Genomic DNA, 144,179 nt, shown 5'->3' with positions numbered 1-144,179 from the left:
GGCCTTGCAGAATGAATACTCGGTGCATTGTCTTCTACCTCAATATGCTCAAAAATGGAACTAGACAAATCCACCTCCCAGCTTGCGAGATTGTGCCCTCGTTAACACACAAGCATGAAAACATGGGGAAATGCTTGAACCAATTTATCATCTGCAGTTTTGATATCTGGGTTGTCTACTACTTCTAACACAGGAGTCACGTTACCACCAGCGATATTGTTCCCTAGTAGCAATGTGACTCCTTTTACTGGCAGTGTAGACACTACACCAACACGGAAACGTCCTGATACCAAGTCTGACACTAAGTGGACCCAGTGTACAGGTACGGTTTTTGTCTCTATACCCAGTAATATGACATGCGAGCCACAATACGTTTCAAGGGACCAGGGTAAAGCTTCAGTAACGATCACTGACTGCGCCGCCCCGGTGTCTTGTAAGATTTGTATGGGCTTTTGATCAGCTTATTCTCCAGTTAAGGAAACACAACCGGCAGAGATAAACGGAGCATAGACAGGATCCAGTTTCCCAAATGCTGAATCAATAAGTCGGTCCAACGGATGTGCACAAACTGGACTAAACCCATGCTTTTTAATTTAGGGGATTGTGATAGGGACTGTTTCGGTTTATTTTTCAAAACCGGGCAGTCTGCAATCACGTGTGTGTCAGAGCGTACTCATCTGCCAACACTGCTTCTGGGCCAAGTTTACCACTTTCTGTTCATTTAAATGAACTACAATTCTATCAGGCAGGTTGCTTTTAAATTCCTCAAACAGAATCAATTCCCAAATATCAGCAAAGGTGTTAGCTTTTTGCTGGCTGAAAACCATCGATTAAACAGAGACTCTTTGTCCCTAGGAAACTCAACAAAAGTACGGTGAGAGGGTTTTTTGTGGTTCCTGAAGCTATGCCTATAAGCTTCAGGCACCAACTCATAAGCCCGCAACACAGTTGTTTTAACTATATCGTACTGTAAACTGTCTTCCAGGGAGAGAGCGGCTACTACTTCCTGGGCTTTCCCAATTCCTGGGCTTTCCCGCTCCTGTTGCAATTTACATTGCAACAGGAGCGGGCAAATCTCGAGCGGCAAATGCAGCGCAGCGGTCACACGTTCAAACGCAGAGAAATAGGAATCAACTTCCGACTCTCAAAATGGAGGGACTAAAGCAATATTTTTACCCACTTCGAAGTGGGCTTGATGACGGGCAGGTTGTGGAGTCGCACTGGAGCCAGCGTCTAGCTCCAGTTGTCGGATCCTCACCTCCTTGTCGGCTTCTATTTCCATATTTCTAATTCAAACTGTCACGTTCGTCATAACGATGAGACCAAGGCGCAGCGTGATTTGAATACATTCTTCTTTAATAAACGAATAAACACTAAACAAACTAACAAAACAACAAAACGAACGTGAAGCTATTTAAACCGAGTGCTGAGATGCAACTACACATAGACAACTACCCACCAACACAGTAGGGAAAAGGCAACCTAAGTATGGTTCTCAATCAGAGACAACGATAGACAGCTGCCTCTGATTGAGAACCACACCCGGACAAACACACAGAAATACAAATCATAGAAAAAGGAACATAGAATGCCCACCCAAATCACACTCTGACCAAACCAAAATAGAGACATAAAATGTTCTCTACGGTCAGGGCGTGACACAAACTCCAGCTGTCTAATGCGCTCTTTATCTTTTAGCTCCATTTCCAAACGGGCCAGCCTCACCTTTAGCCTAGCGGTCCCGTCTGAATGACCCGAAGCAGAAGATAAAGGGTGGAATCGGGGCAATGTAAAGGGGGTACAAGCAACCCCTTCCTCTCCGCCGTCCTCCGATTGGCATCGGAAGGTCTACCCATCTCCTCTCCTGAAGCCTCCCTCTCCTCATCTTTCAATGAGAACATTTGTTTCCCACTAAAACCTCCCTGACAAGCACCGAAAGCTCAGCCTTTAGGGCTTTCTCAGGAACGAAGAGTCCATAATGGTCAGCTATGGCACAAAGGTATACCTTACACAACCCAACCAACCAACCAATCAACAGAGGGAGCTTCAAAAAAATACACAGCAGCCTACTGAACACATGTAAGCTAAACAAGTCATCCAAACTCACAACCGTACCACCACACCTCAATCACCAATCACAGATAGCTCAGAGCAGCGGGGTCCTGTGGATTTAATAATCCCGGATGAGCCTCTATTATGTTTCATACGCCTCTTGGAGGAGGGAACGCAACACCCCGCTACATCTCAAGCCCCCGTGGAGTGAAAAAAGTATGTGATCGTAGGTGCGGGGAAGGACGACAGAGGCAGAGAAAAATAGGGAATTTAGTATTCCTAACACACGATATTGTGGGAAAAAGGGTCTGGAGAAGGAGAGAGAGAGAGAGAATTAGAGGGAGCATACATAAATTCACACAGGACACCGGATAAGACAGGAGAAATACTCCAGACATAACAGACTGAGCCTCCCGACAAAAACTATTGCAGCATAAATACTGGAGGCTGAGACAGGAGGGGTCAGGAGACACTGTGGCCCCGTCCAACGATATCCCCGGACAAGGCCAACCAGGCAAGATATAACCCCACTCACTTTGCCAAAACACGGCCCCCACACCACTAGAGGGATATCTTCAACCACCAACTTACTACCCTGAGACAAGGCTGATTATACCCCACGAAGATCTCACCCACAGCACGAACCCGAGGGGGCGCCAAACCCGGACAGGAAGATCACGTCAGTGACTCAACCCACTCAAGTGACGCACCCCTAGGGACGGGATGGAAGAGCACCAGTAAGCCAGTGACTCAGCCCCCGTAATAGGGTCAGAGGCAGAGAATCCCGGTGGAGAGAGGGGAACCAGCCAGGCAGAGACTGTAAGGGCGGTTCGTTGCTCCAGTGCCTTTCCGTTCACCTTCACATCCCTAGGCCAGACTACACTCAATCATAGGACCTACTGAAGAGATGAGTCTTCAATAAAGACTTAAAGGTCGAAACCGAGTCTTTGTCTCTCACATGGATTGGCAGATCATTCCATAAAAATGTAGCTTTACAAGAAAAAGCCCTGCCTCCAGCTGTTCGCTTAGAAATTCTAGGGACAATAAGGAGGCATGCGTCTTGTGACCGTAGCATACGTGTAGGTATGTAAGGCAGGACCAAATCGGAGAGATAGGTAGGAGTAAGTCCATGTAATGCTTTGTAGGTTAGTAGTAAAACCTTGAAATCAGCCCTAGCCTTAACAACTTCTCTAGGGTAGGGGGCATTCGGAATTTTGGATGAAAAGCATGCCCAAATTAAACTGCCTGCTTCTCGGGCCCAGAAGACATGATATGCATATAACTGGTAGATTTGGATAGAAAACACTCTAAAGTTTCCAAAACTGTTAAAATAGTGTCTGTGAGTATAACAGAACTAATTTGGCAGGCGAAAACCTGAGAAAAATCCATTCGGGAAGTAGTTTTTTGTTGTTGCTTTTGTAGTTTTTTATTCAATGCCATTACAGTATCCATTGACTTAGGACTCAAATTGCAGTTCCTATGCCTTCCACTAGATGTCAACAGTCTTTAGAAATTGTTTCAGGCTTGTATTCTGAAAAATTAGGAAGTAAGAGCAGTCTGAATGAGTGGACCCTAAAGTGTCACAGAGCTTTTTCATGCGCATGACCGAGAGAGTACCTTTCTTGTTTACCTTTTAAATTGACGATGTTATTGTCCGGTTGAAATATTATAGATTATTTAGGCTAAAAACAACCTGAGGTTTGAATATAAACATCTTTTGACATGTTTCTATGAACTTTACGGATACAATTTAGATTTTTTGTCTGCCTGTTTTGACTGCGTTTGAGCCTGTGGATTACTGAAGAAAACGTGCTAACAAAACGGAGGTTTTTGGATTTTTTCTAGATTTTTATGACAAATGTTTTTTGTTTTTAGGGGTGCCTCCTTTATTTATCCTAGGGTTTTGTCTTGGTGTACAGGGAGAATACTGTAAGAACGGCCCATGTTCTGAATTCTATTGCTGTACATTTCAAAAGTGCTGAACAAATAGTATTGACTATGTCCGTCTTAGCTCGCTTGTTAATGTCTTAATTGAAATTATGGATTGCCTCTTATCTGCTCATCCTTCCCTAATGCCATAATTTGTACATCTCAATTGTCAGTAGAAACCACATTTGTTTAAGCAAGTTAGCCATATCAGCTATGTTTTTTAAAAAGGCAGTAAATTAGTTTGAATTAAGTGTTTCGCTGCCAAAAAAGTCTCCGCTGATAGCCAGGTGTAGCGGTGGTAAAGATTCACTCCATGATGCTGAAAAGAAAGCTCTGCTGTTGGGACAGCTTTATGTAGGCCCTAACATACATCTTACAGTTTGTGGGCAATGTTTGTCACCGTTATAGTGAAATGAATGTATTGTTTAGTGTTGTGTAGTGGCTTTGCTGGTATGCATCTAAAAAAAATGGGGGGGGGGGATATTTCCCACCAAGATTTACATGATACATGATAAAATTGCCACTGTACAACATGTATTTTTCAGCAAAGTTTATGATGAGTTTTTCTGTTAGATTACGTCGCTGTCTAAAATTTCTCCGGACATTTTGGTTTTATTTGTGACGATGGCTGCGTTGTAAAACCCAGATTTGTAGCTATAAATATGCACATTTTCGAACAAAACATAAATGTATTGTATAACATGATGTCATAAGACTGTCATCTGATGAAGTTGTTCAAAGGTTAGTGATTAATTTTATCTCTATTTGTGGGTTTTGTGAAAGCTATCTTTGCGGTGACAAAATGGCGTTGTGTGTTTGGCTATTGTGGTGAGCTAACATAAATATATATTGTGTTTTCGCTGTAAAACATTTTAAAAATCGGAAATGTTGGCTGGATTCACAAGATGTTTATCTTTCATTTGCTGTATTGGACTTGTGATTTCATGAAATTATATTATATGATATCCCTGTGGCGCTAGGCTAGGCTATGCTAGTCAGCTTTTCTGATGAGGATGATCCCGGATCCGGGAGGGGGGGTCCGTAGAGGTTAAAAAATCTAAAAAAATCTGACCCCTAGCGTCAAGAGGTTAAAACCTCTACGGGATCAGTGACCGCCCACGGGACGGTTGAGCGAAACATGCGCAGCATTTCCCAGGACATAGACATATCTGATATGGGCAGAAAGCTTAAATTCTTGTTAATCTAACTGCACTCTCCAATTTACAGTACCTATTACAGTGAAATAATACCATGCTATTGTTTGAGGAGACTGCACAGTTATGAACTTGAAAATGTATCTATAAACCAGTTAGGCACATTTGGGCAGACTTGATACAACACTTTTACCAGATTTAATGTGTTATATTCTCCTACATTAATTTCACATTTAGACAAACTTCAAAGTGTTTCCTTTCAAATAGTATCAAGAATATGCATATCATTGCTTCAGGTACTGAGCTACAGGCAGTTAAATTTGGGTATGTCATTTTAGGCAAAAATTTGAAAAAAAGGGTCTGAATCCTAAGCGGTTTTAATGGAATTTCTGCAATTGAATTGGCTATAATGAAAACTCACAGTAGTCACAAACAACAGTTGGGTTCACAAGTTTGGACAGCAGAGTACAGTACCGCACAGCACAGTAGAGTACAGTAAAGAAAAGTATAGTTCAGTACAGTACGGTAGAGTACAGTCCACTAAAGAAAAGTAGAGTAGTTCAGTACAGTAACAAAAATACCAAATTTGGTTGGTCTAAATCGGACCAAATCTGAACCAATCATAGACGTCTATGCTTCACAAGAGCTCAGTAGAGTACAGTATAGCACAACAACGTGGAATTGCCCATATACTGTTATTTCACACAGTATACACCGAAACTCTTATCTCCTTGTGATTTGCTGACGATAGACCACAAACTTGCCTCTTCGACAAATTCGGGACAGTAGATAGGCTCCTTCTTTGGCTTTTACTACTCCCTTGTTTCCCCTAATGCAGCACTTTCTCAGGCAGCGTAGTAAAACACAGAGATATTGTTCTAATCACCTTCTAATCCCACCACAGTTAGTTCCCCTGCGGTCCTCCTCTCCATCTCCACTGCATTTCATTCATTCTCGATGCATCGATTTGGGATCAGATTGAAGGCCAGCCTTAATGACACTCTACTCAATATTATGTCATATGTTTATTGAGAGCCCTGTAAAGTTCTCTTAGACCCGCTGTTACCCTCTCTGCGATACTTTCCCTCTAGGACAGGTGATTTGAATGATTTATCCCCTCCTTATACATTGGTTTAGTTTCCTTGTTAAAGTCAAATGTGGCGGTGTGTTCCGTCACTTTGCTGATTGTGGATCCACTACTGCATAATACCTTGCTTCATTGGGATATTGTGGAAGAGTGTCCTTTGTAGTTCAGCATTTGCTAATTACAAACCAAGTATCTCCTCAAACTTGAGAGGTACTGTGACTTGGCTGCGGTGCTTTTGCAGGATGGTGAAATTTAATGTTTGTTTAAAAACACTTTGATATGAGCATTTTAATAGTTTGAATCTCATTATTATGAAATTATATTTATCTCGCATGTCATGACACTTAGAAGACAACCATGGCTTACAGGCAGCATTAGCTGTGTCCTTCTTCTCGCATCCTATAGCCCCACATCTGAATGACCTAGGGGGGTTGTTTGTATTTGTTTCACATAGAGTACACTTGTTGGAAGGGCAGTGAACATTTGGTAGTGATGCTCAGACAAGGTTTGGTAAGTTGTCAGACAGCTGCTACACTAAGCAGATGGACTGATGTACCCTCAACTGAGCTGAATGTCATACGCTGGCATTTTCTTCAGGTCTCAGGGAAGACAGCTGAGAAATGGCCTGGGAAAGCAGATCTCTCGAAAGCCAAGAGAAATGCAGGTCAGATTGTGATCAGGTTTTCAAAGAGCAATTGCTGTAGATTCTTATAGGTTACATCAGACATTAGTGGTATTTGCATCTCTCTTGTTCCGAACAAAGCCAATATTTTCCAATATGTCCGAAAATAAACAGTTCTCATTTCACATCTGGCCCAAATAGTTGACTCAAGAAAGTATTCATACCCCTTGAATAAAAGGCTTTCTTAATGAATGACTTAAAAAATATATGATTGAATTGCTTAGAGGTCCCCTTAGATATTGATATGTAGTTTCCCCATTTAACTAAAACATCAACATCTAAGAAAAATGTCAGATACAAACCTTGTTTTTCTGCTCCTAGTATTGTATTATTTTAACATTGCTTCTTACCACACATTTTGTTGTGTTAGTCTGACTTTGTCTCACCCATCTAAACACAATACCACATAATGACAAAGTGAAAGCATGTTTTTAACAAATGTGTTGAAAATGAAATACAGAAATATCTAATTTACGTAAGTATTCACACCACTGGATCAATACTTTGCAGAAGCAATTACAGCTGTGAGTCTTTCTGGCTAAGTGTGTAAGAGCTTTACACACCTGGATTGTGCAACATTTTCCCATTATTATTTTCAAAATTCTCCAAGCTCTGTCAAATTGGTTGTTGATCATTGCAAGACAACCATTTTCAAGTCTTGCCATAGATTATCTTGTAGATTTAAGTCAAAATTGAACTCGGAACATTCACTGAACTCAGAACAAGCCAAGTGAACAAACAGATCACCGACCATTTCGAATCCCACCGTACCTTCTCCGCTATGCAATCTGGTTTCTGAGCTGGTCACGGGTGCACCTCAGCCCCACTCAAGGTCCTAAATGATATCATAACCGCCATCGATAAAAGACAGTACTGTGCAGCCTTCTTCATCGACCTGGCCAAGGCTTTCGACTCTGTCAATCACCATATTCTTATCGGCAGACTCAACAGCCTTAGTTTATCTGATGACTGCCTCGCCTGGTTCACTAACTACTTCTCAGATAGAGTTCAATGTGTCAAATCGAAGGGCCTGTTGTCCGGTCCTCTGGCAGTCTCTATGGGGGTGCCACAGGGTTCAATTCTCGGGCCGACTCTTTTCTCTGTATATATCAATGATGTCGCTCTTGCTGCGGGTGATTCTTTGATCCACCTCTACGCAGACAACACCATTCTGTATACATCTGGTCCTTCTTTGGACACTGTGTTAACAAACCTCCAAACGAGCTTCAACGCCATACAACACTCCTTCCGTGGCCTCCAACGGCTCTTAAATGCTAGGAAAACGAAATGCATGCTCTTCAACCGATCACTGGTCGCACCTGCCCGCCCGACTAGCATCACTACTCTGGACAGTTCTGACTTAGAATATGTGGACAACTATAAATACCTAGGTGTCTGGTTAGACTGTAAACTTTCCTTCCAGACTCACATTAAGCATCTCCAATCCAAAGTTAAATCGAGAATCGGCTTCCTATTTCGCAAAAAAAGCCTCCTTCACTCATGCTGCCAAACATACCCTCGTAAAACTGACTATCCTACCAATTCTTGACTTCGGCGATGTCATTTACAAATTAGCCTCCAACACTCTACTCAGCAAATTGGATGCAGTCTATCACAGTGCCATCCGTTTTGTCACCAAAGCCCCATATTCTACCCACCACTGCGACCTGTATGCTCTCGTTGGCTGGTCCTCGCTACATATTCGTCGCCAAACCCACTGGCTCCAGGTCATCGATAAGTTTGCTAGGTAAAGCTCCGCCTTATCTCAGCTCACTGGTCACCATAGCAACACCCACTCATAGCACGCGCTCCAGCAGGTATATTTCACTGGTCATCCTCAAAGCCAACACACCCTTTGGCCACCTTTCCTTCCAGTTCTCTGCTGCCAATGACTGGAACGAATTGCAAAAATCACTGAGGTTGGAGACTTATATCTCCCTCACTAACTTTAAGTGTCAGCTGGCCGAGCAGCTTACCGATCGCTCCAGCTGTACACAGCCCATCTGTAAATAGCCCATCCAACCAACTACCTACCTCACCCCCATATTTGTTTTTGTTTTCTGCTCTTTTGCACACCAGTATTTCTACTTGCACATCCTCATCTGCACATATCACTCTAGTGTAAATTGCTAAATTGTAATTACTTCGCCACTATTGGCCTATTTATTGCCTTACCTCCTTACTTCATTTGCACACACTGTATACAGATTTTTCTATTGTGTTATTGACTGTATGTTTGTTTATCCCATGTGTAACTCTGTATTGTTGTTTTTGTCACACTGCTTTGCTTTATCTTGGCCAGGTCGCAGTTGTAAATGAGAACTTGTTCTCAACTTGGTAAGCAACTTCAGTATAGATTTGGCCTTGTGTTTTAGGTTATTTTCCTTCTGAAAGATGAATGGCTATGAATCAATATCTGAATGTGCTACCATGATGAAACCCATCTCTCCTGCTCTGCTACGATGTAACGATTGCAGGCATGTGTTTTGTCAGTGGCTGTGATGTAGGGTTCAGCCAGGAGTTGATGGACAGTCAGAAGAGCAAAGTAAATGGTAGAGAGAACCAGAGCTATCGCCATTTCGATATACAGTGGCCACAGACTGATTAATAAGCAAAAATGTCAGTCGGAACCGGTACCAGAAACACACAGGTCCCATAAACAGGCGACTTTACGTCTAAGAGGTCAACATTGGCCTCATGGTGAAATCCCATAGCGGTTTCCTTCATTTCCAGCAACTGAGTTAGGAAGGACACCTGTATCTTTATAGTGACTGGTGTATTGATACACCATCCAAAGTGTAATTAATAATTTCACCACGCTCAAACGGATATTTTTTACCTGCATTACTATGCAATTACAATGCAATTACTAAAATTATATGCATTAATCTTGAACTATGTTTCTTGGGTATTGACAGTGTTATAAACTCAGCAAAAAAAGAAACGTCCTCTCACTGTCAACTGCGTTTATATTCAGCAAACTTAACTGTGTAAATATTCATATGAACATAAGATTCAACAACTGAAACATAAACTGAACATGTTCCACAGACATGTGACTAACAAAAATTGAATAATGTGACCCTGAACAAGGGGGGGGGGGGTCAAAATCAAAAGTAACAGTCAGTATCTGGTGTGGCCACCAGCTGCATTAAGTACTGCAGTGCATCTCCTCCTCATGGACTGCACCAGATTTGCCAGTTCTTGCTGTGAGATGTTACCCCACTCTTCCACCAAGGCACCTACAAGTTCCCGGACATATCTGGGGGGACTGGCCCTAGCCCTCACCCTCTGATCCAACAGGTCCCAGGCATGCTCAATGCGATTGAGATCCGGGCTCTTCGCTGGCCATGGCAGAACACTGACATTCCTGTCTTGCAGGAAAACATGCACAGTATGGCTGGTGGCATTGTCATGATGGAGGGTCATGTCAGGATGAGCCTGCAGGAAGGGAGGGAGGAGGATGTCTTCCCTGTAACGCACAGCATTGAGATTGCCTGCAATGACAACAAGCTCAGTCCGATGATGCTGTGACACACCGCCCCAGACCATGACGGACCCTCCACCTCCAAATCGATCCCGCTCCAGAGTACAGGCCTCGGTGTAACGCTCATTCCTTATGGGGTGTGAAGGCTATTGAAAAAATATATAGATTTAATACATTTCCAATTCAGGCTGTAAAACAACAAAATGTGGAAAAAGTAAAAGTGTGTGAATACTTTCTGAAGGCACTCTACATACGTTTATGTTATGCTTATCGTCTTTGAAAGTTATCAAATCTTTCTGTGAATTGGTGTACAGTAGTACATTTTCCTCACTATGAGGAAAATTCCTCACTATGTAGGCCCTACTGAATATGGTGGGGAGGTAATTCCCTGTCATGTCTCCACGGGAGTTATACGTCTAGTGATGACGTGGCGATTAGATTTTTTGTGATATCCTCCAGCCCCTATTCTTGACCAACCACGACTTATTATTATCCAGGTTCTTGCATCCTTGAAGTCATGCTTTTGATGAGCTATTGTTGTAATTTCGATTAGGCACATCATTCCAAGTCATTCCATAACTCGCTGTTCCAAAATCCGACTTTAAATTGTTGGGCCCATTCCCAATTGTCAGACCAACCACACCACATTGTCTTTCCATATTAAAAACCGACGACCCTGCATCGTATCCAAGAGAACAACTTTGTTTTTATGAAGAGTAAATTGTTTGTAGCAATGAGTTCCGTCAAAGTAGAGATGGGAATAGGAGGAACGTTAAGATTTAAGTGTTATCTCCTGCCACTCCTTTAATTTGCAGACTGCCGTCGGCGGTAGCAATAACTGTAGATTAGCAACAGGGGGATTTCTCATGGGAGAAGGGCTACACGGAGAAAGCCTTCCAGGCTCGATACCTTGGCAAATGTTTTTCTTTCCAAAGTCCAGATTTTTCTGCTTCATTGTCCCTCACAGCCCCTGTAATTTCCCCTTTTACTGCTCTTCTGAGGGACAATTTGTGTGTTGGCTCTAGTTTTATTTGTTGGTGCTCGGTGGAGGGTAGGAGAGGACATCAAATGAAAGCCATTAATCACCTCACAGGCTGTAAGAGATAATTGTAAAGGGAGAGAGAAAGTGGGAGAGGAAGAGAGGTAAGGGAGAAGAGCCCAGGGAGGTAAAACTAAATAAATCAGGAAGTGTGGTGTGGGGACTCTTACAAGTGCCATATAACAACCATGCCTTCAATTTCCTCCTGACACATGTCGCCATGAGTATGAGAGAGGTGTGATGGAGTGCTGGGAAAAGTGAAATATATGCACAAATAGATCACTTCTCAGGGCACATGTTTTTACTAATCTATATGGGAATTTTGTGGTGCACACTCAGAAAGTCAGAAACCCACAATACAATATGGGGATTAGTCTGTATTTATTATGCCTTTTGCTCCATAATTCCATGATTTACATTTGATGTGACGCAAATGTGACCATGGTCATTTGAAACAATGACCTCACCTCATTTCCCCAAATGTACCAGATCATTGTGGATGAATGAATTTTAGCTAATTTTAAATCTAAATGTAATTTATTTTATATCAGTTAGAGAGATCAGTCACCTTACTATGAAGTTGCCAGAAATCCGAACCGGACATAGAGCAAACCTTTATTAGAAATATTTGAGTCTTAGCAGTGATAACTGGAATTTCAGATGGAATACATTTGAATACTTTTTATTGGTTATCAGATACTTCAATAATTCATAAAATATTCTATATGCATTGATAATTGAACTTAATTGACCATAACTACTTAATTGAGCTTTCAGTGACACATTCAGGCCAAATAAATCTTAACAGAATTCTCATAACACATGGTTAAACATAGGTTATTTTTAAGGAAGCTCGTTGTTTCCGCAGTGTTGATGGTCTCCGTTTAGTGTTTATTAAACCTACGCTTTGAATTTTATAAAATATCACCCCTCCAGATATGCAAAACTGCAATTCATTTGCAAGGCTTTTGATGGAATAACCAATTAGACAAAAAGCATTCAACCTGTTAGTTCATAACTCTACATGTCAATGAGGCATTTACTTCTGAGACCATATGACATTTGCTTATATTATCATTGACTGTAATTTGGTATGTGGGAGTTGTGTAGGTTTTGGCTATCACATCAAATACCGTACAGCAAAGTGTTTGGTGGATGTCACTAAAGCACCAAATAAGAAGCAACGGTAACACTTTATATGATGTTGCTCTTACATGTATAACACTGTCAATACCCAAGAAACAGAATTTAAGATGTCACATACCAGTTCAGTGATTGCATTGCAATTGCATAGTAATGCAGGTGTTTTAAGTGTGTTTTATATTATGCAAGTGGAATACTACATATTAATATGAGGTTGATAGTAATTACAGATCAACTTTATAGAGCAACTTCATGTAAAGTGCTAGCCAAGCAGCTTTCCCTAGCTCTCAAGGGGACGAATAGGCTACTTAAAAATAATATGTACATGACCAGTCAAAAGTTTGAACACACCTACTCATTCAATGTTTTTTCTTTATTTAGACTATTTTCTACATTGTAGAATATTAGTAAAGTCACATATGGAATCATGTAGTAACCAAAAGAGTGTTTAACAAATCAAAATATATTTTATATTTGAGATTCTTCAAAGTAGTGTAAGAATATTCGAAGATAAATACACGATGCAGAGGACTAAAGGTCAAGAGGGAATTAATGATAAATGGAAAGTGTTTTTTCTGTAATAGGGAATTCATGGTTAATGGGTCAGAGACACGGGAGGAATTTCAGTCCGGGACTCATAGATACACGTGGCAAGTTCTCATTGGTCTGAATGGTCTATACATTGAGCCTGAAACAGGATACTTGGTTTTATTGCAAGGAATTCTAATTGGTCAACCACAGGCTAGAGCTGGGTTATAAATTATATCCTGTCACTTTGTTCTGAGGAGAAGACATTGAGAACAGAGAAGAATGTCCATCTACTTCCCAGAAAACAACTATGATTTGTTCTCTTTGAATAAACCTATTTTTCTCCCCCTGATTTGCTTTGGGGTCTGTGTCATTGAAGAATAACATCAACTGCTAATAGTAGCCACGCTTTGCCTTGATGACAGCTTTGCACACTCTTGGCATTCTCTCAACCAGCTTCATGAGGAATGCTTTTCCAACAGTCTTGACAGTCCTACATATGCTGAGTACTTGGTGGCTGCTTTTCCTTCACTCTGCGTTGAAAATCAAACATTGTCCTGTTGAAAAACAAATGATAGTCCCACTAAGCGCAAACCAGATGGGATGGCGTATCACTGCAGAATGCTGGATAAGTGTGCCTTGAATTCTAAATAAATCACAGACATTGTCACCAGCAAAGCACACCCACACCATCACACCTCCTCCTCCATGTTTCACGGTGGGAACCACACATGCTGAGATCATCCATTCAACTACTATGCGTCTCACAAAAACAGGGTGGTTGGTCCCAAAAATCTCAAATTCGAACTCATCAGACCAAAGGACAGATTTCTACCGGTTTACTGTCCATTGCTTGTGTTTCTTGGCCCAAGCCAGTCTCGTCTTATTATTGGTGTCCTTTAGTAGTGTTTTCTTTGCAGCAATTCAACCATGAAGGCCTGATTCATGGAGTCTCCACTAAACAGTTGATGTTGAGATGTGTCTGTTACGTGAACACTGTCAAGCATTTATTTGGGCTGCAATTTCTGAGGCTGGTAACTCTAATGAACTTATCCTCTGCAGCAGAGGTAACTCTGGGTCTTCCTTTCCTGTGGAGGCCCTCATGAGAGCCAGTTTCATCAAAGCGCTTGATGGTTTTTGCGACTGCAACTGAAGAAACTTTAAAAGTTCTTGAAATTCTCCGGATTGACTAAGTCTTAAAGTAATGACGCACTGTCATTTCTCTTTGCTTATTTGAGCTGTTCTTACCATAATATGGACTTGGTATTTTACCAAATAGGGCTATCTATTTGTATACCACCCCTACCTTGTCACATCACAACTGATTGGCTCAAACGCATTAAGAAGGAAAGAAATTCCACAAATTAACATTTAACAAGGCACACCTGTTAATTGAAATGCATTCTAGATGACTAACTCACGAAGCTGGTTGACAGAATGCCAAGAGTGAGCAAAGCTGTCGTCAAGGCAAAGGCTGGCTACTTTGAAGAATCTCAAATATATTTTGATTTGTTTAAGATTTTTTTGGTTACTACATGATTCCATAGTTTTGATGTCTTCACTATTACTCTACAATGTAGAAAAAGTAAGAAACACCCTTGAATGAGTGCTTGCGTCCAAACTTTTGACTGGTACTGTATATTATTTGTACAGTTGAAGTCAGAAGATTACATACACCTTAGCCAAATACATTTAAACTCAGTTTTTTTGAATTCCTGACATTTAATCCTACAAAAAATCCCCTGTCTTAGGTCAGTTAGGATCACCACTTTATTGTAAGAATGTGAAATAGTCAGAATAATAGTAGAGAGAATTATTAATTTCAGCTTTCATTTCTTTCATCACATTCCCAGTGGGTCAGAAGTTTACATAGACTCAATTAGTATTTGGTAGCATTGCCTTTAACCTCTTGACGCTAGGGGTCAGATTATTATATTTTTTTTAATAACGTTCCCAAGGTAAACGGACTATTTCTCAGGTCCAGATCGTAGAATATGCATATAATTTACAGATTAGGATAGAAAACACTCCAAAGTTTCCAAAACTATCAAAATATTGTCTGTGAGTATAACAAAACTGATTCTGCAGGCGAAAACCTGAGAAAATCTAACCCGGAAGTGTTTTTTTTCTTCTTTAATCTGTGTTTCCTGGCCCGTCTTTCTTCCATTTAAAGGGGTATCAACCAGAATCCTTTTCCAATGGCTTCCTCAGGCTGTGACCAGGCTTTAGACATAGTTTCAGGCTTTTATTTTGAAAAATGAAAGAGATTTTTCAAAACTAGTCAGGTGTCCTCTGATTACTTCCTGCGCGCGAGAGGTAGCTCTCCATTTTCTTTTTCTCTCTTATTGAATAGGTTAAGGTCCGGTTGAAATATTATCGATTATGTTTGTTAAAAACAACCTGAGGCTTGATTATAAAAAACATTTGACATGTTTCTACGACCATTACGGATACTTTTTGGAATTTTCGTCGAACGGAACGAGGCTGTGGTTTTCTGAACAAAACGCGCAACCCAAATGGCGTTTTTTTGTTATAAAAGTAATATTTATCGAACAAAAAGAACATTTGTTGTGTAACTGGGAGTCTCGTGAGTGCAAACATCCGAAGATTATCAAAGGTAAGCGATTCATTTTATTACTTTTCTGACTTTCGTGACCATGCTAATTTGGGGCTAGCTGTTGATTGATACACTCACAGAAGCTTGGATTTCTTTCGATGTAAAGCATATTTTCAAAATCTGACACGATAGGTGGATTAACAACAAGCTAAGCTGTGTTTTGGTATATTTCACTTGTGATTGCATGATTATAAATATTTTTTGTAATATTTTGCGCCCTGCAATTCAGCGGTTGTTTAAGAAAATTATCCCGTAAAAGTGATCCGTAGCGCAGAGAAGTTAAATTGTTAAACTTGGTTCAAACGTTTCGGGTAGCCTTCCACAAGCTTCCCACAATAAGTTGGGTGAAATTTGGCCCATTCCTCCTGACAGAGCTGGTGTAACTGAGTCAGGTTTGTAGGCCTCTTGCTCGCAGACGCTTTTCAGTTCTGCCCACAAATTCTCTATTGGATTGAGGTCAGGGCTTTGTGATGGCCACTCCAATACTTTGACTTTGTTGTCCTTAAAACTTCTTGTCAATAGGGGGGCGCTATTTTCACTTTGGAAAAAATCGTGCCCAATTTAAACGCCCTCGTACTCTATTCTAGATCATACAATATGCATATTATTATTACTATTGGATAGAAAACACTCTCAAGTTTCTAAAACTGTTTGAATTATATCTGTGAGTAAAACAGAACTCATTTGGCAGCAAACTTCCAGACAGGAAGTGAAAATTCTGAAAATGGGGCTCTGTTTCAGGGCCTGCCTATTCAACTGGCTTATATTTATCGATATACATTCACTTCATACGCCTTCCACTAGATGTCAACAGGCAGTGGAAGGTGGAATGGGGTGTCTAGCTTGATCTGAGGTCGAACAAGAGCTTTTGGAATGGCAGGTCAGGAATTTCCTTTGTCTACCAAGGCGCGCGAAGCACCTCGATATTGTCTTCTGATAAGCGTTCGGTTTACACGGCGAATATCTCCGGCTCTGATTTTATTTGATACATGTGATAATAACATCGTAAAGTAGTTTTTTTCAACCGAGTTTTATCAGATTATTTAACGTTTATTGGGACTTTTGGAGTTTTCCGTTCTTTGCGTCGAGAGAAAATGGGAACGTTATCAACATTGGCTAGCATTGTGGCGCGAATTCGACAGAAGAAAAGGACATTCTAAAACCAAACAACGATTTATTCTGGACCAAGGACTCCTTGTACAAGATTCTGATGGAAGCTCAGCAAAAGTAAGAACAATTTATGATGTTATTTCGTATTTATGTGGAAAATGTTGATTCCTATTCTCTGCCATTTTGGCGAGCGCTGTCTCGCAATAACGCAAGCTGTTTGTTATGGTAAAGTTATTTTTAAAAATCTAACACGGCGGTTGCATTAAAGAACCAGTGTATCTTTCATTTGCCATACAACAAGTATTTTTATGTAAAGTTTATGATGAGTTCTTTGGTCAGATTAGGTGAGTGTCCAAAATATCTCTGGAGATTCTGGTGAATCGATGCTACGTATTCACAATGTATAATCAGGATTTGTAGCTCTAAATATGGACATTTTCGAACAAAACATAAGTGTATTGTATAACCTGATGTTATAAGACTGTCATCTGATGAAGTTGTTCAAGATTAGTGATTCATTTTATATCTTTTGCTGGTTTTTGCGATAGCTACCTTTTGCGGTGAATAAATGCATTTGTGTGTTTGGCTATTGTGGTAAGCTAATATAATTCTATATTGTGTTTTCGCTGTCAAAACACTTAAAAAATCTGAAATATTGGCTGGATTCACAAGATGTTTATCTTTCATTTGCTGTACACCATGTATTTTTCATAAATGTTTTATGATGAGTATTTAGGTATTTCACGTTGCTCTCTGTAATTATTCTGGCTGCTTCGGTGCTATTTGTGATGGTAGCTGCAATGTAAAACTATGATTTATACCTCAAATATGCACATTTTTCGAACAAAACATAAATGTATTGTATAACATGTTATAAGACTGTCATCTGATGAAGTTGTTTCTTGGTTAGTGACTAATTATATCTCCATTTGGTCGGTTTTGTGATAGCTACCTATGCGGTAGAAACATGGTGAAAATATGCGGTTGAGTCTTTGGCTATTGTGGTTAGCTAATACAAATACATATTGTGTTTTCGCTGTAAAACATTTTAAAAATCGGAAATGATGGCTGGATTCACAAGATGTTTATCTTTCATTTGCTGTATTGGACTTGTGATTTCATGAAAATTATATTATATGATATCCCTGTCCCGTTAGGCTAGGCTATGCTAGTCAGCTTTTGTGATGAGGATGCTCCCGGATCCGGGATGGGTATCACTGAAAGGTTAAGCCATTTTGCCACAACTTTGGAAGTGTGCTTGGGGTCATTGTCCATTTGGAAGACCCATTTGCGACCAAGCTTTAACTTCCTGACTGATGTCTTGAGATGTTGCTTCAATATATCCACATAATTTCCCTCCCTCATGATGCCATCTATTTTGTGAAGTGCACCAGTCCCTCCTGCAGCAAAGCACCCCCACAACATGATGCTGCCACCCCCGTGCTTCACGGTTGGGATGGTGTTCTTCGACTTGCAAACCTCCCCCTTTTTTCCTCCAAACAAGGTCATTATGGCCAAACAGTTTTATTTTTGTTTCACCAGACCAGAGGACATTTCTCCAAAAGTACGATCTTTGTCCCACATGTGCAGTTGCAAACCGTAGTCTGGCTTTTTTATGGCGGTTTTGGAGCAGTGGCTTCTTCCTTGCTGAGCGGCCTTTCAGGTTATGTCGATATAGGACTCGTTTTACTGTGGATATAGATACTTTTGTACATGTTTCCTCCAGCATCTTCACAAGGTCCTTTGCTGTTGTTCTGGGATTGAGTTGCACTTTTCGCACCAAAGTACGTTCATCTCTAGGAGACAGAACGCGTCTAATTCCTGAGCGGTATGACGGCTGCGTGGTTCGATGGTGTTTATATTTGCGTACTATTGTTTATACAGATGAACGTGGTACCTTCAGGCATTTGGAAATTGCTCCCAAGGATGAACCAGACTTGTGGAGGTCTTGGCTGATTTCTTTTGATTTTCCCATGATGTCAAGCAAAGAGGCACTGAGTTTGAAGGTAGACCTGGAAATACATCCACAGGTACACCTCCAATTGACTCAAATTATGTCAATTAGCCTATCAGAAGCTTCTAAAGCCATGACATCATTTTCTGGAATTTTCCAAGCTGGTTAAAGGTGCAGTCAACTTAGTGGATGTAAAGTTCTGACCCAGTGGAATTGTGATACAGTAAATTTTAAGGGAAATAATCTGTCTGTATGTAACGGCGTTCCTCCTCCTCTTCATCCGAAGAGGAAGAGCAGGGATTGAACCAAGGCGCAGCGTTGTGATAATACATGATTTATTTAAACAAGGAACGAAAACACGAAGAACACTTGATAACTAACAAAATAACAAAACGGAGTAGACAGACCTGGACATGCGAACTTACATACAACGAAAAACTCACGAACAGGAAAATGACTACACAAAACGACGAACGAACGAAACAGTCCCGTATGGTGCAAACAAACACGGACACAGGAGACAACCACCCACGACCAACAATGTGACAACACCTACCTTAATATGATTCTCAATCAGAGGAGATGAAAACCACCTGCCTCTAATTGAGAACCATATTAGGTACCCATTAACCAACATAGAAACAGAAAACATAGACTGCCCACCCAAACTCACGTCCTGACCAACTAACACATACAAAAACTAACAGAAAACAGGTCAGGAACGTGACACTGTAAACAGTTGTTGGAAACATTACTTGTGTCATGCACAAAGTAGATGTCCTAACCGACTTACCAAAACTATAGTTTGCTAACAAGAAATTTGTGGAGTGGTTGAAATACGAGTTTTAATGACTTCAACCTAAGTGTATGTAAACTTCAACTGTATATACTGTACATTAACAGTATTGTGAACTGAATGACCAGCAGACTACAGATCATGTTTACCTCAGATAGCAAAGGAGTCAACAAGACCGTACAATTGCAATATCCACAGTACGTTTTTTGTAGACAGAACTGTAATATGGAAGTCTTCGCACCCCCACCTTTTTCTGAATAATTATAATTATTTTTGAGTGCCTGCTTTTAGAAAGGCCAAAAACCTCTGTTAAATTAAGTAATTACTGCGACTCTCTTACTAAGTGTCATCACATTATTTTGTACAGGTCAGGGCGCATGAAAGCAATATTCAGGAGAGGATATTTGTGGTCAGCTCGTTAAAGGAGGACAGACATCACTGTTTGCCAATTTTTACACACTTTAAGTCTCCGCTTTTTGAAAGCACACTTGTTCCAACCTTTTTAAGATCTGGCAGGGCATGCTGTATATGGATGTTAGCTAGGCAAAGCATTTGTGAATAGGGTGGTTGGTCTCAGTATGGTCTAGTCAACACAATCTAATCTTTGACAGTTGACAAAATTAGTTCTCTGTAATAGGTCACATGATATTGGTATTGGAATTGGAATATGTATTGGAATATTAGCATTGGCTTGTAATACTTTTCCCAACCCCATCAAGACGTTATGAAAGACTCTTGCCAGAACTCTTGCCAGAGGGCAAGCATGCACCTACTGTAGATGTCTTTACCCATGGGGAGGGAGAAACCAAGATGATCTACACGTCAACTGCCGTTTATACATGTAGGTGTTCTCTAGTCTAGTTCACTAATGGGAGGGACAGGAGCCACTGAGTAGTGTACGGATGAAGCTTTGATGATATCTGCATGTATTAACAGCAAAATGTGTTTATTAATTTTTGACAAAAGCTGGCTGACAGATATATCTCCACCATGACCTTGTGGTGCAGCGAATCAATGGAGCTCAGGGATCTGAAGGTGACGCAGACATATTTCATCATGTAAAAAGGTCCTTGGATTTATTGCCCATTGCCCCTTCCCACCTGGGCCAAGGGGTGAGCGGAATCTCCACTCCCAATGACGCCACGTACACCTCTAGCTCAACAACACTTCACACGATTACTCAAGCTGCTCCATCCCAATAGCCCCAAAAAAGTCCTAATTCCCCATTGACTTTGAGGTGAAACACTCGTTAGTAGCAATAAATATTACCACTACTGTAAAGCTATGCAGATGGACCTTCCCCTACATGTAGACCACCTTACTCTGCATGTCATTGTCTCTTTATCTGACACTTAAGAGGCATCCACTGAATCCATAACACAGACCATTCTGGACTATTGAGATTACTATTGAGATGACAAGTCCTGAACTTTAACCCTGAGAGAATCCTGATGTTCAGTACACCTATTCATTGGCGATAATAAGATGGATACCATCTGGCCAGCAGCTGTTTCAGAACTGCAGTCACTTGTATAGCAATGCCAGTCTGACTCTGGTGCGATCGTGTCTCATTCTCCAGAATCGAAGATAGCTGTAACAGGAGCAGTGCCAGTGGCAGCTAAAGAAGGCCATGAATACTTTTTTTTAAGGGAGCCACTGTCCCAGACCTTTCAGATGAGGACATTACTGAATTGGAATTAAAACATTTCCGGTACTTGTGTCTTCCAGTGGCAGGCAGTGAGACAGACTCCCTCACATATTGGGAAATGCATGAGGCAAACTTTCCAGTAGTTAGCCACTTAGCTTAGAATATTTTGTCTATTACTTATTGCAAATCCTCTGATGACTGGGTTCTTTCTTGTAAATTGTTTCTATGAAGTTGCCGTTCAATTGCTCTGCCATTATTATTATTATTGTATGAGGTATTATTGGTGGGGTTACCCCTGTGCTGTGATGTGGGTTTGATATGGTGTGTCTTTGTCACGATCGTCATAATGATTGGACCAATGCGCAGCGTGTGTAGAATTCCACATGTTTAATAAACTCACCAAACAAAACAGAAGAAAAACTAACAGTGCCACTAATAATAGTGCTAACAGGCAACTATCCATAGTCAAGATCCCACAAATCACAATGGGGAAATGGCTACCTAAATATGATCCCCAATCAGAGACAACGATAAACAGCTGCCTCTGATTGGGAACCATACCAGGCCAACATAGATATATAATTCCTCTAGATAACCCACCCTTAATCACACCCCGACCTAACCAACATAGAGAATAAACAGCTCTCTATGGTCAAGGTGTGACAGTCTTCTCTTTTCTCTCCACTGGCTATCTGGCAAACAGGCTAGGCAGTTTCTTCTGCTGATGTGTGTGGGTCTGGTAGTGGTACTCTCTCTATTCTACTCTTTTCCTTTCAGCATGGTTAATACCTGCCTGGTGCCCGAACAAAATCTTTATATTTAACCCTCTCAAATATACCGCTACAGAATTGGCGTCCAAACAGGGATTTGAAGCGAAACACCCATGACACCATCCACACAAAGTTGAATCATGTCTTTTGTTGGAACCCCATACTGTGTCAAGCCCTGACCTTAGAGAGCTTTTTATGTCTCTATTTTGGTTTGGTCAGGGTGTGATTTGGGTGGGCATTCTATGTTAATTTTTCTATGTTTTGGTATTTCGTTGTTTTGGCTGGGTAGGGTTCTCAATCAGGGACAGCTGTCTATCGTTGTCTCTGATTGGGAACCATACTTAGGTAGCATTTTCCCACCTGTGTTTTGTGGGTAGTTGTTTTCTGTTTAGTGTTCTGCACCTGACAGGACTGTTTCGGTTTCGTTTCTCACTTTGTTTATTTTTGTTCGAGTGTTTGTTGATTTAATAAATATCATGAACACTTACCACGCTGCGCTTTGGACCGATCCTCCTTCATGCAACAACGAGCGTTACATACTGTGTCAATGTTGACACACATAATGGTAATCATGTTCGGGATTCTTTCATTGTGGAAGGACTCGATGGACTAATGGAGTTGGATAGCACTAACCCTAATCCCCAGGCTTCCGGCTCGCCTATAACATCTCCACCATTACCCTCCCCTCAACCTCTTCCTGTTACTCTGTCCAGAGAGACGGGGAGAGGTGTCTCTGTGATCACTGGACAAATGAAACATCAATGAACACACACCAATCATCGTTAGACAATGCAGGAGAATGCCATTAGCAAACTCAGTAAAAGTGTGGTGGCTCATCAGACAGATGTGCAGCGAATGATGGGTCATCTCCCCAGTCAAATGGAGGAAAATCAACAACAAATTGTTCAGAGATAGAAATATTTACAAGATTATCTGAAGCTGGATATTCAAGGAAAATTGCACCGGTTCAAAACACAAATGGAAACTAACCATCAGCAAGTCATAATCTATCTTGAGGAGGAACAAAAACGGAGAGCAGAGGAGTCAGCCTCTGTTGTGAAGGGAGTGTGTTCTTATCTGAAAGAAGTTATGGAGGACATGAAGAACTCTCTCACAGGGGAACTACGATTTTTGATTGAAGAGACTCAAAAGGACACCTTTAATAAAATGAAAAAAAGTACAGAAGGCCACAGACCTTCAACTGGAGGAGCTGCACCAGGAGGTAATGCAGTGCTTTTCCCTTCTGAACAAATCCTCTGCACCTCCCTCAGGGTTTACCTCTGCCACTGGCTCTGCCATTAACTTCACTAGGGTAGGGGGCAGCATTCGGGATTTTGGATGAAAAGCGTGCCCAAATTAAACTGCCTGCTACTGAGGTCCAGAAGATAGGATATGCATATAATTAGTAGATTTGGATAGAAAGCACTCGAAAGTTTCCAAAACTGTTAAAAATAATGTCTGTGAGTATAACAGAACTGATATGGCAGGCAAAAACCAGAGGAAAATCCAACCAGGAAGTACTATTATTTTGAAAGGCTGTTTTTCCATTGAAAGCTTATCCACCATACAAAGACTTAGGACCCAGGTCACGGTCTCTATGGCTTCCTCTACATGTGGCCAGTCTTTAGGCATTGTTTCTGGCTTTTACTCTGAAAAATGAGTGAGATACAGCACTTTCAATCAGTGGCCAGTGGAAATTTCCATTCATCAGCCATGCGCCTGATCGGGAACGCGCCTTTCTTGTTTCTCCTTTCCTATTAACGAAGCTTTTGTCCGGTTAAAATATTATTGATTATTTATGACAAAAACAACCGGAGGATTGATTTTAAACATCATTTGGCATGTTTCTACTAACTTTTACTGTACTTTTTCAAAACTTTGTCTGGACTTCGTGCACGCGCCTTAACTTCTTTGGGACAGGGGGGCAGTATTGAGTAGCTTGGATAAAAAGGTGCCCAGAGTAAACTGCCTGCTACTCAGTCCTAAAAGCTAGAATATGCACATAACACTCTGAAGTTTCTAAAACTGTTTGAATAATGTCTGTGAGTATAACAGAACTCATATGGCAGGCAAAAACCTGAGAAAAAATCCAACCAGGAAGTGGGAAATCTGAGGTTTGTAGTTTTTCAACTCTTTGCCTATCCAAGATACAGTGGAAATGGGGTCATATTGCACTTCCTAAGGCTTCCACTAACAGTCGTTAGAACCTTTTTTGATGCTTCTACTGTGAAGGAGGGGGGAATGGGAGCTGAATGAGTCAGAGGTCTGCCAGAGTGGCATGAGCTGGTCATGCGTGTTCACGTGAGAGTTAGCTTGCGTTCCATTGCAATTCTACAGACAAAGGAATTCTCCGGTTGGAACATTATTGAAGATTTATGATAAAAACATCCTAAAGATTGATTCTATACTTAGTTTGACATGTTTCTACGAACTGTAATATGACTTTTCGTCTGAACTTTCACCTGGACCTGCCCGTGCGTTGTCAGTTTGGGTGTTTACTAAACGCGCGAACAAAAATGAGGTATTTGGACATAAATTATGGACTTTATTGAACAAATCAAACATTTATTGTGGAACTGGGATTCCTGGGAGTGCATTCTGATGAAGATCATCAAAGGGAAGTGAATATTTATAATGATATTTCTGACTTTGTTGATTCCACAACATGGCGGATATCTGTATGGCTTGTTTGGGCTCTGAGAGCTGTACTCAGATTATTGCATGGTGTGCTTTTTCGGTAAAGCTTTTTTGAAATCTGACACAGCGGTTGCATTAAGGAGAAGTTTATCTAAAGTTCCATGCATAACACTTGTATTTTCATCAACATTTATGATGAGTATTTCTGTAAATTGATGTGGCTCTCTGCAAAATCACCGGATGTTTTGGAAGCAAAACATTACTGAACGTAACGCGACAATGTCAACTGAGATTTTTGGATATAAATATGAACTTTATCGAACAAAACATCCATGTATTGTGTAACATGAAGTCCTATGAGTGTCATCTGATGAAGATCATCAAAGGTTAGTGATTCATTTTAGCTCTATTTCTGCTTTTTGTGACCACTCTCTTTGGCTGGAAAAATGGCTGTGTTTTTCTGTGACTATGTACTGACCTAACATAATCGTTTGGTGTGCTTTCGTCGTCAAGCCTGACACATGGGCTGGATTCACAACAAGTGTAGCTTTAATTTGGTGTATTGCATGTGTGATTTCATGGAAGTTACATTTTTATAGTAATTTATTTGAATTTGGCACTCTGCATTTTCACTGCGAGCGTCCCACATATCCCAGAGAGGTTAACAAACTATCAAGGTTATGCCAGAAAGAGAGGAAGTGATTGCCATAAAATCTTTAGTATCGCTCTAGGTGAAAGAGTTGACTTAGAATGTATTTTGCTAGGATGGGTACTATTGTTTGACCTTGATGGTCGTATAAACATGCTAAAAATTCTTGGCTGGTTCGAGTTAGAGGGACAGATTGGAGTTTTCCTTAATGGATCTTGTTCTGAGGGCAACTCTGTCTCGAGGGCAGAAACGAATGTGACTTAAGTTTGTTACGTTAAGGCAAGAAATTTTGTCACGCCCTGATCTGTTTCACCTGTCTTTGTGATTGTCTCCACCCCCCTCTAGGTGTCGCCCATCTTCCCCATTATCCCCTATGTACTTATACCTGTGTTCTCTGTTTGTCTGTTGCCAGTTTCTCTTGTTTGTCAAGCTTACCAGCGTTCGTCCTGTCAGCTCCTGTTTTTTCTCAGCCTCTCTTTTTCTCGCCCTCATGGTTTTGACCCTCGCCTGTCCCATCTCTTTACCCGCCTGCCTGACCACTCTGCCTGCCCCTGACCCTGAGCCTGCCTGCCGACCGGTATTCTTGCCCCTTCTCTGGATTATTGACCCCTGCCTGCCTTGACCTGTCTCTTGCCTGCCTCTCTGATTCCAGTGTTATTGGGATTCTCCTGGCTCCAACTACACAATCCCATCATTAACTTCTCTAGGGTAGGTGAGACGTTAACGTCCCACCAGGCCAACATCCGGTGAAACTGCAGAGAGCTAACATTTTAAATACACCATTCGTTGTATTAAACATTCTTATAAATACATGTATCTTACATCATTTAAAAGATGAACGTCTTATTAATCCAGCCGCTGTGTCAGATTTCAAAAAGGTTTACTGCAAAAGCAAACATGCGATTTTCTGAGGACGGCACCCCACACACACACAAGTATTACTAGCATTTTCCAACCAAGCATTAGCATCACGAAAGTCAGAAATAACAATAAAATAAATTGTTTACTATTGAAGATCTTCCTCTGGTGGCAATGCCAAGTGTCCTAACTACACAGTGAATGTCAGTTTTGTTTGATAAAATCAATTTTTATAGCCTAACACGAAACATTTGTAAACCGGTTGCGTCGTGATTTCCGTCTCATTCAACTTTGGACGAAGCGTTCGTGGTAATTACACACACTAAACAAACGTTTATCCAGTCATGGTTGGTTTCATTGCAATCCTCTGGTTGTTATTATCACAACCATACATGATGGCTCATTTCCCGGGACGTAATTGACCGAAACAAACCGATTTGAAGACACCAATCAATGACCTCATTGCGCACCAATGGTAGAACCGGTCTATCGTTGATTGACTGTATTCTGGCCCAATGACCTCTGATCATCTTGAAATCTAGCTTGGAAGATAGCCAATGAGCTGAGGTAAACGGCAATATGTAATGGTTATACGTTTGAAGACGTCGTAAACTCTGGCGTAAAAGAGGTTCATTCGCCATTGCAAATCCTACTTGACGGAGCCACGAGTGTTACGCATAGCAGTACATATTCAATAGCATTTTCAACAAGTTTATATATTTAAATTATGGCAAATAAATCAGGCTAAGCTAAAACAAAGTCTAGGTATACAGATTTAACCCAAATTATAGAGGAAATTGATAGAGACAGACCCCATCTCACAGCTAGCCTTCAGGGAGCTGCTCATCCAGGAGCTTGCTAGCTACAGCAAGTCCACTGCAGCACCTTCTGCTCCGTCAACCAGTGGTGTTCACCTGCCCAGATTCATCTCTGCAGGCATGAATGTGCCTCAGGGCAAAAAGGGCACAGTGGGGAGGCGACGTTGTGCCCTTTGTCACAGGAAATGCCCCATCACCTGCACCACCTGTTCAGTAAGCCTCTGCTTTACAGCAGAAAGAGACTGCTATGGGCCATGACACCAGGACTGAGGGCTGAGGGTCTTCACAATATTTATCTATTTATTTATTTATAAAATATACAATATTGTAAATAGAAAATGTGTAAATAGTTACCCTTGTTATTTGTTTGTTTATTATAATTTTTTTATATATATTTTTTCATATATATATTTTTTGGGGGGGTGTGTTAGAATAGCATTTATGTATTTTGTATATAGTTATTTCCTTCAAAATGTATCACTGTACCAATTCGGCCACTTGGGTACATTTGGGTACATTTGTGTGGGACACCTAGGTGACTTCATGCTCAATGTCATGTAGCTCGCTCATTTTTGAAGTTATGTCTAAAACTTTGCTCAGCTATTGTTGCCATCTTATGTTCTTCATTCAAATCATCCACAGCATCCTATCTGTATGTTTGGCTGTTCTTGGTCATTTGAAAGATGATGCAGCAACAATAAAAAACAGAAAACGTATGTTTATTTCCTTGTATTTTCTTCTACCAAATCTATTGTGTTATATTCTCCTACATTCAATTCAAATTTCCACAAAATTCAGAGTGTTTCCTTTCAAATGATACCAAGAATATGCATATCCTTGGTTCTGGGCCTGAGCTACAGGCAGTTAGATTAGGGTATGTCTTTAGGCGGAAATTGAGAAGAAGGGGGGTACCCCAAAGAAGTTAACTGGTCTACTGGTGCCATCATGGGCTGGAGCCCGTTCTGCAACGCCCATTGCCTGAAGTCAGCACAACCTGTCCAGGGACGTCTTCCTGGGGGCTCGGACGGTGACCCGGACCGCTATTCCCGCGGAGTACCAGGACCTCCTGGAGGTGTTCAGCAAGGCCCGGGCCATGTTGCTTCCGCAGCACCGATCCTATGACTGCGGGATTGACCTTCTCCCTAGCACCATGCAGCCCCGGGGATGTCTGTACTCTCTGTCGGGACCGGAGACCAATGCTATGGATACCTACATTGGGAACTCCCTAGCTGCTGAATTTATCCATCCCTCTTCCACCAGCGCAGGCTTATTCTTCGTGGAGAAAAAGGACAAAACCCTGCACCCGTGCATTGACTACCGGTGACTAACGACATTACGGTTAAGAACCAATACCCGCTAACATTCATCTCCTCGGCCTCCGAGCTGCTCCAGGGGGCCACTGTGTTTTCCAAGCTGCATCTACGGAACGCCTACCACCTGGTATGGATACGAGAGTGGGATGAGTGGAAGACCACCTTCAACAAGACCAGTGTCCACTACGAGTATCTGGTCATGCCCTTTGGCCTCACCAACGCCCCTGCTGTGTTCCAGGCTCTGGTGAATGCGCGACATGTTGAACCGGTTCATCGTCGTCTACATTGATGACATCCTCGTCTTCTCCCGCTCCCCTCAAGAACACGTGCTCCACGTCTGACAGGTCCTTCAACGCCTTCTGGAGAATCAGCTGTTTGTGAAGGCGGAGAAGTGTGAGTTCCATTGCTACCATCCCCTTTCTGGGTTACATCAACTCTGCTGGGAGTCTCCAGATGGATCCCGGGAATGTGAGAGCTGTGATGGATTGGCCTCAGCCTACGTCCAGGGTGCAGCTGCATCGTTTCCTGGGATTTACCAAATTCTGTCGCTGCTTTATCCGGGGTTACAGCACTCTGGCTTCCCCCGTCAGCACTTACCTCGCCCAAGGTTCCGTTCACGTGGTCCCCAGCTGCTGACCGGGCGTTCCGGGATCTCAAACATCACTTCACCAAAGCTCCCATCCTGGTTCGTCCGGACCCATCTCGTCAGTTCGTTGTGGAGGCCGATGCTTCAGCTTTTGGTGGCATACCATGGTCCCAGACATATCCGCATTTGTCGCAGCTTGCACAGTTTGTGCACAGAACAAGACTCTTCAGCAGGCTTTGGCTGGTCTCCTCCAACCTCTGCCTGTCCCCCACTGTCCCTGGTCCCACATCTCCCTGGACTTTGTCACGGGTCTTCCCCGTCTGATGGCAACACAGCCATCCTGACAGTGGTGGATCGGTTCTCCAAAGCCGCGCACTTCATTCCTCTCCCCAAACTACCCTCTGCCAAGGAGACGGCCCAGCTAATGGTGCAGCACATTTTCCAGATCCATGGACTGCCCGTGGACAGGGGGAGAGTTCTCATCCCATCTAACAATTCACAACAATACACACATCTAAAAGTAAAATATTGGAATTAAAAAATATACCAATATTAGGACGAGCAATGTCGGAGTGGCCATAGAATAGAATACAGTATATACATATGAAATGAGGAAAGCAGTATGTAAACTAGAGGTCGACCGATTAATTAGGGCCGATTTCAAGTTTTCATAACAATCGGTAATCAGCATTTTTGGACACCGATTATGGCCGATTACATTGCACTCCACGAGGAGACTGCGTGGCAGGCTGACTACCTGTTATGCGAGTGCAGCAAGGAGCCAAGGTAAGGTGCTAGCTAGCATTACACATATCTATAAAAAACAATTAATCTTAACATAATCACTAGTGATGATATTACTAGTTTTTCTAGCTTGTCCTGCGTTGCATATAATCGATGAGGTGCCTGTTAATTTATCATTGAATCACAGCCTACTTCGCCAAACGGGTGATTTAACAAGCGCATTCGCGAAAAAAGCACTGTCGTTGCACCAATGTGTACCTAACCATCAACGCCTTTCTTAAAATCAATACACAAGTATATGTTTTTAAACCTGCGTATTTAGTTAATATTGCCTGCTAACATGAATTTCTTTTAACTAGGGAAATTGTGTCACTTCTCTTGCGTTCTGTGCAACAGAGTCAGGGTATATGCAGCAGTTTGGGCCGCCTGGCTCGTTGCGAACTGTGTGAAGACCATTTCTTCCTAACCAAGACAGCCAACTTCGCGAAATGGGGAAGATTTAACAAAAGCGCATTTGCGAAAAAAGCACAATCGTTGCACGAATGTACCGAACCACAAACATCAATGCCTTTCTTAAAATCAATACACAAAAGTATATATTTTTTAAACCTGCATATTTAGTTAAAAGAAATTCATGTTAGCAGGCAATATTAAACTAGGGAAATTGTGTCACTTCTCTTGCGTTCATTGCACGCAGAGTCAGGGTATATGCAACAGTTTGGGCCGCCTGGCTCATTGCGAACTAATTTGCCAGAATTTTACGTAATTATGACATAACATTGAAGGTTGTGCAATGTAACAGGAATATTTAGACTTATGGATGCCACCAGTTAGATAAAATACGGAACGGTTCCGTATTTCACTGAAAGAATAAACGTTTTGTGTTCGAAATTATAGTTTCCGTATTTGACCATATTAATGATCTAAGGCTCGTATTTCTGTGTGTTATTATATTATATAATTAAGTCTATGATACTCTATTAATAGAGTAGTCTGACTGAGCGGTGGCAGGCAACAGCAGGCTCATAAGCATTCATTCAAACAGCACTTTCCTGCGTTTTCCAGCAGTTCTTCGCAATGCTTCACTATTTATGACTTCAAGACTATCAACTCCCGAGATTAGGCTGGCAATACTAAAGTACCTATTAGAACATCCAATAGTCAAAGGTATATGAAATACAAATGGTATAGAGAGAAATAGTCCCATAATACTACAACCTAAAACTTCTTACCTGGGAATATTGAAGACTCATGTTAAAAGGAACCATGTTCTCATGTTCTGAGCAAGGAACTTATACATTAGCTTTTTACATGGCAGATATTGCACTTTTACTTTCTTCAACACTTTGTTTTTTTGCATTATTTAAACCAAATTGAACATGTTTCATTATTTATTTGAGACTAAATTGATTTTATTGATGTATTATATTAAGTTAAAATAAAAGTGTTCATTCAGTATTGTTGTAATTGTCATTAATACAAATAAATATATAAAAATCGTCCGATTAATCTTTATCGTCTTTTTTTGCTCTTCCAATAATCGGTATTGGCGTTGAAAAATCACAATCGGTCGACCTCTAATGTAAACATTATTAAAGTGATGAGTGTTCCATTATTAAAGTGACCAGTGATTCCATATCTACAGTATGTATATAGGGCAGCAGCCTTTAAGGTGCAGGGTTGAGTAACCGGGTGGTAGCCAGCTAGTGATGGCTATTTAACAGTCTTATGACTGTTTTTCAGTCTCTCTGTCCCAGCTTTGATGCACCTGTACTGACCTCGTCTTCTGGATGATAACGGGAAGAACATGTTTTTGGCCTTCCTGTGACATCGGGTGCTGTAGGTGTCCTAGAGGTTAGGCAGTGTGCCCCCGGTGATGCGCATGGCAGACTGCAACACCCTCTGGAGAGCCCTGCGGTTGCGGGTGGTGCAGTTGCCAAAGGCTGCTGCGTCTTCTTCACCACACTGTCTGTGTGGGTGGACCATTTCAGATCGTCAGTGATGTGTATGGCGAGGAACTTGAAGCTTTTCACCTGCTCCACTGCGGTCCCGTGGATGTGGATAGGGGCGTGCTCCCTCTGCTTTTTCCTGAAGTCCATGATCAGCTCCTTCGTTTTGTTGACGCTGAAGGAGAGGTATTTTCCTGGCACCACTCCACCAGCTCCCTCACCTCCTCCCCGTAGGCTGTCTCGTCATTGTTGGTAATCAGGCCTACTATGGTTGTGTCGTCTGCAAACTTGATTATTGAGTTGGAGGCGTGTGTGGCCACGCAGTCATGGGTGAACAGGGAGTACAGGAGGGGGCTGAGTAAGCACCCTTTTGGGGCCCCTGTGTTGAGGAACAGTGAAGTGGAGGTGTTGTTTCCTACCTTCACCACCTAGGGGCGGCCCGTCAGGAAGTCCAGGACCCAGATGCACAGGGCGGGGTTCAGACACAGGGCCCCGAGCTTGATTATGAGCTTGGAGGGTACTATGGTGTTGAAGGCTGAGCTATAGTCAATGAACAGCATTCTTACATAGGTATACATCTTGTCCAGGTGGGATAGGGCAGTGTGCAGTGCAATGCCGATTCCATCGTCTGTGGATCTATTGAGGCGGTAAGCATATTGAAGTGGATCTAGGGTGTCAGGTAAGGTTGTGGTAATATGATCCTTAACTAGCCTCTCAAAGCACTTCATGATGACAGAAGTGAGTGCTACGGTGCGATTGTCATTTAGTTCAGTTACCTTGCTTTCTTGGGTACAGGAACAATGGTGGACATCTTGAAGCAAGTGGGGACAGCAGACTGGGATAGAGAGATATTGAATATATCCGTAAACACTCCAGCCAGCTGGTCTGTGCATGCTCTGAGGACGCAACTTGGGATGCCGTCTGGGCCGGCAGCCTTGCGAGGGTTAACACGCTTAAATGTCTTACTCACGTTGGCCACGGAAAAGGAGAGCCCACAGTCCTTGGGAGCGGGCCGCGTCGATGGCACTGTGATATTCTCAAAGCAGGCGTAGAAGGTGTTTAGCTTGTCTGGGAGCAAGACTTTGGTGTCTGCGACGTGGCTGGTTTTCCCTTTGTAATCCGTGATTGTCTGTAGACCCTGCCACATACGTCTTGTGTCTGAGCCGTTAGAATTGTGACTCCACTTTGTCTATGTACTGACGTTTTGCCTGTTTGATTGCCTTACGGAGGGAATAACTACGCTGTTTGTATTCAACCATATTCCCAGACATCTTGCCATGGTTAAATGTGGTGGTTTGTGCTTTCAGTTTAGCATGAATGCTGCCATCTATCCACGGTTTCTGGTTTGGATGTAACGAAGATGCTGTCAGTCGAAGCAGGTGAAATGTCTAATAAAACAACAAACATGGATCGAGATAACATAACAATAGCATCTTTGCATAAACACAGGATAAATACTGACTGGGGCAGGAACCTAAGGAAGTGCCAGATATAGGGGAGATAATATGTGCGGTAATAGAGGCCATGTGTGCTTCATGATGACGTACAGGTGTGTGGGTAATGATTGATGCTATGTGTGGGTAATGATTGATGCTATGTGTGCGTAATGATGGATCCCAGGTCCGGTGGTTAGTATACCGGCGACATCGAACGCCGGAGGGGAGGAACGGGAGTAGACGTGACATTGGGTAGGTTTTAATAGTCACAGTGGGAACAATATCTCCTATACACTTCCTGATGAACTCAGTCACTGTGTCCGTGTATACTGTACATCAATGTTATTATCCGAGGCTAACTGGAAAATGTCCCAGTTTGCGTGATCAAAAAAAATTTAAGCATCGATTCCGATTGGTCAGACCAGTGTTGAATAGACCTTAGCACGGTTTCTTCCTGTTTGAGTTTCTGCCTATAGAAAGGGAGGAGAAAAATGGAGTCGTGATCTGATTTGCCAAAGGGAGGGCGGGGGAGGGCCTTGTAGGCATCCTGGAAGAGAGAATAGCAGGGTCAAGTGTTTTCCCAGCACGCGTACTACAGTCAATGTGTTGATAGAGCCTCAGTAGCATTTTCCTCAAATTTGCTTTGTTAAAATCCCCAGCTACAAGAAATGCGGCCTCAGGATATGTGGTTTCCAGTTTGCATAAAGTCCAGTGTAGTTCCTTGAGGGCCGTCGTGGTATCGGCTTGAGGGGGAATATACATGGATGTGACTATAACCATAGAGAATTCTATTGGGAGGTAATACAGTCTGCATTTCATTGTGAGGTATTCTAGTCAGATGAACAAAAGGACTTGAGTTTCTGTACGTTTTCACAATCACACCTTGAAAGGTTAATCATGAAGCATACACCACCGCCCTTCTTCTTCCTGGAGAGTTCTTTATTCTTGTCTGTGCAATGTACTGAGAACCCAGCTGGCTGTATGGACGGGGACAGTATATCCGGAGAGAGCCATGATTCCGTGAAACAGAGTATGTTACATGTCTCTGTGGAAGGAGATCCTCGCCCTGAGCTTGTCTACTTTGTTGTCCAGAGACTGAACATTAGCGAGTAATATACTCGGAAGCGGTGGATGGTGTGCATGCCTCCTGAGTCGGATTAGACGTCCACTCCGAATATCTCTTCTCCGCCAGCGGTGTCTTGGAGCAGCCTCTGGGATAAGTTAAATTGCCCTAGGGGGTGCGAACAAAGGATCCAATTCAGGAAAGTCGTTTTCCTTGTCTCAGTGCTGGTGAGTTACCGCCGCTCTGATATCCAAAAGTTATTTCCGGCTGTATGTAATGACCCCCCCAAAATTCTGGGCTAATAGTGTAAGAAATAACACACAAAAAAACTAAATACTGTAAAGTTGCTTAGGAGCTAGAAGCAGAGCTGCCATGTCTGTTGGCGTCATATTGCAGGCTAAGCATTAGTAGGCTAAGCTTTATGAATCATGGCATCAGTGGGAATCAATGCCTAGTGTGGGAAGATAACTCCTACTCTTTCCGAAAACACAACCAGAATTGGCTTCACTTCTCAGGAACAAGCAACAAAAACTCAGAACGAAATACTACAGAAGAAGCCCTGAAAACTTAAAAAAATAAGACAGAAGAAGCACTGAAAATTGAGATGAAGTGATGTTATTACATCCATCGTGTACTGTCTGTTGTTAAAACGAAGACGTCTTGTTTAAGTGGCTTTTTACTGTTACTATAACTAGGTGCTAACATGTGCTAACATCACTCCCCTACCCCTCTACCCTGCAAGTTAATCTTGTATTTTTGGGGAATCTCACAAAGGTGGTGAGATAATTCACTTACTGTTTGCGCAACATCAGCAGAACTGGTCAAAGCAGGATGCAGCTTGTATGAGGGAACCAACCTTGAAAAACCTATTGAATTTCCATTTTAGAAAACTTTACTTCAGAAGATGTGTGCTCTTAGAATGCTACATCACTATTATGTAATTTTTAGACTTATACCATAGAATGCTGACCCTCGGTCAAAGCAAATAAATGTTTGTTCTATCTATTGTCTGAGAATCTTATGCAAATGCTCACACAAGAGTACTTACTAACACATTTCTAAATGTTTTCTGCACTCTGCACTTAATATGACAAGGCCAGGAGTAAACATTCTGTTATTAAAACATTTCAAAGAAAGTCTGCTAATAGCGCCTTGGACCCCCTCAAGGGCATACCACTTATGTATATGGAAATGTCTCACCATACACTCTAGTCTAATGCTCAGAGATCCACCAGTTTATGAAGTCAGCCTGTGAGTGCCTACCTAGGAGGAGAGTAAGCGTGGGAGCACAGAAAAAGTCATTGCTATGGAAACAAGGGTAACGTTCGAGGAAAAAGGCATACATAGGCCACAACTTAAAATAGAAACTGTGCTGAGGAAGACATTGGACCAAATAGGTTATTCGATGAAATTGAACAAAGTCTATGAATGGCGTAAACTATTTTACTTGGTCATACATCGATAGACAAATACAGCAGAATAACATTTTTGTTCCTCCTCACACTCGCACACACATGAAATGGAATACATACAATCACTTTGTAACTAATGGCAACAGCAGTATACAGACAATGAAAAAGCCCCTGGAGTTCCTCTGTAGTCTTTATTCCCACTACTTGTTCACAAATCCATTCCCCATATGAGCAGTGCAGTTATTTTATGGATACCATTAAATAGCCTGGGATTATGTGAATGTCTGGGAATAATGTACATTGTTGCAGCCTATTTAAACTATAACAGGAACTTGAGTACAACCCTGACCAAGGCTTGAACAGTTTTTTTCTCTCAATTTCATACATGATTTTATAGTGTATATGTAATTGTATAGTATACACTATAAACTGTGGAACCTGTATGATCCTGCTCCTAATTTCAGAGAGTAGACCCGTCTCTTTCCACCCTTGGTCTCCTCAACATTTCTCCCCGATACTCATCTCAGTGGTTGTCAATCAAGACAACTGCCACATGAGAAGGAGTTGTCATTGGGTTATAATGTAGCTTTAGCTCCTTCCACATATACACATCAACTGGGCTAATACTAGTAGTCCTAGCTAGAGTCTGTTTATTTCCATACAGTTCTAGCAGAAAGATGTCTGCCTGCCTGTCACCTGGACATTGTGCTTCTCTCACTGGGAAATTGGAGCAATGAAATGTCAGAATAACCATAATTCCACTAGCCAAGGAACAAAATATAGCTGGAGTGCTGTGGGTGGACAGGGTAACCAGCAAGCTAGGGTGGCCAATATCACACATGGCTGGGTAGGTAGGGGATTAAGCACCATGAGATATTTACAGAGGAAGATGGCAGGAGTGGACAGGATGGGGACCATCCTAAGACAACTATAGAAGTTAGCACCCTAAGGAGGAAAAATATTATAACTAGTTATAGGTTAGGCTACTGTGGCGAAAGCGGTAGCCACTATAGAAAAATATATTATTTATGTATAAAGATAGATGTTTAAAGATGTTGGCTTCTGTATGTAAGATGTTCCACAAATGAGGACTTGGATATGCAGTCATTAACATAACCATATGAATTGAAGAGACGGTGGCCAATATTGTGTTATTAGGGAAATGTTGTAGTGATGCTGCTGTGAGTGATGGGAGCTGTAGCCCCTGTTGTACATTGGATTAAACTCTAATCTGGTTTTAGCCTGTGAAGAATCTGATTGAGTTTATGACCCTCATTTTACTACAGTGGCATCCCCTCACTGGGTGCAGAGGAGGAGCGGAATGGAGGGGGGTGCATATTTGGCTAAAGAGGGAGCGAAAGAGTATCACCAACCTCACATGCAGAGTAACACCAACCTCAATCACCATTATGTCAATATTGTACATGTACCAAAGAGACAATGAAAAAAGAAGTGTGTGTTGTAGTAGCTGTGGTGTAAATTATACAATACATTCGTAAAGTCCTTTGAATAGCAGATAAAATCATTTTAAAACTATGAATACCTCATAATATATGCTATCCTTTAACTGGAACAGACGAATGGGAAGTATGGCCCAAAATACAAAGCAAAGATGATTACGAGCATTCCTTGAAGGGGCTTCGTTATTTCTAAATGTCAACCTTGTGAAGCTTGTGAAGAGAAAAGAAAAGTTAATATCCGGAGTGTCCTAAATTTGCTCGTTGAGATTTTTTATTGCTCGGCGCCGGAGTGATTTAAACCATCCCAGTGGCACAGCCCATGGAGTAATACCGTAAATTTGCACTAATTCAGTTTCAGTGACAAACCCCAAGCACTGGGAGCACCCAACCGCAAATCGACTAGCCCAGAAGTGTCCAGCAGAAAAAGAATGGAGCTGAGCTGAGAGAACAGAAATGCTCCAAGTTGGTATTAATCAGAAATGTTGCTGGAATGTCGTCGCGAGAATGTCGCACACGTAGGTCCATAGCAGTGGTAAACTTTATGTTCTGTGTGTACATCTCAATAACTTTTTATGAAGTTGAAGTTCATTAACTGCATTTCTAAACAATTTAAAAACTCTAAAATGCTATTTGGAGAACAGCAAAAACAAGGTAAATTGACTCCATCCATTATTACCTTAGCTGCTATAGCTTCATTCACATCAAACAGCAATTAGCTGCTATGCCCTAGCTCAGCACAGGGATTAAAAACTCTAGTTTAGTTTCATGTCAAGTCAAACAGCAGTTACCTAGCGTCCTAGCCATCTCCGAGGGGCCCAGATTTTCAAGTCCAAAACATGCTCTCTACTACCGCTAAACAGCCTGCCGTCCTGGTTGTCTTGATGCATTTGCCTTTTAATTGACACCGGAATGATTTTATTAGCCTATTTTACATTTTTGTTGTTGATCTAGGGTATGGCGACTGCCATACCCAATTGACGCCCCTTTCCTAATTGTCTGTAGGCAACTAGGACGTTATGAGTACTTTGTGTCCACTGGTTCTTCAGAGATACTTGATAAATATCCTTGCTTGTTTGGTTTGTGCTGTTTGCACATCTCTAGGTGTGAATGAAATGAGGCCCATTGTCTGTATGGTAATTTCCATTTTAAAGGACCCAACCTGTGAAGTTCAAAGGAACATAGCAAATTGGGTGTCAAATGAAGCTAAGAGTTGATCGTTTTTAGAAATTAACCCACTAGAGTCGATGTCCGCACCCTCACATAAATCTACTTAGCATAATATAACAATCCCCATAACAATCTGTCAGTTTAAGCAAGGGCTTAGACTGTTATGGGATTTTTCAGTAATTTTCCATCCTAAAAAAAAGGAATAAGCAAAGGCTTTGATCTGATGGAAAAGTGGTCTTAAAAGTGCCTTAATTAAAAGGTATTATAAATACATCAAAACACAATAATGTTGAAGACCCTTTCCAACTAATATCAACACTTATATTTCATTTTGGAGACATTTTTCTGTAAGTTTAAGAAACATTGCCTTGTGCCTTGAAATTCCGTTACCAAAAACCCACCTTTAAGATATTTTCTAATTTCTCTCCCTCATGAGGAGGGAGGATAATGAAAGTTCACAGAAGTAACAAGTAAAGGTAGACCTATCAATTTGGTTATAGTGTTTTTACTGATATACATTTTGTTTATGAATTATTAAGTGAAACTCAATCCCGTTACCAAATCTGTAACGGAATTTCTGAAAAATCTTTAAGACATAACATACCCAACTGTATCTATGTTTTACAGGCAGTCTCTATCCTGTAGTCTGCACCAGCCGCAGCACAATAACAATGTCATCCTGTTTTCCCTCTAGGCCAAATATTTATTTTCAAGTTGAAATTTTATTGGAAAAAGTATAGTGTTTGTCTCTGTATTGACAATATATGACATTTAACTGAAAATATACTGAACAAATATATAACCGCAACATGTAAAGTGTTTGTCCCATGTGTCATGAGTTGTAATAAAAGATCCCCGAAATGTTTCATACTGTATGCACAAAAAAGCGTATTTTTTGCACAAATTTGTTTACATTTCCCGTTAGTGAGCATTTCTCCTTTGCCAAGATAATCCATCCACCTTACAGATGTGGCATATTACAAAGCTTATTAACCAGCATGACCATTACACAGGTGCACCTTGTCATCCTGACTGCAGGAATGTCCACCAGAGCTGTTGCCAGATAATTAAATGTTTATTTCTCTATCATAAGCTGCCTCCAAAATCATTTTAGAGAATTTCGCAGTACGTTCAACCGGCCTTACAACCACAGTGTAACCACGCCAGCCCAGGACCTCCACATCCAGCTTCTTCACCAGTGGGATCGTTTGAGACCAGCCACCCGGACAGCTGATGAAACTGAGGAGTATTTCTGTCTGTAATAAAGCCCTTCATTCATTCTGATTGGCTGGGCCTTGCTTCCCAGAGGGTGGGCCAGTCTCCCAAGTGGGTGAGCCTATGCCCTCCCAGGCCCACCCTTAGCTGTGCCCTTATCCCGAAATGTGAAATCCATAGATTAGGGCCTAATGAATTTATTTTCAATTGACAGATTTCCTTAGTATATGAACTATAACTCATTAAAATCGTTGAAATTGTTGCATGTTGTGTTTCTATTTTACAGTGGGCGCAGGTCCAGTATGTGCTTACAGGTTGGCTCTCTTGCTGTGGTTGTGTGTGGTTTTACTATCCTTGTAGGGACATTTCACCGGTCCACACAAGGAAAAAGGCTATGTTAGGCTTAGGGGTTGGGTTTAGGGTTAAGGTTAGGGTTAGGGGTTAGGGAAAATAGGATTTTGAATGTGAATCAATTGTTTGGTCCCCACAAGGATAGTGTGTGTGTGTTTGTGTGAGTGCGGGTGTGAGAGAGGGTGGGAGTTCAAGAATATATCTCTCATGGGAAAGAGAGAGAGAAAGAGTTGGTACAGTAGATGTAGCTATTTGCCAGGCCCTCAGTGGGGAGTGTCTAGTATCACAGAGATGTACAGATTAGGATGGCAGGAGATCAATGGGGGCGGTTCATCCTCACAATCTTTAAAAGACCCCCTGCCCAGGCACACACACACACATGCTAGAGAAGTAGAATTTTATATAGTGCCTTTATACAGCCACGGTTACTGACTAGCAGCTGTGTGGTGGCTCAGCTGGCTCAGTAGTGTCAATGTGAGCCGAGATGATTAGTCATAGGATAATAATAATAATAGTAAAAATAATAATACATGGGACTTATATAGCGCTTTTCAAGGACCCAAAGTCGCTTTACAATTATAGAAATGAAAAAGATGAAAAAAACAATACATCAGACTAAACAAAACATGAATAAAGAGAGGAGTGGGCTCAAAGAAGGGAAAGAGTGATGTATCAGTGAATGGTGAGGGTTGGACACAAACCCGGTTTAGGGTAGGGGATTGGGATTTGGATACACACGGTACAGATCTGAATCCCATCAAAAACATATGGTGAGATCTGAAAACAGCAGTTGGTGGAAGGCACCCCCTCAAACACTGAAGAATATGAGCAGTTTGCAGCTGAAGAGTGGGCCAAATGGCCAGTTGAAAGGTGAAGCAAGCTCATTGATGGCAGGCAGTTATCTTGGTCAAAAGCTGCGGAAATTAGTAATAGATATGAGGTGCCAATTAGTTTGTCAATGCCATTTGTAATTTTGATATCATGGATGGTCAGTCCTTGCATTCATAGCTCTGTCTATGAATTTGAGAGTGATTTCGTTTCTCCAGCCCATCCCTCAGCTTTTTACCAAAACAATGGAGGGCTACACACAGATACAGTGCCATCAGAAAGTGTTCATAACCCTTGACCTTTTCCAAATGTTGTCTTACAGCCTGAAAAAGAAAAATGGCTTACACACAGTATCCCATAATGTCAAAGTGGAGTTATGTTTTTCGAAATGCTTACCAATTAATAAAAAATTATAAGCTGAAATGTCTTGAGTCAATAAGTATTCATCTCATTTGTTATGGCAAGCCTTAATACACTTCCGTCATCATGAAGTGCTTTGAGAGACTAGTCAAGGACCATATCACCTCCACCCTACCTGACACCCTAGACCCACTCCAATTTGCTTACCGACCCAATAGGTCGACAGACGACGCAATCGCAACCACACTGCACACTGCCCTAACCCATCTGGACAAGAGGAATACCTATGTGAGAATGCTGTTCATCGACTACAGCTCAGCATTTAACACCATAGTACCCTCCAAACTCGTCATCAAGCTCGAGACCCTGGGTCTCGACCCCGCCCTGTGCAACTGGGTACTGGACTTCCTGACGGGCCGCCCCCAGGTGGTGAGGGTAGGTAACAACATCTCCACCCCGCTGATCCTCAACACTGGGGCCCCACAAGGGTGCGTTCTGAGCCCTCTCCTGTACTCCCTGTTCACCCACGACTGCGTGGCCATGCACGCCTCCAACTCAATCATCAAGTGTGCGGACGACACTACAGTGGTAGGCTTGATTACCAACAACGACGAGACGGCCTACAGGGAGGAGGTGAGGGCCCTCAGAGTGTGGTGTCAGGAAAATAACCTCACACTCAACGTCAACAAAACAAAGGAGATGATTGTGGACTTCAGGAAACAGCAGAGGGAGCACCCCCCTATCCACATCGACGGGACAGTAGTGGAGAGGGTAGTAAGTTTTAAGTTCCTCGGTGTACACATCACGGACAAACTGAATTGGTCCACCCACACAGACAACGTTGTGAAGAAGGCGCCTCTTCAACCTCAGGCGGCTGAAGAAATTCGGCTTGTCACCAAAAGCACTCACAAACTTCTACAGATGCACAATCGAGAGCATCCTGTCGGGCTGTATCACCGCCTGGTACGGCAACTGCTCCGCCCACAACCGTAAGGCTCTCCAGAGGGTAGTGAGGTCTGCACAACACATCACCGGGCGCAAACTACCTGCCCTCCAGGACACATACACCACCCGATGTCACAGGAAGGCCATAAAGATCATCAAGGACAACAACCACACGAGCCACTGCCTGTTCACCCCGCTATCATCCAGAAGGCGAGGTCAGTACAGGTGCATCAAAGCAGGGACCGAGAGACTGAAAAACAGCGTCTATCTCAACTGTAACGGCTTTCGTTGGTGGAAGGAGAGGAGGACCAAAAACAATATAGAATGCCCACCCCAACTCACGCCCTGACCAAATTAAAATAAAGACATAAAAAAGAACTAAGAACGTGACAGTACCCCCCCCAAAGGTGCGGACTCCGGCCGCAAAACCTGAACCTATAGGGGAGGGTCTGGGTGGGCATTTACCGCGGTGGCGGCTGTGGAGCGGGACGTGGACCCCACTCCACCATAGTCTCGGCCCACTTATGTGGCACCTTAGGAGTGGCAACCCTCGCCACCGACCTCCGGATTGGAGATCCTAGTAGAGGGCAGCACTGGACTGAGGGGCGCCTCTGGACTGCGCGCCTCCGCGCCTTAAATGATGTGCAGCACATAAAGGCTTCATAAAGACTTCATAAAGCCTCCATAAACACTACATACATAAATTACAAATCATCTATAACTGTATGTCATGCTTTATAAAGAGTTCATAAATGTGGCATAACTGTGAGACGTAACCACCAATGTCAAATGTGATATAAATCTGTGCTTTATAAAGGGTGGCATAAGCACCGCTTAATAAAGTCTTTATAAATCATATTAAATTGAGGCTTGACAAAGCATTTATAACCCTGTTTATGCATCTTCGTAGAGTATTGAAATGCCAGGATAGTGGGTTCGATTCCCGGGACCACCCATACATTCATGCGTGAATACATTTTTATGTAAGTCGATATTCGATATTGGACCTGACCTCAACTTTCCCCAAAATGCTATGCTGCAGGATGACACACCCTAAAGTGCAGTTATGCACAGCAAAAAACGTTGTCAGGGCCTTGTAAAATCCGTTTGAAAAAAAACTGAATTAGACAAAAATTATAAAGTACATTTTTTGTTTTTTGTTTTTCCCGGTTATGAATGTCCCCCATTTTTTGGGGTTTCCCCCCATTTCTTTCACACTTTTTTTTATAGAAAAGCTACAAAATTGGATTTTCGCTGTTCACAACAGTGCTTAAGCCACATTACGGGATGATTTTTCAGGTCTGGGAAAAATCGAAGAAACTAGTGGCCCTTTAATTCAGTGCACATGCCCTGCACTGTTTATCATTATTTCAATCATTACTAAATTAGCTAGATTCAGCTAGCTAATGTAGTAGGCTCATGCTAAATAAAAATCCCCCTAGATACAGCCACGTCTCATAGTCACGTCATGAGATTTGTATATGAAAGAGGAATATAATAATACGAATTGAATGGAGTTTCCCATCTTTCCATTTAGAGTATTTCTGGCGCAGGACAGAAATGCCCTTATCCAGTTGGTGAGATAAAGGTATTTCCTAACAGACCTGCTAACTTTATTTGTTGTTACTTTTACGGTTGGAACCAACATGCTGTACCTCTAGCAGGCAGAAAGGCAAGAACCATTCATCCGCTAGCTCAGAAACAAGCTACACTGTTCACAGCCCTGTGTAATGTTCAAAGTAATTGCGTTGCTGAACTTTTTGAAACTGTATTTGTCTTGTTTTAAAATGTACAAATAAAAGGAAATGTATGGATTAAACATGTCTTTAACCTTTACAGCCCCGGCGTTCCGCTAGCGGAACCAAACTAACCAAGAACCAACCAAACTAACCAAGAAACAACGTCATCAGATGACAGTCCTATAACATGTTACACAATAAATCTATGTTTTGTTCGAAAAATGTGCATATTTAAGGTATAAATCAGTTTTACATTGCTGCTACCATCACAGCTACCGTCAGAAATAGCACCGAAGCAGCCAGAGTAATTATAGAGACCAACGTGAAATACCTAAATATTCATCATAAAACATTTCTGAAAAATCGATGGTGTACAGCAAATTAAAGACAAACATCTTGTGAATCCAGACAATATTTCAGATTTTTTAAGTGTTTTACAGCGAAAAAACAATATAGCATTATATTAGGTTACTACAATAGCCTACCACACAACCGCATTCATTCATCAAGGCACGTTAGCGATAGCAATAGGCACGTTAGCGTTAGCGAATAAACCAGCAAAAGATATTAATTTTCACTAACCTTCATAAACCTTCCTCAGATGACAGTCCTATAACATCAGGTTATACATACACTTATGTTTTGTTCGAAAATGTGCATATTTAGAGCTGAAATCAGTGGTTATCCATTATGCTAACGTAGCATCTTTTTCCCAGAATGTGCGGATATTTCTATTAGACTCTCACCTATTCTGACCAAATAGCTATTCATAAACATTACAAAAAAATACATGTTGTATAGGAAACGATAGATTCATTAGTTCTTAATGCAATCGCAGTGTTAGAATTCTAAAAATATCTTCATTACGACATAAGGCTTACGTTATGGCGAGAGATGCCCAAAACCTGGGCGCAAAACTACTAGTACACAGTTCGACAGATATATGTAATAGCATCACAAAATGGGTCCTACTTTTGGTGATCTTCCATCAGAATGTTGTACAAGGGGTCCTTTGTCCAGAACTGTCTTTGTTTGGTATTAGAACGTCGTTTTTCCCTCTTGAATTAGCAAGCACACTGGCCAAGTGGCGCGAAGCTATCCTTCCTGAACATATGCAGACAAAGCAACACGCCAAACGTCCCGAAAAAATTTCAATAATCTAATAAAACTATATTGAAAAAACATACTTTACGATGATATTGTGACATGTATCAAATAAAATCAAAGCCGGAGAAAAAAACTAAAATGGACGACACGTCATTCCAAGAGGGTTCATTCCATCTCAGGCCAAGATAATCAACTCATTTCTTCTCTCAGTTCCTCTTGACATCTAGGGGAAGGTGTATGACGTGCACGTATAGTCATACGTATCATGCCCATTTATAGGCAGGCCCTTAAACAGAGCATCGAATTCAGACTTTCCACTTCCTGGTCAGAAAGTGTGCTGCCAAAAGAGTTCTGTTTTACCCACAGACAAAATTCTAACGGTTTTAGAAACTAGAGAGTGTTTTCTATCCAATAGTAATAATAATATGCATATTGTACGAGCAAGAATTGAGTACGAGGCCTGGTCCTCATCAGGTTAAATTCAGGCTGTAACACAACAAAATGTCGAATAGGCAGGGTTGCACATTTTGGGGAATATTCAAAGGTGGAAACTGGGAATATATGGGAATTATTGGGAATATATGTAAATATATGCAAATTAATATCAATACAATTTAAATGTAGATGTTTTTTGCATTGGATATATTTACCATATCATATGGCGACAGAAACATAAACCTTTTACCTTATCATAAGTAGACATAATTGCAAATGATTAAATCCTTCTAATATAAATTTTTAAAAAACTATTTAGTTACGATTTGAACTTGAGTTGACTCTTCACGTGGGATGATTTCACTGAACAACAAAAGAATGATCCATTGCATCTCCCAAAAACATTTTCAACATACATCTGTAAAATGATAGTTTCTAGACTCAAGCTTTGGTTGTCTTCCTCTCAGGCTTCCATGTCATCTCCATGGACCTCCTCAATGTCCACCTCTTGAACATCAGACTCTGAGGCCTCATCTTCACTGTCACTTTCCAACCTTGTTGAGGATGGCTCGTTGTCAGGCTCAAAAAGCCTCAAATTTGCCCGGATGGCCACCAGTTTTTCAACCTTTGTATTGGTCAGCCTGTTCCGTGCTTTGGTGTGTAGGTTCCCAAATAAGGACCAGTTGCACTCTGAGGCGGCTGATGTTGGTGGGATTTGGAGGATGATGGAGCCTTAGATTCACAAAGACCCTTCCACCAGGTGGCGGCTGATATGTTGGCACGACTGCCATATTGCATCTCCATCCCAAAGCCCTTGCTTGGAAGTGTACTTCTCCAGACTGCCAAGAACCTTGCCCTCATCCAGGCCAAGGTAGCAAGACACGGTTGATGACACAATATGCCTTGTTGATCTCTGCACCAAACAGGATGCTCTTGCCAGCATACTTGGGGTCCAACATGTACGCTGTGGCGTGTATGGGCTTCAGGCCAGAAGTCTTCACGCTTTTTTATGTATTTCAGAACTGCAGATTCCTCTGCTTGGAGCAACAGGGAATTGGGAAGGGCAGTACAGATTTCTTCTCTTACATCTGCAAGCAGAGTCTGAACATCAGACAGGATGGCATTGCCTCCCTCAATCCATGCAATGGCTACTGCTATAGGTTTCAGGAGTTTCGGGCTGCTTACCACTCTCTGCCAAAATACATCATCCAGGAGGAACCTCTTGATGGGGCTGTCCATATCGGCAGACTGATATGGCCATATGTTGACGAAACTCCTTCCCCTCCAGGAGACTGTCAAACATGATGACAACACCACCCCGACGGGTGTTGCTGGGCAGCTTTAATGTGGTGCTCTTATTCTTCTCACTTTGCTTGGTGAGGTAGATTGCTGCTATAACTTGATGACCCTTCACATACTGAACCATTTCCTTGGCTCTCTTGTAGAGTGTATCCCTTGTTTTCAGTGCCATGATGTCCTTGAGGAACAGATTCAATGCATGAGCAGCACAGCCAATGGGTGTGATGTGAGGGTAGGACTCCTCCACTTTAGACCAAGCAGCCTTCGTGTTCGCAGCATTGTCTGTCACCAGTGCAAATACCTTCTGTGGTCCAAGTCATTGATGACTGCCTTCAGCTTATCTGCAATGTAGAGACCGGTGTGTCTGTTGTCCCTTGTGTCTGTGCCCTTGTAGAATATTGGTTGAGGGGTGGAGATGTAGTTAATTATTCCTTGCCCACGAACATTCAACCACCCATCAGAGATGATTGCAATACAGTATGCTTTCTCTATGATTTGCTTGACCTTAAAGCATGTCTGGTTGGAGGGGTGTATGCTGGGCGAAGATCATTCAGAGATCTATTCCAATACACATTGCCTGTGAGCATCGGAGGTGAACCAGTTGCATACACAGCTCGAGCAAGACATTCATCAGCATTTCTCTGACTACGTTCCTCAATTGAGTCAAAAAAACTTCTGATTCCAGGAGGACCATGAGCTGTTGCTATCGATAAGGTGTCTGAATACAAGTAGAGGGACTTTTGTCAGAGGTTGCTTATTGTGAGCGCTAAGGGAACTTTATGCACTTGGCCAGATGATTCTGAAACTTTGTTGCATTCTACACAAATGATTTAGCACAGTATTTGCAAATGTACACAGCTTTTCCTTCTACATTAGCTGCAGTGAAATGTCTCCACACATCAGATAGTGCCCGTGGCATTTTCCTGTAAAGATTAGAAGAAAAAAAACAAATACAATTCCATGTACAGATAAATAGTTAAGCAGTTAGATTAAACAACTCCTTTGTAAGATATATATGTTTAAATGGAACAGGTGAATTAACACTCAGTTAGCACCCTCAAGCAATCTAAAACCCACATGGCAGCAAATACTAACTAGCAGAAATTGTTAACAAGCTAGAAATTATTTAAACACACTTTGCTGTAGGCTACTATTTACTAGTTAACATAAATCATGTACAGTTGTAGTTGGAAGTTTACATACACTTTGGTTGGAGTCATTAAAACTCGTTTTGTAACCACTCCACACATTTCTTGTTAATAACAAACTATAGTTTTGGCAAGTCGGTTAGGACATCTACTTTGTGCATGACACAAGTAATATTTCCAAAAATTGTTTACAGACAGATTATTTCACTTATAATTCATTGTATCACAATTCCAGTGGGTCAGAAGTTTACATACACTAAGTTGACTGTGCCTTTAAAAACCTTGGAACCTTGAAGTTATGTCATGGCTTTAGTAGCTTCTGATAGGCTAATTTACATAATTTGAGTCAATTGGAGGTTTACCTGTGGATGTATTTCAAGGCCTACCTTCAAACTCAGTGCCTCTTTGCTTGACATCATGAAAAAATCAGACAAGACACCATAAACAAATTGAGGACCTTCACAAGTCTGGTTCATCCTTGGGAGCAATTTCCAAACGCCTGAAGGTACCATGTTCATCTGTACAAACAATAGTACGCAAGTATAAATACCATGGGACCACGCAGCCGCCATACCGCCCAGGAAGGAGACGTGTTCTGTCTCCTAGAGATGAGCGTACTTTGGTGCAAAAAGTGCATATCAATCCCAGAACAACAGCAAAGGACCTTGTGAAGATGCTGGAGGAAACAGGTACAAAAGTATCTATATCCACAGTAAAACGAGTCCTATATCAACATAACCTGAAAGGTCGCTCAGCAAGGAAGAAGCCACTGCTCCAAAACCTCCATACAAAAGCCAGACTACAGTTTGCAACTGCACATGGGGGACAAAGATCGTACTTTTCGGAGAAATGTCCTCTGGTCTGATGAAACAAAAATAGAACTGTTTGGCCATAATGACCATCGTTATGTTTGGAGGAAAAAGGGATAGGCTTGCAAGCCGAAGAACACCATCCCAACCGTGAAGCACACCATCCCAACCGTGAAGCACAGGGGTGGCAGCATCATGTTGTGGGGTGCTTTGCTGCAGGACGGACTGGTGTCCTTCACAAAATAGATGGCATCACAAGGGAGGAAAATTATGTGGATATATTGAAGCAACATCTCAAGACATCAGTCAGGAAGTTAAAGCTTGGTCGCAAATGGGTCTTCCAAATGGACAATGACCCCAAGCATACTTCCAAAGTTGTGGCAAAATGGCTTAAGGACAACAAAGTTAAGGTATTGGAGTGGCCATCACAAAGCCCTGACCTCAATCCTATAGAACATTTGTGGGCAGAACTGAAAAAGCATGTGCGAGCAAGGCCTACAAACCTGACTCAGTTACATCAGCTCTGTCATGAGGATGGGTCAAAATTCACCCTACTTATTGTGGGAGGCTTGTGGAAGCCTACCCGAAACTTTTGACACAAGTTAAACAATTTAAAGGCAATGCTACCAAATACTAATTGAGTGTATGTTAGCGTCTGATCCACTGGGAATGTGACGAAAAATTCTGGAAATTCACTGGAACGTTTCCGACCCTTTGCAACCCTACGAATACAGTGCCTTGCAAAAGTATTAACCCCTTTGGTGTTTTTCCCATTTTGCTGCATTACAACCTGTAATTTAAATTGATTTTTACTTGGATTTAATGTAATGGACATACACAAAATAGTCCAAATTGGTGAAGTGAAATGAAAAAAATAACATGTTTTAAAAAATTGAAAACGGAAAAGTGGTGCGTGAATATGTATTCACCCCCTTTGCTATGAAGCCCCTAAATAAGATCTGGCACAACCAATTACCTTCAGAAGTCACATAATTAGTTAGATTGCACACAGGTGGACTTTTCTAAAGTATCACATGACCTCAGTATATATACACCTGTTCCGAAAGGCCCCAGAGTCTGCAACACCACTAAGCAAGGGTCACCACCAAGCAAGAAGACCAAGGAGACCAAGGAGCTCTCCAAACAGGTCAGGGACAAAGTTGTGGAAAACGCTACGTCTGGTGCAAACCTAACACTACTCATCACCCCGAGAATACCATCCCCATAGTGAAGCATGGTGGTGGCACCATCATGCTGTGGGGATGTTTTTCATCGGCAGGGACTGGGAAACTGGTCAGAATTGAAGGAATAATTGATGGAGCTAAATACAGGGAAATTCTTGAGGAAAACCTGTTTCAGTCTTCCAGAGATTTGAGACTGGGACGGAGGTTCACCTTCCAGCAGGACAATGACCCTAAGCATACTGCTAAAGCAACACTCGAGTGGTTTAAGGGGAAACATTTAACCTCTAATTCCTCCCAAACCCGGATCCGGGAGCACCCCCCACAGTAAAAAAAGCTGACTAGCATAGCCTAGCATCTAAATATCATTAAATCACAAGTCCAAGACACCAGATGAAAGATACACATCTTGTGAATCCAGCCATCATTTCTGATTTTTAAAATGTTTTACAGGGAAGACACAATATGTAAATCTATTAGCTTACCACGTTAGCAAAAGACACCACTTTTTTTACTCCACCAGTTCTTTTACTCCATCAGTAGCTATCACAAATTCGACCAAATAAAGATATATATAGCCACTAACCAAGAAACAACTTCATAAGATGACAGTCTGATAACATATTTATTGTATAGCATATGTTTTTTTCGAAAAATGTGCATATTTCAGGTATAAATCACAGTTCTACATTGCAGCTGCAATCTGAAATAGTGCTGAAGCTGCCAGAATAATTACAGAGACCAACGTCAAATACCTAATTACTCATCTTAAAACATTTCTGAAAAATACACAGCGTACAGCAAATGAAAGCCCAACATCTTGTGAATCCAGCCAATGTCAGATTTTTTAAGTGTTTTACAGCGAAAACACAATATAGCATTATATTAGCGTACCACAATAGCCAGAAACACAACCGCATTTACCAGCGGCAAAGGTTAGCGATCGTAACAATCCAGCAAAAGATATATAATTGGACTAACCTTGATATACTTCATCAGATGACAGTCCTGTAACATCATATTACACAATGCATATAGGTTTTGTTCGAAAATGTGCATATTTAGCAGCACAAATCGTGGTTATACAATGTGATCAGTGGCAACAGGTCATGCATTCTGGCCGGCGCCATCTTGGAAAGGCACCTAATCTAATCAATAAATAATCGTAAACTTGACTAAAAAATACAGGTTGGACAGCAAATGAAAGATGCATTAGTTATTAATGCAACCGCTGAGTTAGATTTTTTTAAATTAACGTTACTAGACATTACAGCCAGACTAGTGCCGCAATAATGGCGGACAAATGCGTTTACATTTTTCCACATAAATACGGAATAACATCATAAATAGCTCTTACTTTTGGACGAGCTTCCATCAGAATCTTGGGCAAGGGGTCCTTTGTCCAAAATAATCGTTGCTTGGTTGTAAAACGTCGTCTTCAACTTCGGAATTAGCAGCTAACATTAGCTATGTGGCCACAACATGCCCAAATGTTCAAAGCGCAATACTAAGGAAATTCCGAAAATAGCAATATACTCGCATAAACTGATATAACTCGGTTTAAAATAACTTCGTTATGATGTTTCTAACACCTATATCGAATTAAATTACAGACGGATATAGCTAAGGCCGATAACTGAGCGTTTCAAAATGCCATCCTGAGGTCTTGCTTTGCGCAATGACGAACGACGAAAAGAGAGCTCCCTTCGTTCCTTGGCCTTTTATAAGCTCTGAGAACTACGTAGACACTCCATTCCACTTCTCATTGGTTACTGACATCCAGGGGAAGGCGGGTGCAGTTCATGTCGACCCATAGGATACATACAGAGCTTTAAACTGATCTGAGAACAGAGCCTCGTTTTCAGACCTTCGCAGTTCCTGTCATGAATTTCGCTGCAGAAAGAGTTCTGGTTCACCCACAGACATAATTCAAACGGTTTTAGAAACTAGAGATTGTTTTCTATCCAATAGTAATAATAATATGCATATTGTACGAGCAAGATTTGAGTACGAGGCAGTTTAATTTGGGAACGATAAATGTCCAAGTTGAAACAGCACCCCCTGTAGTGTCAAGAGGTTTTAAATGTCTTGGAATGGCCTAGTTAAAGCCCGGACCTCAATCCAATTGAGAATCTGTGGTATGACTTAAAGAATGCTGTACACCAGCGGAACCCATCCAAACTGAAGGAGCTGGAGCAGTTTTGCCTTGAAGAATTGGCAAAATCCCAGTGACTAGATGTGCCAAGCTTATCTTCTTGCAACTATAGGGGGTGCTGTTCCGCATTAGCATTTTTTGGTCTCCAAATTAAACTGCCTCGTGCTCAATTCTTGATCGTACAATATGCATATTATTGTTATTATTGGATAGAAAACACTTTCTAGTTTCTATAGCCGTTGGAATTTTGTCTCTGAGTGGTACAGAACTACTTCTACAGCACTTTTCCTGACAGGGAGTCAGATTTCAGAAATTTTTACCCCTGATCTGGGGTCGGTTTTAAGGTGCCTGTAAATGCTATGGAGAAACCGACACTGCCTACGTCTTCCTCTGGGTGTCAGTACGTCATGACGTTTTGAATGGAGTCGATTGCACAATCAGAGCCACTATAAAACAACAAAACGTGGAAGTACCGTTCTTTCCCTTCGCGCGTCTTACGCAAGATGGACATCGGACTTGCCTCCTTCCAAATGGTTGTTTAGCCAGTAACATTTCTCCGGTCATGTTTTTACTCGTTATAGTTGTTAAAAACATCATAATGTAGTTAATTTGAACCGTTTTATAGCAATTTATATCCGTTTAGTGCGATTTTGAGGAATTTCTTTGTCGTGCACTTTGAAGCTTTGGGCACGTTTCGGGGTCTCGGTCGATGTTAGTGGACATTTCGAAGGACAGAGGACATCTATCGACCAAAAGAAGATTAGACCCAAGAAAGGATACATTGCCCAAGAATCTGATGGAAAATCACCTCATAGTAAGAAATATTTAATATGATAAATCGTTGTTCTGTCTAAATATTTTAAACGCATAATCCGCCATTTTGTTTGTTATCGCTTCACTTGGCGAACCCTGTATTGCACAGTAAGGATAATTTTAGAAATGTAAATCAGCGGTTGCATTAAGAACTAATTTGTCTTTCGATTCCTGTCAACCCTGTATTTTTTAGTCAAGTATATGATTAGCTTTCGATTAAACTAGATCACTCTGAAAGATGACGTCCGACATTTTGAGGCTTGATTTGCTACTATTTTCATTGTATAACCACGGTTTTGTATGGCTAAATATGCACATTTTCGAACAAACTCTATATGTATGTTGTAAAATGATGTTACAGGAGTGTCATCGGAAGAATTCTGAGAAGGTTAGTGAAAAAATTAATATATTTTGGCGATGATTACGTTATAGCTCTCTTTGGCTTGAATCGATGCTCTGGTAACGTTTGCACATGTGGTATGCTAACTTATCGATTTATTGTGTTTTCGCTGTAAAACGCTTAGAAAATCTGAAATATTGTCTGAAATCACAAGATCTGGGTCTTTCCATTGCTATGCTTTGTCTATTTTTATGAAATGTTTTATGATGAGTAAATTGGTCATACACGTTGCTCTCTGTAGTAATTCTAGTCGAGTTGTGATGGTCGGTGCAATTGTAAACTGTGATTTCTACCTGAAATATGCACTTTTTTCTAACAAAACCTATCCTATACCATAAATATGTTATCAGACTGTCATCTGATGAGGTTTTGTATTGGTTAGTGGCTATTTATATCTTTATTTGGCCGAATTTGTGATAGCTACTGATGGAGTAAAAAACTGGTGGAGTAAAAAAAGTGGTGTCTTTTGCTAACGTGGTTAGCTAATAGATTTACATATTGTGTCTTCCCTGTAAAACATTTTAAAAAACAGAAATGATGGGTTTATTCACAAGATCTGTATCTTTCATCTGGTGTCTTGGACTTGTGATTTAATGATATTTAGATGCTACTATCTACTTGTGAAGCTATGCTAGCTATGCTAATCAGTGTGTGGGGGGGGTGGGGGGTGATCCCGGACCCGGGGTAGAGGCTCGTGAAAGGTTATAGAGACATACCCAAAGAGACGTGCAGCTGTAATTGCTGCAAAAGGTGGCTCTACAAAGTATTGACTTTGGGGGTGTGAATAGTTATTCGCGCTCAACTTTTCAGTGTTTTTGTATTATTTCTTGTTTGTTTGACAATGAAAAATATTTTGCATCTTTTAAGTGGTACATTTGTGTAAATCAAATGATACAACCCCCCCAAAAAAATCTATTTTAGTTCCAGGTTGTAAGGCAATAAAATCAGAAAAATGCCAAGGGGGTGAATACTTTCGCTAGCCACTGTAGGTCAAGGGGTATTTATACTTTCTGAAGCCACTGTAGACACACATCCCTCACAGATATTACAGGTCCATGGGGGTTTTCCGCATCCAATCATTTCACTGTTGAAATACTGTAAATCATGTGAATTTTTTGTTGCCAAGTATAAAGAAAAAATATTATTAAAAGTTCCACTGAAAGTGAGCATGACTGAAGTTGGGAGTTCTGCTGTATGAAATGTGTTAATAATTCAACATTGCCAATTGAAAGATTTGCTGATGTTAATCATTAGGGTATATCATTATTTTTATCCTAAACTTTCTTCAATCAACATAAATTACCTTTGGGTTTGATGTACAGTCCATGTTGGTCATGTGTGGTCAATAATTAAAAAGGAAAAAAACTTGTTGTAGAGTGAGAGTTTCAAAATTGTTTTTTTTTCAAAAAATATATAATAATCTACATGTCCCATTCACTCATTAGCATAGTTAAATGGAAACTATTTGTAGTCATGAATGTAAGAAATAAGTACTCAAAAATATGCAATAGTTGCAGAGAAATACCTGTTGTTAACTGTCAATTAAGTTACATGTAGTTATGACTACCTCAAGACTGCAATAACCTGATATGAAACTGGTAATACTATGGGATACCTTTTTTACAATGAACACACAATCTTAGCTCAACATTGTTTGTTGCTATAAGCACAAACTTGGCAAGTTGTGCCAAGAGAGTGAATGGAGATGCATTGTATTCTACATTCCCAGCAATTATCACACATAAAACATAGCAGGGTAAAGTTGCTGCTCTCTCTGTCCTCCCCTTCTAATGAGAAAGCTGTGAAATATAACACCAATGCATTATTCAGGAAAATGTCCCATATACAAGAAAAAGCATATATGAGTAGATACATCAAAAAGGTCATCATTGTGACTATGAGGAAAAAAACTCCCTCTGAATAACTCCTTTTAGATTTATTTAGTTTTACATCGCAGTTTTAGTTTTACATCGCAGCATACAGTAAGGAAATCCGTTTTCATCCACACTGGTCTAAGGCAGCCTCCTGTTTGAGAAAGCTCTAATATGGTTAGTACTTGGCACATGTGCCCTAGAGAAGTTATGGAACATTTAACAAAATGCATAAAGTTTTACAACTAAATCCCCTAGCTCCAAAGGCAATGATGGAATATCATATTGCTCAGGTGTTGCAATTCAGAGTCGATATTCTGTATTATATGAAATACCATTCTCTTCCAGGGACATGGCCAATGATAGCAATTTTATTAAGCACAAACGGAACACAGAAATTCCATTCTGAGGCACTGAAGAGCTACGCAGACAGGCTGCACTGCCCAAATCCCTCTCCCTTTAATTCTAGTCCTCATTGCGGGGCGTTAATGACTTACACAACAGCTGTTTCACCAGGAGCGTTTGGGTTTATGATTCTTCCATGTGAACCATAACCACCCACAGTCTGACTGATGCACAGCAACCAGTGACTATCTCTGAGGTAAAACAACAGCGTTCTCCACATGAACGCTCTCTCTCTCTATCTCCCACTCTTTCTCTGTCAGACACTTTCTCTTTCTGTGTCACGATTGTCGTAAAGATGAGACCAAGGCGCAGCGTGAGTAGAGTTCCACATAATTTTAATAAAGAGAAAACTCACCTAACAAAACAACAAACAACTAAACGAAACGTGACGCTACTGGTATGCACTCAAGCAACTCAACGTAGACAAGATCCCACAACACAAACGAGGAAAATGGCAACCTAAATATGATCCCCAATTAGAGACAACGATAAACAGCTGTCTCTGATTGGGAACCATATCAGGCCAACATAGACATACAAAAACGTTAGACATACAAAACTAGCGTACCCACCCCAGTCACACCCTGACCTAACCAAAATATATAGAAAAACAGCGATATCTAAGGTCAGGGTGTGACATTCTGACATACACACACACTCAGACGAACACACACACACACGAACACACACACACACACAATGCAAACACACTGTGTGTGTAATACATGTACTGTATGTGTTAGAGAGAACTAGAGAGAAAGAGAGGGGGAGAGAGAAATCGAAATAAATAAAATCCCAGAGATAAAGAGAGAGAAATAAAGGCAGCAATGTGATAGTGTGATAGCCCAGTCACTCATGGGATTACGAGTTAGGACTCAGAGCTCCAACAAGCAAGAAATAACCCACTGCTGGGTCAAAAGATCTATGAACAATAATCCAGCAAGAAAGTAAAGCAACCCACTGATGGATCAAAATAAGATTTTGGGGGGTAATCCCAGTAACCCAACACATTGGGTTATTCAAAGCAGTATTTATTTAAAATAACCCAGCGTGTTTTCTGTGCTATAACCCAAGTTGGGTTGCTTTTAACCCATCATTTTTAGAGTGGAGAGAGAGAGAGAGAGAGAGGGAGAGAAGAGAGAGAGAAAAATGACAACCATCTGCTAGGGAGCCACTGGCGTTTACTCAGACAAATCCACTCGTTCAGTGCATCTGTACCCGCTAACGTAATAATAAGGGTATTGTACCAAGTCTATTTTATACAATTAAAGGTGATGCTGGTGTCCTCATCTTGCAACTTTTCAATTACATATGCAATACATTTGATGCACTGTTGAGTAGAGAGAAGTTTGGTTTTCTGCCAATGATAGTCCACAGAGAGAGAGAGAGAGAGCAACTTCTCATGCACTAAACTTGGCTTTCTAGACAGCCATTGGTATTTGCAGTGCTCTCTCACTCTTGAAAATCTGCATGAATTTATATTCATGCCTGCAAATGTTCAGACTCATGATACAAATATGACTCATAGCTCACCTTCAAACAATACAAATTGTTTGCTGTGTCCAAATCACATACATGTAGGCTATAGCAGGTGTGATTTCAACAGCTGACTGCACCTGTTTGACACATTCACCCCAAGGTGCAAAATAAGCGCACCACACTCATTCTCTCTGTGTCACGCAAGAGCTGAGCTTGTCATATGTAATGTTTTCACTTATGTAAATGTAAATGTATCTGGCTGTGGTCATACTCAGTATGTTGAGTCTAACGTGATGGGAGGTTGACTACCTCCAACATCTTGCAATACAGGTGTGCAGATAGCCGAGGGCAAGACCAGAGCAACGGGTTGAGTTTGCAGTGTGGTCTCTAATATCATATATTTTACTTTAAAATGACGTCAGAGGTGTGTCAGCCGAAGCAGGACTGGCAGATTGTTAGTCTGTGAAAGGCACGGAGAGGCAGGGAGATATAGCACCGGGTGATAACACTGCACTCTCTCTTCAAATGACAAGTGCTTATTTTCCCCTATACCGCTCACCGTGCGCAGCATCTCGCGCTCATAGACCCACTCGTCCAAAATAACTCGTCTTCTCACTTGGTGTCCTGTTTCTTTTTTCTTTTTTAACCTATTACATGAATTTGTTCAAAGATGTACGAAATCTGGAATTTTGGCCAAATGTGACCTGTCTGCATGTCGAAATTCTTCGGTGCATCTTTTCAGGGTTGACTGTTATAACCGTCCAAACTGGGTAGGCTATCTATCCCGATGTTTTGCGATGCTCTGCCTCTCAGCAATTTAGAAAAGTGCGTGGTCATTTTCAGCGCCGAATCCACAGATGCCGCCGACGAATCACCTTGTCTTTCCGGTGTTCTTTTTCACAGCCTTTTGACTGTCCAGTGGAGTAAATTCGATGATTTATATAAAGACAAAGTTTGACCGTCACAAGTGGTCAGCGGGCACCTTCTGGTAATCGGACAGTGGACGGACCACCTGTCCACGGGCTCGGCGCGTCCTTATCAACCTTATCACATTGAAGGAAAGATAATTGCCAAGTAAAAATAAACAAGCAAAGTCCAATATATTTGCATCGTCTCGCCTTTGGTGGTGTAATAGCAGGATTTACATCATATCTGGAGTAATTGTATGTGCGCAATATTGAAGGATATAGCCTTAGAATGTTTGCATTAATGACATTTGGAGTAAGGTTCATCACTTGAGTGTATTAGACACTATAGACTTTTGTGGAAACCATCTAAATGTGAGGAAACCTGGAAACTGACTTGCTGTTGAGAAAATGTGGATAAAACGGTCTATTGCACGCAGGTAAGAATAATTTAGTCTCTACCTTATGTAATTAGCTTTATATAAATTTCACGGTAAGTGGAACATGTCTCTGGGTGTTATTTCATCTACAAAATAGTATTGTTTCATATTTGCATACGCCCATATCGAACGCTCTCTCTTCATAATCTATGCCATGGCAAGAGTTATGAGCGTCTGCTGGAATTGAATATTAGGCTACTGTATCGATTGTAGGGTTCACAGGAAACATAAATATTGTGTCTATAGTTCTATGGTGTGTTTATTGGCACAATGGTTTTTACATTGTGCATTCAATATGTTTAAATGTGTGAGTTAATTTTGTGAGCTTCAACAGAAGACTTTATGAAGAGAAATTGAGCAAATCTTTCACTTACCGTACGCTGGGGGTCGCCAAAGGTACATGCTGTTGCGCTACATGACTGCAAGCCTTTGTTGGCAAATAGGTTGACACACACCAGGGGCGTAATCACAGGTGGGCCCGGGGCGGCGTAAGCACGGGTGGGCCCAAGCACACCCACTGGGGAGCCAGGACTACCCAATCAAATTGAGAAAAAAAAGAAGCTCTTTACATGTCATTGTTCCAAAAGGGGCGTTATTTGTCTTTTTACCTAAACATGCAAACAACATCAGATAGAATTCATAGCAAGCAGTGCACTGGGTTAGTCAGATTTGATTGAATATAACAGAACAGATTAACTGGAATGTCAAAAATAACTAACTGAAAGCCACACCCATAATAAGTCACAAATATGACCGCATTGAGGCATATGTCACTGTGCTTCTATGGCTATATGCACCAAAATGAGAGCTTGGGACTATAAGGTTCTATCTGCAAAAAGATGATTCTGATGTAATTGGCTTTAAATGTTCTGAACCCTTATTGGTTTGAATGGTGTCAGGAATTTTTATCTTGCATTCTTTTGAATTTAACAACATGAATTGGGGTATTTAGAGGACTATGTAGTACTATATCCCCCAATTTTATTTTACACAAATGCAGATAGAACCTTATAGTCTCAAGTTCTCGCCATGTCACTGCCTATTGAATTTGTTAATTTAGCAAACTAAACACATCTGTATTTTAGCTTTAAAAATGCTATATTTTTTCTCAGCCTCATGGCAAAATGTGTGGAATAGCATGAGATGAGCTATAAATCTGCAAATTTTCCTCTCTGCCCCATGGCAAAATGTGTAGAATTGCAGGAAATTTGCCTTAAAACAGCAACATTTTCTATCAGCTTCATGGCAAAATGTGTAGAATAGCATGAGATTAGTTATACAATTGCTAAATGTTCTCTTTGCCCCAATGGCAAAATGTGGAAAATTGCAGAAATTTCTGCAGGCCTACCCACCAACGAATTTCTGGCTACGCCACTGACACACTCACACCCACACACACACACTTTCTCATTGCCTAACACAAGTAAAATATGTATGAATTACAAGCCATTAGTTGTACCAGAACTGTCAACCCTGTTTCAAAGAGACAATGCTATAATAACCCTTGCAATGGGTGATTTTGCTTGTATATGACCTTTATGTGGCCATAGGCCTACAGTACATGCTTGGTCCTATTCAGTGCATGAATGAATTGGCTAATATGCCTTTATGAGATAGCACCATTCATCACCACTAGATTCTTTGAAGTTTGTTCCTGTGGCTGCCCACATTAGAGCAGAGCTAATGTAAGCACATCCCTCTTGCCAAGTATGTTTTACTGTTAATGTTTACGACAGCGGTTACAAGAGAAGCGGAAAGTATCAAAAGCCAAGTGACATCCACCGTGGCACAGTGCCCCACCTTGTTACTCAGAGCACACAGCTGGTTAAATGCCTCTAACGAACTAGCTACCCCCTCTCACAAACTCAACATCAACTGAACATCAACTAACATCACTTCATTAAAGCCTCACAGCCAGTGATTCATACTGAATTCTGCAGTGTTCAGATAGAATGAGGCCGAAGATGTGCGTTTTATTCATTTCTATTCAGAAGAATCTTTCATTAGAAAAATAATAGTATGGGAGTGAACAAGCCTTTCAGGTGATTCAATGAACACAGAGTGGGAGGGATCCTACTAATTAGAATACAATTTCATGCTGAATTGTGCTTCTAATCACTAAACATTTATTTATTTCCCACTGAAACAATGTTAATTAGGTATTAAGGATAATGTTGAGGATTGACTTCACAGTTGAACGATAATACGTTTGAACAGAGCATTGCTTTTGAAGATGCAGAAATTAGAAGCCTTTAGAATGATTGGTCAGGTCAATGATATCACAGCTACTGTAGAGAGCTAGAGATCGAGTCCCACAACCCACAACAGTTCTCTGCCTCGCTTTAAAATGCCATTCATTATCTTTATATAAAAACTGGTTTAATCAGGCTGAAATATCATTGAAACAATTCTGAGAATTTTGAGATTCAGCGTTCCATATTGAGATTCAATTATCGTGTTATTACTATTCAGTGTTTTCAATCTGGTTATGTTTTGAAACATGATACTAGAGGATAGCCACAACAATTTAGCCTTCCTAATTCTAACATTGGATTGTATCACTATGTGTGTTACAGTGTGTGTATGTGTGTCTGTGTTTAGGAGAGTATATTGTGCATGAGGTGCAGTTGATTTGAACATCTGAAGGTGTAATAATACCACCATGTGTTGCTGTATGTTAAATGCAACAGGAAACATAAATAGTGTAGTAGCTACAGTAATCTGCTCATCTATGTTGCTTGTAGATTGGAAATGAGCCATTTTGGACCTCAAACGTCAGCTGAAAGTTTTCTTTACACAGTGACACTTTGATTTTTATTGATTGAATTAATATTATTTGCTTAAATGAATAAAGAGGCACAGGATTTTATTGAATAGGACTTTCTGTGTTTACAAATGTAACAGCGAATTCCTTACACCTTCTGCTGCAGAAGTTCCTCCATTGGGCTGGAAATATGGCTGGCTAGAAACGCCTGAGCGCTAAACACAGTATTGACTAACCAAGCACGAAAGCATTGCTCATTATGCTAATCTAATATGTTGCCTACAGGGAGATGTGCCTACATGTTGTCTATACAGCAAGAATGTGGTAGGAAAGCATGTCACCTATTTGTGTCTTTTTATATGACCAAAGTTACTACTACTAAAGATGAATGAAAATGATTTATCTACGGAATAGGCTATTGACTCTTCGTGAACAGTTTCAAATTATATAAACTCAAAGTAGACATTGTTCCCTTGAATCCCATTGCCCCCAGGGTTCTCTCCTGGGATCTAAAAGCATAGTATGTGGGAGTGCTCCAAGATATTGATAGTTTTAAAAGTGAAAAATAAAAAGGAAAACTCTGCACTGCTCTTCATGCTCCCAGGTGATTTTATAGTCTTAAAAGTGGCCCCAAATGGTTTGTTCTATTTAAAGATACTCCTCCTTATATTTCTCCTCACTGTGATGGTATAGGATAATAGAGTAAGTATGTGTGCTTGGCTCGTCTTAACCAATAGGGATTCCTCCCACTCTCTTCCTTCTTGGCATCAATGGTGTTTAATATAAGGGCTTCAACATGAAATAATCTTAATATATACACTACATGACAAAGGTATGTGGACACCTGCTCATCGAACATCTCAATCCAAAATCATGGGCATTAATATGGAGTTGGTCACCCCTTTGCTGCTATAATAGCCTCCACTCTTCTGGGAAGGCTTTCCACTAGATGTTTGAACGTTACTGTGGGGACTTTCTCCCATTCAGACACAAGAGCATTAGTGAGGTCGGGCACTGATGTTGGGCGATTCGGCCTGGCTCGCAGTCGGCGTTCCAATTCATCCCAAAGGTGGTCGATGGGTTTGAGGTCAGGGCTCTGTGCAGGCCAGTCAAGTTCTTCCACACCGATCTCGAAAAACCATTTCTGTATGTACCTTGTTTTGTGCATGGGGGCATTGTCATGCTGAAACAGAAAATGGCATTCCCCAAACTGTTTCCACAAAGTTGAAAGCACAGAATTATCTAGAATGTCATTGTATGCTGTAACGTTAAGATATTTCTTCACTGGAACTAAGGGGCTTAGCCTGAACCATGAAAAATAGCCCCAGACCATTATTTCTCCCACACCAAACTTTACAGTTGGCACTATGTAGCGTTCTCCAGGCATCCACCAAACCCAGATTCGTCCGTCGGACTCCCAGATGGTGAAGCGTGATTCATCACTCCAAAGAATGCGTTTCCCCTGCTCCAGAGTCCAATGGCGGCGAGCTTTCCATCACTCCAGCCAACACTTGACATTGCACATTGTGATCTTAGGCTTAGATCTTAGTTTGGAACTCAGTAGTGAGTGTTGCAACCGAGGACAGACGATTTTTACACGCTATGTGCTTCAGCACTCGGCAGTCCTGTTCTGTGAGCTTGTGTAGCCTACCACTTCATGGCTGAGCCGTTGTTGCTCCTAGACGTTTCCACTTTACAATAACAGCACTTACAGTTGACCAGGGCACTTCTAGCAGGGCAGACATTTGACGAACTGACTTGTTGGAAGGGTGGCATCCTATGACGGTGCCAAGTTGAAAGTCAATGGGCTCTTCAGTAAGGCCATTCTACTGCCAATGTTTGTCTATGGAGATGCATGGTGGTGTCCTCGATTTTATGCACCTGTCAGCAGTGTGGCTGAAATAGCCGAATCCACTAATTTGAAGGAGTGTCCACATACTTTTGTCTTTATTGTGTATATTTTTTTACAAACTTGTATTTATTTTACCATGTCAATATGTATTTGTTGTCAATGTTTTGCCATCAAACTTGTGGCAGTTGTGAAAAAAATCAATAGTTGGAAGAGTTGCAGAGGTAATTAAAAATAATGCCATTGTTGATAAGATGCTTTTTTCATTCATTTGGCTATTTTCTCTTGAACCATATGGTCTATCTACTAGAAATACATGGACAATATGAATACAGATATAATAAATTAATACTAGATATGAAGTTATTTACTATAAATAACCTAAGTTACGATAGATTGCTATAGATTTTTTGTTAATTATCAAAATTACTGAAGATTCCGGTAACTTTAGTAAATTAATGGAATCTTTGCAAACCTAGTCACACATGTGACATTCCCTGCGGTGAGCCCTGGCAGTGGTCAGGTAGATCAGACAGCTACTGACGCTGGAGGGGAGGACTAGGCAGGGCTGCCCGGATCCTTTGGGAGGGGGGTGAAGGGTTGGTTGTTTTTTTAGTGCGTCTCATAAACTTGATTATCAATGGATCCTACACATTGAAAATGTATGGCTATGATTTTGACAACTTTCTATGAGCCAAGGGATGTAACTGGTTGTTTTAATGATAGATGCCTTGCGTAGAAGGATGGTTTCTATGGACCTGAATTTAAATATTTTAAACTCTTATTTTTGAGTGTGCAAAATAGCCCAGTGCACATAGTTTCACATATATCATGGCTTATGCAATATATCAATATATGGTTCATAAGCAATCTTATTTTTCAATATGCCCTCAATGAAAATGATGAAACAACATATTATTAGGGTTAGGCCTCGTGATACACTGCAAAGAATGTAAATGTTATTGTATTGAGATAATTAAGTTAAAATTACTTGTGAGTTGATCACCAAGAAAATGCATTTACTTGTTTTGATTAATTTAGCTTACCCAGAAATGCATCAAGATAATTTGTATTGTTTTAAGATATTCTGACTTGTTTCAAGACTTTTTTAGGTTAAAGTAAGAACAATTATCTGCCAGTGCACTAACACAATTTGTCTTGGTATGATGTCTTATTAAGATAAATAACTTGAAATAAGATCATTTATCTTACCCCACTTGTACCAAGCTTTTTTGGGGGTTAAAATAAGCAAAATTATCTGCCAGTGCACTAATACAATTTTACCTTGGTAAGACGTCAAGTCAATGCATTCTAATGGTAGGAGATATATAGGTAAGATTTAAAAAAACTGCAGTCTAGACTAGCGTCATGTCCAGAGGGTGCACATCAAGCTGCCTTACGCTACAGAAACAGGAGATGGGCTTCTGGCCTATGCGGCGTTCTAGCTCAGACAAGGCTATTTACTTACTATGTGTGATTTTACCTAGTAGCCTACCTCCCTTTACTTATGTGTCAACTACTGTAGTCCATTATGAAGTAAACCTCGATCTGATATTCAGATTCTTAACAGCCTTTATGGGGGTTATTAACTGGAGCCTCTGGAGCGTGATTAACCTCATTTGCTGTAAAAAAGGCTGTGTTGCATCTCTGACCTTCCCTTCTGTGGAGGATTATGTGTGTGTGTGTGTGTGATTACTAACACCCTGCACTCAGCAGTCTGATAAACCCACGAGGAGGGGGGAGCAGAACTGGTCCATGTGACACACAGCAATGACAGTAAATCAAATCAAAATCAAATCAAATGTTATTTGTCACATGCTTTGTAAACAACAAGTGTAGACTAACAGTGAAATGCTTACTTTTCATCACACACTGACTGGCACCACCAGCTCGGACAACGCTATTTAACACCTGACGTAACAGTATACATCTCAGTTTGACGAAAGGTGTGATGGGTCTGCACTCAAAAAGATGTTTCAAAAAGCTTACTTCATTTTAAAAATTATTTTTATTATTTTCACTGCATCAGGGATAGCGTGCATAGACATTTAGGTTTTGCAGTCTTCTTCAGTGTGTAGGTACAAATCTTTTTAATTAAAAACAGCATTTGTAGGGAACACAGGTGAGCACGAAGGGCAATTGAGGGCATCAGGCGTGAACCATTCATGAATCAGTTGCCTTACAGTAGGTGTCTGCTCACTTGGATACATTATATCAATTCATGAGATAGCTTACCACAAAGGACATTAGGCTCAGATGTTCATAAATATGTGGGGCTAACTCATAAATTATATGCAACATTTTATATGGACAGTGTTCTCGTCTAACAGTCTAAATTTGGCCAAAAAGAATGAGGTGAAATCTAATTCTTTGTTTAATCCGTGTGGGGATACAGAATTACATTTATATACAGTTCCTTCAGAAATTAGTCAGACCCCTTGACTTTTTCCACATTTTGTTACGTTACAGCATAAAATTGATTAAAGATATGTTTTTTTCTCAGCAATCTGCACACAATACCCCATAATGACAAAGTGAAAAGTGTTTGCAAATGTATTACAAACGAAATACCTTATTTACCTAACTATTCAGACCCTTTGCTATGAGACTCGAAATTGAGCTCAGGTGCATCCTATTTCCATTGATCATCCTTAAGATGTTTCTACAACTTGATTGGAGTCCACCTGTGGAAAATTCAATTGATTGGACATGATTTGGAAAGGCACACACCTGTCTAAATAAGGTCCCACAGTTGACAGTGCATGTCAGAGCAAAAACCAAGCCATGAGGTAGAAGGAATTGTCCGTAGAGCTCCAAGACATGATTGTGTCGAGGGACAGAGGTTTTCTAATGATCAATTAGCCTTTTAAAATGATTAGCTAACACAACGTGCCATTGGACACAGGAGTGATGGATGCTGATAATGGGCCTCTGTACGCCTACCATATGTAGATATTCCATAAAAAAACTGCCTTTCCAGCTACAATAGTCATTTACAACATTAACAATGTCTACACTGTATTTCTGATCAATTTGATGTTATTTTAATGGACAAAAATGTGATTTTCTTTAAAAAACAAGGACATTTCTAAGTGACCCCAAACTTTTGAATGGTAGTGTAAATTAGCAAAAAAATCTAAAAACCTGTTTTTGCTTTGTGGTATTGTGTATAGATTGACGAGGAAACATTTTAGAATAAGGATGTAGCATAACAAAATGTGGGAAAAGTCAAGGGGTCTGAATACTTTCTGAAGGCACTGTATCCTTGGGCAGCTAACCCAAGTGGTTAGAGCGATGGGCCAGTAACCAAAAGTTTGCTAGATCAAATCCCCAAGGTAAAAATCTGTTGTTCTGCCCCTGAACAAGGCAGTTAACCCACTGTTCCTAGGCCGTCATTGTAATTAAGAATTTGTTCTTAACTGACTTGCCTAGTCAAATAAAACAATAAAAAATCCACACTACTTCTCTTTGGAGTAATTTGTTGTCGCAATCATCTTTTTCAATCTTGGCGCAACGCAATTCATTAATATAATTATGTTGTTGTCTAAAGTGTCTCGCAGCTGGCGAGGTAATATCTTCATGTCGGAAAGTGGATTTATGTTCTCAAAGGCACATTCAAGCCACGAGATGTTTTTCCAAATAAATCTTATTGCAAGAACACTAACATAGAAATAAGTTATTTCGTAGTGCAAGTTATACATTACTTTATCGCATAGGTTCTAGAAGTCTGAGGGCATACAAAGTTATAACATTTCCTTATTTTGTTTGCTACATGAGGTATATGATCTACATCCTTTTATGAATGCCTCTTTTCTCTATCTTTCTGCTGCAAAGCTGAAACGTCTATGTACACTATCCCTGATGTAATGAAAATAATAAAAAAACACAAAATTAAGAAATCTTTATGAAATATATTTTTGAGTACGGACCCATCACACATTTGGTTTGTCTGAATCACGGGTTTTACGCACCAGCCAAGCTTCTGGGAGAGCGCAATGGTCCCCTTTTGAATACATCTCAGTTTGTCCAAGCTGCACAGCCTGATCTTCTAAATTTGATTAGCGAGTTATAGAATGGCCACAGTATGTGTTTGAGTTGATCAGACCTTGTACTGTAGCACAGCACTGTCTGTTAATGTCAGTCAGAATCAGTGGCGGTCAGTGCTGTTAATTTGTATTTATTTTATTTATATTACAGCATATTGGATGACTGCTATTCATATTCCAATCACCCAGTTCAATGTAACAGCGATATGTTTAGGTTACTACATGATACTCAAATTTTCCCTATACCCATCATGAGGTTGCTACAACCTAGCCTATGAATGAAAGTTTACAAAGTTGGTGCACACTGGTTGAGAGAAAAATTTTAGGTGACAGTGACACATAGACAGACAGTGATACACTTAATACTGCCTTGCACTCTCCTGACTGTGTAATCATTAGTCCAACAGTTGCAAAAGGGAGTTTCGATTGGACAAATTCTGGTATATATTACCGTTTTGTTCCGTTTAAGAAATGTTTTTTCAACAGAATCGGCAGAATGAATACAACCCTGATCACGCGTAAACACAATTAACAGCCACGGTGTATTCCTTCTCGCATCTATGCATCTCCTCCTCTCACATTTTCCTGTCACTTGTGGACTTCAATGCACAACACAACAGGTGTATGTGACCAGGGGGAAAACAAATTACACGCCAAACCATATCATAACCGCTACACACAGCCTACATCGTTGTCACCATATTAGCTAAAGTAACATCATAGTCAGCATAGATAATAGAACGAACGAGTTAGTAAACCTGCTACAATCATGCAGTAACATTAATGTGCAGTCAGTAAGCAGTTTAACACTTACAGTGGCGGGCCCCGGTGGCAATACATTTGTAAAGAGAAAGCTTATCTTGGAAGAGTTCCAGTGTTGTATTGAATAGTCATAGCCAACTAGCTAACATAGCATCCCTCTGTTTGAGCAGGGTGTTTGAGTAGGCTAAACTAGTTAGCTGCATTTGCTAGCCAAGTAAGTGAAACTGAAAGTGAAAAAAATTAAAACATCTCTATCTCTCTTGCATCTGCTTCATTTAGGAAGAAATTAGTTTGTTCAAAACTGTTCAACTATTGTCTTTCTCTCTCTTTCAGTCAACTACTCACCACATTGTATACACTGTAGTGCTAGCTAGCTATAGCTTATGCTTTCAGTACTAGATTCATTCTCTGATCCTTTCATTGGGTGAACAACAATCAGTTCATGCTGCAAGAGCTCTGATAGGTTGGAGGAAGTCCTCCAGAAGTTGTCATAATTATTGTGTAAGTAAGTAAGTCTATGGAAGGAGGTGAGAACCATGAGCCTCGTAGGTTTTGTATTGAAGTCAATGTTCCCAGAGGAGGACGAAAGCTGTCCATCGGCTACAGCATGGTGCTACCATACAGAGTGCTGCTGAGGCTACTGTAGACCTTCATTGCAAAATAGTGTGTTTTAATCAATTATTTGGTGACATGATTATATTTAGTTTTATCTAAAAAAGGATAACTTTTTTAATGTTTTACAATTTTTATTTTTATTTAATTCACTGAGAGGATGGTCCTCTCCCTCCTCTGAGGAGCCTCCACTGGTCAGAATTGTGATTCACTGAACGCTGTTAAAGGTAGACTCAGCATTATTACTTCAGCATACACCGCGGGGTGACTTCCTGCTTACAGAAACAGCAACAGCAGGATTCAAGACTGATATTAATTTGCGACCTCCCTTGAGGCATGCCCACGTTGGGAAGAGCCAATAGCGGCAGTATTGGCAGATTTTTTTGTTGTTGATGATATTTCTAAGCAGGAATTTGCCTCGCTGTGTATGAATTGAGCTACCAAATACAGTGCCTTCAGAAGGTATTCACACCTCTCAACTTTTTCCACATTTTGTTGTTTAACAGCCTGAATGTAAAATGTATTAAATTTAGTTTTTGTGTCACTGGCCTACACACACAATACCCCGTAAAGTCAAAGTGGAATTATGTTTTTTGAAATTTATATAATTAAAAATGAAAAGCTGAAATCTTGAGTCTGTAAGTATTCAACCTATTTGTTATGGCAAGCCTAAATAAGTTCAGGAGTAAAAATGTGACCCGATTCTAAAAAAAAAAATAGGGGCATTTGGCAAGTCATGACTTCACAGGAGAGTCGTTTGAACGCAAAAAATGACTTTTTATCAAAATCCGTTTTTTTTTTAAGAAATGCCTTCTCAAATATGTGAACTTTCATGTGCCTTAATAACAAACTTGTATGCCATCTGTAAATACGAATAAAATTGTTTAATTACGAGCCTTGTTGTTTAAGCCACAGAAAAATACATCAACCTTCCCACTAGCCATGATTGGCGGAGTTAATGAGTGGGCTGGACATGCTGAGAGATGAGTTCAGAGGCTCCTATCTATTTGAGCTTGTCAGTCTGTGTTGGTAATCCGATTGAACGCGGCTTTAAAAATGTTTTATTGTGTAGTGGAGATGCGATTCACATGTGATTCACATTTTCAAACAGTCCATTTAGATTTTTCAACAGGGCTATACATTTGGGTGATGTTTTTTTCTCGTCTCAGTAGCCTCGTTTCACTGCAAAAATTTAAATGAAACCATCTAGTGTTCAGTGAAATAACAACACAATGTCAAATACAAGTAAATAACATCCAATCACATTAACCTTTACTCTCTCGCGGGAAACCTTCACTCTTGCGCAGACATTTAGAAACTAAACATGCCAACTTGAAAAATAAGCCACGGGAGTTTTTTGGGGCGAGAATTATGACGACTTTTGAGTAGTAAGACATGTATAAAAGCAACAGATACCATTAATAAGAAGGGTCTAGCAGCGTCTTATATGGTGAGCTACCGAGTGGCTAGGACAGGCAAGCCCCATACTATTGTGGAGGACTCAATTCTTCCTGCTGCCGTGGATAATGCTGGGACAATGCTGGGGGAAAAAGCCAAAAAAACTATACAGAAAATGCCTTCATCAAACAACACTGTTTCACGACGCATCATTGACATGGCAGGAGATGTTTTGAAACAATTACTGCTTCGCATACAAGCCAGTGAATTCTATGCGTTACAGCTGGATGAGTCAACATACGTGGTGGGCCTGGCACAGCTCCTGGTCTATGTTTGTTACGTTTATGCTGAGTCAATTAAGGAAGACATCCTCTTCTGCGAACCACTGGAAACCAGGACAACAGGAGAGGATATTTTTAAAGTACTGGACATCTTTGTGACATCAAATGGACTTTGGTAGTCAAGATGTGTTGGTATCTGTACTGATGACACAAAGTGGTAACGCGCATACAAGCAGTTGCTCCCGACGCTACTTGGGTACACTGCAGCATCCACTGAGAGATTCTTGCTGCCAAGGGAATGCCTGACAGGTTGAAGAAGTCAGTGAAAATGGTTAACTTTGTTAAAGTAAGGCCCCTGAACTCTCGTGTATTTTCTGCATTATGCAATGATATGGGCAGCGACCATGTAACGCTTTTACAACATTCAGAAGTTGGCTGGTTGTCAAGGGGCAAAGTATTGACAATTTTTTTTGAATTGAGAGACGAGCTTAAAGTTTTCTTTACTGGACATAATTTTCAATTGTCTGACCACTTGCGTGATTGTCACGCCCTGGCCATAGAGAGGCTTTTATTCTCTATTTTGGTTAGGCCAGGGTGTGACTAGGGTGGGCATTCTAGTTTCTTTGTGTTTTTCCGGGTGTGGTTCTCAATCAGAGGCAGCTGTCTATCGTTGTCTCTGAATGAGAATCATACTTAGGTAGCTTTTTCCCACCTGTGTTTGTGGGTAGTTGTTTTCTGTTTAGTTTGGTTACCTTACAGAACTGTTCGTTTGTCGCTTTGTTATTTTTGTTCGTAGTGTTCTGAGTTAAATAAAAAATCATGAACACGTACGACGCTGCGTTTTGGTCCACTCCCTCTTCTTCATCAGACGAGCGTTACAGTGATGATGAGTTTCTCACACGGCTGGCCTATCTGGGTGATGTTTTCTCTCGCATTAATTATCTGAATCTAGGATTACAAGGACTCTCCTCAACTATTTTCAATGTGCTGGACAAAATTGAGGCTATGATTAAGAAGTTGGAGCTCTTCTCTCTCTGTATTAACATTGACAGCACACAGATTTTTCCATCATTGTATGATTTTTTGTGTGCAAATGAACTCAAGCTTACAGACAATGTCAAATGTGATTTAGCGAGCACCTGAGTGAGCTGGGTGCGCAATTACGCAGGTATTTTCCTGAAACGGACGACACAAACAACTGGATTCATTATTCCTCCAGTCCTGTTACCGATATCTGAACAAGAGAGCCTCATCGAAATTGCAACAAGCAGTTCTGTGAAAATGTAATTGAATTAGAAGCCACTGCCAAATCGGATAGGGCTGCGCTCAGAGTATCCTGCCTTGGCAAGTTTAAGACATTGATGCCCTTTGCAACCACATACCTATGTGAGAGTGGATTCTCGGCCCTCACCAGCATGAAAACTAAATACAGGCGCAGACTGTGTGTGGGAAATGATTTAAGACTGAGATTCTCTCCAATACAACCCAACATTGCAGAGTTATGTGCATCCTTTCAAGCACACCCTTCTCATTAACCTGTGGTGAGTTATTCACAATTTTTGATGAACAAATAAGGTTTTATATGTAATATATTTATATTATTATTTGTGCCCTGGTCCTATAAGAGATCTTTGTCACTTCCCACGAGCCAGGTTGTGACAAAAACTCACTCATTCTTATGTTTAATAAATGTTTTGTATAGTGTGTGTGTGGCAGGTTTACAATGATGGCAAAAAACAACATTTGAGAGTGCGTTGACCCTGGTTTTAGAGGGGGTATGCAGCTGGAGGTTGACTGTTTGAAGAGGTACTGGACTGTAAAAAAGTTTGGGAACCACTGAATTAGAGAATGATAGCTGAAGAGATGGAGAAAACACCTGTCTCCGGATTACTAAGGACAATCGTGGTATGGCATTCCTGACAGGGAGACGCGTCCATCATGCATGATGATGTATACAGGTAAAATAGTCCAGTGTTAGCTAGCTACATTTTCAGATATTACAAGTTTCTAATTTGACAGTGGTTTCATTTCAAACTAAAGTGTACTGTTAGCTAGGTAGCTAACGTTAGCTGGCTGGCTCCCTAGGTGACGTTATTATTTGTATCCCAGGGCTGTATTCATGCAGGGTAGCAACGACATTGGTGCTGTTTAACTAGCTAACATTACCTGGCTGGCTCGTTAGCTAACGTTACGTGACGTGTGTGATCTTAAAAGTGGTTTACCTAGCTAGCTAGCTACCTGTCTTAACTTCTCTGATCTACGGATACCGAATACGGGTTCACTTTCCTAAACAACCGCTGAATTGCAGGGCGCCAAATTCAAAAATATTCCTAAAAATATTTATAATCATGCAATCACAAGTGAAATATACCAAAACACAGCGTAGCTTGTTGTTAATCCACCTATGGTGTCAGATTTTGAAAATATATTTTACAGCGAAAGAAATCCAAGCTTTTGTGAGTGTAGCTTTCAATGCTACATCAGCTAACCCCAAATTAGCATGGTCACAAAAGTGTGTGTAACGGCTTTCGTCGGTGGAAGAAGGAGAGGACCAAAGCGCAGCGTGGTTAGTGTTCATCTTAATTTAATGATAATCAAAAACTGAACACTACAAATTACAAAACAACAAAAGTGAAAACCGAAACAGTTCTATCTGGTGCAGACACACAAAGACTGAAAACAACCACCCACAAAACACAATAGAACACAGGCTACCTAAATATGGTTCCCAATCAGAGACAATGACTAACACCTGCCTCTGATTGAGAACCATATCAGGCCAAACGAGAAACCCCACATAGAAACAGAAAACATAGATAATACCCACCCAACTCACGCCCTGACCACACTAAAACAAAGAAAATACAAAAGAACTATGGTCAGAACGTGACAGTGTGATAAGCAATAAAATTAATCGCTTACCTTAGATAATCTTCGGACGTTTCCACTCACGAGACTCCCAGTTACACAACAAATCTTCTTTTTGTTCGATAAATATTACTTTTATCACAAAAAAACGCCATTTGGTTTGCGCAATATTTTGAGAAAACAAAAGCCGGGTTCCGTTCGACAAATCCCCAAAAGTATCCGAAATGGTCGTAGAAACATTCCAAATGTTTTTTATAATCAAACCTCAGGTTGTCTTTAACAAACATAATCGATAATATTTCAACCGGAGCATAACCTATTCATTAAGAGACAAAAGGAAAATGGAGAGCTCCCCTCTGGCGCGCAGGAAATATTCAGAGTACACCTGACTACTTCTGAAAAATCTCGTTCATTTTTCAAAATAAAAGCCTGAAACTATGTCTAACGCCTGGTCACAGCCTGAGGAAGCCATTGGAAAAATAATCTGGTTGATACCCCTTTAAATGGAGGTTAGAGGGGAAAGGAAACAAAGATTATTATTTTTTAAATATCACTTCCGGGTGAATTTATCTCAGAATTTCGGTTGCAGAATTTTTTTTCTTTTTTCTCACAGACAATATTTTGACAGTTTTGGAAACTTTGGAGTGTTTACCTAATCTGTAAATTATATGCATATTCTACGATCTGGGCCAGAGAAAATTTCCATTTACGTTGGGTACGTTATTTGAAAAAAAAAAAAAATGTGATCCCTAGTGCTAAGAGGTTTTTAAGCTAAAGTGTACTGATAGCTAGCCAGCTAACATTAGCTGGCTGGCTCCCTAGCTGACTTTATTCAGCTAGGGAATAAAAGCCGTTTGCTTTTCTAGTTAGAGCCTAATATTAGCTAGCTAACATTGAACCTGGTTGGTTAGCTCTCATCACTGTGGCATTGTTGGCAATGTGCTCATTGTTGTTTAACTAGCTAACATTAGCTGGCTGGCTCGTTAGCTAACGTGACGTGTGTACAACCCCCATTGAATATGGCCGGTGTCAGTAAACGTCTGCAAAAAAGCGTAATGAAATTGTTGCCAGCAGGGCTGGATAGGCTGTTTTCATGTTATCCATAGGTAAAGAAATCCTCGACCTGAGCAATAAGTGTGCGCTCCGGGAGCGAAACGAGATGGGTTGGGCTAATGCTTAATAGGGTGTGAACGATAGTGAATGGGTGTAGACAAAGAGGAGCTCTTCACTAGATACCAATACATTCAAAGGCCATATTCTCAAAGTTGATCAACTTTCAATGCAGAATTACTTCCCCATTGATCCTCAAATGCAGTGTATGATATACCATTTTGTAGCTCTGTCTCTAATTCTATAGAAAGTAAAAAACACCATTTCAAATTTTGCTACATAAGAAGTTGCATGGACTCACTGTGTGCAATAACAGTGTTTAACATGACTGTTGAATGACTGAGTGAAAAGAAGAAAGCCTGTACAGATTTAAAATATTCCAAAACATGCATCCTGTTTGCAATAAGGCACTAAAGTAAAATTGCAAAAAATGTGGCAAAGAAATTAACTTTGTCCTGAATACAAAGTGTTATGTGTAGGGAAAATCCAACACAACACAACACATCACTGAGTACCACTCTTCATATTTCCTAGCATGGTGGTGGTTGCATCATGTTATGGGTATGCTTGTCATCGGCAAGGACTATGACATTTTTGGGGGATAAAAATAAACGGAATAGAGCTAAGCACAGGCAAAATCCTAGAGGAAAACCTGGTTCAGTCTGCTTTCCAACAGACACTGGGAGACAAATTCACCTTTCAGCAGGACAGTAACCTAAAACACAAGGCCAAATATACAATGTAGTTTCTTACCAAGACGACATTAAATGTTACCGAGTGGCCTAGTCTTGACATTGATAATCTATGTCAAGACTTGAAAATGGCTTTCTAACCAATTTGACAGAGCTTGAAATCTTTTTTAATAAAAATGTGCAAATAATGTACAATACAGGTGTGCAAAGCTCTTAGAGACTTACACAGAAAGACTCACAGTTGTAATCGCTGCCAAAGGTGCTTCTAACATGTATTTACTCAGGGGTTTGAATACTTATGCAAATTACATTTTTCTGTATTTCATTTTCACTTATGGGGTATTGTGTGTAGATGGGTAAAAAAAAAAAATATTTCATCCATTTTGAATTCAGGCTGTGGAATAAGTCAAGGGGTATGAATACTTTCTGAAGACACTACAGTATGTGCGGACCCATCACAACAGAACAAGTCTTGAGACACTATTCAGATTATGTTGTACATGACTAACATATTCTTGTGTTATGGTCAAATATGCCTAATATCTGCAGAAATTATACATGTTATGTACATGACAAAGTTCTACTAAAAAGGGTTTGAATCAAAATGAATCTTTCAGACTCAACACCATGCATGCATTTGGGATGTCAACTTCAAATATTCTCAATCCCATCCAAAATATAGCACCATTCCACACCATCCATGCAATTGAAACATTCTATTCCATCTGCAGAGAACAGCTTGACTGGTTTTAATGACCACTGCTGGAGCCGAGCCTTGCCACAGTTGCCAGTGTGTGAGCACGTGACGGAGGATATGTGCTATTATTTCACTGAAGCACATCCATCACGCCGAGCCTGGGAGAGGGAACGGCTGACCTCATACTTGATTCATGTAGTGAGCTTTTGTCGGATCAATACGGCCTCTACAAAGGATCAGATTTATCCGTCACGGCCCCTCCACTAACTAGCCTACTCCAGGCATGGAGGTCACCTCTCAGTGGCCCGCTATTCCGAAAACACTTCATAAATGAACAACAGGGATTTTCTGGGAATGGTTTCCCTTTTTCCCATTCCATCCACTTAGACTGTTATAGAGATGGCTGGATGGGAGGCGAAAACCTTGACTATGAGGGCTGAGTTGAATCGAACATTGTCCCGTTAGTCCTACCAGGAAGCTTGCAGCCTCTTTTTCAGCATGTGGGCCATGTACACAGTAGTGGAAGGCGTTGTGCTGAGGGATTAATTAGTTGAACGCTAAAGCGCTCTTGGCTGTTGCATCTTGGATCTTCCACACTTTTGGTTTTGCCAGGCGTAGATTCCCTCAGCAAGTGGTGACACAACATTGCTTCATCTGCCCATAGTAGCAGCTGCTGCCTGCTCGGCCTTACAGGCATGGTGTGTGTGTGTGATATGGTTTACTTTTTACAGCTTTTCATGTGAGCACCTTAAGCACGTTATTGAAACACTTGAAAGATTAAGTACAATATTTACCACCCAGAGGCCTGTACTGAGGCAATCCATAAAGCTGCAGAACCTTCGCTAGAGCTGGCTGTGGTAATTTACTCTGAAATAGTGGATTTCTGCTGAGAAACCATGAGGCTGTGCTAGTTCCCTCAGTAACTGCTACATCTCAGTCTGCTTTTCAAAGCCATTCAACCACGCACTGACCAGAAACTGGAAACTGCACACTCCAAGTAATGTTCCAGTCTGTACAAATATCCAAAATAACACTGTTTGATTTATTATCTGAAAATGTCTGGAGATATGATTTTCTTGTGAAACACTAGGAGATACATGGAGGTACTTCATATTGTGGTGCCCCTCCTTGTCCCTAAGGTAAAAGGTTGAAGGTGAGATATAATCATTATGAGGATGCCCATTAGCTGTTGCGAAAGTAACAGCTACTCTTCCTGGGGTCCACACAAAACATGAAACATGACCCAATACATAAAATTAATAGACAAGAACAGCTCAAGGACAGAACTACATAACATTTTTAAAGGCACACGTAGCCTACATATCAATACATACACACAAACTGTCTAGGTCAAATAGGGGAGAGGGGTTGTGCCGTGAGGTGTTGCTTTATCTGTTTTTTGAAACCAGGTTTGCTGTTTATTTGAGCAATATGAAATGGAACGGAGTTCTATGCAATAATGGCTCTATATAATACTGTAGACTTTCTTGAATTTGTTCTAGATTTGGGGACTGTGAAAAGACCTCTGGTGGCGTGTCTGGTAGGTTAATTGTGTGTGTCAGAGCTGTGTGTAAGTTGACTATGTAAACAATTTGAGATTTTCAACACGTTTCTTATAAAATAAGAAGTGATGCAATCAGTCTCTCCTCAACTCCTAGCCAAGAAAGAATGGCATGCATAGTATTTATATCAGCTCTCATATACAATGAAGAGCAAGACGTTCCACTCTGTTATGGGCCAGCTGCAGCTTAACTAGGTCTTTCCTTGCAGCACTCGACATCACGACTGGACAACAATCAAGATAAGACAAAACTATAGCCTGCAGAACGTGTGGTGTCAAAAAAGTAGAGCATTTACCAAGAGAGAAACATGAAGTTAATGCTTATATTACTGTCCTCTTAAACATTTCCTACCTTCATCATTCCTGCCACTGGAAAAGCTAGAAAATACTGTATGGATACTTGGACGAGATAGTCCTTGTAAACCAGGAGTGTGGTATGTGTATCCTCTGTGCCTCCTATCTCCTGGCAGGTGGCGTTTCCACAGAGCTACAGTATGTGTGAGGACATGCTGGGCTGTGTTTGTCCTATCGCTTAATCTAAGAGCTTAAGCACACAGGCCTCTCCCACCCCAACAAAGGCAACCTCGCAAATTCAACAGGCTCCAAATGGAGGCTCAATGGGCTCTCAGCCTTTTAAACTTTCCTAAGACTTGTGGCTTTAGACTGACTTACCAAAACCACACAGACAGCTAACAATATTCACAAAATGGGATCTCTTGAGCAAGCACAAGCCACCAGACCTTACAGTTGTACGAAAGCATTACTACCTTTTGCAGACTTAAATTGACAATATCTCCAGTATATCATACAGTATGACAATATCACCAGTATGCTCAATATAGTCTCCATAAATATAGGGTTTAGGTTTCGCATATAAACTCTTAAATGCCAAAACAGAAGCTTAGAGAATATAATCAATTATCAAATTAAATCAATTCTATCCACACTTCCAAAAATCATGTCAACAATTAGCCTATGTGGGCTGATTATCCCAACAATTTAGCCACTGTTATCCAAAGCCTGCCAGAGGATGATGCTTTTCTCTTCTCCAGACCGTCCCTAGTCACCCACCTTTCCCCCTGTATGCCCCCTCCATGACACCGGTACTCTTTAGGAGGCCAAGGCTTAGCTCTTTCTATCTTCAATTAACTTAATGAAACGACAGCGCATATTAAGACCATTATTGGAAAAAGGGGGAAAAAATGGGCAATAAAGGATTAAAATAACTACAGACAAAATTGCTAATGGCCCTAGTTTGAAGCACTGCCACAATGTGACATTTACTCACGGGATTATGTGAGATAAGTAATGCATTGATGTCTCAAAAGAACACTTAATATTTTCCAGGCTTTGATAATAAGGCTGCAGATTCAGTGCCAACGGTAGTTTCGGATAGAATGCAAGCTACAGTAATATGGAATGAGGCACTTTATATCTTGTATTTCCTAATTCTGTATCCTGAGACTACCGGCACCGCATTTACTTATTGTCTGTGACTGCATGTCTTAAAGTGAGATAGAATAGGCCTAGCTTTTTTTCCATGATGACTTGACTGTATGAAAGAATAACGAGCATGAAAATAGATGGCCCTTTTTCTCTTCTACTCATGTCAGAATATAGCACATTCAATGACAGAAGATATTTGGTTCTTCCCAAAGTCTGGAGGACTGCCGGGCTGGAGCTGGATACGTAAAATTGAAATTAAAATGTAATAATGGAAGCAGCCATGTATCCTCATCATTCATACATTGCTAATGCGGCTGCATTCATCAGTCCCTCCGAATCCCTCTTAGTATTTTGTATACATTCTGACATATTCAATTTACCTTATCGTTAGTAATTCATTGAGTTTATTGGACTGGAAAGCAGGGCTGCCATATTTTTCATTTTTCGTTCATTTGAATAACACAATTTTCGGTGAAGTCCGGCCATTGTAAATGTCTATATACCTCCAGCAAATGATAGCTGGTGTTTTTCCGACATCACGGATTGATTAGCTCAATTGTACGTTAGAGATGAACATAATTTCAGACGTTAGCTCTTGAGAGACACTTGCATTGCAGTGCATTAAGCTTAATTCAGAGAAAGAGGATGCCATTGTCAATGAACGTTCTCCCCTGTTAGTCTCACTCAAACTATCTGTAGAATAACAATTGGTCAGTGATTCATCCATCAACTGCAGAATCAGAATTTCCCTTGATAGCTATGATAACCATTCCTGACCAGGGTGATTGAGAATAAGGTCATTAAGAGAGATCGGTGCTGTAGATCTTCATAAGTACATCTCAAATAATTCCAGCCCAACCATTTACAAGTGCCAGTCAGCACTGTAATATATCTCTCATTTTCCTAATGATATCTGTATTGTAAGTTGAGGCTGGTGATGGAGGTATTGGGAAAGAATGCTGTGGAGATTGTATCTCCTCTGTTGACGTGAGTGCTTCACCTAATTGGCAAGGAAGGATCACATCATCTGCCCCCCTATTCCAATCCTCAAACCTACCTAGCCATAAATGTGCTTTTTGAGCAAGCAAACCCAGCAGCCCTTCAAAAAACACAAAACAGTATGAAACCACAGGCTTCTTGAGGCCTTATTTGTTTTAATCTCTTGGCTGTTTCAAGGTTCTGATGTAGAGAGAAATCAGCCTTGGAGACAGACTCCCTTTAACACAGCTCATTCACTTCGCTACATTGAAGCGGGGGTTCATGTCTGTGCAATGTGAAAAGTTGTCATAGGGGGACAGAAATTGGGCTTTTTGAAATCTCTCCGTAATTTCCTTGTTTAAAAAATAATATTGATAGGGGCTAGTCCAGTCATTTAGTTCAGTCGTTTGGAGCAAGGCTGCTTAGCTATCCAGGCTTTAAAGTCCATTTCCACTGACCTCGACTTGAAAACAGTGATTATTCTGGGTCAGTCTCCCTTAAAGCTGCAACGTTCGTATTAATGAAGTGGGAAGGGCAGTGAAAGACTGTTCTTATGCCCTTATTTTGCCGTACCCTTCAATAGAGGTACAAAGAAACCACATGACCCGCTTTCTTCCTTATCTACTTAGGGTCAAACTAATCTCCCAGTGATGTCTAAAGCAATATAGAAAGCAAAATACTAATATGTAAAAAAATATATATATGCTGCATATGAATCATCGAGGCACAACCACTTACTATTTTGGTAATTTACACTTCTAATGTAATTAATTATGGGGTAATGGCCATCCTATGGTGCTTGTGTGTGTTTTGTGCGCCAATCTAGACTTCGGGGGGATTTACTTTTCCTCTCCTTCTGATGTTAATCATGATGCTAATATGAAATGCTCAACGTAGTCTTCCAATATGAAAAACATGTTTTCCAATTCCCATCAAGGTGAACTTCATTGTTCTGAAACAACAATGATTGGTTGCATGGAAGCATGTTCATTAGTTTCTGTCGATGAAACCTTTTAAGACGTAGCTATAGCAGCATTCATTAGAACAAGACCAGCATGCTTTTTCCCATCCAGAATCACTGTTGAGGTCCACTGACACATTGTTGTTTGGGTTATGCACCAACATGATGTCAGCCTGTAATACCACATTCTGCTGCTGCACCAAAAACAATAGCAGAGCCCCGTTCCCCTCATCCCTCTCCCTGCATGCTTGAAGCTATTCATAAAACCATGGGCCTCGGCTCTTCTCCGCTTTCCTCTTAACTGCATTCATGGGATCATTGTTGTAGTTTAATGAAGCAGTCAAATTTGCCCTGCTGACAGTGGGCTCCCAATCTCTGGTTCTGTCTGCACTGCCCCTGTGAGTCAGATGAAAGGGATGGGTCCTTGTTCCATGGCCTGTATACAATCACATAGTTTCCCCCCAGTGGGGCAGGACTACCACACCACTGTGCAACTGTTCAAGAGCTCCTCTCAAGGTAATGCATCCCCCCCCCCATTCTTATATTTGAAGTATCATCATCCCCATGGGGCAGGTGCTCTGGGCTGCCAGTTTCAGGAGAGGGGAGGTAGAATGAATGGATTCACATTGTTTGAGCTCTTGCTGATATTCAGCTTAAGTGGCAGATGACTTTCAATGCTCTTCATGCAGAGATGGACCTGGTTCTTAGTGTCATGACTCAAACTGTGTGGTTTAAGTATGTCGTACCCCACTCCGCGTCCCCTCAAGGTGTTGGAAAGCCATGACAATGCTGTGTCTTTGCAGTGAGAAATAAGGAATAAAAAGCAGCCTTTTTAGACAACTTGCCTAAAAATAACAGTCTTATGTCAGAATACACACAGGCATAAAATGAAAGAGGTCATAGAATTCCCATTCCCTTTCAGCCAACTGGAAATGGATCCTGTTATGTAAATCACTATACTCTTCCAGAGTTATGAAATATGTAATTATTTATTAAATAAGGCACCCATTATGACAAGCTTTGTAATACATTATACCATTAATCATAATGTTACATTTTGGTCATTTTAATAGCAGATGCTCTTATCCAGAGTGTATGACTGGTGTTATAAAGGCTTTATAAATGCATACAGTACATCAGGAGGACTACAGTAAAGTGTTACCAATAAGGCATTTCTGAAGATGGTGAACAATTTACCAGCACACCTAGGGTTAACCTTGTTAACACCGCTGTAAGTGTAAGGTCTCCACTAAAAATGTCACCAGTTAAATGTTGTGCTGACTTTGCACATCCATTTTGGAGTAGGCCTACTGTAGCTGCTGAGAACATTATTTTTACTGTGGATGTTTTCCTATCTTATAGCTAATGGCCAGTTAGGGATGTGTATTGGAAATTGACCCTTTGCTAAGCCCCGCTGCAGAATGTTGGGCAACCAATCGCAGCATGCCGGTGAATAGCAACAGTAGCTAACCATCTTGACTCTGATTCCTCAGGCAAGCTCAAGTTTCAAATGCATGGAAGCCAATAATGGCAATGGCAAAACCAGAGTTTTCATCAAAAATAAATTGGCTAAATGGCTAAATAATTGAATAGTGCACCAGTGGTACTGACTTTCAAATCAAAAAATTATATTGTTACATTGTTTGCTAGCTGGTTAGCTAACTCTCATTGACTGTCATTGAAGATGCTGCTAACAGTAGCATGCTAGCTACCCAGTTAATAAAACATGTTTTTTCCAAATGTATGTTTGCTACAGTAGCTAAGTTAGCTATATTACGAATATACTCTAACTCATGTGCTGTAGACATCAGGATACAATTTGAGAGCACTAGTAACTACAAAAGTGGTTAGTAGCTTTACTGCATGCTGACAGAAAATGCAGAGCCATCCAGTGGCTAGCAACAATACAAACTTAATTTTACCAGGTTTCCCATGAAGCAATTGTAATGACAGTCCACCACAACATACCCAAAAGTCTCCAGAGTCCTATACTATGAATCAAGTTTGAGGAGTTAGACGTAACTTTGGTCAACACATTTTAGCCAGGTACATTTCTATAGCAACAAATCGATCAGAAGTAACCTGCTCCAGGCAGGCTAACTCAGGGCTAACTCCATTTATCCTGAATTAAATGTCTGAGCCGCGAGTTCAGGACCAATGAAATCAGATTCCCCCTCTCACAAAGATTGCATCATCATCCCCCTTCATTTGAGGAAGATAATTGATAAAATATTTTATTAATATCTTTTTATTTGTGTTTAAAAAAATAGCAATGTTAAAATACCTATCAGAATACACATTTATTAATGACAGAATGCATTTGATGATTTGATACAATTATTTTATTGATACAATTGGGATAAAAGGTTATTGTGCATTGAGAAGCACACCAAAGATGACTTTAACGATAAGTAATAAAATAAAGACTGCATTTCTAAAAGCCTATTTCACACCATAGCCTGCTGAATTTTCTAGATAACTTTTCTTTACTTTTGATTTCAGCACAAATGAAAATGTGGCACTGACTCGCCCATGGATTAATGTTTCGGCATTGTGCCAATGAAGAGTTCCGTGGTCGACTAGCCATGTGCGAGATGAACACGCAGTTACAAGCCTGCTAGAGTTAGCAGTTACAAGCCTGCTAGAGTTAGCAGTTACAAGCCTGCTAGAGTTAGCAGTTACAAGCCTGCTAGAGTTAGCAGTTACAAGCCTGCTAGAGTTAGCAGTTACAAGCCTGCTATATCCACCGTTGTAGTACAGATGAAGCGCTGGAATGTTTGGCAGCTGCCCTGAAAGACTACATGAAAGATGAAAGTCCTTTGGTCTTGTAAAACAATCTCACGATAATTGAAATATTATTAACAATGAGTTGCCCCAATACCTCTACTCCTGTTACATGGAAACAAAGGTGAGATTAGGGACTGCAACAGGGCACCACCACCTTTGGGTGGGAAAATGGAATCCATTGCTGTTGAAAATAACAGGAAAACTGATTTCAAGGATAGTTTCATCCCCTAAAAATGCTAATGCAAACCCTCAGATGTATACGTGGACCATCCAAACTGTACCACCTACTGTAGAAATTATACACATGCTGTCTGAAGCTTGCAAATTTTTCACCATTGATTTGACCTCGGGGCCATTTTTAGATACTTTGTGTGGGAGAGAGCGGGATACAACAATAGCTGGCATAAACGCACCATCAATTGCTAGACACTTCCCAACAGAAAGCGTCACTTACTGTAAAGCCTCCGAAAATTTTAACATAAGCTTAAACCACGAGACCTGTCTCGGGGGCTATAAATCACATAAAAAAGAGGGGAGCTGAGTGGAGGGGCCGGGAGGTGAACTAGATTATATAAAGGCCTGCCTTTCTCACCTCCCTCTGGTGAAGGACCTGGATCTGCCAAAGGCCTTGTTTCTGCTGCTAACTGACTCCCAGGAAGAGTTCTAATTACAACCTATATTAAACACAGGATTACTATACTGTGACCATGGCAGACCTTTGCTAGCCAAGCCAGAAGACAAACATTATAGAGATAATAACTGATTCGCTTCATAGACAATGTTTTTCTTTAGCACTTAAACATATTGTGTTTATACTGTAGGCATATTGTGTATTTGGTGTTTTTATGGTCACTGGGTACACGACTGCATATTTTTCTATGTTACTGGGTACGTGACTGCATTTAGAGTATGCTGGAGATACAATGACTATAGAACAAACCTACAGTACTGCATTATTATTTTCTAGACCACATTCAATTAATTGATACAAACTGACAGGACAGCACTATGGTCAGACCTTGTATACAGCAACGTGCATATTGCAAGGAACAGCCATTTATCCTTTGTGTTGTCTGTAACTTGCATGACTTAAATGGTGTTTTCCCTAAACCTTTCTCGCTGGAGTGGTGTGCATAACCAGTTTCAGGTATCTGCCAAAATAAAAGAAGCACCGACATAAAATGTCTTACTAGGGGGCCAACACAAGCCAGAATAGCTTCAAAGCACCTTGGCATAGATTCTAGTGCAACACCATTCTTCCATGAGAAATTCCAATATTTGTTTTTTTGTTGATGGTGGTGGACAACGCTGTCCAAGGTGCCGCTCCAGAATCTCCCATAAGTGTTCAATTGGGTTTAGATCTGGTGACTGAGACGGCCATGGCATATGGTTTACATCTTTTTCATGCTCATCAAAACATTCAGTGACCACTCGTGCCCTGTGGATGGGGGCCCTAAGCATGATGGAATGGGAATTACTTAATTAACCCAGGAACAACACCTGTGTGGAAGCAACTGCATTCAATATACTAATTTCCTGAAGTGTTTCCATTTTTTTGGCAGTTACTTGTACATGGCGTTATTTTCCTTGAATCGAATACTTCGCAGCTGTGCTGAAACTGCATGAAACTGCACATTCCTGTGTGCCTTGTCCTGGATGGTATCGTTAATCTCTATCGCTGCCAGCGTAACCACAACTGCATAGTGACACTACCCTCCTGCGTGAGATGAGGCTTTGCGCTCAGTCCTCCTTGCCCTTTGTTTTCTCATAACCACTGAATGTTTTCCAGCCTGGCCTCATTACACACCTGAGATCTCAACACCAGGCACAAGCGCTCATAAATCCGTTCCCAAACAGGGAATTACAACTTAACCATCCGTTCAATTACTCTCTGATTACAGAGATGGATGTCTTTCCCGGTCTTCCAGGTTTGTGCCTCTCGACCTTTCAGGAAACATTAGCCAACCATGTTCGATGACAAAAGCCCCCAAGGCTGACTCTGAACTCAAGTGGCCCATTGTGCGTTTGTCAGTGACCCCTGAGTAGAGACCTGAAGGCCGTGTCTGAGACTGGGACAGTCTGTGAACTGCCAACAGTGGGCAGGGTAGAGTCAAATGTCACTGGTTCTCTGTTACAAGTGTCTTAGTCATCTTGCCATTGAGCGTGAGGACCATTGAACCGTTGTTGCCCTCTCTCAGAATGCATAGATCACAGAGAGCCCAGTGCTATAGACTTAAAGCACAGCAAACATGCAGCACAGTTCACTATATCACTATGTCAATGAGCTGAAAAGGTATATAGGCCACATCCTCTATCCACAGCACGATCCGAGCTGTAATTCCATAAATACATTGAATGAATCATTTTTTTTCTTTCTTCCAAACATTCGAATCGGGATGATTTCCCAAATCCTTTGTTGAACTGACGTCAAAAGAAGGTAATTCTATTCTATGCTCATTTAGCTTTTGAATGGCTTTTTGTTGCAAGTAATGGCATTAATTAAGTAGTTGTGCAGAATGGATTTCTGATGAATATGCATTTCCTTTTTTTAATGGATCACAGTTTCTTGTTTTATGTATGTTCGTATTGAAAGTTTGTTAACACTTTACATGAAGCTTGCATGTATAATGCTGCACAAGCCATTATATAATGTCTACAATCAGGCTTACAAAATGCAGTTTCTCTAAGTATTAACATTTCAACTGACTTGAAATGTCTGTTATTTAGGCAGGATCATTAGGAGATGATAATAATATATTATAAGGGGGTCATTCTTGCTCATAACATTTCTTAGAATGTATTATAACTGCATCATAATGTATTATTATACCTTTAGGCTTTATCTGTTATCTGAAAGTTCACACATCATTTATTATATATTATTTTGCGGAATGCATTTTCAGAGTATACAGTACTTAAATCTCATTTGTGAAATCTCTACTGTGCCAGTTTGTAAACACAGCCTTTTCAAGAGTCAATTCACGAGAAAGAATGCTCTTTTAGGAAAGCGCTTTTTAGTCCATGGGCCTGCTTTAAACATAATCACAGAATATAATTTTTTCATGACTTACCCTAAAATGCAATGTAACTGTATAAATCAAGTCTTGAGTCATATGCCAATGATATTTTTATTAAAGCGAAAACCTATGAATTTGTCAAAAACTGCCATTCCTCAAGCATGAGTGAGGCTCATGTGCTTAATTTAGAATGCCTGTCTAGGCCTAATCCTAACCCCCCTGACACTGGAATTTATATTGAGCTGCAAAATAATGTTACAGTAGATTTACTTTTTATTGGCAGGCTAAGGTTGGCTCTGTATGTGGAATATCAACTGAAAACCTTCCTTCAGCAGATTCAAGTGTTAAGAGTGTTTTATCCAAAATTCTACTACAAAACACACAAATGACCAATGTTACCTATATTGTTGGTAATTGAAACTGTTGAGTTCAAAAGGCTGGAAAGTCACGGATCCCTCAGGAACTTTCATTACGCACACCTGGCCCCTATTCCCAGTGATTAGTAATTGTATAAGTGTGCCCTTGGTTTACCATTGTCCTGTCGATTATTGTTACAATATCCATTGGTCGTGTGAGTACCTGTGCTTTGTTGTTTTGGCTTTCGTGCCATTGTGGAGTGCGCAGATGATTACGAGTCTCATCCCATGTGATAATCATTGTGCGCTAGTGTTATTTATTCAAGGTACTCCTCGCTCTTTTGTTTGGGTTTCAACCCTGTGTGTTGTATAAATGTTTGTTTGGTCTTCGTCCCCGTGCCTTTACATGACACGCTGTAATTTGGGGTAATAAAAAACCCTATTACGCATTCCTGCGCCTGTCTCCCAAATCATTCATACCAACGTGACATGGAATTCAATGAAAACCTCACTGCTTTAGAGAGGAAACACACCAGAGCAACGGATGTCAGTGGATAGGGTGGCCGTCCTATCATTGCTGACCAAAATATCGGTTGCCAATTTCGGTTAGTTTCCAGACTATTCTAGATGTTGAATCGCGACTGTTTGTCTCGACCCAGCAGATGATCGCTAACACACTGCTGCTTCCCACTGCCATTCAACTCTGCTGTGTTTTTATTCTCTTACACCCACACAAATAATATTGTTACTGCCTCATACAAAAGCAAATTTGAAATTCAACCCGTTAATTAACTAGTAATAGGCAATATTTATGGGTTTTGTTGTTGATGAAAATTTTGATTTTTCCATGGATGAAGAATGGGATTCTTCCAGAGTGGAGAACATCTGCAGTGTGGGTTTGATTGAAATCTTGCCTTAAGCCACTCCCTGTTCTGGGAACCCCCACAGTGACTAATGACTCATAACAGAAACATGACCCCATACCGCGTTTCTGCTCTGAGCATCATACTTGGAAGATCAATAGGTACAAGGAGAGAGATAACATTCACTGAGTAAACATACACTGAATGCATACGTTATATTTCAACAAGGTGTGTGTGTGTACCTGCACTTGTATGTGAGCCTGTGTGTGCGTGCTCTCTCTCTAGTTGCCTGTTTTCTCCATTCAGGGAAGTCTTTACCTGACCTTCAAGCCCATGTCTCCAGGCGAACGGACACACTAATTAATGGGGCGCTCTACAGCTTCACAAAGTAATTCCCTTCCCTGTATGACTTCAGCTGCAGAATGGACCTGGCATATTGAGATCCAGGCACAGATAGCTGAGCCTGCCGGATGTCTAAAGAGAGCCTGAAAGATGCATATTGTTTACAATCAACTTATCCTTTGCCAGTCTCTCAGCACTAAGACGTGCATATGCATGTGGATACGTGGGCTCCCTCTCTGAGTAATTGTGTCCTTCCTCCTGTTTTACTGGGCATGAAGATCAATGAAGCTGCACCAACCATGATGACTCCCCCTCCCATGATCGCACAGTACTATCAGGATGTATTATGGTAATATTTATTATGGGGGTAGTAGTGGGGGGAAATTACCAAAAATATTTTCCACTCCCGCTAGTTCTTTCTGCCAATAGACTATCTCCCTTTCCTTGCCAGCAGCGAATCAGACACTAATGCTTGTGATGCAGAGATATTTATCATGCTACATGTGTCATCACGTTTACGATCACCTCATGCAATGACCTTATTGCTTTCACGGAGCAACACGTTCATGATTACGGCATCGTAGGTGGCATATATGAACCACTGTACCATGGGATCTGGCAACCATTAGACCTACAACAACATTTTCCTTTCTTTACCCATGATAATTCACACTCACATAGGGCTGCAACAGAACAGTATGGCACTCTGCCACTCTTCTATGTGGCTGTAATGGAACCTAGTAGAGCATTTGGATAGATGCTGAACCAAGGTGGTCATTAAACATCCCCTGGCGCTTTTTGACAGGGCAGAGGTGTTATCCCCCCATCACCTGCTAGAATCAATATTATTCAGGACGGGTAACAACCGCTCCCCTTATCAGAGACTACATTAATTTCAGAACCCTCAGATATAGCAGTCTTAGGTGAGAATGTAGTCACTTTGAAAGTGTGCTTTTTAGAAAGTACACAGCTTGGTTTGAGAGGACCAATCCAAGTCACCAGACGTAACTATATACAGTAGACCATATTTGATCTTTTAAGCTATAGTCATGTGAACTTTCACCCTCTGTCAAAAATGTGAGAAACGTTTGGTGTATTTTCTCAGAACCTTGCACACATCAACAACCCACCAAAAAAGTCAACACTGAAATAACTAATAATTGTATTAAATGTATTAAAGTTCATTTTTCCCCTGCACTGTGCTTTTGAACACCAGCATTTTTCATAATATGGCAGTTGACTTTCTCCTTCTTTGTATGTTTTTCATGCCCCTCAGCAGTGTGCACGTTTTTGCCCTTAAGATGTTTTATGATGACTGTGATTCCCATGCATGGAAAACAACTGATGTTTAGTATGCACAGTCCCATCCTACTTTTACTATATTTACTGTCTCCGAAAACCTTTCCATTGTCCCAATTCAATCATTTAGTGGATACAGTAGTTTAAACAAAATGGTTTAAGTCCTTGTTGAGTTTTGCTATTCAATTGTTAACTTGCTCAATAAAAAGGTTTTGGGCCCATGAAAAAATTCAAGCAATTGAAATTAAAGTACTACTAAAAAGTCATAGTCAACATGAGCTGGTAACTTGTCTTAAAATGTTTGTAGTTTTTTTATGGATTAGGTGTGTATTTTTTTTTGTTTACTGCTAAGTATTACTGCTCTGTTGGAGCTAGAAACACAAGCATTTTGCTGCACCCGCGAAAACATAATCGAGGGACACGACCAATGAAATGTGATTGTTTTAATGAAATAGTTTTCATCCAGTCTTTTTTCATAGCTAAAGTTTGTATTGCTACTGATTTTGCGACGCGGTAAGAGTTTAAGGGTGGGACTGCAAGTTTGTGTCCCGGATTCCTGTTAAATAGCAGTTAGCTGCTAGCCATCATGAAAATCGAGCACGCTGGACACAAATGCTTCAGGTGTGAGATGATTTCCACACAATCACAAGATGCAGATAAGGTGGAACTGGAAAATGGACAGTCTGCCCTAATTGCACCACCATCTAGGGAAGAGATCTGGCTGTTATCTCGGCTGCGAGAAGAGGAAAACATGCTTTCTAAGTACACCAACCTTGCTGTAACCCAGGCAAACCCGAATCTCAGTTTTAAATGCCTCATATAGCAAAGTTGTTGATGAGTCGGGCAGCGTTGATCTGTCCCAATCTAACGGACAGGTGTTAAGCTCAACTCTGCGACCCATGGGAGACTGGACGCTCACAAGACACAGGAGATCGGGGAGGCAGTCTGGACCCCCATTTATCCTAGAAAATCCAATCCAGCTATCAAACAGCTTTGCCCTGCTTGAGACGGATTTACCAGTCCCGGGAGTGAGCGAGGATTCTGGATGTATACCAACAGCCAGCGGCTGCCCAGTGGCACACTCCCCCATGGCCACCACAGTTCAGCAGGTCGTTTCCTCATCAGATTCCATCACTACCACCATCATTGTGGGCAGCTCAATGGTGAGAGATCTTGGCCTGCCTACGGTCTGTGGACCGGCCAAGATCCCATATCACCCAGGAGACTGTGTCCATGCCATCAACTCTCTCCTGCCCACGGTTCTGGCCAACTACTCCAATATTGACACCATCATCACTCACGTAGGTTTTAACGGCCTTCGTTTTAGGTGATCTGAGGAACTGAGGGAGGACTACAAACATTGACAACTTTGATTTGCTGTGGGAGCAACCAGCACTTTTTAAAAGAGACGGGATTCACTCTAACCTCTTGGGTTCCAAGATTATTTCCAGCAACATCGCAAACTGTTTAAGAGACTGACAGACAGGGTCTGGTAGTGCTCCAGTTCTCCCTGTCAAAATAAGCAACAGAGGACTTAAAACCATATCAACTCCTATAGAAATGGCACTATGGTTATTGTGAGTAACCTAATTTATGTTCCTTTAACTCTGCCTTCTAGTGAGTTTATACAAACTGTCATCTCCTACTATTCTGATAGATTGGAGAAAATGTGGTTGTAACGTTAATAAGATGGTTGTTATTCCATTGGTTACCTGTAGGCAGATGCCCCAGGGGCAGAGTGGCCCACACTCATTGAATATAGCACTTTTAAATGTTAGAGCAATCACTAGTAAAACCTTTCTTTCTCATCAATGACCTCATTACTGAGCTCAAAGTTGATTGCATATTTCTCACTGAAACATGGCTGTCTTCAGACTGTAGTGCCGCTCTTATTGAAGCCTCCCTCCCGGACTACAGCTTTTCATACTCTATCTGAATAGGGAAAAAGGGTGGGGGGGCAGCCTCTATATTTACTAATGCTCTCAGCTGTAAGGACATTTCATTTGGCAACTTTGGGTATTTTGAACATCATGCTATACTGTTTCAATGTCAGCCACCAGTGCTGGCCATAACCCTGTGTAGGCCACCACCAAAGCCTCACTGTTTTACTGATTTCTCTGAACTATTGTCTATTGTCCTTGAAAAGTATGATAACATCATTGTTTTGGGTGATTTTAATATTCATGTTTAGAGACAGACTCAAAGGCCATTGAATTTCTGAATCTTTTAAACTCTGTGTTCTTTATCCAACATGTTACTGGGCCCACGCATAACCGCGGCCATACTCTGGACCTGATTATTACCAAGGGGCTTTCTATTGACATATCCTCTATTGTTGATGTTGCTTTATGGCATCACCACTGTGTATTTTTTATTACCTTGTTGCACATAGCACAAGGTAATACTGAATGCATTATTAAGAAACGCTATCTTACCTCTGAAGTTGCTACAGATTTTATTGAGTGTATGAACAATACTCCATCACCTATCTTGCCTTGTGATGATTTAGTTGATAACTTTAATAGCAAATTAAGGGCAACCATTGATGCCATAGCTCCAGTAAAGTTGAAAAGGCCACATCCAAACGGAGAGCCCCTTGGACGAGTGAGGAAACGAATACATTAAAGAGAAATTGCAGAAAGGCAGAGTGAAAGTGGAGAAAGTCAAAGTTGCAGGTCCCTTATGGTATTCTGAGAGTGCAACTTGGAATATACTGTTTAACAAGGCAATTACAAATGCCAGATGGGCTAATTTTTATAACTTGATCACTAATAAACCCGAAAAATTTGAGAGTGCTCTTCTCGACCATTGATGGCCTGATAAATCCTACCACCGCAAACCTATGTGAACTTTCCTCCACATCTAAATGTGATGATTTTGCAGCATATTTCAGAGATAAGATAACAAACATTAGGCTGGGTATCACTCAAGGAAGACCTGATGAGAAGTTTGATGATATGTGCCCTATCCTGCCACGCAACGGCACTATGGATTTATATTCCCAGGTTGACACAGACATGCTCAGGAGAAAGTGATATCACAACTTAAGCCTTCTACCTCCTTTCTCAATCCTATCCCTACCACCTTTTTCAAAACAGTTTTCAATTGCATATCTGTAGAAGTGCAAGCTATTGTTAATCACTCCCTGTTCACAGTCACTTTCCCACTGCACTAAAAACTGGTGAAACCCCTTCTGAAGAATAGTAATCTAGATTATTCAGCTCTTAGCAAACCTTCCATTCTTAAGCAAAATTCTGTAAATTTTTTTTTCAGCAAAATTATTTTATTTTACATATCACGTGACGTTCCACAAGGTTCGATTTTGGGTCCGGTACTGTTCAGTTTATATTTGTTACACCTTGGCAGCGTTATCAGAAAGCACAGCATGGATTTTCACTGCTACACAGACGATGAACAACTTTACATTTCTGTGTCACCAGAGGATTTTTGCTACACAGATACATTATCAAATGTTATTTGTCACATGCGCCGAATAAAACAGATGTAGACCTTACAGTGAAATGCTAACTTTCAAGCCCTTAACCAACAATGCAGTTTTAAGAAAATAATATATATTTTTTAAATAAAAAATAAATAAAAGTAACAAATAATTAAAGAGCAGCAGTAAAATAACAATAGTGAGGCTAAATCCTGGGGGTACCGGTACAAAGTCAATGTGTGGGGGGCACCGGTTAGTCGAGGTAATTAAGGTAATATGTACATGTACACTACCGTTCAAAAGTTTGGGGTCACTTAGAAATGTCCTTGTTTTTTTAAAGAAAAACACTATTTTTGTCCATTAAAATAACATCAAATTGATCAGAAATAAAGTGTAGACATTGTTAATGTTGTAAATTACTATTGTCTAGTTTGAGAAACAGATGCCTCACAAGTCCTCAACTGGCAGCTTCATTAAATAGTACCCGCAAAACACCAGTCTCAACGTCAACAGTGAAGAGGCGACTCCGTGATGCTGGCCTTCTAGGCAGAGTTGCAAAGAAAAAGCCATATCTCAGACTGACCAGTAAAAATAAAAGATTAAGATGGGCAAAAGAACACAGACAGACACTGGACAGAGGAACTCTGCCTAGAAGGCCAGCATTCCGGAGTCGCCTCTTCACTGTTGATATTGAGACTGGTGTTTTGCTGGTACTATTTAATGAAGCTGCCAGTTGACAACTTGTGAGTCGTCTGTTTCTCAAACTAGACAATCTAATGTACTTGTTCTCTTGCTCAGTTGTGCACCGGTGTCTCCAACTCCTCTTTCTATTCTGGTTATAGCCAGTTTGCGCTGTTCTGTGAAGGGAGTAGCACACAGCGTTGTACGAGATCTTCAGTTTCTTGGAAATTTCTCGCATGGAATAGCTTTCTTTTCTCAGAACAAGAATAGACTGACAAGTTTCAGAAGAAAGGTATTTGTTTATGGCCATTTTGAACCTGTAATCAAACCCACAAATGTTGATGCTCCAGATACTCAACTAGTCTAAAGAAGGCCAGTTTTATTGCTTCTTTAATCAGGACAACAGTTTTCAGCTGTGCTAACATAATTGCAAAAGGGTTTTCTAATGATCAATTAGCCTTTTAAAATTATAAACTTGGATTAGCTAACACAATGTGCCATTGAAACGCAGGAGTGATGGATGCTGATAATGGGCCTCTGTAAGCCTATGTAGATATTCCATTAAAAATCAGCCGTTTCCAGCTAGAATAGTAATTTACAACATTAACAATGTCTACACTCTATTTCTGATTTGTAATTTTAATGGACAAAACATTTGCTTTTCTTTCAAAAACAAGGATATTTCTAAGTGACCCCAAACTTTTGAACAGTAGTGTAGGTAGACTTATTAAAGTGACTATGCATAGATAATAGCCAATTAATTAGATGTTCAGGATTCTCATGGCTTGGTGGTAGAAGCTGTTTAGAAGCCTCTTGGACCTAGCTAGACTTGGCGCTCCGGTACCGCTTGCCGTGCGGTAGCAGAGAGAACAGTCTATGACTAGGGTGGCTAGACTCTTTGACAATTTTTAGGGCCTTCATCTGACACCACCTGGTATAGAGGTCCTGGATGGCAAGAAGCTTGGCCCCAATGATGTACTGGGCTGTGCGCACTACCCCCTGTAGTGCCTTGCAGTTGGAGGCTGAGAAGTTGCCATACCAGGTAGTAATTCAACCAGTCAGGATGCTCTTGATGGTGCAGCTGTAGAACCTTTTGAGGATCTGAGGATCCATGCCAAATATTTTCAGTCTCCTGAGGGGGAATAGGTTTTGTCGTGCCCTTTTCAGGACTGTCTCGGTTTGCTTGGACCATGTTAGTTTGTTGGTGATGTGGACACCAAAGAACTTTAAGCTCTCAACCTGCTCCACTACGGCCCCGTCGATGAGAATGGGGGCGTGCTCGGTCCTCCTTTTCCTGTAGTCCACAATCACCTCCTTTGACTTGATCACGGTGAGGGAGAGGTTGTTGTTCTGGCACCACATGGCCAGGTCTCTGACCGCCTCCCTCTGGTCGTTGTCAGTGATCAGGCCTATCACTGTTGTGTCATCGGCAAACTTAATGATGGTGATGGAGTCGTGCCTGGCTATGCAGTCATGAGGGAGTACAGGAGAGGACTGAGCATGCACCCCAGAGAGGCCCCCGTGTTGAGGATCAGTGTGGTGGATGGGTTGTTACCTACCCTTACCACCTGGGGGGCGGCCCGTCAGGAATTCCAGGATCCAGTTGCAGAGGGAGGTGTTTAGCCCCTGGATCCTTAGCTTAGTGATGAGATTTGAGGGCACCATGGTGTTGAACGCTGAGCTGTAGTCAATAAATAGCATTCTCACATAGGTGTTCCTTTTGTCCAGGTGTGAAAGGGCAGTGTGGAGTGCAATAGAGATTGCATCATCTGTGGAGCTGTTGGGGCAGTATGCAATTTGGAGTGAATCTAGGGTTTCTGGGATAATTGTGTCGATGTGAGCCATGATCAGAATTTCAAAGCACTTCATGGTTACAGACGTGAGTGCTACGGGTCAGTAGTCATTTAGGGAGGTTACCTTAGTGTTCTTGAGCACAGGGACTATGGTGGTCTGCGTGAAGCATGTTGGTATTACAGACTCAGACAGGGAGAGGTAGAAAATGTCAGTGAATACACTTGCCAGTTGGTCAGCACATGCTCGGAGTACACGTCCTGGTAATCCGTCTGGCCCTGCGGCCTTGTGAATGTGTTTAAAGGTCTTACTCACATTGGCTACGGAGAGCGTGATCACACTGTCGTGCGGAACAGCTGATGCTCTCGTGCATGCTTTCGTGTTACTTGCCTCGAAGCGAGCATAGAAGTAATTTATGCTTGTGTCACTGAGCAGCTCGCGGCTGTGCTTCCCTTTGTAGTCTGTAATAGTTTGCAAGCCCTGCCACATCCAACGAGCGTCGGAGCCGGTGTAGTACAATTCAATTTTAGTCCTGTATTGATGCTTTGCCTGTTTGGTGGTTTGTTGGAGGGCATAGCGGGATTTCTTATAAGCTTCCGGGTTAGAGTCCCGCTTCTTGAAAACGGCAACTCTACCCTTTAGCTCAGTGCTGATGTTGCCTGTAATCCATGGCTTCTGGTTGGGGAATGTACTGTACGTACAGTCACTGTGGGGACGACGTCATCAATGCACTTATTGATGAAGCCAGTGACTGATGTGGTATACTCAATGCCATCGGAAGAATCCCGGAACATATTCCTAGCAAAACAGTCCAGTAGCTTAGCATCTGCTTCATCTGACCACTTTGTTATTGACTGAGTCACTGGTGCTTCCTGATTTAGTTTTTGTTTGTGCACAGGAATCAGGAGGATAGAATTATGGTCAGATTTGCCAAATGGAGGGCGAGGAGAGCTTTGTACGCGTCTCTGTATGTGGAGTAAAGGTGGTCTAGAGTTTTGTTTCCTGTGGTTGCACATTTAACATAAATTAGGTAAAAGGGATTTGAGTTTTCTGTTATTAAACTGTATTAGTGATTTAAATACTTGGATGGCTCACAACTTCCTCCAGCCAAATCAAGACAAGACCGAGGTACTTACTATATTGTTGGAGCCAAAGCACAGAGAGAGAATCTGGCCGCGCATTTTAATTCACGGGCAAAGAAGATAAAACACCAGGTAAAAACGAAGGTGTTATTTTATATTCCGAACTAAATTTTGAATCACACATTAGGAATGTGACAAATCTCTTTTTAAAAGCATGTCTGACATGTATTGGGGTGCACAACTGTGGATTGATTTAATTAAGGATCCGCCCCTTTTTTTTAATTTTCACCTAAAATTACATACCGAAATCTAACTGCCTGTAGCTCAGGACCTGAAGCAAGGATATGCATATTCTTGATACCATTTGAAAGGAAACTCTTTGAAGGTTGTGGAAATGTGAAATGAATGTAAGAGAATATAAAACGTTAGATCTGGTAAAAAACATGAGTATTTTTTTATCTATCATCTTTGAAATTGCAGAGAAAGGCCGTCATGTATTATTCCAGCCCAGGCACAATTTAAATTTGGCCACTAGATGGCAGCAGTGTATTTGAAATGTCTTAGACTGATCCAATGAATCATTGCATTTCTGTTCAAACTGTTGTATCAAGACTGCCCAAATGTTTATTAATACATTTTCAAGTTCATAACTGTGCACTCTCCTCAAACAATAGCATGGCATTACTTCACTGTAATAGCTACTATAAATTGGACAGTGCAGTTAGATTAACAAGAATTAAAGCTTTCTGACAAAATCAGAGAGAGAGAGAGAGAGAGACCTTAACAGGAAGCCAGTGTAGGGAGGCTAGCACTGGAGTAATATGATGACTTTTTTTTTTTTGGTTCTAGTCAGGATTCTAGCAGACGTATTTACTAACTGAAGTTAGTGCTAAATGCGGTGAAGAAGGCACAACAGCGCCTCTTTAACATCAGTCGGCTGAAGAAATTCGGCATGGCCCCTAAGAACCTCATGAACTTCTACAGATACACCATTGAGCGCATTCTGTCGGGCTGCATCACCGTATGATACTGCAACTACACCGTCCTCAACCGCATGGCTCTTCAGAGGGTGGTGTGGTCAGCCCAACACACCATCAGTGGCATGCTGCCTGCCTTCCAAGAAAGCTAAGAAAAAGATAAGGACCTAAGCCACACGGGCCACAGACTGTTCACTCTGCTACCATCTGGCAGACGGTACAGGTTCATCGAAGCATTGACCAAGAGGCTTGGAAACAGCTTTCATCACTAGGCCATCAGACCATTGAACAGCTATCACTAGCCGTCTTCCTGCCCGGTACTCAGTCCTGCAGCTTAGAGACTTGTGTGCACACATACTCCCACACACTCACACAAAACATACACACGCAGACTCTTGCACTCACGTATACACTCACACACGTGCATACGCCCATACTCACAAACACACACGCATACACACACACTCACACAGCCAATGCTGCTGTCCCATGTACAGTGGGGAGAACAAGTATTTGATACACTGCCGATTTTGCAGGTTTTCCTACTTACAAAGCATGTAGAGGTCTGTAATTTTTATCATAGGTACACTTCAACTGTGAGAGACGGAATCTAAAACAAAAATCCAGAAAATCACATTGTATGATTTTTAAGTAATTCATTTGCATTTTATTGCATGACATAAGTATTTGATCACCTACCAACCAGTAAGAATTCCGGCTCTCACAGACCTGTTAGTTTTTCTTTAAGAATCCCTCCTGTTCTCCACTCATTACCTGTATTAACTGCACCTGTTTGAACTCGTTACCTGTATAAAAGACACCTGTCCACACACTCAATCAAACAGACTCCAACCTCTCCACAATGGCCAAGACCAGAGAGCTGTGTAAGGACATCAAGGATAAAATTGTAGACCTGCACAAGGCTGGGATGGGCTACAGGACAATAGGCAAGCAGCTTGGTGAGAAGGCAACAACTGTTGGCGCAATTATTAGAAAATAGAAGAAAATAGAAGAAGTTCAAGATGATGGTCAATCACCCTCGGTCTGGGGCTCCATGCAAGATCTCACCTCGTGGGGCATCAATGATCATGAGGAAGGTGAGGGATCAGCCCAGAACTACACGGCAGGACCTGGTCAATGACCTGAAGAGAGCTGGGACCACAGTCTCAAAGAAAACCATTAGTAACATACTACGCCGTCATGGATTAAAATCCTGCAGCGCACACAAGGTCCCCCTGCTCAAGCAGGCGCATGTCCAGGCCCGTCTGAAGTTTGCCAATGACCATCTGGATGATCCAGAGGAGGAATGGGAGAAGGTCATGTGGTCTGATGATTCAAAAATAGAGCTTTTTGGTCTAAACTCCACTCGCCGTGTTTGGAGGAAGAAGAAGGATGAGTACAACCCCAAGAACACCATCCCAACCGTGAAGCATGGAGGTGGAAACATCATTCTTTGGGGATGCTTTTCTGCAAAGGGGACAGGACGACTGCACCGTATTGAGGGGAGGATGGATGGGGCCATGTATTGCGAGATCTTAGCCAACAACCTCCTTCCCTCAGTAAGAGGATTGATGATGGGTCGTGGCTGGGTCTTCCAGCATGACAACGACCCGAAACACACAGCCAGGGCAACAAAGGAGTGGCTCCGTAAGAAGCATCTCAAGGTCCTGGAGTGGCCTAGCCAGTCTCCAGACCTGAACCCAATAGAAAATCTTTGGAGGGAGCTGAAAGTCCGTATTGCCCAGCGACAGCCCCGAAACCTGAAGGATCTGGAGAAGGTCTGTATGGAGTAGTGGGCCAAAATCCCTGCTGCAGTGTGTGCAAACCTGGTCAAGAACTACAGGAAACGTATGACCTCTGTAATTGCAAACAAAGGTTTCTGTACCAAATATTAAGTTCTGCTTTTCTGATGTATCAAATACTTATGTCATGCAATAAAATGCAAATTAATTACTTAAAAATCATACAATGTGATTTTCTGGATTTTTGTTTTAGATTCCGTCTCTCACAGTTGAAGTGTACCTGTGATAAAAATTACAGACCTCTACATGCTTTGTAAGTAGGAAAACCTGCAAAATCGGCAGTGTATCAAATACTTGTTCTCCCCACTGTATATAGAGACATGAAACACTGAACACCTCCTGTTTCTTTTATACTGTTTTTCACACTTTATTTATATACTCTATTCTCGACATAGCTCATTCTAATATATCTACTACAGTACATCATATTTTAAGACGCCGTTTAAACACACCGCATATTTATATACTGGATGCTTGTCATAGAAAATATGCCTACGGCTGAACATACCTATCAATCTTAGTATATATTTCCGGTGTTTATATGCATAGATTGCATTTAGATTACTGATACAGTCTTATTTGGGTTGTTAATTGGATTCGTTTTGACATTTCTTTATTTAATTTTTTATTCGTTTTTGATTATTGTGTACTTGTTTGATATTTTACTGCACTTAGGCCCTAGTAATATAAACATTTCGCTTCACCCGCTATAACATCTGCTTAAACTGTGTACGCAACCAATAAACTTTGATTTGGATTTGAACAATCATCATTCTCCCTCATGAATTATAAAATATAAAGTGTCTTAAAGATGTGAGTTTTTGGCAATAACAACTAGGTAGTATGGGGTGGCAGGTAGCCTAGTGGTTAGAGTGTTGGGCCAGTAACCAAAAGGTTGCTAGATCGAATCCACAAGTTGACAAGGTAAAAATCTGTCATTCTGCCCTTGAACAAGGCAGTTAACACACTGTTCCTAGGCTGTCATTGTAAATAAGAATTGGTTATTATCTGACTTGCCTAGTTAAATATAAAAAATCTGTGACTGCCTCATTTTGGTCTTATTTAGCAAAATTTCAAATTGTGTTTATTACATTGGATAAAGGTAGAGACTCAGACCTAGAAAATTGTATATCATACACTGCAGTTGAGGAACAATGGGAAAGTAAATTCTGCTTTGAAAGTAAACCAACTTTTTGAGAAAATGGCACTTGAATGTTTTGATACTCCTACAGTGCCTTGCAAAAGTATTCATCCCCCTTGGTGTTTTTCCTATTTTTACAACCTGTAATTTAAATTGATTTTTATATGGATTTTATGTATTGGTGAAGTGAAATGAAAAAAACAACATGTTTAAAATAATGATAAAAAATAAAAACCAGAAAAGTGGTGCTTGCATATGTATTCACGCCCTTCGCTATGAAGCCCCTAAATAAGATATGGTGCAACCAATTACCTTCAGAAGTGACATAATTAGTTAAATAAAGTCCAAATTTGTGCAATCTAAGTGTCATATAATCTGTCACATGATCTCAGTGTATATACACCTGTTCCGAAAAGCCCCAGAGTCTGCAACACCACTAAGCAAGGGGCACCACCAAGCAAGCGGCACTATGAAGACCAAGGAGCTATCCAAACAGGTCAAAGTTGTGGAGAAGTACAGATCAGGGTTGGGTTATAAAAAAATATTCGAAACTTTGAACATCCCACGGCGCACCATTAAATCCATTATTAAAAAATGGAAAGAATATGGCACCACAACAAACCTGCCAACAGAGAGCCACCCACCAAAACTCACAGACCATGCAAGGAGGGCATTAATCAGAAAGGCAACAAAGAGACCAAAGATAACCCTGAAGGAGCTGCAAAGCTCCACGATTGGAGTATCTGTCCATAGGACCACTTTAAGCCGTACACTCCACAGAGCTGGGCTTTACAGAAGCGTGGCCAGGAAAAAATAAGCAAACATGTTTGGTGTTTGCCAAAAGGCATGTGGGAGACTCCCCAAACATTTTGAAGAAGGTACTCTGGTCAGATGAGAATAAAATTGAGCTTTTTGGCCATCAAGAAAAACGCTATGTCTGGCGCAAACCCAACACCTCTCATCACCCCGAGAATACCATCCCCATAGTGAAGCATGGTGGTGGCAGCATCATGCTGTGGGGATGTTTTTCATCGGCAGGGACTGGGAAACTGGTCAGAATTGAAGGAATGATGGCGCTAAATACAAGGAAATTTTTGAGGGAAACCTGTTTCAGTCTTCCAGAGATTTGAGACTGGGATGGAGGTTCACCTTCTAGCAGGATAATGACCCTAAGCATACTGCTAAAGCAACGCTTGAGTGGTTTAATAAGGGGAAACATTTTAATGTCTTGGAATGGCCTAGTCAAAGCCCAGACCTCAATCCAGTTGAGAATCTGTGGTATGACTTAAAGATTGCTGTACACCAGCAGAACCCATCCAACTTGAAGGAGCTGGAGCAGTTTTGCCTTGAAGAATGGGCAAAAATCCCAGTGGCTAGATGTGCCAAGCTTATAGAGACATACCCCAAGAGACTTGCAGCTGTAATTGCTGCAAAAGGTGGCTCTACAAAGTATTGACTTTGAGGGGGTGAATAGTTATGCAAGCTCAAGTTTTCAGTTTTTTTGTCTTATTTCTTGTTTGTTTCACAATGTAAAATATTTTGCATCTTCAAAAGTGGTAGGCATGTTGTGTAAATCAAATGATACAAACCCCCCCAAGAAATGTATTTTAATTCCAGGTTGTAAGGCAACAAAATAGGAAAATGCCAATGGGGTGTGAATACTTTCGCAAGCCACTGTACTGGAGAGATCTTCTTTGTCTACACCCATTCAGCACCGTTCACACCCACTTAAGCCTTAGTCCCACCTATCTCTTTAAGTATTCACATATGGTAAATGTGAGGCCATGTGGTAAACACACACTATAGTAAAACAAGTTTATTTGTCACATGCACAGGATACAGAAGGTATAAACGGTACAGTGATATTACTTGCATAGTAGCAATATCAAAAATAGAAAGTGTCCAGATAAAAATATTTTATAAATATTTTATCGTTATTAGATGATGCTTACCCGACACACTTGTCTAAATTGATGGGTCATGTGAAGGAAATGCTATAACCACCCCTCACCCACATCTAGCTAAGTGGATGGGTCACTATTGTCTAGACATGTACACATGCTCATGAAATACAATCAATGGCCGTAACCACCACCAGACACACCTGCTAATTTGATGGGTCATGTAATATTACGGCCGAAGTGGAGTCTTTTGTTTAGACATGTAGCTAGGTAGCTAGCTAGGTAGCTAGGTAGCTAGCTAGCTAATCAATGAACTGGCATAACCCCAACTCATACTACTACAAATACAAACATTGTCATAGCTGTAGTATGAATCTGCAGGTAGCTAAATCTAAGAAACTCGGTTCAATGTTAACTAGATAATATTAGGCTATAACTAGCAATGCAAATGGATTTCTGATTTGAATAATATTACTACACAGATCATACACGTAACCTTAGCTAGCAAGCCAGAAAACTAAAGTTTGCTAACTAACAGTATGCTTTAACTTGCAATAAAAATTACTTTCTGACAAAATTAAAAACGTATCTGGAAAATGTAGCTAGACTCTTACCCGTGTACATGGATGAACGCTTCATGGCAGACTGGAACCATTGAATTCAATATTTTTTGTAGCTACATCTTGTTTGGCCAGCTTTGTGTCAAGTCACTTCGGTTCACACTGACCGTGGTGTGTAAAGAAAGTAGCCCATCACTTTTTCCTACTGATCTGTCGATAGCGCCTGCTAAATTCAGGGTATTAATGTTGTTGAGAAAAGTAGCAAAACTTTTGTAGTTCTTGATGGCTATCGTTATATCTTTTCAAAAACGGCACAGTAGAAAGGACTGTCAACACTTACTGAACAGCTCACGTTAAAGACAGAAGCGTTCTACATGGCAGACCAATCCAAACTCATCTCCTGGCATGTCCTGCTCATACATTAGTTCAGCCAATCATGGCTAGTGGGAAGGTTCCTGGCTTTTTCCATGGCTAAACCAACTAGGCTCATAATTTAACAATTGTATGGAATTCATGGAATACAAGTTTGTTATTAAAGCACATAAAAATTCATATGTTCCAGAAGGCATTTCTGCACAAAACAATTTTCTTCAAAAATAAATGTATACGTTCAAATGCTGCTCCTGTGAAGTAGTGACGTGCGACATACGCCTAGTTTCCTGAAATGAGTCACATATTTCCTAAACTTACAGAAGGCTTGTAAAGTGTGGTGTACCGCACGACAGCTCTCTAGGTCCGCTACTCTATTCTATGTTTACCAATGTCCTGCAACTGGCATTAACCAAGCATGTGTGTCCATGTATGCTGATGATTCAACCATATACACATCAGCAACCACAGCTAATGAAGTCACTGAAACCCTTAACAAAGAGTTGCAGTCTGTTTTGGATTGGGTGGCCAGTAATACACTGGTCCTGAACATCTCTAACACTAAGAGCATTGTATTTGGTACAAACTATTCCGTAGGTTCTAGACCTGAACCTGGTAATGAATGGTGTGGCTGTTGAACATATCGAGGAGACTAAATTACTTGGTGTTACCTTAGTTTGTAAATTGTCATGGTAAAAACATATGGATTCAATGGTTTTAAAGATGGGGAGAGGTCTGTCCGTAATAATAGATGCTCTGCTTTTTTGACACCACACTCCACAAAGCAAGTCCTGAAGGCTCTAGTTTTATCTTATCTTGATATATTGTACAGTCATATGGTCAATTGCTGCAAAGAAAGCTGCTGCTGGCCCAGAACAGAGCGACACGTCTTGCTCTTCATTGTAATCAGTGGGCTAATATTAATAATATGCATGCGAGTCTCTCTTTTGGTTTTAGTTGAGGAAAGACTGACTGTGCCACTTCTTGTTTTTCTAAGAAACATTAATGTGTTAGAAATTCCAAATTGTTTGCATAGTCAATTTACACACAGCACCATCAGACATGCCACCAAGGGTCTTTTCACAGTCCCCAGGTCCAGAACCAATTCAAGGAAACCTACAGTATTATACAGAGCCACGAGTGCATGGAACTCCCTTCCATCTTATAAAGCGCAAGTGAACAGCAAACCTGGTTTAAAAAAACAAATAAAGCAACGCCTCTCCCCCATGTGACCGACTTGTTGTATGTACTGACATGCATGTGTAACTGATAGATGCACACACATACTACATGTTAATGTTGTTAAATATATGTCAATTATAAAGTATTTTGTCTGTAATGTCTTTTTCGTTATGTGTCGGACGCCGGTAAGACTAGCTGTTGCCATTGGCGTCGGCTAATGGGGATTTACAAGCATTTCGCTACACCCACAATAGCATCTGCTAAACACGTGTATGTGACCAATGAAATTTGATTTGATCCTAATAAATCAAATCAAAATCGAATAATAACTGAAAAACGAAATATAAGTGTTGATATTAGTTGGCAGGGGTCTTTACTTCAACATGTTTGTGTTTTGATGTATTTGTAATGCCTTTAAAGACTTTATGACCCCTTTTCCATCTGTTTGATCAGAATTAAATTATTAAATTGTTTAGGATGGAAAATGGTTGAAAAATGTATATATGCCTTTTCTTAAGTATAGACTCTTAGCTTTCATTTGACACCAAATTTGATGTGCTCTTATGAACTTCACATGTTAGTGCTTATGGGACAGTGTCCTGTTTACAGATATCTATCAGTGGATGATTTGGAAACAGGGTAACATTTAACAGGTGTTTAAATGTTTGTTTGAGAGTTTTAATGGTGATGATAATGATGACTAAAGTGATAAAGAATGTATTCCTTCCAATGTTAAATGTAGTATTGGGGCGATGTCCTGTTTATAGATATCAATAACAGCAAAAACATTTAATCTGCCAATACTACCACTGAGCCCTCTTTTGAAGTCTGTTGTTGTTGATATTTTATAAACAGGAAGTGGCCCCGCTGTGCATGCTGATGTCGTGTCTCTGAGTCTACCTTTAAGTTTTCATATTCAATATCGTACTCACATCAAGCCATGTCTAATTCTGACTTTATATTATATGACACCCTTCAGTGCTATCTCGCAGCATAATCTAATTGCCCCTCGGGAATCAAGATGACATCTATGCTGAATATTATGATCAGCTAAACTAGGCCTGACCACCTTTTTTTTTACAGTTGATCAATGACTGGATTGAAGAAGTAAACCTGTAAAATCAAGGATAAATCCTTGCTGCATTTGACAGCACAAAGCAATATTTTAAAGCCTTAATCTTTGAAAATGTATAACACTATTTATTTAGTGTCTGACCTTTGTCATTTCAGGTGCTCAATTTGCCAGAGTTTAGTTAGTCAGAGAGCAGAATTTTGCCTAAGAGGAGAATCAGGTCTGTCTGGAATGCAGATGCGGACCGTACACAATGTTACATCGATATTTGTTTCATTGTGTAGGTGACTAGACCTCCATCAACGTTCTTCTGTGATGCCATCACAGTTAGAAAACACTCTTGGATGGCTTTCTGATGTAGATTAGTCCTAGATTATGCCTAAAGTGCTATTAGTCTAGGATTAGGCGTAATGCATGTCTGGGAAACCAACCCTTCATCTACAAAACTACGACTATCCCTTTTGGTTTAAAATGTGCACCGACGCCAAATCTAAAATGGCCTCTCTCCTTTTCTCCCCAGTCCGATGTCTGCTCTACGGCCGGGGAGCTGTCTAGGGCGTCAGGTGTGGATCCTCCTGGCCATGACCCACCTCACCCTGGATTTCTCCCTGTGTAGCCCCCTCAGTCAGGGCCTGGGGATCAAGCTCATCCCCAAACCTGTGCCTCGCCCCCGGCCCCACTCGGCGCCCCTCTGGGATACTCCCAACATTCTCCATTGGAGGACTGTGAGCACTCTGGCGCACCGGCTCCTCAACCCCGTTCCACTGCCAGACAGCAGGGGAGGGCCAGTGCTAAAGGTCAGGGGTCAAAAGTACAGGAGACTGGCACACAAAGGACAGCCATGTAAGGAGTGCCGATGGAAATACACATCGACCGAGGCATGGGATTCGGCAGCAGCGGTAGGTCTCCCCAGGGGGAGCAAAACAGACGTGGTGAGGTTGTTACGGAGGGCTCGGAGACAGCTGAAATGGGACGCCGACGACAAATCTCAGGATGGCAGGACCACGACGGTGGCCGGATATATCGACTGGGGACCCACAGGGACGGAGGACAACTTTGACGATGGTGAGGGGAAAACGGCGGCCAACTCCACGCTGTCCACCAAGGCCTTGACCACTACCGTGGCCACCACCACTACCACCACCACCAAGAGCCCCCAGAGGACGTTCGCGGTGGTGACCACCCCACACCCTAGGAGGCTGAGCACCACCAAGGCCAGCGTCAGTTTAGGGGAGACTGTCAAACCACCAAAGCCATATGGAGACACACCAGGTAAAACTCCTTTCCTATGTTTTCTATCATGCAATTTCAAAGTCATTCATCTGTATTTCTATCCTGTTTTAAGTGCAGCTGGATTTGGCGTGTCAAGGCTAGTCAGGAAGACAGCAGGAGTGCATCACGTTATTATACACCCATTGCTAACTGTTTGAAGCAAGATTTTGGCACGAATTGCCGTTGTCTGGGACAGATAAGTAAAGAATGTGTTGAATATTTGTGTAAAATAAGTGAAATATCATTCAGTGATGTAAGTGTTCTCCTTTTGACATATCTAGGGTATTGAGAGGGATGGGCCCCTCAAAATTGTTCAACTATTCAAAGCACATCTTCCCTAACCATCGGCCAATTATTATTTTAGGACACTTAATCTTTCCCCTGAATTTAGAGGAGCTATGACTCAGAGCAATCTGTTTTGTTTTATTCAGCAGTTTTTGGTTTCAGAATAGGCATATGCCATGTTTATACCTCTGTAGTTACATTGCCTATCGTAAGTATTCACCCCTTAGATTTCTTAACATTTTATTGTGGGATTAAAATGGATTTAATTGTATTTTTTTGTCAACGATCCACACAAAATTCTTTAATGTCAAAGTGCTAGAAAAATTCTAAATGGGAAAAAAGAAATGGAAAAATAAAAAATAAATGTATCTTAAGTATTCACCCCCATTAGTCAATACATTCTTGAAACACTTTGGCAGCGATTACAGCTGCGAGTCTATTTGGGTAAGTCTCTGAGCTTTGCACACCTGGATTGTGCAATATGTGCACGTTATTATTTTAAATATTCTTCAAGCTTTGTCAACTTGGTTGTTGATGGTTGGTAGACAGCCATTTTCAAGTCTTGTCATTAGATCATTTCCCAGTCTCTGGTGGAAAGCAGACTGAACCAGGCTTTCCTTTACGGTTTTACCTGTGCTTAGCTCCATTCCATTATTTTTTTTATCTTGAAAAACTCCTCAGTCCTTGATGATGACAAGCATACCCATAACAGGATGCAGCCACCTCCATGCTTGAAAATATGGAGAATTGTACTGAGTGATGTATTTTGAACAATTTGTATTTAGGACAAAAAGTTAATTCCTTTGTTACATTTTTTGCAGTTTTACTTAAGTGCTTTGATGCAAAAAGGATGCATGTTATGAACTACTTTTATTCTGTGCAGGCTTAGATTAGTATTGTAGAGTAACTACAATATTGTTTATCCATTCTCAGTTTTCTCCTATCACAGTCATTAAACTCATACTTTTTTAAAATCACCATTGGCCTCATGCAACTCAGTTTGGAAGGATGCCAGTATCTTTGTAGTGACTTTGTAGTGACCCCCCCCCCCCCCCAAATTTCTACTCCCAAACTTATCTAGGCTTGCCATAACAATGGGGGTGAATACTGATACACTATAACCAATACATTTTATTTATTTATTTTTTGTTAATTTTGTAAACATTCATAGAATGTCCATTTCACTTTGACATTATGGAGTATTTTGTGTAGATCAGTGACAATTAATCACAATTAAATCCATTTCAATCCCACTTTGTAACGCAACAAAATGTGAAAGAAATCCAAGCGGGGTGATTTCTTATGATAGGCACTATAGGTCTATTAGTTTATACGGGCATTGTATTACTGTTTTGAAAGTGTTAAATATATTGTGATTTGCAGATAGAGTATTGTTAAATTGTTCTTACCACATGCTTGTGGTACCATGGTATAATTAAATATACAGTGACAGTCAAGGGTTTTTCTTTATTTTTACTATTTTCTACATTGTAGAATAATAGTGAAGACTTCAAAACTATGATTTAACAAATATGGAATCATGTAGTAAGTGTTAAACAAATCAAATATTTTATATTCTTCAAAGTAACCACATTTTGCCTGATGACAGCTTTGCACACTCTTATCATTCTCTCAACCAGCTTCATGAGGAATGCTTTTCCAACCATCTTGAAGAAGTTCCCACATATGCTGAGCACTTGTTGGCTGCTTTTCCTTCACTCTGCGGTCCAACTCTTCTCAAACCATCTCAGTTGGGTTGAGGTCGGGTGATTGTGGAGGCCAGGTCATCTGATGCAGCACTTCATCACTCTCGTTCTTGGTTAAATAGCCCTTATAAGGCCTGGAGGTGTGTTGGTTCATTGTCCTGTTGAAAAATAAATGATAGTCCTACTAAGTGCAAACCAGATGGGATGGCGTATCGCTGCAGAATGCTGTGGTAGCCATGCTGTTAAGTGTGCCTTGAATTCTAAATAAATCACTGACAGTGTCCACAGCAAAGCAACCCCACACCATCACACCTCCTCCGTGCTTCACGGTGGGAACCACACATACGGAGATCATCTGTTCACCTACTCTGCGCCTCACAAAGACACGGCGGTTGGAACCAAAAATCTCAAATTTGGACCCATCAGACCAAAGGACAGATTTCCACCAGTCTAATGTCCATTGCTTGTGTTTCTTGGCCAAAGCAAGTCTCTTCTTATTTTTGGTGTCCTTTACTAGTGGTTTCTTTGCAGCAATTCAACCACGAAGGCCTGATTCACGCAGTCTCCTATGAACAGTTGATGTTGAGATGTGTCTGTTACTTGAACTCTGTGAAGAATTTATTTGGGCTGCAATCTGAGGTGCAGTTAACTCTAATGAACATATCCTCTGCAGCAGAGGCAACTCTGGGTCTTCCTTTCCTGTGGCGGTTCTCATGAGAGCTAGTTTCATCATAGCGCTTGATGGTTTTTGCGACTCCACTTGAAGAAACTTTAAAAGTTCTGGACATTTTCAGAATTGACTGACCTTCATGTCTTAAAGTAATGATGGACTGTCGTTTCTCTTTGCTTATTTGAGCTGTTCTTGCCATAATATGGACTTTACCAAATAGGGCTATCTTCTGTATACCACCCCTACCTTGTCACAACACAACTGATTGGCTCAAACGCATTAAGAAAGAAAGAAATTCCACAAATTAACTTTGAACAAGGCACACCTGTTAATTGAAATTCATTCTCACCTCATGAAGCTGGTTGAGAGAATGCCAAGACTGTCATCAAGGCAAAGGGTGGCTACTTTGAATAATATTTTGTTTTTTTTAACACTTTTTGGGGTACTACATGATTCCATATGTGTTATTTCATAGTTTTGATGTCTTCATTATTATTTTACAGTGTAGAAAATATTTAAAAAATAAGAAAAACCGAGGGCCTTAAGTAAAATGACTGCCATAAAGATTTGCACATAGGAGAGATATGCACAAACATGACAGATATGGCAAACCTGCAACTCCATATTTGGAAGTTATTACACCTGTCTTTTGGTAGGGATTTGACGACAAGAAAAAGACAAGAAGTTCTCACATGTAGACAAGAAGTTCTCCCACAAAGAAAAAAAGTTATTACGATAGAAAGCGATTTGTAGTCGTAAAATCCCTGCCAAAAGTCAGGTGACCTAAGCGCTTCCAAATATGGAGCTGCAGGTTTGCCATATCTGTCATGTTTGTGCATATCTCTCCTATGTGCAAATCTTTATGCCAGTCATTTTACTTAAGGCCCTCGATTTACATATACAAATCAAATGGTGTTTGTTTGTTGATAGTGAATTGCATTTGTGGATAGCGATTTACATTTATGGATTGGTGATTTACATTTGCAAATACATTTGCAAATGTTGATCCCATATTGTTGATCCCATATTGATCCCATATTAAATGTTGTTACCGAAAATTACTGTCCGTTTGATGTACAAAAGCAATGTGTGATTTTATGGTGAAGTCTCTCCATGCCGCGAACACATGAAGTTGACTGGCTATGCACATTAGATTTACCATTTAATGAAATCAACGAAGATGCTTGGCTTCTTTAATGGACTATGCAGGTGGCAGTAAAACCAGAGTCATGTTTAATTATGTATGACCTAGAACTATGTTAACTGACATTTCCCATTGGGTAGATTTACATGAATGTCATACAATCACGTTCCCACTGCAGAGGGCAACCAAAGGGTCCGCTGGAATATATTGACCACTAAACTGTACAAGTGTTAAAACATCTCAAGACATTGTGGTTTATGGACATTTGGCCAGATGTGGTAAATGCCAATAAATAACTATACAGTAGGATGTCATTGAACATACAGTGCCTTCAGAAAGTATTCATACCCCTTGACTTGTTCCACATTTTGTTGTTACAGACTGAATTCAGAATGGATTAAATATATTTGTTTTCTCACTAATCTACACACAATACCCCATAATGACAAAGTGAACACATGTTTTTAGAAATTTTGCACATTTATTGAAATACATGTTAGAATCACCTTTGGCAGCAATTACAGCTGTGAGTGTTTCTGGGTAAGTCTCTAAGAGCTTTGCACACCTGGATTGTACAATATTTGCACATTATTATGTTTCAAATTCTTCAAGCTCTGTCAAGTTGGTTGTTGATCATTGCTAGACAGCCATTTTCAAGTCTTGCTATCGATTTTTAAGCTTATTGAAGTCAAAACTGTTACTCGGCCACTCAAGAACATTCAACGTCATCTTGGTAAGAAACTCCAGTGTATATTTGGCTTTGTGTTTTAGATTATTGTCCTGCTGAAAGATTAATTTGTCTCCCAGTGTCTGTTGGAAAGCAGAGTGAACCATGTTTTCCTCTAGGATTTTGCCTGTGCTTAGCTCTATTCTGTTTCGTTTTATCTATAATAATATTTTGAAGATAAATACACAACGCAGAGGATGAGAGGACGAGAGTACTAATGGTCAATAGGGAATTGTCAATGTAAATAATTGGTCTTCAGTTCAACACCTGTTCAGAATCTGTGGAATGTCAGTCCTGTACTCAGAGCTACATGTGCCACGTTTTCATTGGTCTGTACATTGAGTCTGGAGCAGGATACTTATTATTGTTATTTGGCCATTGGCCCAGGTGCACTGCAAGGACTTCTGATTGGTCAACCCCAGGCTAGGGTGGGGGGTTATAAATGGCATCCTGTTCCTTTGTTCTGTGGAGAAAAGCTGAGGACAGGGGAGGCTGAACATCCACCTCCCAGCATAACATCTATGATTTGCCTTCTCAGATACATCTATTTTTCTCCCCCTGATTTGCTTTGGACTTCAACTGCTAACATATCCTAAAAAACTCCCTAATCCTTGCCGATGACAAGCATACCCATAACATGATGCAGCCACCACCATGCTTAAAAATATGAAGAGTGGTACTCAGTGATGTGTTGTGTTGGATTTTCCCCAAACATAATGCTTTGTATTCAGGACATAAAGTTCATTTGTTTTCCACATTTCTTGCAGTTTTGATTTAGTGCCTTATTGCAAAGAGGATGCATGTTTTGGAATATTTTAATTCAGTACAGGCTTACTTCTTTTCTCGCTGTCATTTAGGTTAGTAAACCCTCAGTGTTTTCCTATCAAAGCCATTAAACTCTGTAACTGTTTTAAAGTCACCATTGGCATCCTGGTTAAATCCCTCAGTGGTTTCCTTCCTCTCCGGCAACTGAGTTAGGAAGGACGGACGCCTGTATCTTCATAGTGACTGGGTGTATTGATACACCATCCAAAGTGTAATTAATAACTTCACCATGCTCAAAAAGATATTCAATGTATGCTTTTGTTATTTCCTTGCAGGCATTTGAAAAACTCCCTGGTCTTTGTGGTTGAATCTGTGTTTGATATTCACTGCTCGACTGAGGGACCTTACAGATAATTTATGTGTGGTGTACAGAGATGAGGTAATCATTCAAAAATAATGTTAAACACTATTATTGCACTCAGAGGGAGTCCATGCAACTTAATAGTGTATGTGACTTGTTAAGCACATTTAAACTCATTAACTTATCTAGGCTTGCCATATCATAAGGGTTGAATACTTATTCACTCAAGACATTTTAGCTTTTCATTTTTAACAAAAAAAATACATCTCAAAAGACAATTCCACTTCGACATTATGGGGTATTGTGTGTAGACCAGTAACACAACATTTCAATGTAATACATTTTACATTCAGGCTGTTACACAACAAAATGTTGAAAATTGGTGTGAATACTTTCTGAAGGCACTGTTTGGCATAGTGAAATGGGAAACGGCCATACTTCTACAGTAGACTGTATCTTAACTTTTAGCGTTGACCCAGTGGTACAGATGTTTCACTTCATATGAACCCAGCCCCATCCAGACCTATTCAGCTGAATTTTCTCAGACTGTGCGGAACACGCACTCATGACTCCATTCTATGTGCACCAAAGTTACAATCTGTTAGTTTGAAAGCCTAACACTGTAAGATCATATTTTATAACTTAGCTAGCCATGTAGGCAATAGAATAAGCTTTGAAATTATGCCCACCTGACCTGTTTTGCAATTTATAATGGAATGTTTTTGGATTACGTAAACAACAACAGAAATTGTGTGTTGGTGGGGATGCAGGGCTGTGTTCGAAACAGAAAACTACCAGCATGCTTATGTTCCTCAATGGCAAATCTAGGAGAGCTCAAAAACGTACCTTATAGTTGAAGAGTGTATGTTCTAAGTTTAGGTTTAAAACAAATAACTGCCCATTTTTCCTTGTAGATCAGAAAATGTGTGTCCTTGATTTGGTTAACACCACAGTATCAAATCAAATCAAATATATCTTCCCTTCTTACATCAGCTGATATCTCAAAGTGCTGTACAGAAACCCAGCCTAAAACCCCAAACAGCAAGCAATGCAGGTGTAGAAGCAAAGTGGCTAGGAAAAACTCCCTAGAAAGGCCAAAACCTAGGAAGAAACCTAGAGAGGAACCAGGCTATGAGGGGTGGCCAGTCCTCTTCTGGCTGTGCCGGGTGGAGATTATAACAGAACATGGCCAAGATGTTCAAATGTTCATAAATTACCAGCATGGTCAAATAATAATAATCACAGTAGTTGTCGAGGGTGTAGCAAGTCAGCACCTCAGGAATAAATGTCAGTTGGCTTTTCATAGCCAATCATTAAGAGTATCTCTACCGCTCCTGCTGTCTCTAGAGAGTTGAAAACAGCAGGTCTGGGACAGGTAGCACGTCCGGCGAACAGGTCAGGGTTCCATAGCCGCAGGCAGAACAGTTGAAACTGGAGCAGCAGCACGGCCAGGTGGACTGGGGACAGCAAGGAGTCATCATGCCAGGTAGTCCTGAGGCATGGTCCTAGGGCTCAGGTCCTCCGACAGAGAGAAAGAAAGAGAGAATTAGAGAGAGAGCATACTTAAATTGTAACCACTAAAGCTAGTTAGAGCTAGTTTGACCACCAGAGGGATCTTTGAGAAGCATTTGATTGCCTTCAATAGTGGCTGTGCTAGAGAATTTAAAAACTTTTTTTGTAAGAACATAGTATATGGGACTGATTTTAAGAAATGTTGCTTAATTAATATGATTAATATTATGTTGTTTCTATTCCAAGAAAAATGAAAAACCCTCAGGGTTTCCGTTAGGATGAAACTGAAAATATGGCACTGTACAACGTGACGGTCGAGAGTAGGCTACAATATTAAGTGCATAACATTTCCACATGAATTAATTATCTTTGAACGACAGGGTCCTGAAAAAGGGACGTTTCGTTTTTTGATGAGTTTATAATTCTAAATTAATAATAATAATCGCTTTGTTTAAGAAATAACAATATTTTGGATATTATTTTGTTTTCAAATAACGTAAAATGAGCAAGAAAAAGGCCATTCTTGAACATGGGGTGAGACATTGCTACTAATTTGTAAATAAAGCCAGTGTCACGTTCGTCGTAGTGAGGAAACCAAAGCGCAGCGTGATGTGAATACATCTTCTTTAATGAAACGAAGAACACTTAACAAACTAATACAAAACAACAAAACGAACGTGAAGCTAAGTATAACGATGGCAGAGATGCAACATCTCATAGACAATCACCCACCAACCAAACTGGAAAATGGCAACCTAATTAGGATCCCCAATCAGAGACAACGATAAACAGCTGCCTCTGATTGGGAACCAATCTAGGCCACCATAGACCTACATAATGCCTAGACTACACACACACACCTAGACATACCCAAAACCCTAGACAAAACAAAAACACACATACCACCCTCGTCACACCCTGACCTAACCAAAATAATAAAGAAAACAAAGATAACTAAGGTCAGGGCGTGACAGATAGTTTGTTATTTAGAATGATTCTGTTTTTAGAGGGACAGAAACCAAAAACCTACAGTCATCTCATGGGTCTCCCAGTCAAGGCCAGCACAGATATTGAACCAGCATCTGTAGCAACATAGCTTGCACTGCGATGCAGTGTCTTAGACCGGCTCTCAGGCGCTGTACAACATGACTGGTCGGGAGTAGGCTACAGAACTACAGTAAGAGCAAAATAAATCTAACATTTCCACACCCTAATTGTAGTCTAAGTTTCTCTTAGTGTAACAACAGTTTTGGTTAGTAATACTGAAGCCGTGCACAATTATCAGTTTCTATTTAGGTTTATGTCACCCATTCATTGACAGTTAGAGACACAGTAGCGCCTTGGGACCCAAAAGCATAATCAGTGCTCTAACTCCCCCTTGCGCTGGTCTGGAGCAATGAAGTAGTGACGCAGGGTACTGTACTAAACCACAAGTCCCGCAGCATAATCTTAAAACTTTTTGTTGAGCAACCACTGTAATTTGTTCCTGAATATATACTGCAAATCAGTTTCACAAAAAATGTATAACAATTTTCTGGCTCATGAATAGCTATGACTAAGGTCACTTTTTTGTGATTCTGTGTTCTGGCATATTTATCAGTATGTTCCACCTTTTTGCCTAATCACACATGGTTCCCAACCCATATCTCCACAGATGGCCAGGTTTGGAGTCACTTTGTGCACACCAAGAAGGCAGCAGATTGCTCGGTTTCAAACATTGTTACAATTAGTACGCACTTTGGATCCTCATACCCCAGCAGCGTAGTCCATCACCGGACACACACAGGATTTATACAGCTGAGAATAAGCACATTAACCAAGATCCTTACATAGGTAGACCTAAAGGTAGACCCCAATGCTCTGCCTGCAGAATCTACCAGTGATCTAAAGGTCATGTGTTCATCCAGAGTGAAACCAAGGTATTTATAGAGCACAGTGTAGAATAATGGGGTTGTACCAAAACAAAAGTTGTGTGCACTTCTCTGCACTCCCTTCTTTATGAAATGATCAATCTGGGTCTTCTCTTGATTTAACGCTAGTCTCCATTTATTACACCATCAATTAACAATATTCAACATATTCTGGAGGTCATCTTCAGTTTCTGCAAGGAGAACTATGTCAGCAGCATACAACAAGATGCCCAGGAATATATCCACAACTTCAACATGTTTGATTTGTAGGGCTAAATCATTAACATGTACTGGAAATAAAGTGGGCGAGAGTGCGTCTCCCTGCTTTACACAGTGAGAAGTTGGAAATCAGCCAGTCCTTACGTCATTGGCACTGGTCACCTTAATAATGTTTACATATTGTTTTACCCACTTCATATGTATATACTGTATTCTGGCTCTGTAACTACTTCTGTAGACACCTTTACTGTTCATATACTGTCCATGTCTATACACACAATCATATACATGCACTGTATATATTTATATTCCAGGCTCTGACAATGCTCATTCTAATAGTTATATATTTCGTATTATTTTGGGGATTTGCGTGTATTGTTTTGTATTATTAGGTATTGCTGCATTATTGGAGCTAGGAAAATAAGCATTTTGCTACACCCGCAAAAACATCTGAAAAATACAGTTGAAGTTGGAAGTTTATATACACCTTAGCCAAATACAGTTAAACTCAGTTTTTCACAATTCCTGACATTTAATCCTAGTTAAAATTCCCTGTCTTAGATCAGTTAGGATCACCACTTTATTTTAAGAATGTGAAATGTCAGAATAATAGTAGAGAGAATGATTTATTTCAGCTTTTATTTCTTTCATCGCATTCTCAGTGGGTCAAAATTTACATACACTCAATTAGTATTTGGTAGCATTGCCTTTAAATTGTTAAACTTGGGTCAAACAATTCGGGTAGCCTTCCACAAGCTTCCCACAATAAGTTGGGAGAATTTTGACCCATTCCTCCTGACAGAGCTGGAGTAACTGAGTCAGGTTTGTAAGGCCTCTTTGCTCACACACGCTTTTTCAATTCTGCCCACAAATATTCCATAGGATTGAGGTCAGGGCTTTGTGATGGCCACTCCAATACCTTGACTTTGTTGTCCTTAAGCCATTTTGCCACAACTTTGGAAGTATGCTTGGGGTCATTGTCCATTTGGAAGACCCATTTGCGACCAAGCTTTAACTTCCTGACTGATGTCTTGAGATATTGATTCAATATATCCACATAATTTTCCATCCTCATGATGCCATCTATTTTGTGAAGTGCACCAGTCCCTCCTGCAGCAAAGCACCTCCACAACATGATGCTGCCACCCCAATGCTTCACGGTTGGGATGATGTTCTTCAGCTTGCAAGCCTCCCCCTTTTTCCTCCAAACATAACGATGGTCATTATGGCCAAACAGTTATATTTGTGTTTCATCAGACCAGAGGACATTACTCCAAAAAGTACGATCTTTGTCCCCATGTACAGTTGCAAACCGTAGTCTATTTTTTTATGGCGGTTTTGGAGCAGTGGCTTCTTCCTTGCTGAGCAGAATTTCAGGTTATGTCGATATAGGACTCATTTTACTGCGGATATAGATACTTTTGTACCTGTTTCGTCCAGTATCTTCACAAGGTCCTTTGCTGTTGTTCTTGGATTGATTTGCACATTTCGCACCAAAGTACGTTCATCTCTAGGAGACAGAACGCGTCTCCTACCAGAGCGGTATGACGGCTGCGTGGTCCCATGGTGTTTATACTTGCGTACTATTGTTTGTGCAGATGAACGTGGTACCTTCAGGCGTTTGGAATTTGCTCCCAAGGATGAACCAGACTTGTGGAGGTCTACAATTTTTTTTCTGAGGTCTTGGCTGATTTCTTTTTATTTTCTCATGATAGCAAGCAAAGAGGCACTGAGTTTGAAGCTAGGCCTTGAACTACATCCACAGGTACACCTCCAATTGGCTCAAATGATGTCAATTAGCCTATCAGAAGCTTCTAAAGCCATGACATCATTTTCTGGAATTTTCCAAGCTGTTTAAATGCACAGTCAACAGTGGATGTAAACTTCTGACCCACTGGAGTTGTGATACAATGAATTATAAGTGAAATAATCTGTCTGTAAACAATTGTTGGAAAAGTTACTTGTGTCATGCACAAAGTAATGTCCTAACCGACTTGCCAAAACTATAGTTTGTTAACAATAAATGTGTGGAGTGGTTGAAAAACATGTTTTAATGACTCCAACCTAAGTGTATGTAAACTTCCGACTTCAACTGTAAGTGTACGTAACCAATATAATTTAAATAGATTTAATGTAATATCAGTGAAGCACCTAGGTGCCCAGTAACAGGCTCTGACAATACTTGTGCCTTTTTCTGATCATTATTCTTTAGTGATCCTGTGGCCCACTGTGTGAAGTAGATTTAAGCCTCCAGATGCTGGCTGATTGTTCCCGGTGATGTTGTGCTAGCTCCGCTCAGCTCTCTCAAAGCCGCGCAGATGGAGCTGTCAGCTTCATTATGGATATGAGATGATTAAAACTGCCGTCCATCCTGCTGGCTGATCGCTCAAGTCTCGTTATCGCGTTCTGAAGTCGAGAGGTTAAACGAGGCAGTGGGAGTCAATAAGTAAAAATGAAATCCCACCAAAAATGTGATGAATGCATCGAAAATGTATAGAACCTGCTGCAGCGGCTAATTCAGGTCTTGTTATCACACTCTGAAGAGGTGAGGTTAAACGAACAGTCAGTTAAATAAGCAAGGCCAGAATCCACCCGAAGCACATATAAAATGTACGTTAAGTACAGTACTCGAGTGCTTCAGTTAGGTATCTATATTTAAAGAGGTATGCAAATTTGGCAAACGCCACGCCACCAATGCTACATTGTGACCTCTGAGAGCCTTGTAGAGGTGTAGGCTACAATAGAGTGAGAGGCTCTTCAGGCACAGAGAGATAAACTTTCCACACTGGTTACCATGGCAATCTAATAATCTCACCATTACTCTATATTGACTCTCGATAAGCTGGGTAAAAATGAATTTTCTTCCCGAGCGTTAAATCTGGACTTAAATGCTGATGCCTGGTGACAGCCATGCAGAGTCGAGCCTTCTGATTTATAGAAACTCGGCCAAGAGGAGATGAAGAGTAGCCAGAATGAACAGATGCTGTTTTACTTCATGTTTCCAATGCTCAGCTCTTTCATGGCTGACATCTCCTCTGAGAGGAAAAGGTGCACTACTGGCAAGCGACCATTTGAAAAACCTTTTGTTGTTTCTGTATTGGCTAGCTAGACTCCAACACCTTATTCATCCAAACAGGTCAGGAGATAGCAAATTGTTCCTTTACCCAATGTCAACTAGAAATATGAGGTGTTGGTGTACCTATTTTAGAATGCAATCTCTAACAGCAAATATTCACAGTGCACGTCATTTGTTTGTTTGACACAAATTCAGACAGCATGAAGAAACATCAATATCAAGTCAGATAATTGAGTGGGGAGGATATACGAGGGATTACGGTTGAATACATCACACTCATAAAACTTTCTCTCTGTTATGTAGTCCCACTTGTTGGTGGCAATCCCCTTTCTGTACTTAACCTCTCTGGGGTGGGTGGGACACAATCGTCCCACCTGGCCAATAGCCAGGGAAAATACAGAGTGCCATATTCAAATAAAATTATATGAAAATCAAACATGTAAGATACCAAATTAAAGCTACACTCGTTGTGAATCCAGCCAACATGTCAGATTTCAAAAAGGCTTTTCGGCGAAAGCATAAGATGCTATTATCTGATGATAGCACAACAGTAAACAAAGAGAGTAGCATATTTCAACACTGCAGGCACGACACAAAACGCAGAAATAAAAATATAATTCATGCCTTACCTTTGACGAAAATCTTTTGTTGGCACTCCAATATGTCCCATAAACATCACAAATGGTCCTTTTGTTCGATTAATTCCGTCGATATATATCCAAAATGTCAATTTATTTGGCGCGTTTCATCCAGAAAAACACAGCTTCCAACTTGAGCAACGTCACTACAAAATATATCAAAAGTTACATGTAAACTTTACCAAAACATTTCAAACTACTTTTGTAACACAACGTTAGGTATTTTTAAACGTTAATAATCGATCAATTTGAAGACGGATGATCTGTGTTCAATACAAAAAGAAAACAAACTGACACAACCTTTTTGGAAATGTGCCTCTCTCAAACAATTTACTTCAAGTGACCCTCATTTACAATGGCCGTACTTCTTCATTACACAAAGGAATAACCTCAACCAATTTCCAAAGACTGGTGACATCCAGTGGAAGCGGTAGGAACTGCAAACAAGTCCCTTAGAAATCTGGTGTCCCAATGAAATCTCATTGAAAAGACAGTGACCTCAAAAAAATAACAATTCTGAATGGTTTGTCCTCGGGGTTTTGCCTGCTACATAAGGTCTGTTATACTCACAGACATGATTCAAACAGTTTTAGAAACTTCAGTGTTTTCTATCCAAATCTACTAATAATATGCATATCTTATATTCTGGAGATGAGTAGCAGGCAGTTGAATTTGGGCATGCTATTTATCCAAAAGTGAAAATGCTGCCCCCTACCCCGAAGAAGTTAAAAAGTGACTGCCTATACAAAGCATTGATTCGATGAAGAAATTGTTCTGTCAAAATTGACTACAAAGTGTAAGTAGGATAATTTTGGTCATAAAGTCAGCCTCATCTAAAAGTTTGAAACATCCGTGCATCACAACAGGTAAATTAAGTTTAGGTGTTAATTTGACGATGTTCATTTGCCAACTAACATGGGGTGAACAGCTGCAGTGATTGCTCTCTATCCAATAGCATAGAGAGTGAGACAGACCTGCCCATCAGCTCCGACTTTGTTTAGATAAGACAAAACATTGCAAATTCTTTTCCTTGAGAAATACTGCACCAACACCTTAATTAGATGTAAAATTGCGCAACTAAAACATCCTTGGCAAAACCATAAAAACAAATCACAGATTTCTTGAGTTATCTTAGATTAATTCTGCGCAGAATCGGTCAGGAAACACACCAAGACTGAAATCTTGTTTTTCTATTGTGCAATTGAAAGACACACATGCCAATCGTTGTGTTCAGTGGCTCTTTAACACTAGAAGAAGTATTTCATAGCCAACTGTCCCCAAATGAAGTACAGGCATGCATGACAACTGCATTTACTGGTAAGTAACAAAATCATTGGAACTTGCGCAAGAGTCTGACCAAATCTCCTCGACTGTCAAAGTTTGCTATCTAGAGTGATTGAATTATGCAGTGCTGCCTTTGACATTGGGAGAAAAGGTGTGTGGAATAATTGGCTCTGATCTCGCGCTCTCTCTCTCTCTCTCTCTCTCTCTGTCTCTCTCTGTCTCTCTCTACGTCTCTCTCTACTCTCTCTCTCTTCAGAAGCACCCTCTCTTCTTCTGTAAGTGTTTTAGATTGCTCGGTGACTCAGTGGAAATCAGGTCAGATTGACACTTTGACATCAGCGTTAATTGGCAATTGTGAGCCATCAGCAGGCTTCGACAGAAGGTTTCCCCTGCCCCATCTCTCCCTTCCCTCCCCGCTCAGGTACCACGTTTGGGAGGATGGATTGGAGAGGGGCAACGGGGAAGAGCGGAGGGGATAGGGGGGTTAAGTCTCACTGCATGTCAACCCTCACACTCTCCAGGAAGTTTAATGCATTATAAATGAGGGACAGATTCCGTACATTTGCAATGGGTGGGAGGAAGGGAGGGCTGGCTTGCTCTCCACAACATCTCCATTCACAAATAGGGGCTATTCCCACATTTTTCATGAGCTTTAATGCTGCTAGCGGACGTGGGCTGTACGGCGGCATTAGGCCTTAATGCTCAATGGCCATTTAGAATGATTGCCTTATAGCTTCAAATAACTCCTTGCTTAGAAACTGAGTTCCACATATTTTTCCTTTGCTCGGCAATGGTTGGTTATGCTTTTGTTATTGAGGCAATTTTGGGAGGACAAACCCGCTCAAAAGCAGTTCCCGCACAAATGGTCTGATAACAGTTTAAAATCGATGCCCACAAGCAATTCAAATAGCCAGGCTATGAAATTGAGCAAGGGTCAAGGGTCCCCTGTGATGGGAAGCTAAGCCAATGTCCATTTATAGGGGAGAACACAGTTTCTGGTTCAAAAGTGGATGGCTTCATTACTAAATCCACTGTTTGCTTCTGGTACCATTGACTTAACAGGTGAGCGTTTTCAGCTTGATGTCAGTGTTCCATCTCATTATCGAGGTTGGCAGTATGTTTTTTGTTGTTGTTGCCAATTATGAGTTATAGTGCTGCTAGATTTTTATCAACTGGCTGTGGAGTTTTGCCACAGGCTTTTATCCACTACTTTTTAATTAACTGTATGTGCATACACATAGGTACTGTACAGTATATATGTATGTTAAGGTCAATGTGTTTGATAAACTATTTACATCTGTTGCTGATATTATTTTATATTGTTCTCCTTCTGGGCTGGGCTAGGTAGTCTTTAATAAAGGCAGATAGTGAGATTTTCTTAAAATGCCATGCTTGTCAATGGCATGTTCATCAAACTGTCAAGACCATGAAGGTGAAAACCTCATTTATTTCTCTCCGGGAGCTTTGGTGTGCCCAAAACTCTGCTGACACAGGGGTCAGTAGCTCTTTCTATCCCTCTCTTATTCTCTCTCTTTCCCATTCTCACTCCCCCTCTCTTTGTCTGGCACTGATTCTTCCAAACAAAACCTAACCCAGCACCTCTAAAGCAAGGTGACTGCTAAAGGTGATTTTTCAGCCTCACTGCTAGAGCACAATGCGTTTGAGCTAGCAGGACCAATTTTTTCTCCCTTAAACTGGCAGTTCTGGACAGGGATAGAGAATCATCTGGACTGTCTCCCGGTTGTGTCAGTGGAATCATTATCTGACATTATCTTGTCTTGTTAATGCACTGCCCTAAAAGTAGGTTATAATGAGACCTAAGACTGTATTTGTATGGCCAGGGCTTCAGCCTGATATGAATTTGGTATAAGCTGGACATCTGCCAGAGAAGCCTTTCATGCCGACATGAATGTAAAACGAAACAATTCTCCATGGAGACGTGGACTATCGATCCATGATCTATTATCCATGAACTTGGACAGGTGTTCATTTATTACTCCACACTTTCAACTTAAGCCTTGATGTCAGCCAGGAAGGGAGGCAGGGGAGTGAGCAAGAGAGAAAGATGCAAATGACTGCCAGATAAGTTAATGTGTCTTTGCTGCAGAGGGACTGATTGTGGCGAAGGAAGGGAGGCATTCCTGAGAGCCAGAGAAATCATTAATCCAAGGTTGACCTGGCTGCTTTGTGCCCTGCCCACAGAAGTTTGTTATCCAAGGGAATGTATATGCACAATGAGGGAGCTAGCATTTTACAATGACTGAGTGGCCGCTCCTTTTGAACTATCCCGAAGACTAACTAGACTGGATCAGCAGACAATCACCTGGCTGATGAGGGTTTGGATGTATAGGCCCGCAAGGACGTTTTCATCATGAAGAACTTGGCGTTCTGCTGCATGTGGCCCACTCATTGCTGGTGATTACCTTATTCCTCCAAAACTGAGGGATCAGCACCTTGCAGGGTTCTCCAGGGTTTTAGTAAAACAATACAGTGTTTTGTAGTTCAGTCATACGGAATTATTCGAACCAGCAAAACATCTGGAAGTCCGCATCTGTTTTTCGGCGTTGTGCAAAAGCAAGGCTGCGATTGGTGGATGGAGACTCATGGTTGGAGGTTTGTGTCACAATAAGCAGAGAGGTGGCACCACTGTGAACCATGTTATATGCCCTGTAGAAATGTGCAAATGTTTTTGTTTGTTCTTATTAGCGCCTTGGTACACATTAATTGATACTGTGGCGGATGTTTTTTCAAAATTCTAAATATGTTACAGGATCCTAGGCTTATTATATTTTTTACAAAAACTTCTGTAATTGGAGAAAGTAACGGGAAAGTAATGCTGCTTTGAATGTTGATAACCCCAATTTTGAGTTGGAACATAGCTAACACAAAATATGAACTTAAAAACTGTCTGGGTTCATCAAAAACAGCTTAGGCATGGATAACATGTACATTTGTATTTGAACTGAACTATAGGTTATTTTGAGGTAAAGACTGAGATTAAGTTTTGACAAGTGAAAAGTATTAGTTCTTTTAATTCACTTATAGGAAATCAGGGAAGAGTTAAGAAACTCAAAGTGAGGTTTAAGGTTCCCACCAGTTCAGGAGAAGTTGTAAAAATGTTGTACAAAAAAAGATAACTAAACTAATATGCAGGTGGTTGGCTTTGATTGAATACTTTATAGATCTGTTAAATAATGAAGAGAGTATGATCAATACCTTCACAGATATCTTCCTCTGACCTTCAGTAGATTGCCCTTGGTGTTATGTGGAGCGCATATGGTTATTCAAAAACATCCTTAAAATGTTACTAGTTTTCTGTAACATGGCAAATTACTACCGGCCTTTAAAACCGTTCCATTCGTAACTAAGCGCTTCTTTGTGTTTTGTGTCCTTCTTTCTTTGCAGGTCTGGCAGTTCACCAGATTATTACAATCACTGTGTCTCTCATTATGGTCATCGCAGCCTTGATAACTACGCTTGTCCTTAAAAACTGGTAGGAAAGATTCCTTTACTTTGCAATTACTTCCTGACACACACACAACACATTGCTTTTGAAAGTTTCAATTAAGCTTTTACCAGAGCCACTCATCCACAGTGGTACAAGGTATGATTTTATGTTTGTTTCTTGTCTTTGGTACGTGTTTTTGTAGCTGTGTACAGTCGGGGAATGGCCGTCACAGTAGCCATCAGCGGAAGATCCACCAGCAGGAGGAGAGCTGTCAGAACCTGACCGACTTCACCCCTGCCCGCGTGCCCAATAAAGTGGACATCTTCACCGCCTACAACGACAGCCTGCAGTGCTCGCACGAGTGTGTGCGCACCGCCGTGCCCGTCTACACAGACGAGATGATCCAGCAGACTCCTATATACAAGACCACCTATAACGGAAATAGGTACGCCGGCTTTAAATTGCTCTCAGCGCTAGGTTTCTGGGTCAGTTTGATCACTGTTTGTGTAAGTGCTTCCCTCTCACTTTTGGGTTGGTTATTATGAGCAGTGTTGGGGTCGTTACTCAAAAAAGCAAATATATTACCTGTAACTCGTTACTTCTTTCAACAATAACAAATTACTTTACTTATTACTCCCTGGGAAAAGTAAAACATTACCCCCCAAAACGTTGTGCATCCTCACACAATGTAAACCTTATGTAGGCCTATACACCAACACAAGTAGCCTAATAATGAGCAACACAAAAAAGAGGGGTATTCTACCGTGGATAAGGGCAGCATTTCTGCTACATACCCAGCTACAAGCTTGTTTAGCTCTCACAGCCTGTCCTCCTCAAAACAAGCTTTGATTGTTTGGATGAGGTAGGCCTACAGTCATCTTCAGCAGAAGTGGTCAGGCCTTGGGGTTCTTTCGCTATGGGTTTTGTCTTGGCGTGTTGCTTTTGAAGGTGCTTCAAGAGATTGGAGATTGCGTTTCTAGCAGTGGAGAGGTGTTTCTCTCCTGGGCACAGTTTACATTTTACAGTTATATTCTTGTCATTTTGTCATCCTACCAAATCAAAGTAATGGGAGTACTTCCATGCTGAGAAACAATGTTTTAAAAGCATGCGTGCGTAAACAGGAACTTGATGAGAGGACGTCAGAATAATCATCACATATAATAACTATAATAGAAATAGGATACCTACTGTATTTTTGATCAATAACTGTAATATTGTTTCTCAAATTGGTACAGTACTCCGTTATATTACTCGTTACCGCAAAAAAGTAATAGTATTAGTGTAATGCGTTACCCCCAACACTGATTATGAGTCGGGACAGTTGTTTCTTCTGGTATAATCACATATTTCGGAAAAAGTCCTTGCCCTAAATGGTGTAAATCCTCTTTTTGTAAGTGGTATTGTTTTCCTTGCAAAGTACCTCTATATAGTGTCTCCTGGACTCAGGTTCTCATTATCTTTGTGTCTCAATCCTTTGTCCTACAGACCTTCTCCCACTGAAAGGCAGCTGATTCCTGTGGCCTTTGTGTCAGAGAAGTGGTTCGAGATCTCCTGCTGACTATCTGAAGCTTTTTTTACATCACGTGGATGGAACAAACTTCCTGAATTTATGCTCTGGTGAGTACTATGTCACTTTCCCCTCCGCAAATCCTTTCCTGAGCCTTCCCAACCTTGATCACTGTGGTGTTAGTGTCCCAGTTTGGGAATAGAAGGGAAATGGCATATGGTTGTTATTTCGGCAAGGATTTTTCATGAACTGCCCTGGAAAATTGTATTTAACGGCAAGATCACCAAAGGTCATTCATTAGCAATTATAATCCAATTATGTTTGACTCATGCCCTTCGACAACCTAGCCTTTATGAAAAATATTACGCATTTATGGGGTTGCGGCCCTCATTCAGGCGGCCAGTGTAATATTGTTTCAATGTTTTGTTATGGGAAAGGGGAACTTTCCCTTGACTTTCCTGTATATTTTCATGATAAGCTGGACTGCCTCCATTTGAAATTCCAACCGTGAAAGTTAAACACATGCACTGGGCTAGTGTGTGGCTAAAAGCCCAGGGGGCCACACGTCTGTTATTGACCCAGCTTTGAAAAGGAATAGAACGACTGCAGGAACAGTAGCAGGAGGAAGAGGGCCAAGACCATCGTCTATACAGACATTGGTCTCAGTCAGAGAAAGAACTAAAACGCCCCAGTTCTTCCTTCCAGCACTGCAGACTTAAAAACCATGGAGAGCCATTGTAGTTAGATGGGCATAAACAATGTTATTGCAATGTAGATGCACATTGTGACATGGTACTTACAACTGGCAGTTACGCAACATACTGTAGGTTATTTACTGTGTTCAATGTTGAGTTTGACACATGCTTATTTTGCTTTAACTACTGCTATTGGTTTTCTACAGCTCTTCTGACAATTTTATTTACTAATGTCAAGATTTTTCTCCACAGGATCCTTTGGTAAACTTTTCCAACCAAGAGAAAGAAGCGACTCAAATGACACAGATGAAGATATTTATTTTTCTATAAATGATGACAAACCGAGCAGCCATACCGCTGCCACTCTATACTATTTTCCAGAGACCTGTGTTCATTTAGATATCTAGTTAGAGTTAATATATAACTATATTACTGGATGTGCCAGAGAAGACCATCTACGTCAGCGTCACCTTGAAGGGGACTAGGTTTCTTGGAGAGCTAGGAGACTTGGAGCATCTGCTCTCAGTGGAAAAAGCTGAGCTGTATTGAACAATGTGCCAATTACGCCACTATGTGCCATAATCTGTACAGAACAACAATTCATGGACAACTAAAGACAGTGCTATATTAACTCTGTATCAAACATATTCTTTTTAAAGAAAAATTAAGAAAAAAATATGTTTAAAAGTATTTGAATATGTTTTCTGAAATAGTCCAAAAAATATATATTATATGAAGCACTAATCATTGAGGGCAAGGGGGGAAAGAAAAGAAAACGGTAAATGCTTTAGTCAACACCTACATTTAATGCATTGTTACTATGTCCCATTTTAAAACCAGAGTAGTCTATTTTTATATACAAAAAGAGGTCAGTCAGTCACAACCCAAACAGTGCAGTTCCATGCCACATGATGTTTGGACAGTGGAATGCCGTTAACAGTCCAATCAGAGATCGAATCCAAGCCCAGATTATTTTCCCTTTCGCTATGTCCTTTTTGTCAGAGGTTTTGGATTGTGCTTACTACATAAAAAAGGGCTCTATGGCTGTCGAACATTGCATACCCTATGTCCTATTGTGTTCAGTTCTATCTGAATTTGGATAGCTAATGCAAACAGAGAGGATTAGCAGTATGTTTACATATGTACTGACTCAGGTCAGTGTCCAATACACAAGTCTTCATTCCATTTTCCATCCCAAGCATTATTTACAAGGGATAAGACATGATGACTTACTTTGAGTGTTGGTAGGATATGAGCGGTACCGCACAAGGGTGGAATTTAGAATTAACTTGTAAGAATATAATTATTCTAACTCAACAATTACAGTAAGTGAGAAATATTGAATATCTCCTCTCAACTATATGAATAGTCAGTGTTTACCACTGTTTCCCAGTGTCTAATTGCAAATATTTCTCTTATTATTCTTAAAACAACCAAGGGTCAGATTTATCAAACAATGCTTCTAAGGCCACTAATAAGTGTGATTTGTGTGTATTATTGGGGGAATCACAATACCTTTTTGTGTTGCATTTATCAAGCACATGCTAATTGGAATTATAATTTGAATGATCATATTATCATCAAACACCTTTACAAATGGTGCCCTGTGCGAGAAGTATTTACATTCAGAAGTAGTATTTTCAATACCATAATCTCTGAAATGCATGCAAATCAAGAAATGGAAATGAACAGGACATCTGAATAAAAATGGTAAAGTATTCCTCCAAATTAGGTCCAAATTAGCTGTATATCTTGTGCTGTGAATGCAGACACAACCATTTTTAATAATGTTCCTCCCTAAAGCTCACTTATATGAAGGAATACACTATCCCTCTTTCATGTCAAGCGCAGTACAGTGAAAAACAACCATGTTCTTTCTGGTTCCTGAGGGTTGCTCATAGATGTGATTTTGTTTAACATCAGCCTCGTCTTAACCTCCAGCATCATCAATGAGATGTGGAACTAGGGGGATTAGGAGCAGCCAATCAGAGTCTAGAAGACTGGGCCACATGTAATACATGAATTAATTGATTAGTTAATACAATTCCACTATTAGTGAGTCAGGACACTTGAACATAACACAAAACATTTCATAACGCTAGTGGGTAGGTAGAAAGCACAAAAAATAACAACACGTGATTGCAATTATTCGGTGTCGACAGCAATATGTACATATTTAAAGATGGACTGGATTCTTCTCCGGATGTGGGCTGATATCTGCACTTACTCAATGAGATGGACAAGATTCAGGCTTCAGCTATTCTGTTCCCAGAGCTCAAGGTAGAGGTGGACCCATAGTACAGATCCTAAATCACTAAATCATAAGCTTATGTAACTGGAGGGGTAAAGAACTGACCTTGGATCTGTGGCTGTGGTGCAACTATGACTCCTAGTACACCACTCTCCACTCACACACCAAAACACCATGAACGACCATGCCAATTCATCCAAACATGTACGCTGAGACCAAGTTGCGTCAACATAACATATATTTTTTGAACAAAAAGTGTTATCTGGATAGTCAGAGGGTTACTAAACTGTATATTATACATGTGTAAATGTATTTTCTATTTATTTACTTCTATTTGTGTACAGGTATGTTCTATTTTTAAAGACCTGTCTCTTTTTGGGAAAGGTTTGGCTAGGTTGGGATAGTGTCTTTGTTTACATGTGAACTACCGTATTTCTTTTACAACACAAAAAAACCTTGTGCCAAGCTTCCTACCTGCACTTTCAAGCAGTACCTGTATTATATATTTGGCTAATGAATACAATACTTAAATAGACACTGCAATATTTCACATACTGAAAAAGTTGTTAGAAGTAACAAAGCTACGGTCCAGGAAGAGAAGGTCTTTTGATTGTATACTATGATGAGATCGGCGTGCTGATGCTTGGGGTTTGGTTGGTAGAAGATGCGCAATTATCAAATGCTGACAAACCATTTTCATATGAAATCTATTTGCTTCTGGAGATATGATTAGTCATGGTGAAAAGGGGAAGTAATGTAAACCCAAGAATAATTGTTATGAGAGAAAGTTAGACTGAGTAAATTTTTTGTTCATTTTTATTGTAAAATTTTAAACTACATGTAACCACGACATATGTGTTAGTTTTCTCTTTAAAGGCAGGGAAAAGTATTAGGCCTATGACCTCGTACTATTTAGCATGAGTTGAAACCACAGATAAGTTATCAGAAAGAAGTACAGTAGTAAAGAGAACAAAGAATAAGGGTTCAGGGTTTTTAGGGTAAATATTTCACTCCCCTTTGCATTTGCAGAGAACAAGTACATGAACAAGGATTTTTATGTTTTGGTTTGTTTTGGTTATGCTGGTACTGAAATGTATCGGGTATGTACTTATTATGTCTTTCTTTCATATGATGATGACAAACACCACCAATGTTTTGCAACAAAATTCTCCACTTTCATGAACATCTTCATGATCAGATTTTTAGATAACATGATTGTTTAAAGCCAGCTACATACTACACTATTTTTACCTCAATATTCTAAAGGAAGTTTGAGACATCATAGGAATAACAAGGGCACAATTTCTTTAATGTGAAAGGTTTCCTCAAGTGCTGTCTACAAGCCTCAGATGTTCGAATATCCCCCCAAGCATTGTCCCCAATGCGCATTTCTTAAATTCCTAATATACTTTCATATTGTTACATATGAAAGTGTTGTCTTGAAATACACTACATGGCCAAAAGCATGTGGACACCTGCTCATTGAACATCTCATTCCAAAATCATTGGCATTAATATGGAGTTGGTCCCCCCTTTGCTGCTATAACAGCCTCCACTCTTCTGGGAATGGTTTCCACTAGATGTTGGAACATTGCTGCGGGGACTTGCTTCCATTCAGCCACAAGAGCATTAGTGAGGTCGGGCACTGATGTTGGGCGATTAGGCCTGGCTCATAGTCGGCGTTCCAATTCATCCCAAAGGTGGTCGATGGGGTTGAGGTCAGGGCTCTGTGCAGGCCAGTCAAGTTATTCCACACCAACCTTGACAAACCATTTCTGTATGGACCTCACTTTGTGCATGGGGGCATTGCCATGCTGAAACAGGAAAGGGCCTTCCCCAAACTGTTGTCACAAAGTTGTAAGCACAGAATCATCTAGAATGTCATTGTATGCTGTAGCATTATTCCTCCTCCACCAACATTTACAGTTGGCACTATGCTTTGGAGCAGGTAGCAATCTCCTGGCATCCGCCAAACCAAGATTCGTCTGTCGGACTGCCAGATGGTGAAGCATGATTCACCACCCCAGAGAACGTGTTTCTACTGCTGCACAGTCCAATGGCGGCGAGCTTTATACCACTCCAGCCGACGCTTGGCATTGCGCATGGTGATCTTAGGATTGTGTGCGGCTGCTCGGCCATGGAAACCCAGTTCATGAACCTCCCGCCAAATAGTTATTGTGCTGATGTAGCTTCTAGAGGCAGTTTGGAACTCCGTAGTGAGTGTTACAACCGAGGACAGATGATTTTTACGCCCTACGCGCTTCAGCACTCATTGGTCCTATTCTGTGAGTTTGTCTGGCCTATCACTTACCACTTCACGGATGAGCCGTTGTTTCTCCTAGATATTTTCACTTCACAAGAACAGCACTTACAGTTGACCGGGGCAGCTCTAGCAGGGCAGAAATTTGACAAACTGACTTGTTGGAAAGGTGGCATCCTATGACGGTGCCACGTTGAAAGTCACTGAGGTCTTCAGTACGGGATATTCTGCTGCCAATGTTTGTGGAGACTGCATGGATGTGGGCTCCAGTTTATACCTCTGTCAACAACGAGTGTGGCTGAAATAGCCGAAGCCACTAATTTGAAGGAATGGCAAAGTGAATGGCAAAGTAAATGTAACTTGACATAAGCAACTCACAGTTGCTTCTCTCAGATCCCTCAGTTCAGTTCATCCCTCAGTGTGAAATATCAGTGCCAACAACAGCACCCATGCTTCTCTGTAGGTAATGCGGACATAACAGAGCTATTCTTTATCATATCTGCTGATTTTACAGTTAGCCCATGGTGGTTGAGGCAGTTCAATTGACTGTGAAGATGACTAATGACTAATGGAGTTGCAGTAAGATCAGAGAAATATGAGACTGAACACCTTTTGTCAGCAAACAAATATCTACATATGAGACAGACTGTATGTCCTCTAGCTGTCTCTTCAGTGATCCTTGACACTTATAATACAGCATGTCCCCAATGTGTCACCTATGAGACAAACAAACTGTCAAATAATGAAAGGACGCAGTCGGTGCCAGCAAGAGGAAAGGTGTCACACATATTGTGCTGTATTTTGCTTCATGTTAATACTACAGTTAATAATCAGTCATATTGATTGCGACCTTTTGACATATTCAGAACGTCAATTCCATGTTTTACTGGCCCAATCTTTTTTTAATTTTTATCTATGAGATACGATCCAGAACTTGAATGATCAATCTGTTTTGAGTCTTAGTCTAATCACAGGCCAGGGGGTTCAGGCTTATATGGCACTATACTGTTGGGGAACATATTATTATAATGAACATTGTGAGTAGCCTAGCAACGATTGATTGATAGCACTAGAATTCATCTGGCCACAGGCTAATTACGGTACAGGGGAGATACTGATACTCCTTGTTGTTCTGAAATACTTAGAGAAAGGGGATAAATGCGTGGTGTTTGGATTGTTTTTGGGTGCATATTTACACAGGGTCGTTCATTCTCAAACTGCTTTCCTCATCATGTTTTTATGACTTTACGTATTGTGCGCTTAAACTGTATCTAAAGAGGAGGACTCCAATTCTCCTTGCGGATCATGTTTTTATTTTTCTATTCATAAGAGCTATTGTACTGATATAATCACCAGTGTTTGTCAACAGTGTTAATGACTTGAACTATGATTTAATGACGTCACCATTTCCTATATGGCCATTTTGGGTCAAGTAGAGTCTGGTTGCATGAAACACATCTGCCTATGAGCATAGCTATATGCCACTGCACAAAATAGGGCCTCAGACTGACACTCAGTATGATGCCTTGAAAATGGAGTGTATATTGATCTGGACTGGTTTAACATTGATATTTGAGATAGCACAGCTCAATCGATATATGGTTATCACTGGACAGGTCGTCAGATTTGAACAGAGTCAGCCGTGACAGTGAGGCATTGCCTCAGCATTGCCTTGTCACTCTCTCAGAGCAGATGAAGCCAAACCGATATATGTCTGAGAGATATTGGTAAGATGTTTTTTCAGGTATTGAAATAATTCGCAAAGCTAAATGGTAGACAAACAAATATGTCTGACTGAGATGACATCTTTTTCTTTCTGGTGTTTCACACAGGTGCACACAACAACAGTTTGTTCAGCGAAACAATCACAAGAATCCATACTACTACTACACAGAACCTGACTGAAGTCTTGTTGTTGCCATAGAAATGAAACATTTGTACTTTGTGACTCTTAAACTTTTTATATTTGTGTTTAATATATCAATGAGTAAATCTGTTACTTTTATATATGATCTATCTATGACTGTAGTACACACAAACGCACACAGAAGGACTGTATAAACAGTCCATTTCTGTGTCAGCTAAATGTTGTATAATTTTATTTTGTGTCTAATGGATCACATCTCTTTTTGTAGGTATTGGTAATGTTTAAATTTACAGGTGATTTTGATTTGGTTACTCTTGTACTTCTAAGCTCTGTATTTGCAAGCACTGTAAATGCGATTCTCATCGGATTCGTCCTCTGTACATTTAGTACTCTGATGTTCCTATAAATAAAATGTAAAACAACACAGACTGTCTGTCTAAATTCATGCTGGGGAGTTTGTCAAATAACACAAATAAACTATTTGAATATGAGGAGTACCCACATACTATACATTTGAGCTCCTTTCCTCCCATATCGCTCTTAAACAAAACGTCTAAGCAAAGCACCCAGGGGGGGTTGTCTCTCCCCCTAGTTACCCTGAAGTTTGCTGTGCCTGCTTGCCTGACTACCTGACTGCCTGCCTTATTCACAGTAAAATGTAACAAAAAAATAAGAGAATGTAATAAAATCACACATACATATAACTCATCTAATTATTTATATAACTCATTATTAATAAACTTAGCAAAAAAGGAAACGTCCCTTTTTCAGGACCCTGTCTTTCAAAGATAATTCGTAAAAATCCAAATAACTTCACAGATCTTCATTGTAAAGGGTTTAAACACTGTTTCCCATGCTTGCTCAATGAACCATAAACAATTAATGAACATGCACCTGTGGAATGGTGTCACGCCCTGACCGTAGAGATCCTTTTTTTGTCTCTATTTTGTTTGGTCAGGGGGCGAGAGTTTGGGTGGGCAATCTATGTCTGGTGTTCTATGTTGTCCTTGTTTTGTATTTCTATGTGTTTGGCCTGGTATGGATCAGAGGCAGCTGTCTATCGTTGTGTTTGTGGGTGGTTGTTTTCTGTTTTGTGTGTTCACCTTACAGGACTGTTCGTTTATCGTTTTTGTTGTTTTGTCAAGTGTTTCATATTTTAATTAAAATAATGAACACTTACCACGCTGCACCTTGGTCCTCCTCTCCTTCTCCAGACGACGATCGTGACAAACGGTCGTAACACACTAACAGCTTAAAGACGGAAGGCAATTATGGTCATAGTTAGGACACTAAAGAGGCCTTTCTTCTGACTCTGAAAAACACCAAAAGAAAGATGCCCAGGGTCCCTGCTCATCTGCGTGAACTGCTGCAAGGAGGCATGAGGACTGCAGATGTGGCAAGGGCAATAAATTGCAATGTCCGTACTGTGAGACGCCTAAGACAGCGCTACAGGGAGACAGGACGGACAGCTGATCGTCCTCGCAGTGGCAGACCACATGTAATAACACCTGCACAGGATCGGTACAGCCGAACATCACACCTGCGGGACAGGTACAGGATGGCAACAACAACTGCCCAAGATACACCAGGAACGCACAATCCCTCTATCAGTGCTCAGACTGTCCGCAATAGGCTGAGAGAGGCTGGATTGAGGGCTTGTAGGGCTTGTAGGCCTGTTGTAAGGCAGATCCTCACCAGACATCACCGGCAAAAACATTGCCTATGGGCACAAACCCACCGTCAATGGACCAGACAAGACTGGCATAAAGTGCTCTTCACTGACGAGATGCAGTTTTGTCTCACCAGGGGTGATGGTTGGATTCATGTTTATCGTCGACGGAATGAGCGTTACACCGAGGCCTGTACTCTGGTGTGGGATCGATTTGGAGGTGGAGGGTCCGTCATGGTCTGGGGCAGTGTGTCACAGCATCATCGGACTGCGCGGACTGCGGACTGTCATTGCAGGCAATCTCAATGCTGTGCGTTACAGGGAAGACATCCTCCTCCCTCGTGTGGTACCCTTCCTGCAGGCTCATCCTGACATGACCCTCCAGCATGACAATGACAACGAGCCATACTGCTCGTTATGTGCATGATGTGCATGATTTCCTGCAAGACAGGAATGTCAGTGTTCTGCCATGGCCAGCAAAGAGCCCGGATCTCAATCCCATTGATCACGTCTGGGACCTGTTGGATCAGAGGGTGAGTGCTAGGGCCATTCCCCCCAGAAATGCCCGGGAACTTGCTGGTGCCTTGGTGGAAGAGTTGGGTAACATCTCACAGCAAAGAACTGGCAAATCTGGTGCAGTCCATGAGGAGGAGATGCACTGCAGTACTTAATGCAGTTGGTGGCCACACCAGATACTGCCTGTTACTTTTGATTTTGACGCCCCCCTTTGTTCAGGCACACATTATTCCATTTCTGTTAGTCACATGTCTGTGGAACTTGTTCAGTTTATGTCTCAGTTCATACAAATATTTACACATGTTAAGTTTGCTGAAAATAAACACAGTTGACAGTGAGAGGACATTTGCTGAGTTTATATTCAACTTTTGTTATGTAAAATTGCCTTATTGGAAAATGACGTTCCCATTATTCCGGGTTTATTCCGGATTTTTGTCTGTATTATCCGTTTGTTTACTGTACCTTTACATTTGATTAATGTATTGCCTAAGTAAGGAATGGCTCAATAATCAACAAACAGTAGTTTATGAGTTAAGAGGGCTGTAAGGGAGACAGCATGTAAGGTACGCAAATGTAATTAACTTTTCTATAATGTCTACCTTTGTTTTTTGATAGCTAAATCAGTCAAGCTGTTAATAATACAGTTAATTATAGCTTGGCAGGCTCTATACATGTTTATCATATTTTTTTCAATATTAATTTATTAAAAGAAAACTGTCCGTCGATTGGATTTCAACATTTGTCACTAGATGCTGTCCTTAAGAGAAAAGCCACTCCAGTTTTTTTTGCCTGCCTCGTGTGGCCAACTTTGCCAACATATTCTGTAACTTGTACGGTCATCACCTTGTACCTGAATGTCATATAATTTCCATGAGAGAAAGTTAGGTGTATTCCTGCTTGTTCAAACCACATTTCCATTTCAGTCATTATTTTAACAAAATGTTATTCTGGATTCTGGATTGAACAATCACATGGTCTACCACCACCAGGGCGTAAGCCTCCTCTCCATACACTCTTTGATGAATGTGCATGGGCAGAGTGAGTCCTCCTGCTGCCTGCCCTGGTCTCCTCTCCCTCTGGTTCCCTCGGGGAGGGCTGCCAGGCGGCATTAGTATGAGACAGGGCAGATCAGTCTCTACTCCCTCTGACAGTCTCTGAGCCCCTCAGAACTCATACATTAAACAGAATTATGCAGCCCTACACAGACGCCTGGATCAATGACGTCGACAGCACATGCCAACTGCTGCCAGAGAGACACTTTAGTGTGGTGAGAAAAAGTACCCACTGCAACCTGTGCCCATCAAAGGAGGTTCCATTGCCAGCTCAGACACTCCAGTCAGAGTTGATTAGCTTGTGGCTGTCTCGGTGTAGACACTTTGCACTTTTGACTGGCGGCTATGATGTAGTGCATGGCGAGAAGCCAGTGTTGCACAATGCTGATACCCCAGACGGGAAAATGTGTAGGGATGACTGTGACTGGCTTAGGCTTAGTCTGTGAATATTAAAGAGTATGTGGTCATGGACATGTATAAATAAAGGTAAGGATGGGTTTTTAAAAAATGGTTTCTGGAATAAGTCAAGAATAACATTTGTCTTGTCCCAACAAGAGTACAACACAATTTGAATCATGTAAATATGCAAAATAACATTTAAAGTGTCGAACGAAGTAAGACTCAATTCAAAGCAGAGGAAACAGATTATATTGAATAGAAACCAGTCTTAACTACATTTCATATATTTCTTAGCTTGACATTTGCACATGATTGAGTGCAGAGACACTTTGTTTCTAATATAGGATTTATGGATCAAACAGCCCCAAACAGCCAATCCACAAAGGACTGGACCAAGTGAATATTGTTTATTGTTTCTATCAAGTAATTTAAGTCAAGTCTGATGCATTAAGACAGATTGCGGTCTTCAATTATTCACAGTCCAATCTGCAAGTGACCAAACATTTAAGAGCAACTAACGGAGAGTCCGAGGGGAACGAGGGAGATGACGAGGTGCTAGCATTCTAGTAGAAACCAAACACTCCAGTCATTGCGCTAAAGCTAGTTAGCATAGGCTCGTGAAATTACATCTAACTCCATCATACTAGATGAATAAAAATGGTATCCATGTGTTCATCTGCCTCTGGGGAATTAGATAGACGGCTTCATTGCCAAAATCCTGAAGTATCCCTTAAAACAATAAATTATTTGAAATTACAAACCTGATTCGTTGCTGCTGGAACATCTGCGTACTGTATCAAGGTTTAAGGATAACTCTGACCAAAAGTAAACAAATGTGTACATTGTACATTACCTTTTGAAAACGTTTCCTTTTCACACCTTAACTTTATGATTCAATGTTGAGGATTACAATATTCAGGCGTGAACAATTGACAATATTTACATACATACAGTCAAGTCCAAAATTACTGTCACCCTTGATAAAGATGAGCAAAAAATACAGTATAAAATAAATAATACAAATACTGAGCTACAGTTGAAGTCGCAAGTTTACATACACTTAGGTTAGAGTCATTAAAACTTGTTTTTCAACCACTTCACATATTTCTTGTTAACAAAGTATAGTTTTGGCAAGTCGGTTAGGACATCTACTTTGTGCATGACACAAGTCATTTTTCCAACAATTGTTTACAGACAGATTATTTCAATTATTCATCACTGTATCACAATTCCAGTGGGTCAGAAGATTACATACACTAAATTGACTGTGCCTTTAACCAGCTTGGAAAATTCCAGAAAATTATGTCATGGCTTTAGAAGCTTCTGATAGGCTAATTAACGTCATTTGAGTCAATTGGAGGTCTACCTGTGGATGTATTTCAAGGCCTATTGAAATTGTAGACCTCCACAAGTCTGGTTCGTCCTTGGGAGCAATTTCCAAACGTCTGAAGGTACCATGTTCATCTGTAAAAACAATAGTACGCAAGTTTAAACACCATTGGACCACGCAGCCGTCATACCGCTCAGGAAGGGGACACGTTCTGTCTCCTAGAGATGAACGTACTTTGGTGAGAAAGTGCAAATCAATCCCAGAACAACAGCAAATGACCTTGTGAAGATGCTGGAATAAACAGGTACAAAAGTATCTATATCCACAGTAAAACGAGTCCTATATCGACATAACCTGAAAGGCGCTCAGGAAGGAAGAAGCCACTGCTCCAACACCGCCATAGAAAAGCCAGACTACAGTTTGCAACTGCACATGGGGACAAAGATCGTACTTTTTGGAGAAATGTCCTCTGGTCTGATGAAACAAAAATAGAACTGTTTGGTCATAATGACCATCGTTATGTTTGGAGGAAAAAGGGGGACACTTGCAAGCCAAAGAACACCATCCCAGCCGTGAAGCACAGGGGCGGCAGCATCATGTTGTGGGGGTGCTTTCCTGCAGGAGGGACTGGTGCACTTCACAAAATAGATGGCATCATGAGGAGGGAAATTATGTGGATATATTGAAGCAACATCTCAAGACATCAGTCAGGAAGTTAAAGCTTGGTCGCAAATGGGTCTTTCAAATGGACAAAGACCCCAAGCATACTTCCAAAGTTGTGGCAAAATGGCTTAACTTCTCTGCGCTACGGATCCCTTTAGCGGCATCATTTTCCTAAACAACCGCTGAATTGCAGGGCGCAAAATATTACTAAAGATATTTAGAATCATGCAATCACAAGTGAAATATACCAAAACACAGCTTAGCTTGTTGTTAATCCACCCATCGTGTCAGATTTTGAAAATATGCTTTACAGCGAAAGAAATCCAAGCTTTTGTGAGTGTATCAATCAATGCTAGAACAGTTAGCCCCAAATTAGCATGGTCACGAAAGTCAGAAAAGCAATAAAATTAATCGCTTACCTTTGATAATCATCGCCATTTGGGTTGCGCGTTATGTTCAAAAAACCAAAGCCTCGTTCCGTTCAACGAAAATTCCAAAAAGTATCCGTAATGTTCGTAGAAACATGTAAAATGTTTTTTATAATCAATCCTCAGGTTGTTTTTAACAAACATAATCGATAATATTTCCACCGGACGGTAACCTATTCAATAAAAGAGAGAAAGAAAATGGAGAGCTACCCCTCTCGCGCGCAGGAACTAATCAAAGGACACCTCACTAGTTTTGAAAAATCTCGCTCATTTTTCAAAATAAAAGCCTGAAACTATGTCTAAAGCCTGGTCACAGCCTGAGGAATCTGGTTGATACCCCTTTAAATGGAAGAAAGACGGGCAAGGAAACACAGATAAAAAAAAAAATCACTACCGGGTTAGATTTCCTCAGGTTTTCGCCTGCAGAATCAGTTTTGTTATACTCACAGACAATATTTTTGAAACTTTGGAGTGTTTTCTATCCTAATCTGTAAATTATATGCATATTCTACGATCTGGACCTGAGAAATAGTCCGTTTACCTTGGGAACGTTATTTAAAAAAAATAAAAAATCTGACCCCTAGCGTCAAGAGGTTAAACAATTTATAGGCAATGCTACCAAATACTAATTGAGTGTATCTAAACTTCTGACCCACTGGGAATGTGATGAAAGATATAAAAGCTGAAATAAATCATTCTCTCTACTATTATTCTGACATTTCACATTCTTAAAATAAAGTGGTTATCCTAACTGACCTAAAACAGGGAATTTTTACTAGGATTAAATGTCAGAAATTGTGAAAAACTGAGTTTAAATGTATTTGGCTTAGGTGTATGTAAACTCCTGAATTCAACTGTACATAGACTGGTGTTTTGCGGGTACTATTTAATGAAGCTGCCAGTTGAGGACTTGTGATGTGTCTGTTTCTCAAACTAGACACTCTAATGTACTTGTTCTCTTGCTCAGTTGTGCACCGTGGCCTCCCATTCCTCTTTCTATTCTGGTTAGAGACAGTTTGCCCTGTTCTGTGAAGGGAGTAGTACACAGCATTGTATGAGATCTTCAACTTCAACAAGGACATTTCTAGGTCACCCCAAACTTTTGAAAAGTAGTGTAAATATTGACTGGCTTTCATCAAGCTGCCCAGTCAAGAAAAATCTTTAAAGAGTAACCAGTGCCTGCAACTTGGTTCAGGTTATCAGTCAACCTTCCAGAGTAGTTACAAACAGCACAGGAATAAAATCATCAACATGTATGATCCCATATTTATTAATGCTGCAGAAATGTGCTTGAAAGCAGTATCACAATATAATAGCCATACTTTGGAAAACCAAAAATAGAATGGCTGAGCCTAATATAGTTTATAAGAGGTTATACAATACATTTTGTAGTGATTCCTATGTTCCCTGTGGATTGATGAGGAATTGAAGAATTGTATGTTTGAGAGGGATGATGCAAAAGGAATGGCAAATAAGTCTAGCTGCTCAACCGATTGGCAAACATATTCCAAATTGAGAAATCATGTGACTAAACTGAATAAGAAGAAGAAACTACACAATGAAACAAAGATACATTAAATAAAGAATGATAGTAAAAAGCTTTGGAGCACCTTAAATGACATTTTGGAAAAGGCAAACTCAGCTCCATCATTCATTGAATCAGATGGCTCATTCATCACAAAACCAATTGATATATATAACTACTTAAATTATGTTTCATTGGCAAGATTAGCAAACTTAGGCATGACATGCCAACAACAAACATTGACACTACACATCCAAGTATATCTGACCAAATTATGAAAGACAAGCATTGTAATTTCGAATTCCGTAAAGTGAGTGTGGAAGAGGTGAAAAATGTATTGTTGTCTATCAACAATGACAAGCCTACTGACAAATTGGATGGAAAATTACGGAGGATAATAGTGGACGATATTGCCACTCCTATTTGCCATATTTTCAATTTAAGCCTACTAGAATGTGTCTGCTCCCAGGCTTGGAGGGAAGCAAAAGTCATTCCGCTACCTTGAATTGTAAAGCCCCCTTTCCTGGCTCGAATAGCCGACCAATCAGCCTGTTACCAACCCTTAGTAAACTTTTGGAATGAATTGTGTTTGACCAGATACAATGCTATTTTACAGGAAACAAATTGACAACAGACTTTCAGCACGCTTAAAGGGAAGCAAGCACACCACTTACACAAATGACTGATGATTGGCTGAGAGAAATTGATGATAAAAATATTGTGGGGGCTATTTTGTTAGACTTTAGTGTGGCTTTTGACATTATCGATCATAGTCTGCGGCTGGAAAAATGTATGTGTTATGTCTTTAAACCCCCTGCTATATTGTGTATAAAGAGGTACCTGTCTAACAGAACACAGAGGGTGTTCTTTAATGGAAGCCTCACCAACATAATCCAGGTAGAATCAGGAATTCCCCAGGACAGCTGTCTAGGCCCATTACTTTTTTCAATCTTTACTTATGACATGCCACTGGCTTTGAGTAAAGCCAGAGTTTCTATGTATGCGGATGACTCAACACTATACATGTTAGCTACTACAGCGACTGAAATGACTGCAACACTTAACTTCTTTCAGCTAGGGGGCAGAATTTTTATGTTTGGAAAAATAACGTTCCCAAGGTAAACGGACTATTTCTCAGGTCCAGATGGTATAATATGCATATAATTGACAGATTAGCATAGAAAACACTCTAAAGTTTCCAAAACTGTCAACATATTGTTTGTGAGTATAACAGAACTGATTTTGCAGGCGAAAACCTGAGGAAATCCAACCCGGAAGTGCCTTTAATTTGGAAAAATCCCTGTTCCGTTGCCTGCCCCTCCTCCATTTAAAGGGGTATCAACCAGATTCCTTTTCCAATGGCTTCCCCAGGCTGTGACCAGGCTTTAGACATAGTTTCAAGCTTTTATTTTGAAAAATGAGCGAGATTTTTCCAAACGCATCAGGTGTCCTTTGATTAGTTCCTGCGCGTGAGAGATGTAGCTTGACATTTTCTTTCTCTGTAGTATTGAATAAGTTACCGTCCGGTTGAAATATTATCGATTATGTATGTTAATAACCTGATGAGGACCAGGGGGTGCTATTTTCACTTTTGGGGAAAATCGTATGATATTTAAACGGCCTCGTACTCAATTCTTGCTCGTACAATATGCATATTATTATTACTATTGGATAGAAAACAGTCTCTAGTTTCTAAAAGCGTTTGAATTATTTCTCTAAGTGAAACAGAACTCTTTTTACAGACATTTTCCTATCCAGAAGTGAGATTTCCAAATGCGAAGTCTCTCTTTAAGACCTTGTCTATAAAAGGGCATGTCACTTATGACTGTAGAAACACGTCATACGCCTTCCCCTGGGTGTCATGCGGAAGTGAGAGCAGAAATGAGTTGATTATCTCGTTCAGGGGTTGTATACAACCTCTTGGAGTGAGAAGTGCGCACTTTATTTTTTTTGGAAGGCGCGAAGTTGGATCTGGAGTAGCCTCCTGGAAAACCGTCGTTATAGGTGAATATGATCTCTGGCTTCGATTTTATTTGATACATGTCACAATATCATCCTAAAGTATGTTTTTTCAATATACTTTAATTATATTATTGAAATGTATTCTGGACTTTAGACGTGATGCGACGCAAGAATTTTGTCAAGACGGAGAGGTTAGCACAGCATGGCCAGTGTGCTTGCTAATTCAAGAGGGAAATCGTTCGTTCTGGTTCCAAATAAAGACGGTTCTGAACAAAGGACCCCTTGGAGAACATTCTGATGGAAGATCAACAAAGATAAGGACCCAATTTGGGATACTATTTCATATATCTGTCGAACTGTGCTATCGCTAGCGTTTGACTAGAATCAATGCTGCTGTGTGTTAGCTATTGTAGTAAGCTAATATAACGATATATTGTGTTTTCGCTGTAAAACACTTCAAAAATCGGAAATATTGGCTGTATTCGCAAGATATTTGTCTTTCATTAGCTATCCACCATATATTTTTCTGAAATGTTTTATGATGAGTAATTAGGTAGTTGACGTTGGTGTCTGTATTTACTCTGGCTACTCCCATGCGATTTCTGACTGTAGCTATGATGGTAGCTATGAAGGTAGCAGTAATGTAAAACTGATTTATAGCTAAAATATGCACATTTTTCGAACAAAACATAGATTTATTGTGTAACATGTTATAGGACTGTCATCTGAGGGAGTTTTTTCTAGGTTATTTAGGTTGGTTCTAGGTTAGTTAGGTTAGCTTTGTGCATGCTACTTGCATGCTACCGTTGCTGTGAAAAATGTCTGTCTGTCTTTTGTATTTGGTGGTGAACTAACATAAATATATGTGGTGTTTTTGCTGTAAAACACTTCAAAAATCGGAAATATTGTCTCTATTCACAAGATCTTTCTCTTTCATTAGCTATCCACCATATATTGTTCTGAAATGTTTTATGATGAGTATTTCGGTATGTCACGTTGGTGTCTGTAATTATTCTGGCTGCTTTCGGTGCAATTTCTGATTGTAGCCGCAATGTAAACTATGATTTATACCTGAAATATGCACATTTTTCGAACAAAACATAGATTTATTGTATAACATGTTATAAGACTGTCATCTGATTAAGTTGTTTCTTGGTTTCTTTGGTTTGTTCTAGGTTAGTTTGGTTGATTTTGATTTTGCTACCTGTGCTGTGAAAAATGTCTGTGCTTTTTTCTATTTGTTGGTGAGCTAACATAAATATATATTGTGTTTTCCCTGTAAAACATTTAAAAAATCGGACATGTTGGCTGGATTCACAAGATCTGTATCTTTCATTAGCTGTATTGGACTTGTTAATGTGTGTAAGGGAACTCCCCCCTCAATTGTACAAAATAACATGGCAACTTATTGGCAGAGAGCGGACCATACACACGATGGAATTGTGTGGGATTTCACATTGCATCCGGCGGTGTTTCGTCCAAAGTTGGTGGCAAATGCCATATTGTAAAAGAGCTGTGTAACACCCCAAAAATCCTATAGTGGGCGAGTGAGTTCCATCTTAATTTTTCATAGGCTTACTGTAACGCAAGTCAAGACCCCAGAGCCAAATTTTGAAATTTTGATAGTTTTGGCAAAAACTTATCACCCCCTTAAAAAAGTGCTTTCTGGACCGTTTTTCGAAATTCTTTCGATTTTTATGTCAATTACACATGTGTAAGAACTGTATGAAAATACTTTTGTCAAATTTTATTAACATAATTTTTTTGACATTTTTATTTGGACTTAAGGAATATGTTTTGTGCATTTGGAATGTGATTTCTTAGGAAGTCAAAAGTCAAAAATGTCAAAAATTTGGAAAAAACGTATCACCCCCTTTAAAAAAGTGCTTTCTGGACCGTTTTTCGAAATTCTTTCGATTTTTATGTCAATTACACATGTGTAAGAACTGTATGAAAATACTTTTGTCAAATTTTATTAACATAATTTTTTGGACATTTTTATTTGGACTTAAGGAATATGTTTTGTCCATTTGGAATGTGATTTCATAGGAAGTCAAAAGTCAAAAGTCAAAAATGTCAAATATTTGGAAAAAACGTATCACCCCCTTTAAAAAGTGCTTTCTGGACCGTTTTTCGAAATTCTTTCGATTTTTATGTCAATTACACATGTATAAGAACTGTATGAAAATACTTTAGTCACATTTTACTATCATAATTTTTTATAAATGTTTACTTGTACTTAAGGAATATGTTTTGTGCATTTGGAATGTGATTTCATAGGAAGTCAAAAGTCAAAAGTTAAAAGTCAAAAATTTTAAAAATGTGGAAAAAACATATATTCCATTTAAAAAAGTGCTTTCTGGACCGTTTTTTGAAATT

General features: G+C 40.6%; 1 protein-coding gene across 1 annotated transcript; it reads left to right on the top strand.

Moving 5' to 3' along the window:
- The first annotated feature begins 56,979 nt into the window (after positions 1–56,979).
- LOC139557323 (adherens junction-associated protein 1-like) lies at positions 56,980–132,680 on the top strand. Its single transcript, XM_071371981.1, has 6 exons — positions 56,980–57,973; positions 105,180–105,931; positions 123,634–123,721; positions 123,879–124,121; positions 125,162–125,293; positions 126,131–132,680. The coding sequence occupies exons 1-5, from the start codon at positions 57,945–57,947 to the stop codon at positions 125,232–125,234; spliced, it is 1,185 nt and encodes a 394-aa protein (XP_071228082.1). The 5' UTR covers positions 56,980–57,944; the 3' UTR covers positions 125,235–125,293; positions 126,131–132,680.
- The last annotated feature ends 11,499 nt before the right edge of the window (positions 132,681–144,179 follow it).

Source organism: Salvelinus alpinus, chromosome 28, assembly GCF_045679555.1.
Source record: "Salvelinus alpinus chromosome 28, SLU_Salpinus.1, whole genome shotgun sequence".
Classification (NCBI taxonomy): domain Eukaryota; kingdom Metazoa; phylum Chordata; class Actinopteri; order Salmoniformes; family Salmonidae; genus Salvelinus; species Salvelinus alpinus.
Note: the sequence above shows the minus strand (reverse complement) of the source record. Positions and strands in the feature narration are given on the sequence as shown.

Bases quoted from the DNA above. Each gene is read 5' to 3' on its own strand.
- LOC139557323 (XM_071371981.1), top strand. From the start codon at position 57,945: ATGTGGATAAAACGGTCTATTGCACGCAG. The intron at 105,932-123,633 runs GTAAAACTCCTT...CTTTCTTTGCAG, and splicing joins GCCATATGGAGACACACCAG to GTCTGGCAGTTCACCAGATT. The intron at 124,122-125,161 runs GTACGCCGGCTT...TTTGTCCTACAG, and splicing joins ACCACCTATAACGGAAATAG to ACCTTCTCCCACTGAAAGGC.